Genomic DNA, 144,179 nt, shown 5'->3' with positions numbered 1-144,179 from the left:
CAGACTGGTCTCGAACTCCTGACCTCAAGCGATCCTCCCGCCTCGCCCTCCCAGAATGCTAGGATAACAGGTGTGAGCCACCGCACTCGGCCTCTTCTTTGTTCTTTCTTTTCATCTTTTTCTCTCCCAGGTCTTAGAGTTTGTTCCTAAAGAGTGGAAGTTTCAAACTACACGCTTCAGAGTGGTACACATGCATCAATGTCAGGGTGATCTGTGGAGAACAGCAGGCAGCACATGTTTCAAACCTTCCTATCTGGAGCCAAAGCCTAGAGAGCATATAAATCTCTGAGCTTGGCTTTGGTCTATTTTTCTATTAAATTACATTGCTGTTATTGTTATTCTCTCCTCCCATAATTTCTCACTCTGTATTCTTTTCTTCCTTCTCATTCTTTCATTTACTCGGCAAATATTTATCAAATACCCACTATGCGATAAGGGCTGTGAACAAGATAAACACAACCCTCGCTCTCAATCTATTGGGGAAGATGTCTTAGTTTCCAACACAAATGTTCTTCCTGTCATAAGAAATAGTCCACAGTGTCTATTCATTTCAAGGTGAGTGGGGGAAGTGGTAACTTGGGTGTTCCAAAACAAGATATTCTAGTTGCTTCTATTCTAGCCACTACATCAGAACTGCTAATGACTTCAGATTTACATGGGGGAGATGGGAGGGATATAGTAGGAAATGTGATCTTATCACTATTTCAAGGATGATAAGCTCTCATAAGGATGTTTTCTTTTTTGTAAAGAATCTACTTTAAAAGGCTATTGTCCCCAAGCAGACCAAGAGGCACAAAAAGTAACCTTTACAGAAATCTTTTGAGATTCCCTAGGTATATAGTTCATTTGGTTCTGAGTTGTCAAGGCTTTTAAATACCTTTGTTGCTTAGGTGGCTTCCTGTATATATGGGATGTTTTTTTCTTATCCCTCCCAAGACCTTTTGGCTGAGACAGTGAATAGTTGTGGGTGCTTTCTTGAAAAAGCAGAACCTAAAAACTTCAATTATGGAGCTGAATGCTTTGAATAAAGAATGGTTTTACCTCAGGAACTTGAGGTGTTATGACAACCAGGACCTTTTAGAACTTTCATCATTCTCTCTCAACACAGTATTGGCTTTTATGTTCAAGGCACTTTTCTACCACTATTCTTTTTTTTTTTTTTTTTTTTTTTTTTGAGACAGAGTCTCACTTTGTTGCCCAGGCTAGAGTGAGTGCCATGGCGTCAGCCTAGCTCATAGCAACCTCAAACTCCTGGCTCAAGCAATCCTCCTGCCTCAGCCTCCCGAGTAGCTGGGACTACAGGCATGCGCCACCATGCCCGGCTAATTTTTTGTATATATATTAGTTGGCCAATTAATTTCTTTCTATTTATAGTAGAGACGGGGTCTCGCTCTTGCTCAGGCTGGTTTTGAACTCCTGACCTCGAGCAATCCGCCCGCCTCGGCCTCCCAGAGAGCTAGGATTACAGGCGTGAGCCACCGCGCCCGGCCACTACCACTATTCTTAAAAAGACAAAACAATTCCTTAAGTCCTCAAAGAAATACTTCCAAAATGGTGTTCTTAGGTCAGTGACCAAACAAAAAAAGATTAGCTCATGTAACTTGTAGAAGACATGACCAACCCTTTGACTCTTGAGAAATGAGCAGAACAAAAGAGAGAAAATGGCAAAAAGTGGCACAACCTCCCCAAGTTATTTTATCCCCTCATTACAACCTCCTTTCCCAGGACAGCTTTAGTTAAGTTCCCATGATGCTTTACTTCTGCAGATGTTTGGAGGCCATGATTAAGTACCTCACACTGTGGAAGAAAGAGGGGCAGGAGGAGCCGTATGTCAGCCTCACCCGAAAGAAGATGCTAATAGATGGCGAGGAGGTGCTGATAGAATGGGAGGTGGGCCACTCCATCCGGACCCTGGCTATGCACCGCAATGCCTACAAACGTATGTCACAGATCCAAGCCTTCCTGGGCTCAGTGCCCCAGCTGACCTATCAGCTCTATGTGACCCTGATCTCTTCAGAGGTCCCCCCGGGTAGAGGTGAGTGGGGTCAGGAGAGGGGAGGGCTCCACTGAAATCAGGGTCTTAGAAGTCTAGACCCCAGCTGTCAATATACTGGCCACTAACTTCATGTGGCTATTTAAATTCAAATTAAATAAAATGTAAAAGTAATTTCCTCAGTAATACTAGCTACATTTCAAGTGCTCAGTAGCCACATGTGGCTAATAACTGCTTTGTTGAGCAGCATAGATACAGAATATTTCCATCATCGCCAAAAGTTTTATTGGACTGGTAGACAGTCAGAGAACTTGAAGAGTCAGGAATCTCAGGCCTGTCAGATTGCTTAAACTGGGATAACCTGTGTAGACTAAAAATGCCATAGATAAACCCTCTCTGGGTCCAGAAGAAGCTAATAATATGAGCAGTTAGTAGAATATTTTCCCCTGCCCAGAGTGTTTAAGTTATGCTGTTAGTTTGATTTTTGTGTTTCATTTGTTTAGGGATGGCTGTCTTTAATAAGAGGTTCCCAAATATTACTGATCATCAAAATCATGTGGTAACAGAATGGGAGAAAAAAATCTGTAAACTACCCATCTAACAAGGGATTAATAACTACAATATATAAGGACCTTCAACAACTCAACAGGAAAAAATCAAATAATCTCATTTAAAAATGGACAAAGGATCTGAATAGTCATTTCTCAAAAGAAGACATACAAATGGCCAACAGGTATATGAAAAAATGCTCAACATCATTAGTCGTCAGAGAAATGCAAATCAACACTACCATGAGATATTATCTCAGTGCAGTTAAGATGGCTTTTATCAAAAAGACAGGCAATAACAAATGCTGGCGAGGATATGGAAAACAGTTTGGAGGTTCCTCAAAAACTAAAAATAGAACTACCACATGATCCAGCAATCCTACTGCTGGGTATATATCCAAAGGATGGGAATTCAGGCCGGGCGCTGTGTCTCACACCTATAATCCTAGCACTCTGGGAAGCTGAGGCAGGAGGATCACTTGAGGTCAGGGGTTGGAGACCAGCCTCAGCAAAAGCAATACCCTGTCTCTACTAAAAATAGAAAAAAAAATTAGCTGGGCAACTAAAAGTAGAAAAAATTAGCCAGGTGTGGCGGTACACACCTATAGTCCCAGCTACTTGGGAGGCTGAGGCAGGAGGATCGCTTGAGCCCAGGAGTTTGAGGTTGTTATGAGCTAGGCTGACGCCACGGCACTCTAGATCAGGCAACAGAGTGAGACTCTGTCTCAAAAAAAAAAAAAAAAGATTATCTGCACTCCCATGTGTATTGCAGCACTAGTCACAATAGCCAAGATGTGGAATTAACCTAAGTGTCCATCAGCAGCTGAATGGATAAAGAAATTGCGGTGCATATGCAAGGTGGAATATTATATAGCCACAAAAAATGAAATCCTGTCATTTGCAACCACGTGGATGGAACTGGAGAACACTATGTTAAGTGAAATAAGTCAAGCACAGAAAGACACCTCTCATATGTTCTCATGTGTGGGAGCTAAATATTAAAAATAATTGATCTCATGGAGACAGAGAGTAGAATGATGGTCACCAGAGGCTGGGAAGGGTAGTGGGGAATGGGGGGGATAAAGTGGGGATGGTTAATGAGTACAAAAATATAATTAGATGGGTAGATAGAATGAACAATATTTGATATCACAACAAAGTGGCTATAAACAACAATAAGTTAGAGTATACTTTAACTGAAAGAGTAGAATTGGAATGTTCCTAACACAAAGAAATGTTAAATGCCTGAGGTGATGGATACCTTAATTACTCTGATTTGATTGATTCACATTGTATGCCTGTAGCAAAACATCACATGTACCCTATAATGATATACAACTATTATTTACCCATAATATTAATAATTAAGGCTGGGCATGGAGGCTCACGCCTGTAATCCTAGCACTCTGGGAGGCTGAGGTGGGAGGATCTCTTGAGGTCAGTAGTTCGAGACCAGCCTGGGCAAAAGCGAGACCTCCATCTCTACTGAAAATAGAAAGAAATTAGCCAGACAACTAAAAATATATAGAAAACATTAGCCAGGCATGGTGGCACATGCCTGTGGTCCCAGCTACTTGGGAGGCTGAGGCAGGAGGATTGCTTGAACCCAGATGTTTGAGGTTGCTGTGAGCTAGGCTGGTGCCAGGGCACTAACTCTAGCCTGGGCAACAAAGCGAGACTCTGTCTCAAAAAAAAAAAAGGGGGGGGGGTGGAGAGAAAAAACCAAGAAAAAAAAAAGAATAAAATCATGTAAGTTTCTTTTCTTTTTTTTTATTTATATATAATATTAATTATCATACTTTTTTTTCTTTTTTAAAAAATCTTAGTGTAAAAAAGTGTTGTGGGATGTAAGTTTCTTTTTAAAATTACATTCCCTCCCCAGACATGATCAATCCCAGAGGATGGGGAGGCCAACAATCTGTATGACCAAAAAGTTGATTCTGAACAGCCACATTTGGGAACCACCACTGATTTAACCATTTTTGCCAATGCCAGTGGGGAGGGGAAAAAAAAGGTGTAGGAGGAATACTAATGAGAGTCAGGACCTGCTCCAAGTTCTGACCTTCACTATGGTCTTTGGAGGAAGTTATAAAGCAATCATTGCCTTAATTTCCCACTTGTAAAAGAGGGATCCTGAAATGAGTAAGACCTCTAGGAGAGGATGAAATGTGAGTCAGTGTTTTCAAAGTTGAGAAAAAGTGCTGTTAATGAGTTGTAACAGCCTGAGATTGGCTTCATCTGCTTGAGCAGGAGCTGTTATAGGTGTGGATACAGCTTTGGACTATTTCCTTATTATTAGGTGCTGACCCTGTTTAGCAAATTCCCATGTCTCAAATAAATGTAAGGAGGAAATTTGCCCTCTTTTTTCTTTTTCTCCACTAAGAATTATTTCTGAAATTCTGGTGATTTTGAAGCTTTTCACATACATATAATTGACAATAGTTTGAGGAGAAAACTCTTTGTAAATAATGATGCTTTTCCATCTGAGAATTTTAAGGGTCATCACAAATCATCTAATTAAAATATGTATGCATTACAAAAGTAATAATGCCCAAACTGAATGACCTACAGGTAATTGTATATACACAGAAAATTTCTGAAAATCTGTGTAAGAAACTACCTCCAGGAGTGGGAATGGAAAGTCAGCGGACTTTTACTTTTACTTTAAATTCTTCTGTATGGTTTGAAAATTTTTTCATGATCATGCATTACTATTTTTGGTCATCATTTTTTTAATTATAAAAATGAGACATGGCTATGGTAGAAATGCAAAACCATACAGAATAGATATAAAATAGGAAATGTAATCTCACTTCTCAAAGTTAATCTCTGTTAACCATCCAGTATATATTCTTCTGGACTTCTTTCTACTATGTAAAAATAAACATACATACAACATATATATGTATATATTTTTGCCCCCAAATATACTATATAAAACATTATATTCAGCAATGTCTTTTTTAAAAGTACATTATGCCAGTACATCTTTTTTCAACAGTTATTTATAGGTATATATATAATAATAAATGTACATAATATATAACAGTTAATACATAAAATATATTTAACATTTATTTAATATGTATAAATATAAATATACATATTTCTAGGTGTTCTATCAGTTTTTAAGTGACCTGATTTTTTAAGTGCTAGGATAGTGCCTGGGTAAAGTAAATGCATCTATTACACTTTTGGAAATGGGATAATGATGATGAAGAAGGAGGAGGAGGAGGGAAGAGGGGAAAGGAGAAGAAGAAGGAAGAAGACAGCATTTTCTAGGTTCTAGGGGCATTTCTCTAAGCCCTTTACTTGTAATTTTTTCATTTGATCTTCACAACAACCCTATGAGATAATTATTATATCCCCATTTTACAAATGAAGAAACAGAAGCACTGAGAGGTTAATTCCCCAAGGTCCCATAAGTAGTAAGTGGCAAAGATTGGATTGGAATCCAAGATGTCTTCCTTCAAAGCCTATATTTATAACTTTATTTATTTATTTATTTATTTATTTATTTATTTATTTTGAGACAGAGTCTCGCTTTGTCGAGGCTAGAGTGAGTGCCGTGGCCTCAGCCTAGCTCACAGCAACCTCAAACTCCTGGGCTCAAGCAATCCTACTGCCTCAGCCTCCCAAGTAGCTGGGACTACAGGCATGCGCCACCATGCCTGGCTAATCTTTTCTATATATATTAGTTGGCCAATTAATTTCTTTCTATTTATAGTAGAGACGGGGTCTCACTCTTGCTCAGGCTTGTTTTGAACTCCTGACCTCGAACAATCCTCCCGCCTCGGCCTCCCAGAGTGCTAGGATTACAGGCGGGAGCCACTGCGCCCAGCCCTATATTTCTAACTTTAGCAGTATTTTGATCTATTATGGCATGAGTCCGTTTGTAGGGAGGCAGATGGAAAGTGTTTTACATTTATTGACAACATCAGGTTTTCTTCCTCCTATTATACCACTCTCAGTAAATGAGTTCTAATGTAAGGGAAGGCATCACCACATTTGGCTACATAAATGCTCTGACATTCATTCCCAGCTTCACAAGGAACATCAGCTCTTTTTTTTTTTTTGAGACAGAGTCTCGCTTTGTTGCCCAGGCTAGAGTGAGTGCCATGGCGTCAGCCTAGCTCACAGCAACCTCAAACTCCTGGGCTCAAGCAGTCCTTCTGTCTCAGCCTCCTGAGTAGCTGGGACTACAGGCATGCGCCACCATGCCCGGCTAATTTTTTCTATATATATTAGTTGGCCAATTAATTTCTTAATTTCTTCCTATTTATAGTAGAGACTGGGTCTTGCTCTTGCTTAGGCTGGTTTCGAACTCCTGACCTCTAGCAATCCTACTGCCTCAGCCTCCCAAGTGGCTGGGACTACAGGCATGTGCCACCATGCCCGGCTAATTTTTTCTATATATATTAGTTGGCCAATTAATTTCTTCCTATTTATAGTAGAGACGGGGTCTCACTCTTGCTCAGGCTGGTTTCGAACTCCTGACCTCAAGCAATCCGCCCGCCTCGGCCTCCCAAAGTGCTAGGATTACAGGTGTGAGCCACAGCGCCTGGCCAGAACATCAGCTCTTACGGATGGAACTTTGAGTGGTTGAGAAAGTCTAGAGTAGCCACTTTGGGAGTCTCCCCTTCCAGTCTTTGAGATTCCAACACTCTGCTTACAACTGAAGAACAACTCAGGAACAGAGGTGTGCTTCCTTTTGGATTTTCATGGAAAAATCTTCACTTTTCTTGCCCATTGGTTGACATCTCCATACATCTAGTTTCTCTGGGTCCAGTGTCATTATAGGAACAGAAAGCTCCAGCTTTTCTTTTGGATGAGTATTCCTTAGGCTTCCCACTTTCCTTGAGAGCACTAGAGTTTTCTTAGTAATCAGAATCCTTTGACATAAAGGAAGAAAAGGAAAGGGCCATCTGTGTGATCTATAGTTGAGGTTTAGGTAGAGCAGGTTAGGGAGCATCCCATTCTAACATGTAGTGCTGGGGATGCCATGGGCTAAGACACAGGGAATTTTGAGCCACACTGCTGGAATTTCAGGAATTCCTAAAGCATGGGGGTAGATGAATCGATATTGCCGATGACGCATATGAGCAACTCTGGAGTATCTCAGTGAATTGGAAAACTCAAGCACATAAATAGATATTCAGTGATTTCCACAAGCTGTCACACAGCTGAGCCAAGGATTTCTAATCCTAGGTATTTTATGCTGCCTCTCTAAACTCAGAAGTCTTCATTAATTCCACAAACATTTATTGAGCACCTACTATGTTCTAGGTAATGTGTTAGGCTCTGAGGATACAGCAGTGAACAAAATAGACACAGTCTTTTCTGCCCTCATGGAATTTCCAATACACCTTTTTTTGTTTGTTTTTTTTTACACGTTATCTTGGAGAATGAATTTTTTTTTTTTTTGAGACAAAGTCTTGCTCTACTGCCTGGGTTAGAGTGCTGTGGCATCAGCCTAGCTCACAGCAACCTCAAATTCCTGGGCTCAAGCGATCCTCCTGCCTCAGCCTCCCCAGTAGCTGGGACTACAGGCGCCCCGCCCCCCAAGACTCTCGGCTAATTTTTTCTATTTTTAGTAGAGACCGGGTCTCGCTCTTGCTTAGGCTGGTCTTGAATTCCTGACCTCAAGTGATCCTCCTGCCTTGGCCTCCCAGAGTGCTGGGATTACATCCAGTACATATTTTGATACATGTCACTGGAGTTAATCATTCTAGAAGCACATACAAACAAGGTTAATTCCTTGAAGAAGACGTACATCAAAGAAGGAATTTCTATTAGCAAGGGCATTCCTTATGAGTTTCCTAAGACTGGATTTTTTCAGATAGAGTTCTCTCTGCCTTACTCAATGTTAGCCCGAAAGCCTGCCTCATCAGGTAGGTCTGCCCAATCTCTTTATGTTTACTCTTCTTTTTTTTTTTTTTTTTGAGACAGAGTCTCATTCTGTCGCCTGGGCTAGAGTGCCGTGGCATCAGCCTAGCTCATAGCAACCTCAAATTCCTGGGCTCAAGCAATCCTCCTGCCTCAGCCTCCCGAGTAGCTGGGACTACAGGCATGCACCACCATGCCCAGCTAATTCTTTCTATATATTTTTAGTTGGCCAATTAATTTGTTTCTATTTTTATTAGAGACGGGGTCTCACTCTTGCTCAGGCTGGTTTTGAACTCCTGACCTTGAGTGATACTCCTGCCTCGGCCTCCCAGAGTGCTAGGATTGCAGGTGTGAGCCACCTCGCCTGGCCTGCAATATTTGTCTTTTTGTGTCTACTTCATTTCACTTAGCATAATGTCCTCTAGGTTCATCTATGTTTTCACAAATGGCAGGATTTCCTTCATTTCATTGCTAAATAATATTCCAACGTATGTGTATATACCACATTTTCTTCATCTGTCAACAGACACTTAGGTTGTTTCTATATCTTGGTTATTGTGAATAAAGCTACAATACACATAGGAGTGCAGATACTTCTTTGAGATACTGATTTCATTTCCTTTGGATATGAAGTGAAATATACCCAGAAGTGGGATTGTTGGATTGTATGGTAGTTCTGTTTTTAATTTTTTTTAATTACATACTTGAGCTTTATTTTTGCATTTGTTTACGTATTATTTGCATGGAAGTACTTGTAGGTGATATTTTTCTTTTTTCTTTTTTTTTGCTGGTAAAGATTTTATTATGAGATGACATTCTAAATTCAAAATAAATATTAATCATCATCTTTGTTAAGTTGTATGTATAAGTGCCACATTGATTCTCATGTTTTTAATCTTGAAGTAACTTTATAGAGAAATGAGGAGAAAATCACATAATTAAAGAAATACGAAAATGGGATGATTATAAACCATTCACTGGAGAAATTAGGGTTTAAATTGATTTTCATGTCTGAAATAGAAGAGAAATAAATGCAGGCTGGAGAGTTGCAAACACTCTTGAAAAGAAGTGGAATGATTTTTTTCTCCTTATTCAAGATCACTGCTAACATAGAAGAGTTAGAAGATTTTTGGATTTATTTTTTTTTGAAATTTTAATTAATATTTTAATTTTCTGAAAATCTGTTTTTAATTTTTTGGAGAACCTCCATGCTGTTTTCAATAATGGCTACACCAATTTACTTTCCCACAGATGATGTACAAGCATTCCTTTTTCTCCACATTCTCACCAATACTTATTAATTGTCTTTCTTTTAAGAGTCATTCTAACAGGTGTGAGGTGATAGCTCATTGTGGTTTTGATTTGCATTTCCCTTATGACTAGTGATGTTGAGCACTTTTTCATATATCTGGTGGCCATTTATATGTCTTCTTTGGAAAAAATGTCTATTCAGGTGTATGCTATTTGTTTACATAGCTGTGATTATGTGTGCATTTTCTCTGTACTGGGGCTCTCGAGTTCCACCTATCATCTCTCTGGACCTCTGGGTGTGAGTATAGGCTTCACCACCATCATTGACTGTTTTTTTCTGTTTCTTGTTTTTTTGTTGTTGTTTTGTTTTGTTTTTCTTTACAGCTGTGCTAATGGTCTTTTCCCTGATATCTGTCACCTATGGGGCTACCCTTTGCAACATGTTGGCTATCCAGATCAAGTATGATGACTACAAGATTCGCCTTGGGCCACTAGAAGTCCTTTGCATCACCATCTGGCGGACATTGGAGATCACTTCCCGCCTCGTGATTCTGGTGCTCTTCTCAGCCACCTTGAAAATGAAGGCTGTGCCCTTCATAGTGCTCAACTTCCTGATCATCCTCTTTGAGCCTTGGGTTAGGTTCTGGAGAAGTGGTGCCCAGTTGCCCAATAACATCGAGAAGAATTTCAGCCGAGTCGGCACTCTAGTGGTGCTGATTTCCATCACCGTCCTCTATGCTGGCATCAACTTCTCCTGCTGGTCAGCCTTGCAGTTGAGGTTGGCGGACCGAGACCTTGTTGACAAAGGTCAGAACTGGGGACATATGGGCCTGCACTATAGTGTGAGGTTGGTAGAGAATGTGATTATGGTCTTGGTTTTTAAGTTCTTTGGAGTGAAAGTGTTACTGAATTATTGTCATTCCTTGATTGCTTTGCAGCTCATTATTGCTTATCTGATTTCCATTGGCTTCATGCTCCTTTTCTTCCAGTATTTGCATCCGTTGCGCTCACTCTTCACCCATAATGTAGTGGACTACCTCCACTGTGTCTGCTGCCACCGGCACCCTCGGACCAGGGTTGAGAACGCAGAGCCATCCTTTGAGGCTGAAGAAAGGCAAAGCATTGTCTGATTCAACCTTCTGGGTATTCAGGGATGGGTTGGGGGTTGCCAAAAGCAACTATATTGAAGGAGAGGGTGAGGCTCATGAGTGAGTACCCATCAGGACATTTTCTTGAGTTTTCTGTTAAGCCTGTCAGAAGAAAGAGCAACCCCCAAACAGGTTTAAAAAAAAAAAAAAAAGATTTACTGCTATGTTTGGACACTCAGGGTATTCACTATATAGTTGGAAGGGTCAGAAATACCATTCACATCCCTCCTACCAAGGTCTGTTGGGATAACGTACCTCTTAGCACCTTAGGCTCTCTGTGACCTTCCAGCTCTGCCTATTTGCTTGAGTCATGGCTCAGCTGAAGACCCAAAATCCCACTAGAACATATCCTGACTGATCAGAGGATGTGACAACTTACAAACTCTGGATGCCTCCCAGGAAACAGTCTGACTAATGTGGAACCTGCAACTGTGAGTGTGGCTGGAGTCTTTTAATTCCAATGAGAAACTCTGCTAAGGGAAAAGTCCCACTATTAAAAGAGCTGCTCCTCAAACCAATTAGCACTTGTTAGGATTCAGTAAGGACCTCTCTTTTCAGTGGCCTTCCTAGGCACGCTGTAAGGAGGGAGTGCAGAGTCAGATTCCTTCAGGGCATAAGCCACAATGATTCTTTTTCTCAGGGACCTGCATGGGCCTCCAGCTTGTCAAGTGGAATGGCTGAGTGAAACCTCCCACATAGTGCCTCATTAACAGGGATTCCCTCCAACCCATCTTTTCCGTGCTCTTGGCATTTTACTACTTGGTGTGGACCTCAGAGAAGCTGAACTGTAATTGAAAATGTTTCTGAAGTGTGGAAGAAATGAAGACTGCTTTGTGTTTGCTACTGTCCTGAGTATTTTGTTGATTTGGTTTTTTTTAGAGGAGAGAGAAAGTAATAATGACTGAGACATCACCTTCATGTTGTTTGGGGTTGGGATGGGTGGCTAACACTCCAAGGTAGAGTGAAGGTGGAGGAGGAAGACCAGATTCAATCTTCATCAGTACTGGTTTCTGCCTACAGGATTTTACTTTTGTAATACGGAGCATATGTTTTATCAACCCTCTGCTCATTCCTATACCCCCAGAGGATGAATACATGTCTCCCTTTCTTATGTATCTCAATGTTTACATCTCATATCAGTTGGCTATTTTGATGGGAACATCAATTGAATACCTCTGAGGTAACCAAGGAATTGAGGTTACTAAGGCCACTGCCTATTTGGCCTGGGTATGCCAACATTTACCTAACTAATGCTTACCCCTCACAGACCAGGAAAATGGGAAGAATTCCTAGTAGCATGTACGAGTTGTGGCCACCACAATGCTTCAAGGAATTGTAAACAATTTGACCTAAGGCTTCCCATCCCCATCCAGTTTTACTCTTGAGATCATGCTAAGAATTTATCTTTAGCCCTTTCCCCTCCTTTTATCCAGTGTCAGGACATTATGTTGGGGGAGCTCCTTCTTCTAAGTCGCAGAACTACTAACCAGAATTATTCTATTTCCTGCTATGGCTAGTGTGGTTTTCCCAACTTTGGCCACCGTTTGGGGATAAAAGGATTGGATACTTAATTTGGGAGAGAGTGTAGTGGCTTGCTTTGGAGTAGCAGACACTTCCTTTTTCAACTCCAAATCCCCCATTCCATTTTTCACGCTGAAGAGACTTAGGTTGTTGTTATATAAAGTTCACACTGCTGTCTTCTGACTGTGTTATTCAAAGCGAAAGAAATAACTTATCAGACCTCCACTGCCTCTTTAGAATTCAAACAAGAATTTCTCCCCAGTGGTCACCATGCCCTCAATTAAGAGCAGGAGCAGTGTGGAACAATAATTGGGTCCATAAAAGCCATGTGAATCAGCTACTTAAAGGGTAGGTGCTGTGGAAACGTGGAGAGACACACACACTGAGCCAGGCATGCCAATTAGGGCTAGAGTGGAGATGCGCAGGGCAGAAAAATGTACCTCAGTACTGGACCAGGCATAATTTTCCCTCTACATATCCTCCCCAGCCTCCTGACTTAATATCCTGGGAATGCAGGTAGTTCAGGGAAAGGGTGTGGAGCAGCGTCTGACCTGAAAAACCTGCTGCCCTCACCCAAGGTGATACATTATGCAAATGAATCCACAGAACTTCCTATAGAGGCGGTGGCCTTTCTGTTGCACAGAAATCTTCCAGATATACAGGAAAAGAAGGAATTGGGGAATATAGTAGTGGGGCAGGGGAAGTACCCACTTCCATTTGCAAACAATTTTTTTTTTTTTTTTTTGAGACAGAGTCTCGCTCTGTTGCCCAGGCTAGAGTGAGTGCCGTGGTGTCAGCCTAGCTCACAGCAACCTCAGACTCCTGGGCTCAAGCGATCCTCCTGCCTCAGCCTGTCGAGTAGCTGGGACTATAGGCATGCGCCCCCATGCCTGGCTAATTTATATATAGTCCTTTGTGAATTGTTTTAATATGTTATTAGTTTCAGGAGTATTTTCTGAGTTGTGGCTGTGTTCATACCAAACATTCTTTCTCCCAAACACTGCTTATCAGGGGGCACCACTCAGTTACCTCTAGAGAGAGATCAAGTCCTACAAAGCCAGGGATGAAAACTGAGTGTGTGGCCGGGTGCGGTGGCTCACGCCTGTAATCCTAGCACTCTGGGAGGCCAAGGCTGGCAGATTGCTCAAGGTCAGGAGTTCAAAATCAGCCTGAGCAGGAGTGAGACCCCGTCTCTACTATAAATAGAAAGAAATTCATTGGCCAACTAATATATATAGAAAAAATTAGCCAGGCATGGTGGCGGATGCCTGTAGTCCCAGCTACTTGGGAGGCTGAGGCAGGAGGATTGCTTGAGCCCAGGAGATTGAGGTTGCTGTGAGCTAGGCTGATGCCACGGCACTCACTCTAGCCTGGGCAACAAAGCGAGACTCTGTCCCCCCCCCCAAAAAAAAAAAAAAAACAAAACTGAGTGTGTGCTCACATGTACTTGCAGGTTGGTACTGGGGTGGGTAGGGGGAAGGATGGTAGAGAGGTCCATTTCCTTTCTAGTTTCAGGACATTGTCTCTTCTATGTTCTTAAACACACACCTTTCTACTGTGTGAGCACAGTAGTAAAATATTTACTTAAAAAAAAACACACACACACACCTTCCAAACCGTGGTTGTGGGAAGAAAACTAGAGGGAACAATTCCCACTTAGGTTTGTATGAACTCTGACTCCAGAAACAACCACTCAGGGCAGTGCTGAAGCCCATTCTCTTGCACTTCCTCTTACCAACATTGCTTTTACTCCCATTGAGAAGCTGATTCCTAGTTGTAGAGCAGGCGAAGGGAAGTGGATGGTAGAGAATAATGATCTCCTCCCAGCTATCATAGCCTTGAGAGCCTAGATCAACCTTCAGTGCTCTTTCAGCAAGCTCCCTCATGCCTGCACCTCATGTGGTCATGGTCCTTAGTATTATGGAGTTTATTGCCACTTCCCAGGGTGGGGGTTGGAGTAGGCATCCATAGGGTAGGGTGCTCACCAGGATGTTCCATCTAAGCCCACGGGGTCCTGTCCTTAAGAAATTATTATTATTATTATATATTTTGGAGACAGAGTCTCACTCTGTTGCCCAGGCTAGAGTGCCATGACGTCAGCCTAGCTCACAGCAACCTCAAACTCCTGGCCTCAAGCCATCCTCCTGCCTCAGCCTCCCAAGTAGCTGGGACTACAGGGATGTGCCACCATGCCTGGCTAATTTTTTCTATATATTTTTAGTTGTCCAGCTAATTTCTTTCTATTTTTATTAGAGACAGGGGTCTCACTCTTGCCCAGGCTGGTCTTGAACTCCTGAGCTCAAACAATCCTCCTGCCTTGGCCTCCTAGAGTGCTAAGCTTACAGGTGTGAGCCACCATGCCTGGCTCCTTAAGAAATTATTTAATACAAAATCAGTTGACTCTGGACCCTCCAAAATATTTACCTACTCAAGAGTGGGAATCCTTGTTCTCTGAAACTTTTGCTATTGGGCTTTCTTACTATCTTCACTGGATGCATATGCCCATAATCTTGTCATGGCTTTCCTCCTGAAGGACTAGCACAGTCACACACGTTAGTCCTTAGAGACTGTGGGGTGCATAGTGAAAATATATTATGAGTCTTGGCAACAAAGCATATGCCATGTGAAACTGGGAAGTAGCAAGGTCAATCGGTATGAGATATGAGAACTATATGTGAAAAGAACATATTCCATGCATGAAAATAACACGTTAATAGTACTTTATAATACACCAGTCACATTTACACACATTATCTGGTACTGATGCATCATTGTTAGGACTCGCCCCCTTGAGTTGTACACATGGATTTGCATTGTTTTAACCTTCAATTTGCCAAACATTAAGCTTTGATTTTGTTCCAGGAAAACCTATATAGATATCTCAAAGTGCTATAAACATCCTGAAAGACTCAAAAATGAATCCCAAATCTAGTGTAAGTAGTGTGAAAGATAAATAGACACTCTCATACATTATTGGTATGAATGTAAAATATGAGTACATATTTTTGGAACATGATTTTTTAATATTTGTCAAAATTAAATGGATATACATTTTGACTCAGAATTTTAACCTCTAGGAATTTTTCCTATAGAAACATAGTCACAATTGTGCAAAGAGATATGTGCAGGGATGTTAATTGCCTCACTGTTTATAGCAGTGAAAAATTGGTAACTTAAATTTCTATCTATGGGGAAATTATTAAACTCTAGCAATTTCATAATTAGAATACTCTCTAGCCATTTAAGAGAAGTGGGGTAGATGCATGCAGCATATGCCCAGAAAAAAAGTGAAAAAAGCAAGTTGAATAAAATGTATAAGATAAGGTTATAAAGAAGCATTCAAAATTTGTAAACAAGGATGTGATAGGAAAAATAATGACCACCCTCTCCCTACAGATCTCCATGTCCTATTCCCTGGAACCAGTAAATATGTTACATGACTAGGGAAATTCAAGTTGCTAATTAGTTGGCCTCAGAATGGGAAGATTACCCTTGATTAATTGAGTGTGCTTGATGTAATTACAAGGATCCTTATAAAAGAGAAGGTGATATGAAAATGGGGGCAGAGAGATTTGAAGATGCTATGCTATTGGCTTTGAAGATGGAGGAAGACGCCACAAACCATGGAATGCAAGAATGCATTTCTAGAAGCTGGAGAAAGCAAGGAAACATTCTTCCATAGAGCTCCAGAAGGAGTATGACCCTGCTGACTTGTTGATTTCAGCCCAGTGAAACTAAATTCCAACTTCTGATCTCCAGAACTGTTAAGAGAATAAATGTGGGTTGTTTTAAACTACCTAGTTTGTGGTAATTTGTTACAGCAGCACTAGGAAACTATTATATTAATACTAACGGAAAGATGGTTACTTGATACTTTAATGTCACGTTGAGAGCATTTTCAAACAGGTCTGAGGGTCACCCTATTCTTTAAGTCTAAAGAATTGTATTTCTTTTTTTTTTTTTTTCTTTCAGAGACAGAGTCTCGCTCTGTTGTCCAGGCTAGAGTGCCGTGGCGTCAGCCTAGCTCACAGCAACCTCAAACTCCTGGGCTCAAGCAATCCTCCTGCCTCGGCCTCCCGAGTAGCTAGGACTACAGGCACTCGCCACCATGCCCGGCTAATTTTTCCTATATACTGTCCGGCTAATTTCTTTTTATTTTTAGTAGAGACGGGGTCTCGATCTTGCTCAGGCTGGTCTCGAACTCCTGAGCTCTCTCAATCCTTCCACCTCAACCTCCCAGAGCATATAAATGTATAAGATAAGGTTAAATAAAATGTATAAGATAAGGTTATAAAGAAGTATTCAAAACATACTAGAGAACTGTAATTTAGCACAATTAGAGTCCAGTCATGTTACAATTCTGTAAAACTGATAAGATGCAGTGATATTATTTTCTGGCAACCTAAAGAAGATGCCACAGAGGGCAGGGGAGGGATGAATAGGTGGAGCACAGAGGATTTTTAGGGCAGTGAAACTTCTCTGTATGATACTGTAATGGTGGATACATGCCATTGTACATTTGTTCAAACCCACAGAATGTGCAACGTCAAAAGTAAACCCTGATGTAAACTATGGACTATGGGTAATAATGATGTGTCGATGTAGGTTCATCAACTATAACAAATGCACCACTCTGATGGGAATGTTGAAAATGAGGGAGGCTTTGCACATGAGGAGGCAGTGTGTATATGGAAAAATCTCTGTACCTTCCTCTCAATTTTGCTGTGAACATAAAACTGCTCTAAAAAAATAAAGTATTTTCTTAAAACCCCAGAGCATAACATTATTGTATAAAACAATTGTACTCCCTTGATATCCTGAAATAAAAATAAAGTTATTGCCAGTGTTGTAAAAAAAACCAAACAATTGTGGCAGTACTGACAATTCATTTAATAGGACTGTCTCAGCTCTGAAATTATAATTTTAACTGCATCTTTATATTAATAGAAATAAAACTATGTACTGAACTGTATGTTAAATAGTAAAAAGAAAAGATCTCATGATTTCAGTTATTTCCCTATAGAACATTAACTAGCTTTCGTTCTGATTTAGCAGTCTTATTCTAGTATTCCTTTTGTTTTTTTTACTGACTACATGTAAAATACCAGTTTAAATATCTTCTTTTGAGTTGATTTTACCATCCTACTGGTTTCCTCCTCAATGAGTTAAATCAGACTTTGACACATGCTCAGTCTCCATTTGTATGAAACTTATGTTTCTTTTTTATACTATATTTTCAGAATCATACTTTAACAATGATTCTGATTTTGTAAAAAAAAAACCAAAAAACGAAAAAACAAAAAACCAATAATATGGGAGGGTGGAGGAAAATGCTCCAAACTCTTTTCAGCAGTTCTGTTTGGGGAGTTGGGGGAGATTATTGGGGACTTCTCCTGTGTTAAGTGTTTTGCAAAATTTAGATTTTGTATAAATTTACACGATATTTACAGTCAGAAAAAAAGTATTACATTAAAAAATAAAATACATATGAAAAGGAATTCACACATAGTGTGTGTCCTCAACAAGTTTAAGCTCTGCCTGAAGAGAGAGACATATGTTTTACACAACTAACTAGAAAGACAAGAAAAATTATAAGTATTTTTGAAGGAAGGGGGCTATCATCTATATAGTTTTATTTTATCATCACGATGACCCTGTGAGGTAGATCTATCTCTATTTATCTGATAAAGAAACTGAAGCTGGCCGGGCGCGGTGGCTCCAGCTCTCTGGGAGGCCGAGGCGTGCGGATTGCTCGAGTTCAGGAGTTCGAAACCAGCCTGAGCAAGAGCGAGACCCCGTCTCTACTATAAATAGAAAGAAATTAATTGGCCATCTAACATATATAGAAAAAATTAGCTGGGCATGGTGGCGCATGCCTGTAGTCCCAGCTACTCGGAAGGCTGAGGCAGGAGGATCGCTTGAGCCCAGGAGTTTGAGGTTGCTGTGAGCGAGGCTGACGCCATGGCACTCACTCTAGCCTGAGCAACAAAGCGAGACTCTGTCTCAAAAAAAAAAAAAAGAAAAGAAACTGAAGCTGAGAGTGACTTGCCCAAGGTCAGAGAACTACTAAGGCAAAGACCAAGAATTTTACCCCTGGTCATTCTGATTCCAAAGTGCATATTTTTTCCATTCTAGCATACTGCCTCCCATTGATGTTAGGAACCATGGGGTCTGGACTAGGTAGGACCGAAGCCAATGAATATTTTATACACTCACCTTTGGTTTTTTTTTTTTTTTTTTTTTTTTTTTTGAGATTGAGTCTTGCTTTGTTGCCCGGGCTAGAGTGCCGTGGCGTCAGCTTAGCTCACAGCAACCTCAAACTCCTGGGCTCAAGCAATCCTTGTGCCTCAGCCTCCCAAGTAGCTGGGAGTATAGGTGGGTGCCACCATGCCCGGCTAATTTTTTCTATTTTTACTGGAGACGGGATCTCACTCTTGCTGAGGCTGGTCTCGAACTCTTGACATCAAGAGATCCTCCTGCCTCGGCCTCCTAGAATGTTAGGATTACAGGTGTGAACCACCACACCTGGCCCTCATCTCTGGCTCTTTAAATGGGAACAGGTCCATGCACACATCGCACAGAAGGGAACAGACAAAAGACTCATGTTTCTAATATTTACCCAGATTAGCTTATGGCTTAGCCTGTTCTGTATGTTTCCTTGCGCTCCACGCGCTCATATTCTTGGCTTTGGGTTCCAGTCCTTCTTGCTTTCCTTGGCTCTGCTTCTCTGGTGTACCAATCTCTGCCTGTCTCACTTGACTCTCCAACTTGCTCTTTCTTCTCCATTGAATTGGCTCACTTGCCAAAGAAACATTCTTCCCACCAGTCTCAACCTCCAGGTACCCATACCTGCTAGACAAGCTTCTTTGTCTCCAAGCCAGGAGAGTGGGATTGAACAGGCATAGCCAGGCCAGAAAATTAGAGCTTCCCTGGGAGTGGCATGGAAGAATCATGTACATAGGGGGCCAAGCAAGAAATTTAGCAACAGAGGAGAAAAGCAGGAACTTATTTAATTAAGAATGAAGTTGAAAGCTGGGGTTTGAAGGATGGGGAGGTAAATAACAGGGCAAATCTAAAATCTATGTGGGCCGGGGGCAGTGGCTCACACTTGTAATCCTAGCACTCTGAGAGGCTGAGGCGGGTGGATTGCTCAAGGTCAGGAGTTCGAGACCAGCCTGAGCAAGAGCGAGACCCCCGTCTCTACTATAAATAGAAAGAAATCAATTGGCTAAAATATATATATATATATATATATATATATATATATATATATATATATATATATAATTAGCTGGGCATAGTGGCGCATGCCGAGGCAGGAGGATTGCTTGAGCCCTGGAGTTTGAGGTTTCTGTGAGCTAAACTGACACCATGGCACTCTAGCTCGGGCAACAGAAGTGAGACTCTGTCTCAAAAAAATAAATAAAGTCTATGTGTACAGCCTGGCCTGGAAACCGGTGGGGCATTGGGTACTGAGACAGGAATGGAAGGAATGCAAATGTTCAGCTGCAGTGAATATTTCAGAGTAAGGTTTGAGATTTTATTGCCCTGATCATTGGAACAGTGTCAGGCAATGAGATGTAAACAAAGTGCTGTTGGGAGCACTGGAGAAAGACTCAATTCAACTGTGACTGAGGAGATGAGGAGGCACACACAGAGGATGTGGAATTTGAGCTAAGCCTTGATGGATAGTAGTAGGGTTTCCGTTGGTGGTGGTGAGTGGGAGTGCTTTTTAACAGAGAGAACATTACAGGCAAAGACATAGAGGTGTCAAAGTTCATGACATAGATGTTCACTGAACAGCATGTAGTTACAGTGTGGCTGGAATTTAGTATGCATTAGGGGTGAGGCGCAGTGAAAAAATGAGGTTGGAAAAGTAGACTGCGAGGTGGGAGAACCAGGGAGGGCCTTAAATGTAGTGGCTAAGACTGTGGAATTAGAATCTGCAATCACTGGAAGAGCCATTGAAGGCTTTTTAAAAAAACTATCATACAGGACAATTGACATTTGAGATACTATACAGTGCTGTGAATTTTAATACGTGTATAGATTTATGTAAGCACCACTACAATCAGGCTACAGAACAATTCTAGTACCCCATAGAATTCCCTTGGGCTATTCCTTTAAAATCACACCTTCCCCACATCCCTATCTCTGGCAACCATTGATCTGTTCTCTGTTCCTATGGTTTTGTCTTTTTGAGAATGTCACATAAATGGAATTATACCATATATAATCTCTTGCATTGAAGGGTTTTGAGTAGAGAAGTGACTTGGTTAGGGCTGTTTCCGGAAGATCACCTTGGTGTTAGTGTGAAGGATAGATTAGAAGAGGGTAAAACGAGAAGCCAGGAGACCAGCTGCAGGACTTCAAACTAGAGGTGACTATTCCTTTGGCACCTGTGGTGCATATTCTTTAAAAGGCTGGTTGTACTTAATGAAACAGCTGTGGGAAGAAAATGAAACTAAACTAGGTCATGTTTACATATCTATAATGTTTTTATACACATTAGTATGATTACTCAGAGGATATAATGCTACACACACACAAAAACAACAACAAACAACAACAATAACAACCAAAGAAACAGGCTACAGAAGAACACATACAGTATAGTCCAAATTTTATTTTTTAAAAAAGATATGTATAGAATGAGTGAGATGTGCACCATCTGGGGGATGGTCATGCTGGAAACTCAGACTTGTGGGGGGAGAGGGGGAAAGGGCATTTATTGAAACCTTAAAATCTGTACCCCCATAATATGCCGAAATTAAAAAAAAAGAGTTAAAAAAAGATATGTATATGTTATATTCATAGAAAAATGGAAAGTATATAAATATATGCTAATATCTTAATATATTGTTTCTGCATGGTGTGATTAGAGGTGATAATTTTCTCTTTTTTTATTTTTTATTTTATTTTATTTTTTATTTTTTTGAGACAGAGTTTCAGTCTGTTGCCCGGGCTAGAATGCCATAGCATCAGCCTAGCTCACAGCAACTTCAAACTCCTGGACTCAAGAGTTCCTCCCACCTCAGCCTCCCGAGTAGCTGGGACTACAGGCATGCGCCACCATGCCTGGCTAATTATTTCTATATATTTTTAGTTGTCAAATTAATTTCTTTCTATTTTTAGTAGAGATGGGGGTCTCACTCTTGCTCAAGCTGGTCTGGAACTCCTGACCTCAAGCAATCCTCCCACCTCGGCCTCCCAGAGTGCTAGGATTATAGGCATAAGCCACTGTGCTCTGCCTAGAGGTGATAATTTTCTTGTTTTTAATATTCCACATTTCCGGTTGGTCCAAGTGCAGTGGCGTTTACAACTAATTGATCACAACCAGTTACAGATTCCTTTGTTCCTTCTCCACTCCCACTACTTCACTCGACCAACTTAAAAAAAAAAAATTCCACATTTGCAAGAACCCTATTTCCTCTCTTTCCCCCATCCTCATGCTTTGAGAATAAGTAAGATATGTACAGTTGTTTTATTTCTTTGGACTACTTAGTATAATTCTGGGAATATGGTAGACATAACCAATAATAACCATCTGGTTATTATTTCTGCGTTACTGAGAGTTGAGGTGTGTAATGAAGTGACTTGGCCAGGATCACACAGCTAATTAAGGGAAAATTAGAGAAAGGAATCCAGGCCTCATACCCCTGGTTCAGACCTCTTTTTTTTTTCTAACTTTTTATTATAAAAATAGTTCAAACATACACAAAAGAAAGGAGAATAATATAATGAACCCCCATGTATTAATACCATTACCCCACTCCAACAATTATCATTTTGCCAATCTTATTTCATTTAGCCTCTATTCATTTTTTGTATTCATCTGGCTGGAGGATTTCAGACACAATTTCACAGTAATTACCTTGGTGCCAGGCAGAGTGGCTCATGCCTGTAATCCTAGCACTTTGGGAGGCCAAGACAGGAGGATCACTTAGAGGCCAGGAGTTGGAAACCAGTCGGGGCAACATAGTGAGACTCTCATCTTTACAAAAAATTTTTTAAAAAGAAAAGAAACTACTTTGGTATGCATCTATAACTGAGAAGGTTATTTTAAAAAGCATAGCCACTATGTTATCATTGCATCCAACAAAATTGATAATAATTTCTCTTTTTTTTCTTCTTTTTGGTATCTGGTATGCAGCTAGATAATCATTTCTTAATTCTCAGTCTGTATTGAAATTTCCACAATTGTTTTCAAGATGTGTTTTTTTTGTTTGTTTGTTTTTGATTTGTTTTTTGTTTTGAGACGGAGTCTCATTCTGTTGCCCTGAGCAGAGTGCCTTGGCATCAGCCTAGCTCACAGCAACCTCAAACTCTTGGGCTCAAGTGATCCTCCTGCCTCAGCCTCCCAAGTAGCTGAGACTACAGATGCACACCACAAAGTCTGCCTAATTTTTCTATTTTTGGAAGAGACAGGGTCTCACTCTTGCTCAGACTGGTCTCAAACTCCTGAGCTCAAGTGATCTTCCTGTGTTGCCCTCCCAGAGTGCTAGGATTACAGGTGTGAGCCACCACACCCGGCCACAAGATGTGTTTTATTTGTGTGTGTGTGTGTGTGGGGGGGGTTTTGAGACAGAGTCTTGCTTTGTTGCCCAGGCTAGAGTGAGTGCCATGGCGTCAGCCTGGCTCACAGCAACCTCAAACTCCTGGGTTCAAGCAATCCTGTTGCCTCAGCCTCCCGAGTAGCTGGGACTACAGGTATTTGCCACCATGCCTGGCTAAATTTTCTATATGAATCAGTTGGCCAATTAATTTCTTTCTATTTTTATAGTAGAGACAGGGTCTCACTCTTGCTCAGGCTGGTTTCGAACTCCTGATCTCGAGCAATCCGCCTGCCTCGGCCTCCCAGAGTGCTAGGATTACAGGCATAGCCACCGCGCCCGGCCCAAGATGTGTTTTTATAGATGGTTTGTTCAGATCATTAGCCAAACAAGGTCCACCTATTGCACTTGATTGATAAGGTCTCTTAATTCCTCTTATTCTCTCCTCCTCCCCTTCCCTTTTTATTTTTTTTTATTTTTATTTTTTTTTTCTATAATACACATCCAGGAAGACCCTTCCCTTTTTATATGTCACTGATTTGTTGAGGAAACTGAATCATTTTTTTCTGTAGAATGTCCAGCACTCTGGATTTGGTCAATTGCTTCCTTATAATATTGTTTAACTTGTTCTTTGTCCCCTGTATTTCCTGTGAACCAATAATTAGAAATTTCATTAGATTCAGTGTCAATTTTTAGGCAAGGATATATCGCATTGTGGCGTGCATTATGTCTGCATATCTGGTTTTGATTCATGCTAAGATTGATCAGTGGATTAAGATAATGCTAGCTTATCCCCCCATAATAAAGATCCCATCAACCTTTTACCTAGTAATCGTTGCCCAGATCTGTGATTTCATCAAGGAATTGCAAAATACGTGATTTTTCTAATGTTAAAATTTCTTCTGCATTTATCAGCTGCACTTCTCTCATAAATAGGAACTTTTCTTCATCAGCTATTTGCTTACTCTGAGTCATAATGCATGCAGAAAAGGCAGGATAAATGTTTCATTTTCCCTTCTTTAGAAACTATAATTCCAAAGGAGGTGTTCATTTGTTTTAAAAATAGCTTTTTATTAAGAGAATGATGTAATGAATGTGAGCAGTTATTAAGAGCTTGATTACTTCATGACCAAAAAGTCATGAAGACTTTTTGAAAAGTCTTTTTGAAAGGTCAGAAAAAGAAATCACGCTAATGTCCTGTGGACATTTCATTTTTTAAAGCCCTATTTTAATAAATTATTATCAGTAATGCTGCTTTCAATGAGATCAGACCATATAGAAGTGTATAAGTAAAATATGAACATCCCTTTTTCATCCCACTTCAAGATAACCACTGTTAATAGCTGTTAATAGTTTGGTGTGTGTGTGTATAAACAAACTGACGTATGCTCACAAGTGCATCAGACACATAGGTTTTGTTTTTCCTTTTTTTTTTTTTTTTGAGACAGAGTCTCACTCTGTTTCACAGGCTAGAGTGCTGTGGTGACACCCTAGCTCACAGCAACCTCAAACTCCTGGGCTCAAGCGATCCTCCTGCCTCAGCCTCCCAAGTAGCTGGGACTACAGGCATGCCTGGCTAATTTTTTCTATTTTTGATAGAGGCAGGGCCTCACTCTTGCTCAGGCTGGTCTTGAACTCCTGACCTCAAGCAATCCTCCTGTTTCATTTTTATTTAGTTCAAAATATGTTTTAATTTCTAAACTTCTTTGACCTATGAACCCATAGGTTCATAGAACTATATTGTTTATTTTCTAAACATCTGGGAATTTTTCAGCTATCTTTCTGTTATTGATTTCTAGTTTAATTACTTTATAGTCTGAGAATGTGTTTTGTATGATTACTATACTTTTTAATGTGTTGAATATGTTTTATCACTCAAAATGTGGTCTATCTTGCTATCTTTATGAATGTTCCATTAAGCAGAATGTATTCTGCTGCTGTTGAGTGGGGTGTTCTATCAATGTTTATTAGGACAAGTTGGTTGGTAGTGCTGTTCAGGTCAGCTACATCTTTTCTACTTTTCTTTCTGGTCTATCAGTTACTGAAAGAGGGGCATTGAAGTCTCTAACTTGTGATTTCTATTTCTTCTATCAGGTCTACCAGTTTTCTTTCATAAATTTTTAGGATCTGTTGTTAGGTGCATGCATATTTAAGATAGTATGTCTTCTTGGAGAATTGACTATTTTATTATTATGTTACCGAAAGTTTGGCACTTGTCCCCAAGGCCACATCAGAAGAACAAGGACAAGTGGTTTGAGGAGAAGGAAAGAGAAGTTTATTAATTTGATGGCAAAGAGGAAGTTGGCAGACTCCTATCTCAAAGTACCAATTTCCTACTTCTGATCGGAAGTACAGAGCTTTCAAAAGTTCTGATAAATCCTATATTTAGCTAAAACAATCTGATGACTCCGCCCGGATTCATCCCATCTTCACTTAAGACAATCTCATAACCTCTGCCCAGACATTTCTTTCTTTCTTCTTTCTGTCTTTCTCTCTTCTCTCTCTCTCTCTCTCTCTCTCTCTCTCTCTCTCTCTCTCTCTCTCTCTCTCTCTCTCTTTCTCTCTCTCTCTCTTTCTCTCTTTCTTTCTTTTTTTTCTTTCGACAGAGTCTCCCTCTGTTGCCTGGGCTAGAGTGCCATGGCATCAGCCTAGCTCACAGCAACCTCAAACTCCTGGGCTTACGCAATCCTCCTGTCTCGGCTTCCAAATAGCTGGGACTGCAGGCGTGCACCATGATGCCTGGTTAATTTTTCTCTTTTTAGTAGAGATGGGGTCTTGCTCTTACTCAGGATGATCTCAAACTCCTGAGCTCAAGCCATACTCCTGCCTTGGCCTCCCAGAGTGCTAGGATTCCAGGTGTGAGCCACCTGCTGGACCCAGACAATTCCCTTGAGCCATCTCCTGCCACAAAAAGAACAAAAGACATTCCCCTGCCCCTCCCAACCACTGGCCTGAGGCAAGGAAGCAGGTCCTAGTTCTCCAGAAGGAGTGGGGGATATATTAAAGAGACATAAAACATTTTTGCCATTTTTTCAAGCCATTTCTTCTGTTATAATTATGTAATGCCTTCTTTATCCTGAATGTCCTTCTTGTTTCAAAGTCTGCTTTGTCTGAAATTAATATGGCTAGTTTTATTTTGATTAGTGTTTGCATGGTAAATCTTTCTTCATTCTTTAATTTTTACCTAAGTTTTTATATTTAAACTGAGTTTCAGCCAGGCACAGTGGCTCATGCCTGTAATCCTAGCACTCTGGGAGGCCGAGGCAGTTGGATCGTTTGAGCTCAGGAGTTAGAGACCAGCCTGAGCAAGAGTGAGACCCCCATCTCTACTAAAAATAGAAAAGAAATTAATTGGACAACTAAAAATATCTAGAAAAAATTAGCTGGACATAGTAGCGCATGCCTATAGTCCTAGCAACTCGGGAGGCTGAGGCAGGAGGATCACTTGAGCCCAGGAGTTTGAGGTTTCTGTGAGCTAGGCTGACGCCACGGCACTCTAGCCCGGGCAACAGAGGGAGATTCTGTCTCAAAAAATAAATATATAAAATTTAATAGTATGGAGTTTTACCTAATTTCATTATTTTATACTTGTGTCTTTTTTCTCTTACTCTGACAATCTTGGTTTCTAAGTATATTAACCTCATACTCATTTACTTAATTCTAACTAAACTAATAATAATTTCAAAATAACAATGCCAATATTACTATTAACATTAAAACTGTGGAAAACAGTTGAAGATTTCTTTGGGGTTCATTCTGTCCTTAGACTATATATCACTAGGGATGTATAGTCAAAATATTGTGCTTTAAAGTCATTTGATGTTATTCTCTTCTTTGCATAATTATGCCACCAATTTGATATACAGTGAGGTTCATTTGTTTCAGGTTGTTTTCAGTTCTTAGGGATTGTTTATTTTCCTTTTGACTTAATTTTATTTTTAATTATGCTTCCAAAGTCAAAACTAGATAACAGGGTACATTCAGAGAAGTTTAGTTTCTATTCCTATCACTGCATCTTATTCTCTCCTTCCCCTAGTTCTGTTAGACTTTGGTTCATACTTTTATGTGTCTTATTTAAAAATATAAGCAAACACACACACACACACACACACACACACACACACACACACACACACACACACACATTCTCTTTTTTGTTTTTTTTTTATTTTTTGGAAATCCTTGGCAATGTGATTTGCAATAGGCAGCAAAGCCTATCCCCGGGAACCCCCATACTCTCCTTTTTGTACACAAAAGATGGTATCTTTAAAAAATGTCCTCTAATTTACCTTTTGAAATTTAATGTCTTCAGCGATAATTCCATGTCACTATTGTAAGGTTTTTGGTGGCAGCAAAAAGAAAAGACAGACAGAGAGAGTGGTGTCAAACAATGTTGGTTTATTGAGCGCTCCCTGGTGAGGTTTGCAGGTCCCAAGAGAGGAGGGCCCAAGTAGTTGTGCCCATTTTGAAAGAGGGGGAAGGCTTTTATACCGTTTTAAGTGGGCTGAGGACTTTTGGCGGGAAGAGCTGGGGTTTTTCCACTGTGACCTTTGGTGGTCATTGAGAAATATGAGGGGCTGGATTCCAATTGAGGAATCCAGGAGCCAAAAGCTTTCTTATCTGGGTGGATATCCAGGTGTTGTTGTTTTCAGCTGGGCCTGGCAGTTGTACTTGGCGGGTCTGGTCTCTTGAGCCTTTTCTTTTTGATCTAGGGAGGGGAGGGGGGCCTGCCACCAGCCTTACAACTATATGAAGATTATCTTTATTCTTTCTTATAACTGTATATTGCTCTATTATGTGGATGTATTGGGTTTCTTTCAGTCTTTTGATATTATAAATAATGGGAATAAATAGCATTGGGCATATGTAAGTTTGCATTTTTTTCAGTATGTCTTTGGGATAGATTCTGGGAAGTGAGATTGCTTTATGTATGTATGCATATGTAATTTTACTAGATATGGACAAATCCCCCCTGCATAGGACTATACCACTTCAAATCCCCAGCAGCAACATGTGTGAGTCCAGGCTTCTTTACAGCTCTCCACATAGGCAGTGTTGATCACATTGGCAACTCTGGCTTTTATGGCGTGGGAGAGGCTTCACTTCCCTCACCACTCATCCCACAGAAATATACCACAGCTTACATCCTATTATTTTCCCTATTACATACCCTGAGCTAAAAACAACTGGGTTGCCTGGCAGTGGTGAGGAACCCTTGTGGCAAGCCTTGTCTTGTTATGAGCCACTTCTCTAGCTGCCTAGATGTCTGGCTGCCTGGGGCTGAGAAAGGTTCTTAAACATGTTAAACAGCCCTGACAGCCTGATTGCCAACAAGTCCACATTGTCAGCTGCCTACGCTAACCATGTGATCTTGCCCATGCACCTATGTCTGGAGGGCATAGCCCGGTACACACAAGGCAGAGTGGAACATTACATGTGCGTCTGTCTCTATGGTTCCCTTAAGTACTTGTTTTCTGTTCGTTATTATTAACTTTCAAATAAGCCCAGTGTAGGTCCCCAAAGACAAACCCATCATTATTATTATTATTTTTTGAGACAGAGTCTCGCTTTGTTGCCCAGGCTAGAGTGAGTGCTGCGGCGTCAGCCTAGCTCACAGCAACCTCAAACTCCTGGGCTCAAGCAATCCTGCTGCCTCAGCCTCCCAAGTAGATGGGACTACAGGCATGCGCCACTATGGCCGGCTAATTTTTTCTATATATATTAGTTGGCCAATTAATTTCTTTCTATTTATAGTAGAGATGGGGTCTCGCTCTTGCTCAGGCTGGTTTTGAACTCCTGACCTTGAGCAATCCGCCCGCCTTGGCCTCCCAGAGTGCTAGGATTACAGGCCTGAGCCACCGCACCCAGCCGCCCATCATTATTTTTGTTGATCTTTCACGTGCGACACTTGCCTTCACTTACATTCATTGCCTTTCCCTGTGTCGCCTTGGAGCTCTCGCCATCTTGTGGCAGGTCAGCAGGCTGGAAAACTGAAATGATGACTTAGTTCCTAAGTGTGAAGAAAATAAAATCCAGTTTTTAAATACTAGACAAGAAAAAAGAAAAAAAAGAAAAGAAAATCCAAATCTTTGCCATGCTGTGTTTTATACATGCAGTGTTTTATATTGTTTATAATTTACTTCAAAACAGTATCAGCTATACAGTATACCTGATTTCATCTCTTCTAAAATGCATATCTATGTCACTTTTTATTCTCAAATTGGGGTGAATTTTACCATTAATAATATGTCATAGTTTAATTGACAGCAATTTTTCTTTTTTGGTGCATAAAAGAATGATAGGTCTTACAACGTATGACATCCTGGATTCATGGAATCAATTATTTAGTGAAATATTATATGTGTCTACAAAATGATCTTTTGAAATACTGGTCCAGGGCAGGGTAGTAAAGGTAGGAAGAAAAGGTGGATTTAGTATATATTTTGAAAGTGGAGGAGGAACTGGTAATGTTTATTCATATTGATAAACAGTTTTTACATTTCATTGTAAATTAGTTTTAATCCACACTCTGGGGGTAGTTAGTTAACATTTAAATTATCCTAATCAGGAATAAATACTCAGGAGTGATTAGTTTTAGCATTTCAAAGATCAAGCATTTAATCACGTAAGCATTGAGTGATTAGTGATTAGCATTTGAAAGATCCTACTCAGGTGTCCACACATCAAAGGTAGCTACACCCTAGAATATTCACATTTTCCTATCTGAACCTGCACTAAATCAGAAGTTCTTATACCCTCTTTGTGCCATGGGCACCTTTGGCCAACTGGTGAACACATTTCAGAGTCATGCTTTTAATGTGCAAAATAAAACACATAGGATTACAATTAAAGCCAATTGCGTTGAAACACAGTTATCAAAATATTAATGTTACTTCATGCTCACTAGGTAGAAAAAAAGAAAAAAGAGAAAACAATTTTTTAAAATTGGCAGTGGCTCACGCCTGCAATCCTAGAACTCTGGGAGGCCAAGGCAGGAGGATTGCTTGAGGTCAGGAATCCAAGACCAGCATGAGCAAGATTGAAACCCCATCTCTACTGAAAATGGAAAAAAAAATTAGCTGGACAACTAAAGATAGAAAAAAATATGTGGGAGTGATGGTGCACACCTGTAGTCCCAGCTACTCAGGAGGCTGAGGCAGGAGGATTGCTTGAGCCCAGGAGTTTGTGGTTGCTGTGAGCTAGGCTGATGCCATAGCACTCTAGCCAGGGCAACAAAATGAGACTCTGTCTCTAAATAAATAAATAAATAAATAAATAAATAAATAAATAAATAAATAAAATAAAAGAGAAGAAACTTTTTCCTTATGTTTTATCCTAGTGGTTTTGCAGCTTTTGGCCTTATATTTAAGTCTTTAATCCATTTTGAGTGTTTTCTTTTTTATATATATAGTATGAGACAAGGGTCCAATTTCTTTCTTCTGTATGTGGATATCCAGTTTTCTCAGCACTGTTTATTAAAGAGACTGTCTTTTCCCCATTGTGTGTTCTTGGTACCTTTGTTGACTGTCAATTGGTCATAAATGTATATATTTATTTCTGGGCTTTCTATTCTCTTCCATTGGTCTATATGTCTGTTTTCATGCCAGTACAACCCTGTTTTGATTACTAAAACTTTGTAGTATATTTTGAAATCTGGTAGTGTGATGTCTTCAGATTTTTTTTTTCTTACTATTGCTTTGGCTATTAGGGTCTTTTGTGGTTCCATACATATGTTAGGATTGTTTTTTTCTATTTTCATGAAAAATGTTATTGGAATTTTGATAGGGATTGCATTGACTCTGTAGATTGCTTTGGGTGGTATGGACACTTTAAAAATTATGTGTGCTTTCTTTTTTTTTCCAGTTCTATTATCACCACTGAATATGTGTGCTTCCTTATTAACCTAGCAAATAACAAGATCTAGAGCAGGTCTAATAATCATCACAATTTTTAAATAGTGATGAGCATAAGTGATCTTTTGAGATATTGGCAACAGCTATAATGTGCTGTGAAAATATCTTTGATATGTGTTGGTGACAAAGTCACAGGTACTGCTAATAAGACTGTGAATTATTGACTACATTCAGCTAAAAATTGATAAAAGCAAAGCTGTGATTTTTTTCCCCCATCAATAGAGTCCTCTGAATTCTCTCTATAGAATCCAAGGGTAAAAAAACCTTGCCATTGAGGGTCCACTAATTAGTAAAAGGGATGTAAGAAATAATATTTCATCGGTGAAATGAACAGGGTTCCAAATATGTAGAATGATTAGAAATATTGTTCCAGTGTCTCCATGCCTGCATGAAACGAATATAAAAATCTGACAAACCAGCTCAACAGCTCAGCACCGTTTGAAGTGGCATCTGATCCTCAGACTCTGTGTGGTCCTATATCTCGACATGTGGTAGCCAGCCTGCCAGATGGTCCTGGGTGGTGAGAAATGTTTGTTGCTTTTAACCACTACATTTTTGGATAATTTGTAACATAGTAATAAATAACTAATATATGCCATATAATAGAAGATTTTCCTGAAAAAAGAAAAAGATTTTCCTGATCCAATCAGAAGATAGGCTGATCCTTATTACCATAATATTGGGCCACCTGTTTCAGGTGAAACTTTTATGCAAAGAACTTGCTGGAGTTCCTAAAGATCAGAAAGCATGTACTTGGGCCAGGTGCGGTGGCTCACGCCTGTAATCCTAGCACTCTAGGAGGCCTAGGTGGGTGGATTGTTGGAGCTCAGGAATTCAAGACCAGCCTGAGCAAAAGCGAGACCCCCGTTTCTACTAAAAACAGAAATTAGCTGGACAACTAAAAATATATATAGAAAAAAAATATTAGCCGGGCATGGCAGCGCATGCCTGTAGTCCCAACTACTTGGGAGGCTGAGGCAGGAGGATCGAGTGAGCCCAGGAGTTTGAGGTTGCTGTGAGCTAGGTTGATGCCACAGCACTCTAGCCTGGCCAACAGAGTGAGACTCTGTCTCAAAAAAAAGAAAGCATGTACTTGACCCAGTTTGCTAGAAAAGACTCTAAGACTGTTTTGGTCCCTGATTGCTAATAATTGTATGTGTCATACACTTCAGTCTGACAATTACCTTTATTATATTCTACCTTACAAGGAAGGCTGTGGGAGAGGTGACCTATAGCTTTCACCCACTTCTAGTCTTCAGCAGCATGCTAAGTCTACCAGAAACAATGGGTTTAGGTGCATTTGCAACACATTTTCAAAGGCCTGCAAGGCCCCAGGTAACTTTTCTTTTACCTACCTCTCTGAACTCATCTCTCTCCATCTAGTCTCACTTCTCTTCAGCAGCACAGGTTGTATGAGTTTGCTTTGCTGCAGTAAACAAAGTATCACAAACTGAGTGGTTTAAACAACAAAAATTTGTTGTCTCATATTTCTCGAGGCAGGGTTTATTCCTTCTGAGAGCTGGGAGGAAGAAGCTGTTGGTGCCTGTCCCCTTAGCTTCTGGTGGTGGTTTGCTGGCAATCTTTGACATTCCTTGGCTGATAGAAGCATAACCCTGATCTCTGTGCATTTCTGTGTTCAAACTTCCCCCTTTTTATAACGACACCAGTCATACTGGATTAGGAGCTCACTCTACTTCAGTATGACCTCATCTTACCTAATTACATCTACATTGACTCTATTTTCAAATAAGGTCATATTCCAGGGTACTGGGGATTATGTTTTCAACACGTTGAGTTTTTAGTAGACACAATTCACCCCATAATACTATACTTCTAGCACACCAAGCTAACTTCCATCTCAGGTCCTTTGTACATGCTAGTCCTTCTGTCTAGAACTCCAAAAAAGCATAGCTATTCCTTTATCAGCATAGAAATGTCATCTCATATGCCACCTCCTCAAAGAGGCCTTCCCTGATCTCCCTATCTAAAATGGCTCCTCTACCACACATGCATCATTCTCTACTCCCTTTCCTGTTTCAGTGTTCTTCATAACACTCATGGCTGCCTGAAATATATATATATATATATATATGTGTATATATATATATATATATATTTTTTTTTTACTTGTTTTTATCTGTCCTTCCCACCAGAATGTAAGTTCCATGAAGACAGGAAGCTTGTCCATCTTATTTACTCTGTATCATCAGCTGCTAACACAATGCCTATTCTAGAGTAAATATTTAATAAATGTTGAATGCACACTGAATGAGTGAATGCTCCTTTTGTTCTCTGATTTCGTCTCTGGTAAATCCAATAGAATCAAATTTTCACTGAGAAAATGGAGCTTATCTCAAACTCCTGAAGACATTCACTTCCCCCCCCTTGAAATTAACTAAACCTGAGACTAATTATAAAACAATAAAATAATATTACTCTTCTCTCCAAAAGTTGCCTATTTGCCATCTATTAATACTTGTATTACTAGGAAATCACTTGATGGTGACAAAAATCAGAGTGAAGAGAGTTCCGTTCTAAAACAGAGACACATTTTCAATCTTTACTCAGAAATGGTCCATTACCTGCTCTCTCTCCAGCCTGGCTAGTTCTTTTCAGATCCAGTAGGCACAGATTAATGGGCCTGGATGGATCACCTGTTAGGAAAAAACAGATTATTTCCATTAGATCAACTGGCTCAGAAAAGGCCAAGGAACTAAGCTGACTTCCAACTGAGATTTCCAAATTTAAGAGCCCTAAGTCACATCAATGGCTGTATTTTGTTCCTCAGAGGTTTTCTAAAAGCTAATTGTCCACTTCAAGTTCTGATCTGTTCAAAGTAGAGGGGTGAACCTAATGACCTCCTACCTACTTCCCAGCTCCAGGCTGTATGACCTATGACAGGTGCTAAGATAAATTGATATTTTTTTAAGTTTTGTTTTTAGACACAGGGTCTTACTCTGTTGTCCAGGCTGGAGTAGAGTGTCACGATCATAGCTCACTGTAGCTTTGAACTCCTGGGCTCAAGCAATCCTCCTGCCTCAGCCTCCAGAATAACTGGGTGCATGCCACCACACCTGACTTCTTTTTGTTTTCCGTAGAGATGGGGTCTTACTATGTTGCCCAGGCTGGTCTCAAACTCTTAGCCTCAAGTGACCCTCCTGCCTTGGCCTCCCAAAGTGCTGGGATTACAGGCCAGCCACCATATCCACGTAGCCTAAATTGATATCTAAATAAAGCCTCTTGGGAAATTTTTTTTTTTTTCTGGCAGAGTCTGACTCTGTTGTCCCAGGTAGAGTGCAGTGGTATCATCATAGCTCACAGCAACCTCAAACTCCTGGGCTCAAGCTATCCTCCTGCCTCGGCCTCCCCAATAGCTGGGACTACAGGCACCCACCACCGCACCCAGATAATTTTTTCTATTTTTGCTAGAAATGGGGTCTTGCTCTAGCTCAGGCTGGCCTCGAACTCCTGACTGCAAACAATCCTACCACTTCGGCCTCCTAGAGGGCTAGGATCACAGGCATAAGGCACCACCTTAAAATACAAATCTTATTTAGATAAAGGGAGGAAGGAATTTAATTAAGCCATTTTGTAAGATCAGGTCCCAACTTTTTTCCATTTAATCTTTTTCCAAACCTGCTTAAATAATTGGTTTTTAAGCCCTGTGGATTGCAGACCTCTTAGAGCAATGTATCTCAAATTTAATATGCACATGGATTGCCTGGTGATGCTGTTAAAATGGAAATTCTGATTCAGTAGGTCTGGGGAGGCATTGTGGAATGGATCAAGTGGGTCTTCAAGCTTCCCCATTTAGGCACTTTCTGTGGCTTCAGCCCATCTCCAAATGCCCAATGCACTCCTGTTTTACAAAGTCTTCTCCTGCAGTACCCCATTCTAACTACCCCTTCTTGCAGATGCTCCTGTTTCAAATCTTTTCAGTTTTACCTCACCTTCGAATTTACTTCTACTAGGTTCCTGTCTCTCTGGACCCTGCCCTCTGTGAAAATATAATGAGTAACAGGTGACAGTGAAGTGATGAGTTACTTCTAGACCAACCACACCCACCCCTCCACCACCACAAGTTAGCAATGGAATTTAACCACAGCCTCTGAAGACAAAGCTTTTTCTCCAAGAAATAATTCCAATGGGAAGAATTTCCTGCCTTATAACAGGGTAATGAACAGGCTATTTTTTAGTGGGGCAAAAAGGAGGAATACAATTTCAAATTTCAAAAAAACATACAACATAGGGACCATCAACCTGACCTACTTACACTTTTTGCTCTACCTCTCATTAGCTCTGGTCTCATTGAAAATAACATTGTTGGCCAGATGCAGTGGCTCACACCTGTAATCCTAGCACTCTGGGTGGTCGAGGCGGAAGGATTGCTTGAAGTCAGGAGTTTGAGACCAGCCTGGGCAAGAGTGTCAAATGACCAGCTATTTTATGGTTATGGTTATGTCTAAAGGAGTTGCAATTCCAAAGTAAGGGAAGTAACAGAGATCTGAGTGAAGGTTTCCTTGCAGATGATAGTGCATTACTTGGCACTCTCTAAAGCTTAAAGGATCCTGGTGCTGTTTGACTAATTTTACCCAGTAATTTTCTTATAATTTCTCTATTTTGGTAGAATTGAAACTGGTTATCTAAAACTATTTATTCAGGCTTTCAGTTCACGCAACAAAATATTTTATATGGCTTATTCTCATACCTATTATATGTGGGCTCCTCAAGAGATGTTCTAAAAAAAAAAGTCACATATTGTGTGATTCCATTTATATGAAGTGTTCAGAATTGGCAAATCCATAGAGACAGAAAGCAGAAGGCAGTTGCTAGGGTCTTCAGGGAGGTGGGAATAGAGAGTGACTGCTTAATAGGTATGGGCTTCCTTTTATGGTGATGAAAATGTTTTGCAGCTACGTAGTGGTGATGGTTGTACAACATTTTGAATGTACTCAATATCACTGAGATGCACATTTTTTAAATGATTAAAATGAAGCACCAGATATATTCTCCAGAAAACTGGTATTAACTGAGTAGCACCTAAGTGGACACATAGGTACTACAGTAATAGGGTATTGGGCAGGTGGGAGGGGGGAGGGGGGTGGGTATATACATACATAATGAGTGAGATGTGCACCATCTGGGGGATGGTCATGATGGAGACTCAGACTTTTGGGGGGAGGGGGGGAAATGGGCATTTATTGAAACCTTAAAATCTGTACCCCCATAATATGCCAAAATAAAAAAAAATTAAAAAAATATATATATATCTTATTGAATTGTAGGCATTGCTCTTTCCCCCAGAATGGTCAGCTGATAAAGCTTTGGGGCAAAATCGAGTCATGTTCTTGCTCACGTACTGACCAGAGGATCTATGGGCACAGGTCCTGGGTGTGGACATTGCCCTTTAGCATGGCATTTACCTAGCTATAGGTGTGGGGACTATATTCCAGGAACGAGCCCCAGAGGGCCTGGACTATCTTACCTAACCTATGCAATAATGCTCTTCCTTGTCTTCCCTACTTCAAATCCTCCCTGAGTTTCAGAATACCTCCTCTCTATCCAAAGCCCAATTCTTTTTTCTTTACTGAGAAACTTTGATGCCCCATGGTGAAGAGCTTCAAACTAGAGTTTAAATTCTTTTCTTTTTCTTTTGTATTTAAGAGAGTCCAAATTCTTAACAATCAAAAATATTTTTTTAAGAGACAGGGTCTCACTCTGTTGCCCAGGCTAGAGTGCAGTGGCAGTATCATAGCTCACTATAGCCTCAGACTCCTCGGGTCAAGTGATCCTGCTGCCTCAGCCTCCCGAGTAGCTAAGACTACAGGCATGCGCCACCATGCCCAGCTAGTATTTTGGCTAATTTTAAACTTTTTTGTAGAGATGGGGTCTCATTATGTTACCCAGGCTGGTCTTAAACTCCTTAGTTCAAATGATCCTCCCACTTTGGCCTCCCAAACAGGGATTACAGGTGTGAGCTACAGCACCTGGCCTCATATCTTTTTCTTGACTACAAGGAGAGCTGCTTTCAAAATTTAGTTCATTTCATCTTGCAGGGAGGGCAAATATTTGCATTTTGTACTGGCAAAGGTCCCTTTCCCTAAGAATAAGCCAAGTACTTTTTTTTTTTTTTTTTGAGACCGAGTCTCACTTTGTTGCCCAGGCTAGAGTGCTGTGGCCTCAGCCTAGCTTACAGCAACCTTGAACTCCTGGGCAAATTAGCCAACTAAAAATATATAGAAAAAATTAGCCGGGCCTGGTGACACATGCCTGTAGTCCCAGCTACTCAGGAGACTGAGGCAGGAGGATTGCTTGAGCCCAGGAGTTTGAAGTTGCTGTGAGCTAGGCTGATACCACGGCATTCTAGCCCAGGTGACAGAGTGAGACTCTGTCAAAAAGCAGCTACATGAAAGACTGTTGTTATAGGATCTAAAAATAAAAATAAAAAAATAAATTTATAAAAAGCAGTTGCAGCTTGGGCAACATAGTGAGACTACAAAAAATAAATACTGCTCACTTTGGCAGCATATAGACTAAAATTGGAATGATAGAGAAGATTAGCATGGCCCCTGCTCAAGGATGACACACAAATTCATGAAGCATTCCATAAAATTATTAAAATAAATAAAATAGTTGGGTGTGGTGGCACATGCTTGTAGTCCCACCTACGTGGGAGGCTGAGGCAGGAGGATCCTTGAGCCCAGGAGTTCGAGGTAACAATGAGCTATGATAATGCCACTGTACTCCAGCCTGGGTGACAGAGTGAGACCCTGTCTCTAAAAAATTTTTAATAAAAACATGAAAAGCAGTTACATTTTCTTATTATATTATATTATTATTATTGGAGACAGAGTCTCTCTCTGTTGCCCGGGCTAGAGTGCTGTGGCATCAGCCTAGCTTGCAGCAATCTCACACTCCTGGGGCCACGTGATCCTTCTGCCTCAGCCTCCTGAGTAGCTGGGACTACAGGCATGAGCCACCATGCCCGGCTAATTTTTTCTATTTTTAGTTGCCTGGCTAATTTTTTGTTTCTATTTTTAGTAAAGACCGGGTCTTGCACATACTCAGGCTGGTCTCGAACTCCTGAGCTCAAGTGATCTGCCCACCTCGGACTCCCTGAGTGCTAGGATTATAGGCATGAGCCACCGCACCCATCCTACATTTTGTTCTTTTAAAAGGCCAATCATTTACATCCTGCTTTACTTGCAACCAAAATAATTCTACCTCATTTACCCACGGCTCAAATTATGTTAATGATAGGTACTAACTTTTAGTTCTGAAAAATTGCTGCTTTCTTCTCCTTCCCAGGCAGAGTAGTCAGTTGAGAGGCCTGTGAGATGGCACACGCCTGTAATCTTAGCACTCTTGGAGGTCCAGGCGGGAGGATCCCTCAAGGTCAGGATTTCGAGACCAGTCTGAGCATAGCGAGACATCATCTCTACTAAAAATAGAAAGAAATTAGCCGGGCATGGTGGCGCATGCCTGTAGTCCCAGCTACTCGGGAGGCTGAGGCAGGAGGATGGCTTGAGCCCAGGAGTTTGAGGTTGCTGTGAGCTAGGCTGATGCCACGGCACTCTAGCCTGGGCAACAGAGTGAGACTCTGTCTCAAAAAAAAAAAGCAGTTCAGAGCCAGTAAACAGTAAATATAGTTGCAGGAAAGTCCTTTTCTCATAATCTGTATGAGTTTCCTATTGCTGATGTAACAAATCACTACAAACTTGGTAGTTTAAAGCAACACACATTTATTATCTTAGAGTTCTGGATGTCAGAAGTCCGCAATGGGTCTCGCAGGGCTAAAACCAAGGTTTGGAGGAGCTGCATTCCTTTCTGGGGCCTCTAAGGGAGAATCAGTTTCTTTGCCTTTTCCAGTTTCTAGAGACTGCCCATGTTCCTTGGCTCCTGGCCTCCTTTATCTTCTAAGACAGCAAGAGTAGGTCATGTTCTTCTCACATCTCATCACTCTGACTTCTTCTGTCTCTCTCTTCCATTTTTAAGAATCCTTGTGATTGCATTAGGTCCACCTGTATAATCTCCCTACTTTGAGATCAGCTGATTAGCAACCTTAATTCCATCTGTGACCTCCATTCCCCTTTGCCATGTAAGCTCACATACTCACAGGTTCCAGCACTTAGGATGTGGACATCTAGGGGGGCGGGCATTATTCTGCCTACCACAGCACTGCTGGACAAATGTTTATTGAAAACCGACTGTGCATAAAGTGCTTTGTGCTCTGCCTTAAGGGGCAATCTGGATGAGAGAGCACTGAGAAAGAGGTAAGTAACAAGAGAAAGTTTCACAGGCTGCAGGAGAGCAAAGAAGAGGAACTCTTGCTATGCAAATTAGAAGAGAGTGGTGTAGTGTGGTGACCGTCAGAGAAGGCTTCCTGGAAAAAATGGGGCTTGCTCAATCAGTCTTTTTTTTTTTTTTTTTTTGGAGGGACTGGTTCTTTATTTCAAAAACACCCTTGTCAATATTCAGTATCAAAACAGTTGCACTATTGGTTTTCTCTTTCTCCCAATCTGCCCCAAAGAGACCACAGCAAAGGAGAGTACATCTTAAGCCAATCAGCTGTAGGATGTACACGTAACAGACCTCACAGAAACCTCATCAAAAAGTGGGGATTGGGCAGGGAAACAAAATTTAAAAGCTTAGCACACCGCCAGCCCACAAATTGCAGAGAGCTCTCACAGCCAGATGGGGTGGCCAGGGTGCCCCAAACCCAAAGAAGCAAAGTCTCAAAATAAGGCCGGGCGCAGTGGCTCACGCCTGTAATCCTAGCACTCTGGGAGGCCGAGGCAGGCGGATTGCTCGAGGTCACGAGTTCGAAACCAGCTTGAGCAAGAGCGAGACCCTGTCTCTATTATAAATAGAAACAAATTAATTGGTCAACTAATATATATAGAAAAATTAGCCAGGCATGGTGGCGCATGCCTTTAGTCCTAGCTACTCAGGAGGCTGTCAACTAATATATATAGAAAAATTAGCCAGGCATGGTGGCGCATGACTGTAGTCCTAGCTACTCGGGAGGCTGAGGCAGCAGGATCGCTTGAGCCCACGAGATTGAGGTTGCTGTGAGCTAGGCTGAAGCCATGGCACTCACTCTAGCCTGGGCAACAAAGCGCGACTCTGTCTCAAAAACAAACAAACAAACAAAAACAAAGTCTCAAAACAATATAAAATTTTCAAAGTTTTGTACATAAGCTATTGAAGATTTCTCCAACACTGACTGATAAGAAGCACAATGAGATGGCACTTTTAGAGATAGCAGCTTCAGACCCACAAAAGGGGAATGAGATGATTTTTATATGGCTAAATCAGTGGCAAAAGCATAATTTTCTTTCTTTCAAGGAGGCAGGACAGTAATGAAGTAGGGGCACATAAGGGGCACAAGATCCATTCTGTTAGTGGTTAGAAGGGGGTAGAGATAGGACAAAAATTTGGTCTTAGGAGGTCTCACCATCTTAATGTGGTCACTTCTAATGAAAAAAAAAAATAATAAAGTTGTCCAAAGATACCTTAAAGCTGAAAACTCGAACAACATGTTTTTGTTGTTTGGTTTTGGCTAACTTCTCCTGGGATCACCTTTCTGGTTTGGCTGGTACTTTGTACAGAGCAATGAGGTTTCCCATAGAGGAGTCTTTCCCTGGGCTCTGTTTGGTTCTCAGTAAGGCAGGCCCATACCTTTTCCCCTCCTCTATGGAGAGGGCAATATGCAGTAAGCTGCAAAGTCACCTTCCGAAAGTGAGAAAGGAATTAGATTGCTGTATCAGAGCTGTGGAAGTATTTGGAATGTTTTACAAATGGTTGCTACAATAAAAAAGGTATTTGCAAAATGTGTACGTCATAACATGCTTTTAAAGTCATTTTGCACTGTACTCAAAGGTTCCCAAAGATGCTCAGCCTGTAGCCCAGCTGGAATCTCTGGGAAGAGGCAGAAACAGTTTGGTGAAAAAGCCATGGTGGTGGGTGGGGTGAAAGGAGAAAACAGCCTTCCAGTTAAAGATCAGCCCTCAGTTCAAAGGTCAGCTTTGCTTCGGGCAGTCTGGCCTCAGGCGGAGTCTGGGTCAGAGGGAGAAGCAGCAACAGGGCGGGACTGGGGTGATCTATGTGTCATTCGGGTCAAGCAGAGTCAGATCCAGCACCCTTTGTGTACAGAGGTGCTCCTCTTTGGTACATTTCCATTTATCTCCCAAATCATCAATTGCCTTTTCCAGCTTGGCTACCAATCTCTTGGCAAACTCAGCACAGTCTCTGCCTCCTTGAGTTTATAAGTAAGAATCTTTATCTCTTCCTCATATTTGTCTTCCTTTTGAGAATACTTTTCTTCAGCAGCAGTCACACTTCTGTTTCTGGTCCATCAGTCTGATCTGCTCATCCATCTCTTGGCAACGGGACTCTGCCAGCTCAGCTCGTTCCTCTGTGTGTTCCAAGTCTCCTTCAGTAACCACCAACTTACTAGCCACCTGTTCATACTTCCTGTCTGCCTCTTCCGCAATATGTTTAGCTTATTTGAGTTGGATTTCCTGGAGTTCCATATTTTCTTCATCTTTTTTTTTTGAGACAGAGTCTCACTCTGTTGCCCAGGCTAGAGTGAGTGCCGTGGCGTCGGCCTAGCTCACAGCAACCTCAAACTCCTGGGCTCAAGCAATCCTCCTGCCTCAGCCTCCCAAGTAGCTGGGACTACAGGCATGCGCCACCATGCCCGGCTAATTTTTCTATATATTTTAGTTGGCCAATTAATTTCTTTCTATTTTTAGTAGAGACGGGGTCTCGCTCTTGCTCAGGCTGGTCTCGAACTCCTGAGCTCAAATGATCCTCCCGAGTTGGTGTCCCAGAGTGCTAGGATTACAGGCGTGAGCCACTGCGCCCGGCCAAGGCCTGGTTTTCAATAACCTTCATACCTTTGTCACTCTCATCAGCAGCTTTTTCCACTTCCTCGAGCTTTTGCAGGCCAGTGGCCAGGTGCTCCTGAGCACGGTACAGCTCCTCTTCAACCTGCTGGATCCTGCAGTTCAAGGAGGCCACCTCAGCATCAGCCTGTTCCCGGGCCGCCTTTCTCCCTCCTCTTCCTGCGGGAGGCGCTGGGCTCTCTCCTCTGAACCATCAGCCTGCTGTTGCAGAACCTGGATCTCGCTTCACCGCCTGGACGGTGGTGATCCCAGCCACGGTGCCTACCCTGCTCCTGCTCCTGCTCCCGCTCACGTTCCTGCCTCCGCTTCCCGTCAATCAGTATTAAAGAAAGGGCAGGACTTGGATATTGGTTCCGAGAGGAATAAATCTTACACACTTTTGAGGGCAAATTTGCAATGTAGCAACTATAATAAGTACTCACTGCCATTCTAGTAATGTCTCCGTAACACTTTAAGTTTTCTTTTTCTTGACACAGAGTCTCGCTCTGTTGCCCGGGCTAGAGTGCCGTGGCGTCAGCCTAGCTCACAGCAACCTCAAACTCCTGTGCTCAAACGATCCTCCTGCCTCAGCCTCCCGAGTAGCTGGGGCTACAGGCACATGCCACCACACCCGGCTAATTTTTTAGTTGCCTGGCTAAATTTTTTATTTTTTATTTTTAGTAGAGACAAGATCTTGCTCTTGCTCAGGCTGGTCTCCAACTCCTGACCTCAAGGCATCCTCCTGCCTCAGCCTCCCACAGTGCTAGGATTACAGGTGGCTTGTGCCCAGCCTTCGTAACACTTTACAGCACCTTTATACGCAATAGCTCATTTGATGCTTACCACAGCCTTGCGACGGAAGTAGGGAGGACAGGGAAACACATGAACCTTTCCACCATGGAGTGCTCCCCATTTCCAGGCCCAAGCCCACTTCCTATATTCTTTCTTCCTTGAAGCCACAAGGACATGGCCTGATTTTTCTTCTTTCGGTAACTGTCTCCCCAAGCCTAGGCTGCACAATGACACACAGTCTCTCCACTTCCCCACTTTCTTACTGCCGTTGAAGCCAAGCACACAGGCTCATTTAATTTTAAGATTTATCTGTTCAAGTCTGGAGAAAACAGGGGATAAAACTGACAAGCATAAGGGAGTGACAAAGTTTCCATAATCTTACAAAGTTTGTGTAGTAATGGTCTCTGATCTATAGTTTCTGCTTGATGACAAAAGAAAGTACACTTGAGTTCAGGTCCCCTGCTTATATTTGGTTAGAGATGATGATGATCATCAACACAGCAAGCAACTGTGGAGTCAGGCACTGTTCTAAATGTGTTACACATTTTAACTTATTGAATTATCACAACAACTCATTTTATAGATAAATATAACGAGGCAGGCTTCAAACCTAGGTAGACTGGCTCTGGCATCTATGTTTCTAAGTACAATACCATAGTGCCTCGCTGTCCCTTCTCTACCACCATTCTGCCTTCTGCCTGTCAAGAGAGGCTACTATTTGGACACTTTCTCCATGAGAGACCAGTACACTAAGTTACAGATGAAGAACCTCAGGCCCAAAAAAGTTAGACTTTTGTCCGGGCTCACGCCTGTAATCCTAGCACTCTTGGAGGCCAAGGCCAGACGATTGCTGGAGGTCAGTTAGCTCGAGACCCAGCCCATCTCTACTAAAAATAGAAAAAAAATAGCTAGATGAGTGAAAATAGAAAAAATTAGCCAGGCATGGTGGCACTCGCCTGTAGTCCCAGCTACTCAGGAGGCTGAAGCAAGAGGATCGCTTGAGCCCAGGATTTTGAGGTTGCTGTGAGCTAGGCTGACGCCACGGCACTGTAGCCTGGGCAACAGAGTGAGAGTCAAAAGTTAGACCTTTCCAAGGCAGCATTAGTGGTGAGTGCGGAGCTGGGGTTCAAATCCAGCGCCATCACATCATGCTGTCTTTCAGAGAGGCTACTTAGTAAAAAAAATTGATTTCAAATGATTGCACATGCACCAATCCTTCTTTTTTTTTTATTTTGGCATATTATGGGGGTACAAATTTTAAGGTTTCAATAAATGCCCTTTACCCCCTCCCTAATCCTTCGTATCATTATGGGATGTTTCATGTTTGGACACTGTAATCAAGGTCACATTAATACTCTTAAAGGCTGTGCACTCTAAAAATAAAAGGTTGTCCTCCCAACACCATCCTCTATGGATTCAAATTAAAAAGAATTATAAACAATAAAATTCGTAAAACAAACTACCATCTTTTTCCTATCATGACTACTTAAAAATGTTTTCTTTTTAAAATATGAACCATCAAATTCTTTGAATAATTATTAAAATAATTGTCAGAAGAACTTTTTCTGGTGTCCTAAGCACATGTGTAAACTGTTCAGTGATTCAACATTCTGTTACATATTAATTCCTGGAAGAGGTGTATAAGAGTTGTAACTGTAAAGGGAAGTTTAGGACAAATGGTGATGGAGACAAGAGATCAGGAAGAAGACAGAACAGGCAAGTCAGGGAAGGGCTCTGTGTTTACAATTCACAAGAATCTACTTGCCGTGGGTGGTGTCAACGGTCTACAGGAAATCCTTCCAAAAAACTGTAGCCTATGTTATGACTGTGGCTAAGTTACTAATGACTTTTAAGTGCTCCTTGTAGATCTCCAGGAAGCAGTCAGCCTCAAATCTAATCTATAAACCTGGGAAATGCAAACACTAATATAATTGGGTGAAACAATACAGGGTGGAGGGAGACCATTATAATGTCTAGATCCAACAGAAGGAAACCAATTCTTGGAGAATTTACAAAAAAGAGAGGTTGACAGTAGGAATTGTTTAGTGTGTCCAGCATTGCCCAAGGGAGCGAGATCTCAGATTTGGGGCATGAATATTTTAGTTGAATTAGCTGGTATAATCTTATTTTGAAAAGGGCCAAATGAGCTTGCTTCTGCAGCTTAATAATACAACCACAATGAGTAAGATGTGCAACGTTTGGGGGGTGGACACGCTTGAAGCTCTTACTCAAGGGGAGAGGGGGACATGGGCAATATATGTAACCTTAACACTTGTACCCCCATAATACGCAAAAAAATTAATAATTATATTCCGTTAAGATCATCTGACAGCTGGTTGTGGTGGCTCATACCTGTTAGCCCAGCACTCTGGGAGACTGAGGCAGAAGGATTGCTTGAGCCCAGGAGATTAAGGTTGCAGTGACCTAAAATGATGTCACTGCACTCTACTTGGGGTGACGGAGTGCGACTCTGTCTCAAAAAAAAATCATCTGATTATCAGACTATCTTAGCTTAGATTCTGTGCTCATCAACTTATCCATTGACTTCTATTTTATTTTATTTTTTTGAGACAGAGTCTCACTTTGTTGCCCAGGCTAGAGTGAGTGCCATGGCTTCAGCCTAGCTCACAGCAACCTCAAACTCCTGGGCTCAAGTGATCCTACTACTGCCTCAGCCTCCCGTGCAGCTGGGACTACAGGCATGCACCACCATGCCCGGCTAATTTTTTCTATGTATTTTTAGTTGGCCAATTTCTCTCTATTTTTAGTAGAGATGGGGTCTCGCTCTTGCTCAGGCTGGTTTCGAACTCCTGACCTTGAGCAATCCACCCGCCTCAGCCTCCCAGAGTGCTAGGATTACAGGCGTGAGCCACTGTGTCCGGCCTTCCATTGACTTCTTAATACTCTGATATTGGGAATGGGAGCCCCTACTCACAGACACAAGGGTCCAATCAGCATGGCATGTATAATTCTTTAGGTAATACATAAATTGTCATCTAGCTTATAAATTATTCTCTTATGAATCACAGGATCTCTAAGTTGGAGAATACTTAGAGGGTATTTAGTTAACCATTCATCTGGTGCTGAAATTTCCCCTACGAAATAGCTGACAGGGGATCATCCATCTTTCCTCGAGCCTCTAAAGGAATAGGAAACATTACCTTTTTACTTCTTTGAACACTTTCTTTGGGAATTTCTACTTTACATTGAATAAAAACGTGCCACTTTAGAGCTTCCATTCCTAGGTTGACTCTTGGGTCCACATACATAAAAAAAAAAAATCTAAACCTTCTCCAAAAAAATTATAGACAAACTCATATCCACAACAAACCTCGTTTCTAGGCCAAATTCCCTAAATTCTTTTTGTTAATTTAATTTAATATTTGGAGACAGAGTCTCATTCTGTTGCCCAGGCTAGAGTGCCGTGGTGTCAGCCTCGCTCACAGCAACCTCAAACTCCTGGGCTCAAGCGATCCTCCTGCTTCAGCCTCTGCAGTAGCTAGGACTACAGGCATGTGCCACCATGAAGGGCTAATTTTTCTATTTTTATTTTATTTTATTTTAGATCGAGTCTCGCTCTGTTGCCCTGGGTAGAGTGCAGTGGCATCATTATAGTTCACTGCAACTTCAAATTCCTGGGCTTAAGCAATTCTCCTGTCTCAGCCTCCCGAGTAGCTGGGACTACAGGCATGTGCCACGATGACTGGCTCATTTTTCTATTTTTAGGAAAGCCAGGGTCTTGATTTTGCTTAGGCTGGTCTCAAACTTCTGACTGCAAGCAATCCTACTACCTTGGCCTCCCAAAGTGCTAGGATTACAGGTGTGAGCCACCATGCCTGGCCTAGAACTCTAAGAATCTATAAACACAAGAAAAATAAACCAATAGAAAGGCCAAAAAGTAGAATAGGCTCTTTTCAAAATAGAAAACTCAAATGGCCAGCAGTTGAATGAAACGATGCTCAAACCTCATTACTAATCAGGAAAATGCAAATTAAAATCATAATAGAATAGTGTGTCTCACTCACTAAAATCATAAAAATTAAAAAGTCTGGAAAATACTCTGTTGGGAAGCATGTGGAGAAAGTGAAAATCTTATCCATATCCATGGCTCATTGGAGTGTACATTTAGTTGATCACTTTGGAACAAAGTTCGGCATTGCATAGTAAAATTAAACATGTGCAAATCTCAGGACCCAGGAATTCCACTCCTGGGTATATACCTTAAAGAAACTGTAGTATATGTGTGTCATTCCATCATCATATCCATCAATAATAGAATGAATAAATTAATTAAAGCATATTCATGCAATGGCATATTATATAGCAGTGTAAATAAACCTCAACGACATGTTACCCACATATATGAATCTCAAAACCCAATGTTAAAACAAGCAAATCACATAAGAATACATACATGCAGCTAGGTTCCATTTACAAAAAGTTCAGAACAGGAAAAATTAAGCAATATATTGTTTAGGGATGCATTTATAATTAGTAAAAGTATAAAGCAAAACAAGGAAAATGATTACCTCAAATTTTAGGATAGTAGTTACATCTGGTGAGGAAGGAAGAGGAGAAAAAGAAGAATGTGATCAGGGAAGGGCACTAAAGGGCTTTAAGATGCTAAAAATAAGTACCCTACTTTTTAAACCTGGATAGTGAACACAGATATTTATTCCTTAAAATCATTCTCTAAGTTACATATATATGTGTTTTTTTCTTTTTTTTATATGTGAAATCTTTTTTTTAATAGCAGCATATTATGGGAGTACAAATGTTAAGGTTATGTATGTTGCCCTTGCCCCCCTCCCCCCTTGAGTCAGAGCTTCAAGTGTGTCCATCCCCCAGATGATGCGCATTGCACTCATATGTATGTATATACCCATCCCCTCCTCTCCTCTTCCATCTGCCCAATGCCCGATAGATGTTATTCCTATATGTCCACTTAGGTGTTGATCAGTTAATACCAATTTGCTGGTGAGTACATGTGGTGCTTGTTTTTCCATTCTGGGGATACTTCACTTAGTAGAATAGGTTCCAGCTTTATCCAGGAAAATACAAGAGGTGCTAGATCACCATTGTTTCTTAAAGCTGAATAGTACTCCATGGTATGTTTTAGACACTATTCTGTGTATATTTCACCCTTTTAGAAAAGAAAAAAAAAATAATCGGTGCCTTGAGCTGCACATGCAACTCTAGCCAATCCATTGCACTAGAAGACAATCACTTCCCTTGTTTTGTATTTTTTTGGTTGTTTTGTTTTGTTTTTGTTTTTGTTTTAGACAGAGTCTCACCCTGTTGCCCAGGCTAGAGTGAGTGCCATGGCGTCAGCTAGCTCACAGCAACTTCAAACTCCTGGGCTCAAGCTATCCTGCTGCTTCAGCCTCCGAGTAGCTGGGACTACAGCCATGCGCCACCATGCCTGGCTAATTTTTTCTATATATATTAGTTGGCCAATTAATTTCTCCCTATTTATAGTAGAGACAGGGTCTCACTCTTGCTCAGGCTGGTTTCGAACTGGTGACCTCAAGCAATCCTCCCGCCTCGGCCTTCCAGAGTGCTAGGATTACAGGCATGAGCCACCACGCCCGGCCTGTCTTGTATTTTTAAGCAGGGTCTCTCTGTCACCCAGGCTGGAGTATAGTGGCCTCATCACAGCTCACTGCAACCTCAAACTTCAGGGATCAAGTGATCCTCCTGTCTCAGCCTCCAGAATAGCTGGGACTATAGGCAAGCGCCACCACACCTGGCTACTTTTTCTATTTTTTGTAGGGACCGGGTCTCTTCCTCTTGCTCAGGCTGGGTCCCAAACTCCTGGCCTCAAGACATCCTCCTGCCTCAGCCAACCAAAGTGCTAGGATTACAGGTGTGAGCCACCAAGCCTGGCCAACCTCCCTGTTTTGAGTGTTCTACCTCTGTTTTATTTTGAAGGAAGGTGTATATTTATACTTGTTACATTTTTTTTCTCTCATTCTGTTTTGCCCTTTTTTCACTTGTCCTTCCAGCAAATCAAGCTCTCCCCAGAGCCATCATCATATCCATCAATCATGGATCATCCTCCAGGGGAACTGATATACTGAAATTCAGAGCTAGCCAGGCTGAGGCCCAAATGGCAGATGCGGCAACTCTTCTGAAAGTCTATCTTGAGGTAGTTTGTTAACACACACACCTCTCTCCCTACTTCTCTTGAGGTAATCTGTTTATAGCCCTAGCCTAATTATGTTACTTTGGAGAAAACTTAGCAAATCCCTTATCAAGGAAGGCAATGCTTCACATTAGGTCATGTTGATAAGAGGATGAGAGAGAATTTTTTCCCCTAAGGAGACTGCTATTTCCTGAAGGGCTAAAAACCCCAACAGGGAAAACCCCTGTGGTTCTCATACATGGGGCTGGTCTACCTACGCCTAGAGGAAGCAGGCAGAATAGATTTATTCATTCCTGGGGACTTTGTGAGTAGGTGTGCTTTTTTTTTTTTTTTTTTTTTTTTGATAGAGTCTCACTCTGTTTCCCGGGCTAGAGTGCTGTGGCGTCAGCCTAGCTCACAGCAACCTCAAACTCCTGGGCTCAAACAATCCTCCTGCCTCAGCCTCCTGAGTAGCTCGGACTACAGGCTCACGCCACCATACCCAGATAATTTTTTTCTATTTTTAGTACAGACGGGGTCTCACTGTTGCTCAAGCTGGGCTTTTCATATCTTAAAGACTCATAGACCCTGAGCTGGACAGAAATCCAAATCCTGAAGGTTCTCTACAGAATCCAGGTTGCTGAATCTGCCCTCCTGCCTGAGAGGCTCCAAACCACCTCCTGACTATGGGAAACTGGGTGGTTAACCACTGGTTCTCAGCTTTGTTTCTGGTAAGTGATGTTTGACTTCCTATTAATTAGGAAGGTTAACAGAGTAAGGAGACATCATATTTGTTAAGATTTGCAAAGTTATTTGAAATAGAAAGATTCCATAATAATTACTGGGCTCATCAAGGCCCAATAATCCAACTCTGAGAAGGATGAAAGGACAGAGATAAATCATAGGCATTGTTCATGTTGTCAAACCATCGGTGTTTGGAATTTCAGTCTGTTTTCGTTTTCTGTCTTCTCCTTTTCTCTTCCATCTCACTTCTAACTACTGCCATGGGGCATTTGTTTCTCTCTATCCTTCCTATACTGCTCCATCAGGATTTCATAAAATCATTGAATATTTGAGATGGAAGTGATCTTAGAGATCATCTGGAACATCACTGCTCATTAGGAATATATTGTGAGCCATATAATATAATTTTAAAATTTTCTACTGCCTATATTGAAAAGGTACAAAGAAACAGGTAAAATAAATTTTTAACAATGTAATTTTTTTTTTTTTTTTTTTTTTTTTTTTGTGATCGGGTCTCATTCTGTTGCCCGGGTTAGAATGGTATCATGATAGCTCACTGCAACCTGCAACTCCTGGGCTAAAGTGATCCTCCTGCCTCAGGACTGCTTGGGACTACAGGCATGAGCCACTAGCTAATTCTTAAATATTTTGTGGAGATGGGGTGTTGCTGTGTTACTTAGCCTGTTCTCGAACTCCTGGCCTCAAGCAATCCTGCCTCAGCTGCCCAAAGTGCTGGGATTATAGGCCACCATGCCCAGCCAACAATATAATTCATCAAACCTAATAATCAAAAAATATTATTCTTTCAGCATGTAATCAATATTAAAAATATTAGTGAGATAATTTATATTCTTGTATTTTTACGAAGTCTTTGAAATCTGATGTGTATTTTACACTCACAGCACATCTCAGTGAGGACTAGCCACATTTCAAGTGCCCAGTAGCCACATGTGGGTAGTGGCTATGGCATTGCATACTGCAGATATAAACCGACTTACTGATTTTACAAAGGAAAATAACAGCCAAATGTCACACAGTGACTTGATTGAAGAGCCATCGCTCAAATCCAGCTTCCTGATGTTCAAGTCAGAACTCTTGTACCGCCCTACGTATGCACAATCCCTTCCTCCCAACACCCCCCCACACACACACCACACACACACCACACACACACACCACACACACACCACACACACACCACACACACACATACAACACACATACACACCACACACACACCACACACACACCACACACACACACAACACACACACCACACACACACACCACACACCACACACACACCACACACCACACACACACACCACACAAACACACCACACACACACCACACACACACACATACAACACACACACACAACACACACACACCACACACACACACCACACACCACACACCACACACACACCACACACACACCACACACCACACACACACACCACACACACACACACCACACACACACACACTACACACACCACACACACCACACACACACACACACCACACACACACAACACACACACACCACACACACACCACACACACAACACACACACACACCACACACACACACCACACACACACCACACACACACACACACCACACACACACCACACACACACACCACACACACACCACACACACACACACACCACACACACACACACACCACACACACACACCACACACACACAACACACACACACACACAACACACACACACACACAACACACACACACACACACACACACACACACCACATTTCCACCTTTCTTTCCCCACATCTCATTCCTTATTTTTGGAAATAGAGTCTCATTCTGTGGCCCGAGCTAGAGTGCAGTGGCATCATCATAGCCCACCACAGTCAAGCTCCTGGGCTCAAGCGATCCTCCTGCTTCAGCCTCCCCAACAGCTGGGACTACAGGCACATGCACCATGCCTGAGGGGCTATCAATCTTCCATTTCTGAGCCTGGAGCTCCCAGCGTCCTTTCTCGCTTTCGTAGAATTTCATTTATTAATCCTTCAGGGGCTCTTTTCTCGTCTCTCTTGTTTTTCCTCTGGGTCCCATAGGACTGCCCAGGTGCTCTAGGGAAAAATGTGTGGAGTTCCCCTGGAGGCTGTTTGTTTATTTTGTCAGGTTATCCCATGACTTATACATAATACTCAATGCCCTATATTTAGTTACTTTTGTACTATAATTTTTTTTTTTTTTTTAGACAGAATCTCGCTTTGTTGCCCAGGCTAGAGTGAGTGCCATGGCATCAGCCTAGCTCACAGCAACCTCAAACTCCCTGGCTCAATCCATCCTCCTGCCTCAGCCTCCCAAGTAGCTGGGACTACAGGCATGCACCACCATGCCTGGCTAATTTTTTCTATATATATTAGTCGGCCAATTGATTTCTTCCTATTTATAGTAGAGACGGGGTCTTGCTCTTGCTCAGGGTGGTTTCGAACTCCTGACCTCAAGCAATCCGCTCGCCTCAGCCTCCCAGAGTGCTAAGATTACAGGCATGAGCCACCACGCCCGGCCAGTTTTATTTTATTTTATTTTATGTTTTTATTTTTGAGACAGGGTCTCGTTCTGTTGCCCGAGCTAGAGTGCCATGGTGTCAGCCTAGCTCACAGCAACCTCAAACTCCTGGGCTCAAGTGATCCTCCTGCCTCAGCCTCCCAAGTAGCTGGGACTACAGGCATGCGCCACCATGCCCGGCTAATTTTTTTTTCTATGTATTTTTAGGTGGCCAATAACTTTCTTTCAATTTTTAGTAGAGACGGGGTCTTGCTCTTGCCCAGGCTGGTTTTGAACTCCTGACCTTGAGCGGTCCTCCCGCCTCGGCCTCTCAGAGTGCTAAGATTACAGGCGTGAGCCACCACGCCCGGCCTCAAAAAATATTTTTGCTCCTCCTTTCTCCCAAGTCTTGTACTTCACCTTCTTTTTCATTCACAGTAGAAGAAATGACAGCCAAGATGGGAAATGGAATTCCTTACTCCTAGATATCACTGTATTTCATCATTTATCTTGTCTATAATTCATGATGGGCTGACACAGGGTTCTTTGCCCCATGTCCCTCTCTGATCCAGAAATTTTTCTGCTCCCTCTAAGTAAGCTTCTCTCTTGTCTTCCAAATTCTTGAGGTATCTGTGGCTTTCAACTCTTCTTTTTCCATTGGATCAAAGACACTTTTCTGGAAGATGCCCAACTCTGGAAAGGGTATCTGAGCGAAGGAGGCAGGAAGAAATTGATTGGTAATAATGCATTATTACCAGTTTGGCAATAATGAGTTCTTCTTTCTATGCACCAAGCATTGCATTAATCACTGTACATGTATTATCTCATATAAGCCTTATAGCATTATTATGAGGTAGATACTGTTATTATCCTCATTTTGCAAGTGAAGAAATTGAGGTTCAGAGAAGTTAAATCACACGTCTGTCTAAGATTACAGAGCTACTAGGTGGTGGTATTTGAGCCCATGGAGTTTGACTCCAATACCAGACTTTAAATCACTATGCTATGCTACTAGAGGTGTGTGAGTGGCCCAGATCTAGGGAATCTGAATGGACCATGTCTCAGGCTAAAGGCCCTTTACCTGTGGGCTGAGATGGTTCTGACCCATCCTGGGGGAAGGAATATATCTTAGAGGCATCCCAGTGCCCCAGAGACCTGTTGAATTACAGGCTAGCACCTCCAAACTTGGGCTAGAGCCCAGTTGGGTAGTCTCCAAGGCAATGGGTAGTGGCTTCCAAAATTCCCCCTTCGCCAACACAGGCACAGAGCTTGGGACAGGCGAAAGTTGTCTTAGGAGCTTAAATGAGTCCAAAGCAACAATAGGTTAATTTGAAAAAAGACTCACAATCTGAAAACAAGAAAATGTGTGTCAGGGTGTAACTAAACTAATGAGGCAGGCCCATCTGGAATAGTTTAGTCCTTTTCTGATGGGCATTATTATAGATGCTAAATTTATTCTTCGTTTCTTCAGGAATCCATTTATTCACTTATTGCCATCTTGTAGGTACAATAGTTTGAATGCTGTAATCCAGGAATTGACAAATGTAACTGTAAAAAGCTAGATAGTACATATTTTAGACTTTTCAAGCCATATGGTCTCTGTCCCAACTGCTCAACTCTACCATTGTATCATGAACACAGCCATAAACAATATAGAAATGAGTAGGTGTGGCTAAGTTCCAATACCACTTTATTTACGGTCACTGAAATTTGAATTTCATATTATTTTCATGTCATGAAACATTCTTCTTTTGATTTTCTCAACCATTTAAGAATGTGAATACAAAATATGTAAAAACTATTCTTAGCTTGTAGCCCATGCAGAACAGGTAGTGAGTCACATTTGGCCCATGGGACTTAGTTTCCTGACCCTGCCCATTAGTGTCTAATGGGCATGCCTCAAAGTGCTAACTCACTCTGAAAGCAAGTTAGATACTGGCAGGATTGTAGTCATTAAAAATGATGGCCGGGCGTGGTGGCTCATGCCTGTAATACTAGCACTCTGGGAGGCCGAGGCGTGAGGATTGCTCAAGGTCAGGAGTTCGAGACCAGCCTGAGCAAGAGCGAGACCCCCCGTCTCTACTAAAAATAGAAAGAAATTAATTGGCCAACTAATATATATATAGAAAAAATTAGCCGGGCATGGTGGCGCATGCCTGTAGTCCCAGCTACTCAGGATGCTGAGGCAGCAGGATCGCTTGAGCCCAGGAGTTTGAGGTTGCTGTGAGCTAGGCTGATGCCACAGCACTCACTCTAGCCTGGGCAACAAAGCGAGACTCTGTCTCAAAAAAATATAAAATAAAATAAAATAAAAATAAAGTAAAATGAAAACAGGCTGGGTGTGGTGACTCATGCCTGTAATCCTAGCTCTCTGAGAGGCCAAGGTGGGAGGATGGCTCAAGGTCAGGAATTCAAGACCATCCTGAGCAAGAGTGAGAACCCATCTCTACTAAAAATAGAAAGAAATTAATTGGCCAACTAAAAATATATAGAAAAATTAGCTGGGTATGGTGGCACATGCCTGTAGTCCCAGCTACCTGGGAGGCTGAGGCAGCAGGATCGCTTGAGCCCAGGAGTTTGAGGTTGCTGTGAGCTAGGCTGATGCCACCGCACTCACTCTAGCCTGGGCAACAGAGTGAGACTCTGACTCAAAAAAAAAAAAAAAAAAAAAAAAAAATGAAAACAGATAAACACAAAATAGCCCAGATGGTGACAACTATTTTCTATTATCCCCTATCTACTTCTTTCCATACCCCAATTTCATTTTCTTCCTTTGTTTTTTCTTTCTGCAGGCTGTTTGGCTGGGGCTGAATGTTTTCCTGTTTGTGGATGCCTTTCTGAAATATGAGAAGGCCGACAAGTACTTCTACACAAGAGAAATCCTTGGGGTGAGTGTCACAGTTGTGATGTGGAGAATCTCTATTTTTCTCTAATCTCTGATTCCAGGTCCTTTGTGACCCAATGCCCTAATTTCCTCTCGGACTGAGGTTGCCAGAAAAAAAATGCAGGATTGGCTGGGCGTGGTGGCTCCCGCCTATAATCCTAGCACTCTGGGAGGCGGAGGGGGATGGATTGCTCAAGGTCAGGAGTTCAAAACCAGCCTGAGCAAGAGTGAGACCCCCATCTCTACTATAAATAGAAAGAAATTAATTGGCCAAGTAATATATATAGAAAAAATTAGCCGGGCATGGTGGCACATGCCTGTAGTCCCAGGTACTCGGGAGGCTGAGGCAGCAGGATTGCTTGAGCCCAGGAGTTTGAGGTTGCTGTGAGCTAGGCTGATGCCACGGCACTCACTCTACCTGGGCAACAAATCGAGACTCTGTCTCAAAAAAAAAAAAAAAAAGTGCAGGATTTTTCAGATAAACAACAAATCATTTTTGCATGGAACATAGATATACTAAAATATTCATTTTTTTAAAATCTGAAGTTCAAATTTAGCTTAGCATCCTATATTTTTATGTACTAAATTTGACAGCCCTATCTTGGGCACACTCCTCAGACCTGATAAGGAATACATGCAATAAAGGCAACTGTTGGGCAGTGGTTTGGGTGTTCAGGAACTCAGGTGCTCCTATAGGGTGTTAAGGGAAGGCTGACTGGGCAATGCTCCTGCCCCTGCCCCCATTTCAACCAGAGCAGCCTGTATCTGTCTTGTGGACTCCTACTTATGATGGTTTTTGTTTGTTTATTTGTTTGTTTGTTGAAACAGAGTGTCACTTCTGTTGCACAGGCTAGAGTGCCGTGGGGTTAGCCCAGCTCACAGCAACCTCAAACTCCTGGACTCAAGCGATCCTCCTGCCTCAGCCTCCTGATTAGCTGGGACTACAGGCATGCACCACCATGCCCGGCTAATTTTTTCTACATATTTTTAGTTGTTCAGCAAATTTCTTTCTATTTTTAGTAGAGACGGGCTCTCACTCTTGCTCAGGCTGGTCTCGAACTCCTGACCTCGAGGGATCCTCCCGCCTCGGTCTCCCAGAGTGCTAGCATTACAGGCGTGAGCCACGGCGCCGGGCCTTGCTAATGATGTTAAGAAAAGGTTTGATTAAAAGAAAGAGAAAACAACGTGAAAACCACTGCTATGGACTAATGTCACAGAAATATACCTCTATACTTTTCTATCAAACAGGATGGCTACTTAGGGGGCCTGAGGGTGGCGGTACTGCGTAACTCAAGGCCTGCAGAAAGGTAGGCTCAGGTCACAGTCACAGAATGGAGAAGGCTGGGGAAGTGGCAGATCAGAAATAGACGAGGGAGGATGGGGGTGGGTCGAGGGTGAGGGTGGGTGTGGAGGTGACCAGGAAGAAGATGTAGGGTGAGGATGGTTCTCTCACGGGCTGGTGAATCTGGGCACCACCTGGTTAGAAGAACAAATTTAATTGCTATCGCTAGTCTATTATGCAGTAACAGGTAGGGGATTTGGTTAAATCCCTTTCATCTTGACGATGCCTTTTTTTAGTAGCTTTCCACAAAGATCTGCCCAATGTACATGCTTAAAGACAGTTTGTCCTTTTAAAAAAATCCTTTTTTTCTTTCCATATTCAAAGGACCCATGTTGAGATCACGACTAATTTGAATGTTCTGTTCATGACTTACTTCACCCTGCTGTTTTCCGTTTTAAACGTTCATCCTTGATCCCTCTTTAGAAACTACAATTCCAAAGGAAGTGCTAATTTGTTTTAAAAATAGCTTTTTATTAAGAGAATGATGCAATGAATGTGAGTAGTTATTAAGAGCTTGATTATTTCGTGACCAAAAAGTCAGCAGCAGGAAAATAAATCATGCTAATGTCCTGTGGACATTTCATTTTTAAAGCCTTATTTTAAAAAATTAATTATCTCTAATGCTGCTTTCAATGAGATCAGACCATATAAAAGTGTATAAGTAAAATATGAACATCCCCCTCCCATCCCACTCCAAGATGACCACTGTTAATAGTTTGGTGTGTGTATGTATATAAACATACTGATGTATGCTCACAAGTGCATCAGAAACATAGGTTTTGTTTTTCCTTTTGTTTTTGAGGTAGGTTCTATTGTTTATTCACTTTTTAATTTTCTTTTCTTTTCTTTTCTTTTCTTTTTTTTTTTGAGACAGAGTCTCACTCTGTTGCCCAGGCTAGAGTGCTGAGGCATCAGCCTAGCTCACAGCAACCTCCAACTCCTGGGTTCAAGCAATCCTGCTGCCTCAGCCTCCCAAGTAGCTGGGACTATAGGTACGCGCCACCATGCCTGGCTAATTTTTTCTATTTTTAGTTGTTTGGCTAATTTTTTCTGTTTTTAGTAGAGACGGGGGTCTCACTCGTGCTCAGGCTGGTCTCGAAATCCTGAGCTCAAACAATCTGCCCGCCTCGGCCTCCCAGAGTGCCAAGATTACAGGCACGAGCCACCATGCCTAGCCTTAATTTTCCTATAATAAAATGTGTTACTTTTTGGTGTATAGTTCTATGAGGTTTGATAGCCACATATAATAGGACACATAGTTTTTTTTGTTTTAACCAAAAAAGGCATCCCATTGTAGATACTGGCTGGAAATTGCTTCTTACACTTAATGTATCTCACATCTTTCCATGTGAGTACATTACCAGTGCTATGCTGGAATTAGCTCATACCAGCTTGCAGTAGTCAGTTGTGTGCATCTCTTCCCAACTCTGCATTCAGTATACTGTTTTCAGTAGTGTTCAATACCATCAAATTGGTATCTTGAAATCTGCCATGGTGGGAGTATTTACATCATCAAAATTAGCAAATGCTGGAAATCAGGAAACCCTTCTCCCCCAAAAAGCTGGTCATTAAAACATTTATCACTACTGCACCACTGCATATAGCTCTCAACCTTTTAAGAGAATAACAGTCCATTACATTAATGTGCCATCATTTATTTGATCATTCCATAGGATATTTCTTAAATTCATGCTCATCTTGGGAAAATACAGACAGCAATTTAATTCACTATGAAGTAGAGTAAATAAGTAGCAGAGGAAGAAGCTTATTATTTTTATTTTTTGCCCACTCCGCCACCCTCCCAAGCGCCCTCCCTCCAGCTGAGGAAGAAGTTTAAATCCATAGTCAACGAGGCATTAACGACAGCAACAGTTCAATTATAGCATCAGTGAGTGTTGACATAGAGATATGAACATACATTGGCAGATTTCAATGTGCTGTAATGGGGAAAAAAGATTTTCTCTAAAAAGAATTCATCCCATACAGATAGCCGCCACAGAATATGGAGCTGTGAAATTACAGTCCTATATTTTCCATTCACTTGCCAATTTTAGCTTTAAGAAACCTCTGTGACTCAAATGAGTAAGTGGTGGGAACCAATGTGGAAATGCAGGATCTCTGAGATGAGCTGAGGAAATTTACTCAGAAATGGAACTGGCTGTCTGTACCAAAAACAGTTGGAGTGTGACTCAGCAGAGGGAGAAAACACAGGTCATGTGGAAGAGCCAGAAATGGAAAACAGTAGGGCAGCTCTTGTTCACTGAACCGCTGACTTTGTAAGCCATTATGAACACTAGGCAGATCTTGGTCTGGCTTATTAAACTGATGTCACATTGGAAAAATAGGTTTTGTGCCTTACAGATTATGAGAAAGAGGCCAATAAATCGTTAACTCTAACCCACACTCTTCCTTTTGGCAAGTCTTCGATAGGCACATGTGTAAGTATGGCCAGTCAGCTGAAGTGCAACAAAAATTGCCTGCCTGTGGCTGCCACCTCCCTTACTACTACAGTATTGTCACACCCCATAGCCTGCAGTCCCAAGTTTATGAAGTAGGCTCAGGGACCAGTTGTATAGAGTAAAGGAGAGAAGTTAGACTTAGCTGCCATTGAGTGAGCATTTTCTGTCCAGCCTGTATCTAGTCAGGACTGTTTCTGAGCTAAATACTTCTTTGAAGCACTGACTCCTTATCTCCTTTTCTAGTAGCTTCTACTGCTGGATCAGGTTGCTCTTGATTTATGCTGCCTGACCCCCCAAGGAAATCAGCTTAATTCTGCTCTCAGATGTTCTCCCTTCTCATATCTCTACTTAAATGTAAAAATTTTACTCTAAGTGTTCGCTAGTATTGCCTAAGCTTCATTCAATTCTCACTTATTTATTTATTGAGACAGAGTCTCACTCTGTCACCTGGGCTAGAGTACCGTGGCATCAGCCTAGCTCACAGCAACCTCAAACTCCTGGGCTCAAGCAATCCTCCTGCCTCAGCCTCCTGAGTGGCTGGGCCTACAGGCATGCGCCACCATGCCCAGCTAATTTTTTCTATTAGTAGAAAAAATTTTTTCTATTTTTTCTTTTAGTAGAGACGGGGTCTCACTCTTGCTCAGGCTGGTCTCGAACTTTTCACCTCAATCGATCCTCCCAACTCAGCCTCCCAGAGTGCTAGGGTTACAGGCGTGAGCCACTGCGCCTGGGCATCAATTTGAAAAACATCTTAAATATAAGTGGTTAAAATTTTTGTTTTTCTTATACAACTATTGCATGCTTATAACTGCAATATTAGAAAATACAGGAAAGAATAAAATAGTTACCATCTGTGATTGTACCTCTGAATATGAGCTTTATTTGAAATGCAAATACAACTCTGTATTATCCTCAAGACTGTTTCACAAAGGACAAGTAAGAAAATAATAATTAAGTATATTAAACAAAATATTATATCCGTAGAATGTATTTGCTGACATGGGGTCATTAAATCCTGTTCTCTTTCATATTAATGAATGTATACTCACACATTTCCAAACCACTCTCACAGGAATTGCTCAATTCAAAATGAAATCCAGATCTTCTTCTGTCTTTTGCAAACAGAGCCTGGCCTGATTGTTCTAGTTACAGAGTGAGAGCGAGTGGAAGAAGCTGTAGCCCTGTGCATTTGCAGGTCTCAGACAAGAGGACTGGGCCAGTGGCAGATGGTGAGATCAAGCAGCTGATGGTCTCTTTTCTCCTCTGCTCTAGCCGTCGTTGGCCTGTGCCCGAGCCTCTGCTCTCTGCTTGAATTTCAACAGCATGCTGATCCTGCTTCCTGTGTGTCGCAATCTGCTGTCCTTCCTGAGGGGCACCTGCTCAGTGAGTCCCAATCACTCCTAGGTCAACTCCCACATTAAAGCAAGAGACCCTAGAGTCCTCAGTAGGAAAGCCCAACACCAAGCTTCTAGGAATAGAAGCCAGAGGTCTCCTTTTGTAGCTAAGGGGTTGGGTAGGGACGAGTGGGTATTGGCATGTTATGTGCGAGACATCTTGGTTATGGGTAAGTAAGGCTGACTGGGGACACCTGACCATGATCGGTTTACATTTGTAGTTTTGCAGCCGCACACTGAGAAAGCAATTGGATCACAACCTCACCTTCCACAAGCTGGTGGCATATATGATCTGCCTGCACACAGGTAACTCAGGCAAACTCTGAAACTGCAGACTCCAGGGCATTCAAAGTCTATTTTTATTCATCCATACATATGCATATTCAAAAAATATTTATTGAGCCATCTGACACTATTTGTCAGGCACTATTCTGGGCCTATTTTCCTGAAGCTTACATTCTATTCCTTTGGAAACAGAGTAAGTATAAAAAAGATCTTGGATCTCTCTGCAATCAAGGGTTTATTGGGCACCTTCTGTGGACTCAGCATTCTGCTAGGCACTGTCTACGTAGGATTCTCCTAGCCTAGTGGGCCATTCCTGCTATGATGTTCTTGATGTGCCTTTTATGTTCCTTTCCATCTTTCCATTTAGCTATTCACATCATAGCACACCTATTTAACTTTCACCGCTACAGCAGAACCCGACAGGCCACAGATGGATCCCTTGCCTCCATTCTCTCCGGCCTATCTCATGGTGAAAAAGAGGGGGGCTCTTGGCTAAATCCCATCCAGTCCCCAGACATGGTGAGTTGACTCAATGGCAAAGCATCTGAGATCTGGTCATGAGCAGAAAGGGCACAGTATGCTTGCTGGGCATTGTGTCAGGCTGACATTTCTCTTTTCCCAGACAGTGGAGTATGTGACATTCACCAGCATCGCTGGGCTCACTGGAGTGATCATGACCATAGCCTTGATTCTCATGGTAACTTCAGCTACCAAGTTTATGCGGAGGAGTTATTTTGAGGTCTTCTGGTATACTCACCACCTTTTTGTCTTCTATATCCTTGGCTTAGCGATTCACGGCATTGGGTAAGGTCCTCAAACTCTCATTCTCATGCACCAGCCTCCCTACCCTTGCATAATTCTTTGGCCCAAATTGTCCTTCTTTGTCTGTTTCAGTGGAATTGTCCGGGGTCAAACAGAGGAAAGCATGAATGAGAATCATCCTCACGAGTGTGCTGAGTCCTTTCAGAAGTGGGATGATCATGACTCCCACTGCAGGAGTCCCCAATTTGAAGGGCACCCCCCTGAGGTAATAAACCTATGGACAAGGACAGACTTGATAAGAGCCGTTACTCTTATTATTGTAATTATTACTCTTATTATTATTATTACTAGCTCAAACCCGTGCTGGATCCTGTGAAGGGTATCCATAGGGGTCCTTCCTACCTTCAAGGAACTTCCTATATCACTGGCAACAAGGCAATTAGCAGAGGATCTTGAAGAGGAAGAACTAATGGTTGTTGCAGTAATGATAGCCCACGTTATTATTAATAGTGTTTACCATGTGCCAGTCTTGCTGCCTAATATGGATTATCGCATGTTTTTTTTTTCTTTTTTTGAGACAGTCTTGCTCTGTTGCCCAGGCTAGAGTGCTGTGGCCTCAGCCTAGCTCACAGCAACCTCAAACTCCTGGGCTCAAGCAATCGTCCTGCCTGAGCCTCCCGAGTAGCTGGGACTACAGGCATGCGCCACCATGCCCGGCTAGTTTTTTCTATATATATTAGTTGGCCAATTAATTTATTTCTATTTATAGTAGAGACGGGGTCTCGCTCTTGCTCAGGCTGGTTTCGAACTCCTGACCTCGAGCGATCCACCCGCCTCGGCCTCCCAGAGTGCTAGGATTACAGGCGTGAGCCACTGCGCCCGGCCTATCACATGTTTATATAGCAATAACCTATAGATAGTTACTTCTTTTGTCTTTGTTTTGAGACAATAGGACTAGGATTCCAAGAGATTAAGTAAACTGTCAAGCTCTCACAGTAAGCAAGTAGGGCAGCTTGAATTCAAATCCAGGCCTTTCAGATTCCAAAGACTGTACTCATGACCACTGTACAGTACCAAAGCTTATCTGTGAAATACCAGTCAAATTTTGGGGGTAGGCTGGTGCGGTGGCTCATGCCTATAATCCTAGCGCTGTGGGAGGCCAAGGCAGGAGGATCACTTCAGCTCAGGAGTCTGACACCAGCCCGAGCAAGAGCGAGATCCCATCTCTACTGAAAATACAAAAAATTAGCCAAACAACTAAAAATAGAAAAAATTGGCAGGGCACAGTGGTGCATGCCTGTAGTCCCAGCTACCTGGGAGGCTGAGGCAGGAGGATCTCTTGAGCCCAGGAGATTGAGGTTGCTGTGAGCTAGGCTGATGCCACAGCACTTACTCTAGCCTGGGCAACAGAGCGAGACTCTGTCTCAAAAAAAAAAATTGTGGGAGAAATAAAACTTTCTTGAAGTGGGCTTTCTTTGGTGTTATTACAACATGCTTGGAAATTATTGTTAGATAGTGAATAATTATGAAACACTGCCCCAGGGCAATTATCATGGATATTATGGTTTACTTTTGCTTGTTCATAAAATAAGTTATTTCGAGCAGTAAGTGGAAGGAGAAGGTTGACTTATGGTGCCACAAAGTGCTGTGAAAATGATTAAAGTCTTTAAATCAGATGCAGGATTAAGAGCTTAGTCCTCATCTACAAAGGGAAAAATATCTAAAACAAAAAGTCTTCTAAAGTTAGCATTTTAATTCAGTGGGAAAATGATAGATTAATTTTTTTTAGGACAATGAGATAGTTATCTGGGGGGAAAAAAAGCTGTATCTGCATTCTGTGCCTCACACTAAAATATGAATCAAGGATGTAAATCAAGGATTTAAATGTAAAAACAATTATAAAAGCACCCTAAGGTCACATGGGAATTTTTTTAATACTAGAGTGAGAGAGGATATTCCTAAATATGATAAATAATCTTTCAGCCAGAAAATAAAAGATGGCTAAAAAAACTCCATCATAAATAAAGACAGATGACAAATTGCTAAGTAGGAAAAGTATTTACAATTCACAAACTGTGAACTAATTTCCTTTTTTTTTTAAATATTAAGGGGTGAGGGGTTGTGAGGAGGGGTGCTCAGTTACCTTGTTTGTTTATGTTGAGACAGTCTCACTCACTTCCCTGAGTAGAGTGCCATGGCGTCAGCCTAGCTCACAGCAACCTCAAACTCCTAGCACTCTGGGAGGATCCAGAGATCCTCCTGCCTCAGTTTCCTAAGTAGCTGGGACTACAAACACATGCCATCACGCCTGGCTAATTTTTTTCTATTTTTAGTTGCTCAGCTAATTTAAAAAAAAAAATTTTTTAGTAGAGACAGGGGTCTTCCTCTTACTCAGGCTGGTCTCGAAATCCTCACCTCAAGCAATCCTCCCGCCTTGGCCTCCCAGAGCGCTAGGATTACAGGCTTGAGCCACCACGCCCGGCCAATGCCGTGCATTATTACTTAAAATTATTTTCCAATTTGAGAGACTAAAAATGCTATGTTGTTTTAATATTTTTATTACTCTGATTATGTCCGAGGTCTATCTTTTTTCCACATTGTTATTACCCATTTCTTAAATATGTTTTTTCATGTATTCCAAATCCAGCTGGGGATTTTTTTCCAAATAAGAAAAAATTTCACTTGCCCCATCTCTGCCCCTTCCTTCCCCAGAGATACCCATGGAAGCTATTTGCCTGCAACAGCATAAGAAACCTCATTCCACACAGTTCGAATGTATTACTCTTGAGCAATTGTGCAAGAAAGGATATGATTTAGTATTGCTAGGAAGTACATTTTTAGTAGCTCCTGTGTATATAGAAGCAACCTGCTACCTTAAGAAGATCTCAGGGAGTAAAAGGTTGCTTTAAAAAGAAAACAAACAAACAAACAAACAACTCAGACAAGGTGAAAAAAATTACTATGTTGAATGTTTGAGCACTTGAGAAAAGAGGTGGTGGATAAGTATCAAATTTTATATATTGTTGTTAACAATAGCATTAGCCATGCACTTTTATTTTTTGTGTTTTTTTTTTGTTTGTTTTTAATCATCTGCTTCTATTTCACATCCACTTTCTCTATTGGTTTTTCAGATTAGACAAATTGTCCTAGAAAATAGTCTTAGATTCTTTTTATTTTTTTTGAGACAGAGCCTCACTCTGTTGCCTGGACTAGAGTTCTATGGCGTTAGCCTAGCTCACAGCAACCTCCAAGTCCTGGCCTCAAGGGATCCTCCTGCCTCAGCCTCCGGAATAGCTGGGACTACAGGCATGCACCACCATGCCCAGCTAAATATATTTAGCTGTCCAGCTAATTGCTTTCTACTTTTTTAGTAGAAACAGTGTCTCGCTCTTGCTCAGGCTGGTCTTGAACTGCTGAGCTCAAGCAATCCTCCCACTTTGGCCTCCCAGAGTGCTAGGATTACAAGTGGGAGCCACCACGACTGGCCTGTCTTAGATTCTTAAAATTAATTTTTTTTAAACCATGGAACCCTTTACAAAATTGCCTGTATCCTTGCGCAGCGTCCATGCTAATCTTCTCCATATTGTTCCAATTTTAGTATATGTGCTGCCGAAGTGAGTACAAAATTAAATTTTATATATAATTTAAGAATATAAATGTTTACCATGTATTCTGTTTTTATGCTTTTCATTTACTTCCTGGTCAGATCTGTGAATTTTCAGGAAACGGCCTGTTTTATGAGTAACAGGTTAGCAAACAAAACCATTGTAGTTTATTCCTTTCCATTTCTGTTCTCAAGATACAGTGAAATTAGTGGCTTAAAAATGAGTACATGTCGGAGAACTCAGTAAATATTTATTACATAAAGGAATGAACTGTTACGCAAATAAGTGTAAAGAAGAGATGAATGTGTAATCTTATTCTTTACTCTGTCTCTGTGCAGTCTTGGAAGTGGATCCTTGCACCAGTCATTCTTTATATTTTTGAAAGGATCCTCCGCTTTTATCGCTCCCAGCAGAAGGTTGTGATAACCAAGGTAAAGAATATGCACTTTCCTCTTGCTGTGATAAGTGCTCTCTTCTACCTGATTGTAGAACTAAATTGCCAAGTTGTCACTCTGAAGGGAATAAAAAGAAACTTGGGGGTGGGGGTGGGGGGTGACATACCTCAGCTCTTCTAGTGCTGGACAGAACTGGGAAAGAGAGGCTTGGCAGAAATCATCAGGATGGGTCTCTGTCAGAGGCTGCAAACAGGTGGCCTGGGCCAGATCTAGCCCAGGGATAGATTTTGTTTGGCCCACACAGTGTTTGTTTAAAAGTTGAATTAGTTGCCAACATTTAAACATCTGGATGGAGGCTTTCATATTAAAAAAAAAAAAAAAGGCAATTATTGCTTATTTTTTTTTACTTTTTTTTTTTTTTTTTTTTTTTTTTTTTTGAGACAGAGTCTCGCTTTGTTGCCCAGGCTAGAGTGAGTGCCGTGATGTTAGCCTAGCTGACAGCAACCTCAAACTCCTGGGCTCAAGCAATCCTGCTGCCTCAGCCTCCCGAGTAGCTTGGGACTACAAGCATGCGCCACCATGCCCGGCTAATTTTTTCTATATATATTAGTTGGCCAATTAATTTCTTTCTATTTATAGTAGAGACGGGGTCTCGTTCTTGCTCAGGCTAGTTTTGAACTCCTGACCTCGAGCAATCCACCCGCCTCGGCCTCCCAGAGTGCTAGGATTATAGGCGTGAGCCACCGCGCCCGTCCAATTTTTTGCTTCTTTTGAGGAATCAGGAAACCTGATAACATGAGTCACGATTCTATATTGCAACCATTGTCTGGAGCTAAGTAGTTGCTTCCCCCTTTAGAAAAGACTTGTGTTCACACTTCACCACCTCACCAGCCATGCGGCTTTACTCATCTACGCTATCTGCCTGCCCGTTGCCATCTGACTTTGCCTCCTTTCGTCTATACGCCTCATTTGCAGGTTGTCATGCACCCCTCCAAAGTTTTGGAATTGCAGATGAACAAGCGTGGCTTCAGTATGGAAGTGGGACAATATATCTTTGTTAATTGCCCCTCAATCTCTCTCCTGGAGTGGCATCCTTTTACTCTGACCTCTGCTCCAGAGGAAGATTTCTTCTCCATTCATGTCCGAGCAGCAGGGGACTGGACAGAAAATCTCATAAGGGCTTTTGAACAACAGGATTCATCAATTCCCAGGTAGGTCCTTGCGATCAGCAGAGACCCAGACCAAGATGCAGACTGGCAGAAAAGAAAAAGCAATTCCTTGTTGAACCTTAAGTCTGGTACAATAGAATAGGATTAAAACAAACAGGCAGGGCTGGGCATGGTGGCTCATGCCTGTAATCCTAGCACTCTGGGAAGCCGAGATGGGAGGATTGCTCAAGGTCAGGAGTTCGAGACCAGCCTGAGCAGCAGCAAGACCCCCATCTCTACTAAAAATAGAAAGAAATTAGCTGAACAACTAAAATTATATAGAAAAAAAATCAGCCAGGCATGGTGGTGCATGCCTGTAGTCCCAGCTACTTGGGAGGCTGAGCAAGAAGGATCACTTGAGCCCAGGAGTTTGAGGTTGCTGTGAGCTAGGCTGACGCCACGGCACTCTAGCCCGGGCAACAGAGTGAGACTCTGTCTCAAAAACAAACAAACAAAAAATAGGCAGGTGTTCACTTCGGCAGCGCATATACTAAAATTGGAACAATACATTAACTGAGCAGCACCTAAGTGGACACATAGGTACTACAGTAATAGGGTATTGGGCAGGTGGGAGGGGGGAGGGGGTAGGTATATACATACATAATGAGTGAGATGTGCACCATCTGGGGGATGGTCATGATGGAGACTCAGACTTTTGGGGGGAGGGGGGGAAATGGGCATTTATTGAAACCTTAAAATCTGTACCCCCATAATATGCCGAAATAAAAAAAAAATGGAACAATACAGAGATTAGCATGGCCCCTGCGCAAGAATGACATGATTAAAATAATTTTTTAAGTAAAAAAAAATTAAAAAAAAAAATAAAAATTAAAATAAACAGGCAGAAGTCAGCCGTGGGAGCAGCTATGTTTCTGGGAGGATATTTGCAGTTAGGGGTGAAGGTGAGACTTCACTTGCTTGTTGTCGTCTGTCTTCCGGCAGGATTGAGGTGGATGGTCCCTTTGGCACAGTCAGTGAGGATGTTTTCCAGTATGAAGTGGCTATGCTGGTTGGAGCAGGAATTGGGGTCACCCCCTTTGCTTCTATCTTGAAATCTATCTGGTATAAATTCCAGCATGGAGACCACGACCTCAAAACACAAAAGGTACACTCCTGTACACCGCTTTTCATCTGCATGGGGCTGACAGATCTATTGCCTTCGTGGGCTAAGCTCTTTATAATTGATAAGAGAGTTATCTCTTCCTGGAATTATGAGAGTGAGTGATCACTTCTGTTTGCCAGGCATCCGCTTCTACACATTCACCATAAGAGTGGGGGCTTCTTTTCAATTTGTAGTTTAGAATCACCCTGACCCAAAAATGACCTTGGAGGATCTTTCCACAAGGGAAAGTATCAGAACTCTGAACATTTATGCTGCCTAAGGTTTGCTGCTCTGTAAAGCTGATTTATCAGGTCATCATTAGAGTTGATCAATAAATATAGAGTATGTATGTATGTGGGTATATATGTGCATATATTTGAAAATATCTTAAGTCAAAAATGCGTTTAATACACCTAACCTATCGACCATCATAGCTTAGCCTGGCCTATCTTAAACCTGCTCAGAACACTTCATTAGCCTATAGTTGGGCAGAATCATCTAACACAAAGCCTATTTTACAAAAGAGTGTTGAATATCTCATGTAATTTATTGAATACTGTGCTGAAGGAGAAAAACAGAACGGTTGTATGGGCATTTCAAGAATGGTCTCTTCCGAAAATGTATCCCTTTTGCACCATCATAAAGTCAAAAAATTGTAAGTCGAACCATTTTAAGTTGGGGACCATCTGTATATATTCATATCACCACAGTGTACATTGTAAAGGGCACTTAATAAGGCTATGTTGTCTCTTGCTAATTTCAGATCTATTTCTACTGGATCTGTAGGGAGACTGGTGCCTTCTCCTGGTTCAATGACCTACTGACCTCCCTGGAACAAGAGATGGAGGAATTAGGCAAAGTAGGTTTTCTAAACTACCGTCTCTTCCTCACCGGATGGGACAGCAACATTGTGAGTTCAAACAACATACTAATTCTCATGGTAAATGTAAGATGAATGTCAGATGAAGGAGAGTACACTCTGATTAGAAATAATTACTTGTTATGATTTCCTACCTGCCCTCACACTCAGACCCAAGGTTAAATGTGGCTGAAAGAAGAGGCAGCTATCAGGATTCGCTTTTTCTAACTTTTATTTCTCTGACCCCAGGCCGGTCATGCAGCATTAAACTTTGACAAGGCCACTGACATCGTGACAGGTCTGAAACAGAAAACCTCCTTTGGGAGACCAATGTGGGACAATGAGTTTTCTACAATAGCTACCTCCCACCCCAAGTAAGTATATTCTCCTCTAGTTAATTGAATTAGCAGAGTTAGGGTCTAGGAAAGATATTATAGTATGTTGAAAACTCTTGGGAAAAGATCTCTGGGGCAGAAACTGTGCCAGGCTTACATTTTTGCTGAAAACTGAGGACATTTCATCTGGGTTTTTAGCAAAATAAGGGTCATCATCTTGTAATTGATGAGAAGACGTTTCCTGCCCCAGCAAGCTCCCATTCAAACAGTGAGGGAAGGAGGCTCAGTTCTGACCTATACTACCAAACAAACTAGAGAACTGGAGTAATTTAAATGCATTTTGGGGGACCTCGATGACCTCTACTTAAAGTAATAAAGGTTCAGAGTAGCTTATCTAACTCATTGATTACCTGAGTTCAGTCTTTCTGGAGGGTTTTGAGACATGTTAGGGCATACAACAACATCTGGTACTGTGAAACCAACCATTCTGATGGGAAGGAGATGAAGCTGATCACAGTAGATAAACTCTGTGAACAAGTTGGCAGGTAAAGATCAATTCAATTCCATTAAAATTTTTTTTTTTGAGACAGAGTCTCACTCTGTTGCCCGGACTAGAGTGCCGTGGCACCAGCTTAGCTCACAGCAATCTCAAACTCCTGGGCTCAAGCGATCCTCCTGCCTCAGCCTCCTGAGACTAGCTGGGACTACAGGCATGTGCCACCGTGCCTGGCTAATTTTTTCTATATATTTTCAGTTGTACAGCTAATTTCATTCTATTTTTAGTAGAGATGGGGTCTCACTCTTGCTCAGGCTGGTCTCGAACTCCTGAGTTCAAATGATCCACCCACCTCGGCCTCCCAGAATTCTAGGGTTACAAGTGTGAGTCACTGCGTTTGGCCTCCAATTCCACAGATATTATTAGTTACCTTCTATAAGCTCAGTAGTCACTATTCTAGAAGATTTGGAGGTTGACAGAAAAATAGGATATGGTTCTGGACCTCAAGGAGCACTCATTTGGACGAGAAATGCTTACAATCACCTCAAAGCAGAATGATGCACTCCATGAAACAGGTATATGGACACCTGAGGGAAGAAAAGTCCGTGGCCACATGGGATGATCAGGAAAGGCTTCATGAAGGCAGTGGCCAGAGCACTTAGTGACTCCAATTCAGATGATCCTGGGTCCTAATGCTGGTTCTGACACTTCCCAGTGCCGGGAACTTGAACTAGAAAACCCTCTGATCTTTAGATTTCTCATCTGTAAAACGAGAGTTGTATTAGTAAGTGCCTGCTCTATTCACTTGCAGAGTTATTGTGAAGGTCAAGTCAGACAATATCTGAAAATACACTCTGTAAATTGTAAAGCAGCATATAAGCAAAAGATTATCATGTTGAGTTGAACATAGTTGAAGTTGTGAGAGTGAGTGCATGAGACTTCTAGGAGAGAGGGAGAGTGGCAAAGGACAGAGTATTAAGGAATGCCCAGGTTATGTGGGAAGGCAGAAAGATAAACCAGGGAAGAAGTAGGAGTATGCAGAGAAGTGTTGTCACAGAAGCCAAGGGAAGAAATATTAGAGACGAATAGTCAACAGTGTTGGAAGAGTGGCAGGGTCAGGAGGGGCTTCTTTAGCGTAAGGATGATCTAAGCACATTCATAGACAGAACAGGGGTCAGTAGATAGGAATAAAATAAATATAGAAGAGAGGGGAGAGGACTAAGATGGTCACAGTAAAAGACAGATAATAATAAGTATCGATGAGGAAGTGGAGAAATTGGAATCCTACTATATTGCTTGTGAGAAAGTGGAATGGTACAGTACCCAGGGAAAACTCTTTGGCAGTCCCTCAAGGTGTTAAACATAGAGTTTCCATATGACCCAGCAATTCCACTCCTCAGTATACACCCAAAATAAATGAAAACATACATCCACACAAAAACATGTACCTGAATGTACAGAGCAGCACCAAGTGCCCATCCATAGATGCATAGATAAAGCAAATTGATATATTCACATAATGGAATATTATTTAGCTATAAAAATATGCGCTACAAACATGGACAAACCTTGATAATATTTGTTTAATGAAAGAAACCAGACACAAAAGGCCACATATTGTATGATTCCATTTATAGGAAACATTCATAATTTATAGAGATAGAAAGCAGATTAGTGATTGTTTAGGGTGGGGGTAGTTGGGAGGAAATGAGGAGTGACTGCTAATGTGGATGGGTTTTTTTTTCAGGATGATGAAAATGTTCTGGAATCAGATAGTGGTGATGGTTGCACAACTTTGTGGCTATACTAAAAAGCACTGATTGTATACTTCAGTGGGGTGAATTTTATGGCATATGAATTATACCACAATTAAGCTGGGTACGGTGGCTCATACCTGTAATCCCAGCACTTTGGGAAGCTGAGGTGGAAGGATCACTTGAGGCCAGGAGTTCAAGACCAGCTTGGGCAACATAGTGCGACCCCATCTCTAACAATAATAATAATAAAAAAAAACAATGAAGAAGAAAGAATGAATTGTACTATAATTAGGTAAATCAAAACAAAGAGTGGAGAGGAAGGTATGGGAAGAAGGAAGGAGAGGGTAAGACCCAGAGCATAGTTAGAAAGATTAGCCTTGGCGAGAAAGGACACCACCTCTTCAGGATGAGAAATTTTGAGGTGGGGATAAGCTCACAGTGGACGGCTTTAATGGCAGCTAATACATACGCACTTGCTATATGCCAGGCATTTTTCTAACTGCTTTTCATGTTTTCATTTAACTTTCAAAACAACCCTGAGAGGTGGGTCATACTATTTTTATCCCCATTTTACAGGTGGGAAAGCTTAAACACAGAGAGGTTAAGGAATTTGCCTCAAGTCCCACAGGTGGGATTGATGTCAGAATTGAGATTCGAACCCAGGCAGACTGGCTCCAGAGTCTGGCACTTAACCACTGCACTGTACTATGTCTCTTGAATGTCTGTGTTCCTCAATAAAATAGGTAAGGCTGAGTGCTGAGAGTGATAGGGGCTGAGAGCATATTTGGGGCTTGTGAGCAGAAAAGGTTAAAAAATTACCATGAATGGGAGGCTGAGGCGGGAGGATCGCTCGAGGTCAGGAGTTCGAAACCAGCCCGAGCGAGACCCAGTCTCTACCAAAAATAGAAATTAATTGACCAACTAAAATACATATATAGAAAAAATTAGCCGGGCATGGTGGTGCATGCCTGTAATCCCAGCTACTCAGGAGGCTGAGACAGAAGGATCGCTTGAGCCCAGGAGATTGAGGTTGCTATGAGCTAAGCTGACGCCACAGCACTCTAGCCCAGGCAAAAAAACAAACAAAAAAACCCAACTACCATGAAGAATGTGGGAGAGAGTTACCAACCAAATATTTATGCAAGGTTCTTGGGAGTGGCAGAGGCCTAGCAGAAGCAGTTTCTCCATTCTAACATCAGCAGCCTTGGTCGCATTCTAGCCCTTACTATTGTTCTATTCCTGCAGATCTGTGGTGGGGGTTTTCTTATGTGGTCCCCAGACTTTGGCAAAGAGCCTGCGCAAATGCTGTCACCGATACTCCAGTCTGGATCCTAGGAAGGTTCAATTCTACTTCAACAAAGAAAACTTCTGAATTATTGGCATAAGGACAGGAATATGCATTCTCTCTCCTTTGTATCTTCAGTAACTTACTTGGTCTGGTCAGCCAGTTTAGGTCAAGCCTTGACTCCCTAGCATTCTTTTTTTGATCACGTTCAACTTTGTTAACTTGAGCTTCACCAACCTAAGAACTTCAGAAGTAACAATTATTGCAAAATCTATGGATCCTTTCTCGGGAAAATAACTGTAAATCCTTCTGGAAAGCCGACTGCAGCAAGACTTGATAGCAGAGCTTTGGTGGTTGACAGTTACACAATTTAACCCCAGGTGATTATCAATTCCAAGTGTTAACATCCCCTGGACTTTGGTTTGTAATCTCTCCCTCCCACCCTCACAGAAGATTTCTAAGTAGGGTGACTTTAAATAAAAATTTATTGAATAATTAATGACAAAACATAATAAACATAAATAATAAACAATGAACAGAAAATTATCAAGAACCCCATCCCATATAACACCAACTATGTACATTTTTACTGTAACTTTAAACATTATCTTATCCAGTGTGAACAGCAATTTATGCTTTACTTATTTTTGCTTGTCAAAAAATGAAGGATTTTCTTCTTTGTTTAATGAATCTTTTGTTACTTCTGGGTTCTCCATTTGGGAAAGAAAACCTTGAAAGTATGCTAATTGTAACTGAAATTGTATTATAATTGCAAGTCAGCTACCTTGTCAACTTGTATCGTTCTGTTAAAAATAATTTTGAAAACTCGACAAGGGCTCTTTATCGCCGCTTTTATTAAGGGGGTTTATTAATGTCTAGCTTAAAAAAGAATTTATAATTTTAATAGATTTGTTTGGCTCCTACCTACCTATTCACTAAAGAATCATTCAGCTAATGACATAAGCAAAATGCTTTTCTTTCTCCTATCACAATGCTTTTTATTTCTCCCATCTACCCAATCTGACCCTACAACAGGCTCTGGGGTGTTAGTAGTCACAGTGAATCACTAGGAAAACATCCTGAGCTCTTAAAAGAGAGAAAAAACAGAAAAAACCAAAAAAAAAAAACCCTCATAATTCATTGTGCCCAAAGACAATTTAACTCATTATAGATTTGTAAGAATGTTTCTACTGAATTAGCATTATAGCACCTTTTTTTTTTATCATTAAAAGACCAAGAAGGAACAAATGGTTGTTTCTAATTATCAGGAACCTCCATGGCTTGAAGGATTGGTAAAATTGGGTTTTTTAGTCACTAGTCTGAGCACAATAAAGGTGAGTCATGAACTCATGGTAGCTAATTCTGTTTCGTTTAATTACACCAGTAAAAAATAACAGTGGGTATTTCCATAGGGAGGGATACCACTGCTGTTGCCAATTCGTGCACCTAGATTTCAGCTATCTAAATTAGGTTTAACAGGACGTTGGGAAAATGCACAATGGAACCATGAATATATGGTTCCTATTAGAAAACTACTGACTGAATAATTTAATCTCCAATGACCTCGCTTTGTAATCTTAGTGTTCCTAGAAATTTATAATGAGTTTCTAAAAAGAAAGGTTTCACTCAATCTCAATGTCTAAATATACTGACACTTCAAGAGTGATTTTGCTGCCAAAATCAACATGTCAAGGCCTTAATATTCATGGAGTAGGCAGAAAAGGTAATGAAAATAATAAATTCTATGCATAATTGACATCCAAGCTGAATTGGGGATGACCAGGATACCCAGAAATCTCCCCAGCTGTTTCGATTAAGATTTTCTCGCTAGGTTGTAATAAATATGAAATACCTTATCCAGCAAATATTTGTTATAAATGTTTATATATCAGAGTAGAAAATCCTTCAATTTCAGTGTCTCTCATAAAGTTGATTATTTTTGCATTCTTTTGCTTAATATGTAAGCAATATGCTATTACATTCTCTAAGCCTATGCCAGGCTTTTAATTCACCTGACTATAATCCTAACCCAGGGGGTAGGATTCTGAGAATATAAATAGGCTCAAAAGTAGTTCTAGTAGAACTTTACTAATTATTAAGGCAACTCTTAACCTCTTGAGGTTGGCCTGATGAAGAGAAACCATGTTCCCTCCTAATGCCACTACGAGAGATAGAATACTAGGCAAGAAGACCTGTAGGTTAGAGCTAATGGCACTAATTATGTTCATACCTATCCGCAAGGAAGCAGTTAGGAGCAGACCTAATTGGTGATCTGATTGTATGTACTCTACATCTGGTCCTCTTTAACTGAGAAGAATGTAAAAGTTTTAGGGTTTTCTATGGTTTAAGTTCCCAGAATAAGTTTGGTTATAGGGTAGGGCAGCATGTTAGTGATTTCCTGGAAGATAGGATGAAATGTTTTTTGTTCATTTGATTTATGTTCAGTTCTTATTTTATCTTGAACATGTGAAAAACTAGTAACTTTTTAAACTTGATTACCTACCTAGACTGGTAAGTTTTAAAGAACAGACAAGTAAATGTTAATGGTCTCTTATATTGTTGACGCACACTCAAACCAGTGCTAACACATCGTTGTCTTAACTCTGAACTATGCATGTTCAGACCTGGTATTGACAAAAAATGCATTTTGATATTTAAATTTTTCTAAACACATGGCTGTGCTAGGCTCTTTGATTTATTGGTCTTCTGACTATTTTACAGCTGTAAGCACGTGCTATTTTCTCCCAGAAGACTCAAGTTCTAGAAAGTTTTCAGAGGGCAAAAAGCCTTATTATTCTGCTAGAAGCAAACTAAACAAAAAGTAAGTTTCAGAAAACATTGCTTCTGAGAAATTATCAAATATCAAGAAGAATAAATGGTAAACCTAAAGTAAGAACAGCTATGGCAACATAATGTTAAAGTACAATACTGCAGTAAGGGTAGAAAACACATCTAAGGTTTCACCCTTGGTGTTTAGCTTTTTAAAAGCAAAAAGGTCATGTATATCAATTTGCAGTGTACTAAAATTGTGTTCAAAGTTTATTTCAAGTCACAGAAAATATACAAACTACGACAACAAAATGAACTGATTTTGTTCTGAGAGAAGGTGATGGGAGTCCTCCACCTGGCACCGATTTGAGTCATTCAAGGATTAGGATGTAGAAGTCATCTTTTTTCAGCATTTCGACAAAGTTATGGAGTTAATTTCCAGATTTCTTGCCAGGTATTTTTGAAAACCTATAAGAAAAAGTTGGGAGAGAACCATTAGAACTGGAGACAAAGTTCTCTTCAGGAAAAACATGAGGAAAAAAAAAAAGGCTGGGGGAGGGAGGATAGGCCTAAGACTAAATCACCAAGACAGATTTCTAAGGTGTCTGTCTCCTGCCTCCCATCTCCTCAAAGCAATCATCCCTTACAGCAAGGTTTCTCAACCTCAGCACTACTGACATTTTTGGCCAGAACCCTCTTTGTTATTGGGGAAGGGAAGGGGGCATCCTGTGCATTATAGGATGTTCAGCAGCATCTCTGGTTGCTACCCACTGAATGCCAGTAGCACACCATATGCCCTTAAGTTGTAACAACCAAAAATGTCTCCAGACATTGCCAAATGTCCCTTAGGGGGCAAAACTGTCCCTGGTTGAGAACCACTGATCTCTAATGGTAATGGTATTGAAGCTGGACAGTGATGGCAGAGACGGATCACAACTAGCTAAGTATAGAATGAAGGGAAAGCCAACACTTTGGCCATAGTATGCACAAATCCCAGTAGACACACAGGAAGATCTTGCCCCCATAAAACTGCATAGAACTACCCCCACATACATACAAATTACTGTAGGGTTTTAAAAATGGTGAAAACTGAATAAAGTTTGTAGTCTAGTTAACTAGTTATGTACCAATGTCAATTTCTTGGTTTTTTGCTACAAAGCAAAAAGATACAGTACTACAGCCATTTAAGATGTTATTATTGGGGCAAGCTGGGTGAAGGATATATGAGGTTCTTTGCATTATTTTTCCTGTGAATCTATGCTTACTTCAAAATAAAAAGTATTTAATAAAAAACAGATAAAAACCTTGCTCTGTGGTTAATGTGCAAGACTTTAAATTAGATATCTTATAAGCAAGAATAACATAATGAACTTTCAGAAACATTTCTACCTCCACTATCCAAAAATAGTAATTTTCTCACATTGTAGAGAATGCCTTCTCTAGCATAAAAAAAAAAATCAGTAAAAAAGAGGATAATTTCTATCTATTCCTCTGAATACAATACATAGTCTATGCTTTTACTGAAGAAAATAAAATGCTTGGGGTATCTGGAATAAAAGGTTAAGGTGCTGGTCACACCAAAGTCTGGATAGCCATCCATCTATGATAGCTTCTCATTATAATGTTTAGTCATTTAAAGTCTAAATACAGATATGATGCATAGTTGCTGTTGAGATGTTTCGAAGACATTACAAATATGGATTAAAACATATGGATGGGAATTAGAATATGGATGGGGTAAACAGAAATTCCAATTGTGATATTCTAGTTGATACCAGGACAGTGTGAATTTTAAACTGTTTTTAGATAAAAAGAATTTGTTTATAAAATACAAAGATGTTGGGGGAAAATTTTTAAAAAAGAAACATCAATATGTGCATGTGCAGTCAAGTTACATGATTATTTATGAAGCAGGTTACCTGGATCCTTTTTACTAGACTGATGAGCATGAAAAATAAGGACAGTAGCGTACAGCAATCCCCAAAATGTATAGAAACCGATGGTAATGGTGGACATTTACTATCTTAAATTATGTGCTTTAATAGTTTCACATCAAAATATTCATTATAAAACAAATATAGGAAACTAAAATATTTACACATTTTATTGAAATGCTTTGTATTTTCTCCATTTTGATGGGAAAGTTTGGAATAAAATAGTACAACTCATTCTGGAAAGACACATACCAGTTTGGAGTATTTAGAGGTTCTGTCTGGGGAATGAGATTAAGGAAACAAGGCCTTTTACCTTTAATTTTCTACATTTGTTAATATGATCATATATGACTTTTGTCATTAGGAAAGGAAGGTTAATAAAGATTATAAGCAATTCAACAACTCAACAAGTGTTCTATAGCCTTATTTTATCCCTACAGGAGCTGACCTACTAAAGGGTAAAAGAGAGTCTAGCTAAGAGGATTTGAGGGCCTCAGAGAGAACAATCTTGTTGGTTATGGTTGAAAGTACACACCCAATATACACAAGGAGCTAGTCCTACTCAGGTGGGATTAAGTTTGCTTGCCTTTCAAGGTGCTCCAGTGGATTTCTGTATTTGTTCCTTTAAGATCAGGATACTCTGCCTTTGCTCAGGAGGCAGCATGGCAATCTGGTCTGCAGTCAGTTGTAGAACCTGCATTATCAAAGCAGCCTGTGCAGAGGAAAAAAAGGTAGTGAGTTTTAATGATGACGGTTAAAAAAAAAAACAAAAACAAAAACACCACCAGCTTCTGTCCAAAAAGCGACTGTAGTGGGATATGAAGCAAAATGGAAAAAGGAAGGATATTTCACACACAGAAAACAAACAGCAGGCCAAAAAAAAAAAAAAAAAAAGAGAGAGAAAAAAAATCTGGTGAGAGAAAGCACAATGAAAATAACAAGTATAAATTAAAATACCTAAGATTAGTCGATTCAAAATAGACACCTTCATGAACTCAAAGTTCCTGCAGACTAAGGTGGTATCTTTGAGCCCTGGAAATTCTTCAGTTTTTAATCCTGTTTTGAAAGTCTCTCCTTTCCACAAATTTTAGCCTTCCCACCAGACATGAACTCCCCACAATAGTCAAATGTAAAAACAGAAAGATATACTCATGGCGAATCTGCTATTGTTTTTTGGGATAAGGTAGAAAGGGAAGGAAGAAAGGGGTTTGGATTTTCAGGTCAGTCTAGCCTACATTAAAAGAACCTACTATTATTGGGAGATGAGTTTGAAATGCAAGATAAGCTGCCATTTACACCCACTTAGGAACTCTATGACCAGACCCACAAATTTTCAGGTAACAAGGCATAAAAGAGTTCTAAGTTAGAGTAAACATCACCTCCAAAGGGACTTTGAAGACCCAGGATCGCCACATGGTAACTGTGAAAACAGGAATCAAAAAGACTAGATTTGTGCATATGGAAGCAGTCAGGCAGTGTTGCTTACCTTCTCATGATCCTGTGGAGTGACTTGATTCTGCCCAGGACTAAAGCCACCAGGCTGGCTTCCACCCTGCATACTCGCTCCTTGCATGCCTGCTCCCTGCATGACTGGGACCTATGTGCACAAAGAGAGAGGAGAGATTTTTGGAACTCCTGATGTATAGGTAACCTGAATCCAGTAAGAGCAATGTGAAAAATTATGCTCTCTATACGGATACGACTAAAAAAAGCAAATTAATGACTCTGAAGATCATTTGCTATACTGTCAGCGATGACAGAAGGCAGGGTTTTGCCAGAGACCAACTAGTAAGTTAGACATACTTGCTTACAACAGCTCTAGCATCATCAACAAATATCACTCAGCACAACTGGATACCAACAAATTAATCAAAATTAAGCCAAATGAGTACAGAGAAAACTGAGAGCACCCTGGAAACTAGTACTCAGTGGAAACACAAACGAAGCCAACACATTCTAGAGAAAACATATGCTTGTCCTCTGGAGAAGTGACATTCACAGGGCTACTGCCTACCTCTAGTTCAATCAGACATAGGTAGTTCGTCCCAAAAGGCCCTATCCCCCAAGTGAGGCAGAGGCGATCATAATGTCAGAGAGGTGGAAAGGAGATGGGAAGGCCTCTGGGGAAAAGAATGCTATTCGCCCAACATTTGCTTTTTATAGCTTTCCATAGAGAATATATGGTAGATGCTTTCTGCTAAATGCAGATCAAGAAATATGACTAACCTGAGTAAAAGAAAAAAGTGCACTTTTTATTAAATACTTATTGGTATTTAATTAAGATCTTCAATGAGTTTAATCCTTTGGAAGACTTATTAGAAACGAAGGAAAAGACCTCTGAGCACCAAGCATAACTGTTAGAAGGTTCCTACACTTACAGTTACGTTCACATTCAGGCATTCACCCAGAGCTTAGATACTCTCTTATTAAACACAAATTGTTAACAAATGTGTTACCTGCTTCCCCAGCAGATTAGAAGCAGCAAAGCATAAAAGAAATATGGATAAACAACTGTTAGGAGCAGATACTATGACAGCAATGTGAAGAGCCAGGTGACAGCCTGACAGTGAAGGAGACCAGAAACCAAACAGGAGATAATGATGTTTTATCTATAGCATATACAATAATGTATCTATTTAATGATGACCTTGAGTAATCACAAATGATTATAATCATTTTTAGTATACTGTTTAAGAAAGGAAGCATAAAATATATCATAAATAATTTTTCATTAAAACAGTTTAAAAATTTAACTTGGTAGAATAGTTCTATTATCTGGAACATCCACTTACATGCATTAACTCATTTCCCAAAGATGCCAAATAGATGAAGCATTGGTACAGATTTGTACAGATTGCTAGAATATTAGCACTATTTTCTTCTTTCAGTACTGAATCCAGAGACCAGTATGAACCTTAATGAGCTCTTATGGACCTGAAACACTTATGAGTATAATCTTTTTCAAGCTTTAGTCAATACTAATTTGAGGTACTGTAATGTGATCTAACCACTCAATAATGGCCATTTTAAGTTTCCAGGAGTGCCTGTTCTAGGCAGATAAGTACTAGTAAGAATGACCATACATCTTGGTTTGCCTAAGACAGTTCCAGTTTATGCTTTTGCCTCAGAGTAAATTATTAACAGCACTCTTTTATTCTTAAAAGTGTCCTTTAGATGATAAATTACATAATCACCCTATAATCACTCTAGTAATAATAAGCCTTTTACCCACAAGTTTCCAACTGGGAGGACTGAAGTTAATTTTTAAAATCTGATTTAAAATTATGAATTAAGGCCGGGCACGGTGGCTCACGCCTGTAATCCTAGCACTCTGGGAGGCCGAGGCGGGCGGATTGCTCGAGGTCAGGAGTTCGAAACTAGCCTGAACAAGAGCGAGACCCTGTCTCTACTATAAATAGAAATTAATTGGCCAACTAATATATATAGAAAAAATTAGCCGGGCATGGTGGCGCATGCCTGTAGTCCCAGCTACTCGGGAGGCTGAGGCAGGAGGATTGCTTGAGCCCAGGAGTTTGAGGTTGCTGTGAGCTAGTCTGACGCCACGGCACTCACTCTAGCCTAGGCAACAAAGCGAGACTCTGTCTCAAAAAAAAAAAAAAAATAAAATAAAATTATGAATTAAGTACATGTTGTTAAGTAAAAAAAATAAAAAAAACCAAAGTAAAGAACAGTGAAAGGGGGAAAAATAAGAATATTCATATCTCCCAGAAAGATACATAAAAAGATCTAATAAAAGTGATTATTTATAGGAGCTAGAGATCACAGATGAGGCAGGTCTGAGAGGAATCAAGGTGTTTTTCGTTTTTTTTAAAAAGAGAGGTGGGGGTCTCACTATGTTGCCCAAGCTAGAGTGCTGTGGCTATTCGCAGGCACAATCAGCGCACACTACAGCCTCAAACTCCTGGATTCAAATGATCTATCTCCTGAGTAGCTGGGACCATAGGGGTATGCCATCATGCTCGGCTTGAAGTGAGGTTCTTAATGTGTATCTTTTATAGATGAATGAATGCATTATGTATATTTATTTATAAGTGAATATATTAATTAAACATTTGTAAAAAAAGACCAGAGATAAAAATTTTTATTTTCTCTACCTTGGATTTAGTGGCTTTATAGAATCTACTTATGAAACTATATAAACCTAGTATTAGAGTAATGACTTCAAGTACTAGCAGGGAAAAAAGAGTAAGACATTATCCAGAAATGGTCTTCCAACAATTACTTTCAACGTCTTTCTCCACAGAATTATTGGCAGAATTAGATAAGGACATTATGCAGATACTGTTATTTGTCTCGCCAACTAGAATGTGAACCCCAGAGGGCTAGGGGCTTTGTTCTGTTCTGCTATATCCCCAGTACTTAGATCTATCTCTGTTACACAGTAGTGCTCAATAAATATTTGCTCAATGACAGAATGAATGCATAAAAACCATTTCTGAGGCTACTGACCATACAGGGCACAATAAAAACCAAGGCCCATGGACATATTTTTCTTAAAGCAAAACTTGAAAAATTGAGAATAGTTTTATTCTACACATACCAGAAAAAAACATATTTTGGAAAAAAAATAGTGGGCTCTATTTCTTGCTATGGCAACTTTTAGTTATGTGAATTTGGTCAAGTCACCTGAATTCTTGGTCCTCAGTTTCCAAACCTATAAAATGATGGAACTGTATGGCTGACATTTCCATTCTAGCTCTATTATCTTTGGCATGCGCGCGCACGCGCGCGCGCACACACACGGAAGAAGATACATAAACAAATGGAGAGGGGAGAGAGAAGTACACGAAGGAAGAAAGAAAAAGGAAGGTGAAGGTTCTAGAGGGAAATGAAGGTGCCAGCACATGAAAACTCAGGGAAGATACACATGTACCACCTTCCCACAACCAACTGGGGATAAAGAGGGAGGTGATGACAACCACAGACCATCCCATACAGACAGCTGCAGAGTGCCAAATAATGGAGAGAGGAGACAGGCTTCATTTCCACAGCTTCTAAGGTGATCATTAGTAAATTGCCTTTCATACTCGACTGTTCACTTCGGCTATGTGATGACAGTAAATCAACAAGGGTCTCAGCAAACCTAAGATTACTTTAAATGACCACTAACAACTCTCCATATACTCTAACCCAGTGGTTCTTAGTCAGGGTTGCACATTAGAATCACTTGGGGGAGGTTTTTCAAACTATCTACGCTCAGATCCTACTGATAAGAGATCCTGAGTTAGGCCTGGGGTGAGATCCAGTCAACCATATTTTGGAAGAAGCCTTATATGTGATATTGGTCTGTACCCCTAAATAGAAGTAGTAGAAGACTACTCTCTAACCCCTAAATTTTGTTCTGAATGGAATAGCTACTTATTGTGGGATATGGTTGTTCTTTTGAACTACAATCTTGGTAGCCAGAAAATCACTACCTTACAGACACAGAAACTATAGTAAGATCCTAGTCTTCCCTTTCTAACAAGCTGAGAAATAGTCCAAGTCAGAAGGCAGTAATAATCAGGCTCAATAACCAATTTCTGAATAGATCTAGATTTCACTTGGATGCTAGAAGTGAGTGTTACATATACCTGTCTGGATCCCTGGGGGCCAACTGCCCCCATGTTAATTGGACTGGGACCCTGGATTCCACTAGGTATAGGTCCTCTAGGGCCAGGCACTGGGCCCCTGGTATCCATGCCTCTGGCTTCCATTGCACGGGCCTCCATTGCTCGGGCCTCCATTGCACGAGCTTCCATCGCCCTGGCCTCCATCGCACGGGCCTCCAATCCTCTGGCATCTAATCCTCTTGCCTCCATGGCTCGGGCCTCCATCCCTCGCGCATCTATTCCTCGGGGATCTCTTCCACCTATAAAGAAAGTGGTAAAAAAAACTCACTTGTACTGTAAGAAGAACCAACAATCCAAGAAAGACAGAAATCTATTGCTCTAGTCACATCTCCCCTCAACTATACGAGACTATCGTCTCTTCTCCATTTTCTCAGATTTGCAGATAAACCTTAAAAATTCTTGTCAACCTTATTGCTCTAGTATTCTTTATCCCAGATTAGGGCCTAAGATAGCTGGGTTCACCATTAGCCCACAACTTCCAGTTAGCCGTGGGATGTGGTCTCCCCTTACCTCTGCCATCCAAGGGTGGACCCCTCTGATCTAGCATGGGTCCTCTTGGTTCTGCCATTAGAGGTCTGGGCTCGGCTAATGGACCACCCCTCATTTCATGTGGGGGTGGTCCACGGTTCTCATGGCCAGGAACATGGTGCATGGGTGGACCCTGATGAGGTGGTCCCAGGTAACCTCTAAAGGTGGAGAAAAATGTTATATTTTAAAAAAGAAAAAAACAACCAAAAAGTGTCAACCAGAAGATCAGTAAGTAAACATCCAACAAAGAACTGAAGCAAACATCAGTCTACGTATGCTAACAAGAGAGTAACACCAAACACACTGAAGAAATGCTATGGAGATATAAATCCACATATTCTAGAATGTCATATTTGGAACACTCATAATTAGGGAAGAATCAATAGATATTCGTTATATGTATAATGAGCATGCAGTACAGTGCTTAAGAACATAGGTTGACTACAACCTCTTGCAAAGGAAAAACAAAAATAAATAATACAAAGAATAAAGAAGAACATAAATTTTAAAAATTAAAAAAAAAGAACATGGGTTCTGGTTTCTGACTGTATGGGTTCAAATGTAGGATCTATCGCTTATTAGCTGTGTGATCTTGGGCACATTTACTTAACTTCTTGATGTAAAAAGTGACTAATAATGGTACCCATCTAACCCAGTTGTTGTGCGGATTTCAGATGATCTAAGTATAGCATTCAGAGCAGAGTCAGAGGCATGAGCCTCATTAATGTCAACTGTTATTATTGCTACTATTAATATTACTACTGTCACAAGTTTTCCCTGTTGAGATATTTATACTAGAATTTCCAATTTCTGAAAACACAGTATCTCAAGATGACATACTCAACTACATAGTTTTGCCTTAGGAGAAGTGCTTAGTCTTGGACAGTGGCCATGAATATTTATTTATATATCTTGAAGTAGGCAAGCAGGTACAATTGGTACAGAAAGACTCTGTTGTCAAAAGAAGGAAAATCTGGATTTCTCAGACTGTTTCCTTCTATGTTAGTGCTTACCTAGGCTCTACCTCTCCAGTTACAGAAAGTAAAGTGCCTCCCCGTGGGTCATTCGGAGCATCTCCTAACAGACCTCGAGGAGTTGGGACGTTGGCAGGCAAGGATCCCCGCTGCATAGCTGCTCTGGGATCTTGCATCGGCACTGACAGGGAAACAAACGGGGAGTTACTGCTGTGAAGGACACATAAGGAAACAAGAAATGGCTCTATATACCACTGACAATATAATTAAGACACCTTAGAGTGGGTGAAACCTCACCACAGCAGAATCCTCTTGCAGCTCAAGAACAGAAGCAGGGTGTAGGCAGAATCTGTGCCATGTCAGAGGTATGGATGGAATTACATAAAGAGCAAACTGGGGAGCAACCTGCCAAGGACTAGCACTGCGACCTGAAGAAACTTATGCTCCTGGTTTTCCTTCTAATCAATCTTAGTTCAAGGACCAGAGTCACAAAAGAGAGGTGGGGTCTTGGCATATGTGAACACTGCCATGGCTCTGCAAGAACCTGCTGTCTCCTTACAGACTGCTATTCCATCCAAGCCTCCTGACACCAGTAGGGAGGGAGTACAGCCTCGGACAGATGCCCATATCATCCATGTTCTCTGCCCTGTGTGAAGAGGTCAATCTTAGGCTTGTGGCCTCAACAGGAAAAAAATTAAAAAAACAAAAACCCCAAAACACTACCCTTTTGGGTTCCGAACGTGAGGATGACTGCCAAGCAGCTCGTTTCCTCTCAACGTCCCACCCTGAGCACCACAAGCAAAAGGAAACCCGCAGATACAATGGGTACCTTGAACTCGCTCAATTGATGCAGGCCCGGCGGGTCCCACGGGCGAGTGCTGTAGGGTTCCTAGGTGAGCAATAAGTTCAAAAGGAGAAAGAGCAGACACTTAAAATAGCTTGCACATACACACAGAAACACATACATACGGAGACTGGAGATTTACACATATAAGTTAAAAAGCCAAGAGTTCATCAGCTTGCCTCAGGTTACAAAACCTCCCTAAACTATACTAGCTCCTTTGGGTATCTGAAACAGTTCCACTTTGACCAGATAGCTTCCTAAAGAGAAACCTGTGGGGCACTGGTTTTATCTGGGCAGGAATAACCAACCATTTTCGGTTTTCACCTCTGCCACTACGTTTTCCCTTAGGTCTCCTTATGATACTATTAAAATAAAACAGAGACAAACTATAAAAATAATTTTGAGTCTGTAGTTAAGAACATAAATGTAGTTTCAGAAACAAAACATGAAAGAAACCACACTGAATCTGGAAGGCAAGGTTTATTCTGGAGAGGCTGTTACAGACGTGGGGCGGTACTATTTTTGTCGTATTTTAGAGCACAAAGATTTCTACTATTAAAGTATCATATGGGGAAATTCAGTGAATGAACTTTAGATGAAGAAGGAGACTATCACTCCACAAGAAATACTCTGCCACAGCAAGTCTTTGATAATAAACATCACGACAACAGCAAACAAAGACTAATGAAATGACATGGGCACCAACAATAAACAAAGGTGGTAGAAAAGCAAGTAATACCTTCTAAAACACTTCACTGCCTTCTTTCACCATTATAAATGTGCAAAAGTAGTAAATTCCAGGAAAGTAAGACAAACTGGGTATAAATGAAAAAGATTCTTGCTTCCTCTGCTGGGTACTGAAGGAAACTATAAAATAAAACTCATCTTACTTTGTCTGTTTATGATGACATCCTTAAAATAACCTCAAAACATGACTCATTTCCCTTCATCAATTTTTGAACAGAAAGGTAAAGATAATAGCAAGAACGAAGATGTCTCATGGAAGTATGCGTTAAACAGCTAAAACTTGATTTATTGCTGGGCCCTTGAGAGGCAGAAGTATGACCAAAATCCTAATTCCTTCTTACTACTGCAAAAATACTTTGGGGGTACACACACAGTCTATTGACAGCAGTGGGGTCAGAGTAGGGGATGTACAACAGCACACAAGTATGGGATGCTTAAAGAAAAGATGAGGTATCAGGCCAGGAGTTGGTCTTGCTGTCAGACATCTAACAAGAAAAAATTATTAGTTCTGTCTCTTTAGCAAACAACCCCAGTGTACCTTTAATATTTTGCTTTTTAAATGAGTGTCACTTATAGGCCATATGCTAAGAAGAAAAAACTTAAGCTTCTCTATGTTTGTCCAAAGCAGTCTTTTCCCATCACAGAGACCCAGTGAGTAAGAGTATAAGACACTGAATAGTATTTTTGGAAGTTAATAGGGACAGTGTGGAGTGACAGAAAGAGAATAGATTATAGAGTCAGAGACTTCTGAATTTTAGCTCTGCCACTTATTAGTTAGAAGAGAGGATGAGAGCATCAAATCCAGTCCATATTACTCAGACATTAGTATTTACTTACCTTGTTCCCTTGAGTAAGTAAATTAAAACTCTAAGCTTTCATCTCTTTGCCTATAAAACTGAGGTGTTGCCATCTAACTCACAAGGAAGTTTATGAATATTAAAGTGCCTGGCACATAGCACACACTCAGTTCCTTCTCTTTTCTCATCCTCTAACTCTTTTCTCATCCTCCTAACATTGTTTCCAACTGAACCACTGCATTTTCTTTTCCTTCAAACTCCAGTAATGTGGAGAATTAATGTGGAGATTTGGAGTGGTGGCTGCTGTTATATACAGCATTATTGCCACAGCACAACAGATACTTATCAAGTAGGCTCTATAAACCTATGATGCCCTCTTAGTTTTCTCTGGGGTTTAAATCTAGTCTTCTGTATATTCAGCCACATATTTACATGCTCATCACTGAAACTCCTTACTCAGCCAACAGATTTCCACAGAGGGAGACAGAACATGTCAGTGCAATCATTAAGCCATCAGGAAACAAAGGATCTACTTGCTCCATCATCAATTCTTGTAGAACTCTGAAACACTAGGTGGAAAGTCTAGACCAGCACTGTACAACAGAACTTTCTGTGATGATAGCAACGTTCTATATCTGCAATGTCCTATATGGTATCCTCTAGTCACATGTGGCTATACAGTGCTAGGAATGTGGCTAATGTGACTGAGGAAATGAGTTCTAAATAATTTTGATTTAATTTTAATTCCACTTAATATTTAAAAAGCTACCAGTGGTTTAGTAGCTGCCATATTAGATAGTGCAGATATGGAACATTTCCAAGGTCAGCCCATGTTAATCAGACATTAATATTTATTTACCTTGTCCTCGTTCCATGGGCACCGGTCCACCTCCTGGCATTCCAACCGGGGTCTGCATTCCTCCTAGAAGATAAAGGGCAGAAAAGAAAAAATACAAATTAGGATAATGGAAGAAAAATTAGAATAGTGACTAAGTTTACAAACTTCCTCATTCTGCCCCATAAGCAGAAATCTACAAAGGAAGATAACAACTATTCAACAATGCAATTAGACAGAAGATGGGGTTTGTTAGTATAATTTACGATTTAGTGACAGAAAAGGGAGTTGAATAAGAATACATCATCTCACTGGTTACCAAAACCTTGGCAGGAAGCTCTTTCGTAATACAGGAAAACAACGTCACTTACTCACAAACCTCCTCTCATAGGAGGCAGTACTGTTCCTGGGGTATTTTGTAAATGTGTGGGTATACTGTTTTGGTTGTGACAAAGATTTGTGGGAGGATGGCTCGCATTGAATGAGAAGGTGCTAGATATCTTGCAATGCATGAGGCAGTCCCACAAAATCAAGAATCACCTAGTGTCTTGTAAAACTTTTAAATACCTCACTGAACATAGACACAAATGAAAATCTGCTTGTAGTCATCTGAACTTAGACCTAAGTTGGTTTTATTTATAAACACAAAGGTTCTCTGCACTGTTTTTAAATACATATACACTGAATATTCCAGAAATGCAATCACTGAGAATATTAGGGATACTGCAATTTAAGAATTTTACCATGAGATTTCACCATTTCAGAAAATAACATCATCAGTGCCAACTGTCCTTATGATATTTGAGTTGCCAAAACAATATGCCTGTATCTGTCTAAAGTTTTTTTTAGTAGAGATAGGGTCTTGCTATGTTGCCCAGGCTGGTCTCAAACTCCTGTCCTTAAACAATCCTCCTGCCTTGGTCTCCCCAAATACTGTTATAGGTGTGAGCCACTGTGCTCAGCCTGTATACATTTTTAGCTTTTACCTTCAGGGTATGGGTGCAAGCACCTGACTCCTACATTTTGTTTTTTAGTGTAGCTGTGCCCAAACACTTGCATATTAGAAATTCTTTTTATTATCAATTAATGCCCTTTTACTTCTCCTCTATGTTATAGTTAGTGCAATATACTGATTTTTTTGAAATCATGTTACATATGTTACAGTATCTGTGTATTTCATTTCAGGATAGCAGAGTCACTGCAAAATATATGTTATGGAAAAGGAACACTGGGTCTAATAGGGTTGAGAACCACTGGTCTACCTTAACCAGTCGGGGCATGATGACTGCTTTATAAAGAATAATCATGCACCACAAGTCCTTGTCTGGTCCTTTCCATATAGCAATACTTCTCTTTTCCTCAAAGGAGTAATATATGCTAAGAGTGGGGAGAAAAGATCAGCTGATCTATTAAATATTTGCAGTTCATTAGTACTTCCCTAAAATAGCAAGTATATAGCACATCTCCCTAGTCCATTTAACATGCCAAGCACCAAAGAGCTATGGATTAAGAACCCAAAGAACTGGGTGCTAGTCCTGCTTTTGCCACTAAATAATTGTGATTTTGAACAAGTGACTTAATAAAATTAATACATTCCCAGGCTTCCTCAGTTATTAAGTGAGAAAGTTGGTCTATACCAGTGGTTCCCAGAATGTGGTCCCCAGACAAGCAACAATGGTACCATCAGGGAATTTGTTAGAACTGCAAATTCTTGGGGCCCTACCTCACACCTACTGAATTAGTCTGAGGGTGGGGACTAGCTATCTGCATTTTGTAAGTTCTTCAGGTGTTTTAACATAAAGTTTGTAAACCACTGGTCTAAATGATTTCAAAGCTATCTTCTTTCATTCTATCCCAACAAATCACCAAAACAATATAAAAATTTAGGACCTGAGGAATGGAATGGCAGAAGCTATTATGGGCATAATTTCTCATTATACATCATCAACATAACAGTGCTTTTATTTTTTATTTTATTTTTTGAGACAGAGTCTCACTCTGTTGCCTAGGCTAGAGTGCCGTGGCATCAGCCTAGCTCACAGCAACCTCAAACTCCTGGGCTCAAGCAATCCTTCTGGCTTAGCCTCCCGAGTAGCTGGGACTACAGATATGTGCCACCACGCCTGGCTAATTTTTTCTATATATTTTTAGTTGACCAATTAATTTCTTTCTATTTTCAATAGAGACGAGGTCTCACTCTTACTCAGGCTGGTCTTGAACTCCTGACCTGAGAGACCCACCTGCCTCGGCCTCCCAGGGTGCTAGGATTACAGGTGTGAGACACTGCGCCTGGCGAACAGTGCTTTTATTTGTATGCGCTAGATTCCCAGAAGTGGAACTGGTGGGTCAAAATGCATGAATTTTTAATGTTAGACTACTTTCTTAAAAGGTTGAAAAACTTCACATTTTTCAATGTATAAGTACCGTTTTTCCCAGCAATATTAAGCATCATCTCTCTTTGAAATTTCTGCTAGTCTGATGGGTTTAAGTAAAATCCTGTTGTTAATTTATAATCCCCTAACTGTATATGAATTTGTTTTTCTTGGTCATTTGGATTCATTCTTTTATGAAGTGCCTACTCATTTTCTTTGCTAACTTTTCTACCAGGTTATTTGACCCCTTCTCATCCCTGTCAAAGAGCTTTGAACAGAATCTCTCTCTCTCTCTCTCTTTTTTTTAAGGCAGAGTCTTGCCCTGTCATTCTGGCTACAGTGCAATGGTGTCATCATAGCTCACTGTAACCTCAAACTCCTGGGGTCCAGTGATCCTCCCGACTCAGTTCTCCTGAGAAGCTGGGACTACAGCCGCACGCGCCACCATGGCTGGCTAATTTTTCTATTTTCAGTAGAGACAGTGTCTCACTCTTGCTCAGGCTGGTCTTGAACTCCTGAGCTCAAGTGATCCTCCCCCGTTGGCCGCCCAGAGTGCTAGGACTACAGGCGTGAGCCACTGTGCCTGGCCTGAACAGGGTATCTCAAAAATCTTAGTGAAGTTTTAATTTTTTAAATATTTTTTTCAGAGATGGGGTCTCACTTTGTCACCTGGGCTGGTCTTGAACTTCTGGCTTCAAGTAATCCTTCTGCCTTGGCCTCCCAAAGTGCTAAGATTACAGGTGTGAGTCACTGCGCCTAGCAGTTTTAATAACTTCAGAAAAATAAATGCTACAAACTCACAAAAAATATCACCTGAAAGTTTAATTATTTAAATTTCTTTTATACTTACTTTCTACTTTTATCTTTATTAACTCCCTCTTGGTATCTTCTGGTTTATTAGTTTTATAATTCCTTACAATGAGTACTTAGAATTCATTTATTTTTCTAATATAGGCATTTAAGGTTATTCATTTTCCTTTAAGCACTGCATTCACTATTTCCCGTGCTATTCTGAAGTATACATACTGTCTTTAGATAATTTATAATTTCTTTTTATTTTTTCTTTAATTCAAGGATTACCTACAGTATGTTCCTTAATTTTCCAAGTTTTTTTTCAGTCACCTTTTAATTACATCTAATTTTATTAGCTTACAATAAAAGAATATGGTCTGTAAAATATCCACTTTTTTGAATTTGTTAAAGCTTTATTTTATGGCTAAGTACTATACATGGTCTTTTTTAAAAAACTATTTCAGGGTAGGCTGGACGTGGTGGCTCACACCTTTTATCCTAGCACTCTGGGAGGCCGAGGCGGGTGGATCACTCAAGGTCAGGAGTTTGAAACCAGCCTGAGCAAGAGCGAGACCCCATCTCTACTAAAAATAGAAAGAAATTAATTGGTCAACTAAAAATATATAGAAAAAATTAGCCAGGCATGGTGGCACGTGCCTGTAGTCCTAGCTACTCGGGAGGCTTGAGCCCAGGAGTTTGAGGTTGCTGTGAGCTAGGCTGATGCCACGGCACTCTATCCCGGGCAACAGAGTGAGACTGTTAACTCAAACAAACAAACAAAAAACCCCAAACTGTTCCAGGGTCATTAGAGGGGTGAGGAGTATATTCTCTAGTCAAAAGATATAAGGCTGCCTCTATATAGTAAATGAAGCTTATTGATTCTATTATTTAATTTGTGTTATTTTTTTGTCCACAAGCATAATGCTACGCAAAGTATAGTCCACAGAAGGTACTGATCTACAAACTGTAAGTTACTAGTTAACAAGATAAGTATAGAAATGGAGAGGAGAAATTTAGAAACTTTTACAGTAATTTGATATTGCCGTGACATCTAAACGTATGATCAGTGTACTTGTCTCATTGAACAGGGTACAGAGAAGTCTGAATGTTTTTCAATTCATTTAATGAGCCACGTCATGGGTTGCATATTTGTCATATGCAGTAGGATCATATTACGACTTGTGATATTTTGTTTGTTTGTTTTTTTTTTTTTTTTTTGAGACAGAGTCTCGCTTTTGTTGCCCAGGCTAGAGTGAGTGCCATGGCGTCAGCCTAGCTCACAGCAACCTCAAACTCCTGGGCTCGAGTGATCCTTCTGCCTCAGCCTCCCGGGTAGCTGGGACTACAGGCATGCGCCACCATGCCCGGCTAATTTTCTTTTTTTTTTTTTATATATATATCAGTTGGCCAATTAATTTCTTTCTATTTATAGTAGAGACGGGGTCTCGCTCTTGCTCAGGCTGGTTTTGAACTCCTGACCTTGAGCAATCCGCCCGCCTCGGCCTCCCAAGAGCTAGGATTACAGGCGTGAGCCACAGCGCCCGGCCTGACTTGTGATATTTTAAGGTAAGTTAGGCATCTATAACTCAAAAATTTTTAAAGTACAGAATCCATTTCTTTTACTGAAAGGTAACTTTAAGTCTACTAGGATAAAGTGGATAAATAAAAATGCTGAGTTTGCTGAAATATCTCTAAAAATCTGTTTTTCCAGTCCTCATCAACTTAGATCTCTAGACTGATTTCTCTACAAAACAGAACAATACAGATCTAAATTATTCCCCATTAGTATTGTGGTCAGTCTAACCTAGATTAGATAAATTAACAAGTCTGTTGCATAAAAAACTTTAAATATTGATAATATATTATGCATTCAGACAGGTGTTGCATATAGGGAATTGCTATGTCACTCAACTTTTTTTAGTTACAATTGTTAAATGATGAAAAGTTACAAGTGTAATAGCAATACTCTATTTTTTTTTTTTTTTTTTTTTGAGACAGAGTCTCGCTTTGTTGCCCAGGCTAGTGTGAGTGCCGTGGCGTCAGCCTAGCTCACAGCAACCTCAAACTCCTGGGCTCGAGCGATCCTTCTGTCTCAGCCTCCCGAGTAGCTGGGACTACAGGCATGTGCCACCATGCCCGGCTAATTTTTTATATATATATCAGTTGGCCAATTAGTTTCTTTCTATTTATAGTAGAGACGGGGTCTCGCTCTTGCTCAGGCTGGTTTTGAACTCCTGACCTTGAGCAATCCGCCCGCCTCGGCCTCCCAGAGAGCTAGGATTACAGGCGTGAGCCACCGCGCCTGGCCAGCAATACTCTATTAATTGCCCATCTATATACTTTCAATGAATGTGTATAGTTTTTAAATTTCTCTTTTTTCCTTTGTTGTTTGGTCTGATATATTTGTTGAAATACAATTTTACGTCTGTTTAACATAATAAAAAATGTGATCATGTATTTTGTATCTGTTTTCTTCATGACCTTTTTTTTTTTTTTTGGAGACAGAGTCTCACTTTGTTGCCCAGGCTAGAGTGAGTGCCATGGCATCAGGCTAGCTCACAGCAACCTCAAGCTCCTGGGCTCAAGCCATCCTCCTGCCTCAGCCTCCCGAGTAGCTGGGACTATAGACATGTGCCACCATGCCCGGCTAATTTTCTCTCTATATATATATTAGTTGGCCAATTAATTTGTTTCTATTTATAGTAGAGACAGGGTCTTGCTCTTGCTCAGGCTGGTTTCAAACTCCTGACCTTGAGCAATCCACCCGCCTCGGCCTCCCAAAGTGCTAGGATTACAGGCGTGAGCCACCTCGCCCGGCCTCTTCATGACCTTTTTAACCTAATCTAATAGTCTCTGGTTTATAATGGAACAATTTGGTCTACTCGTATTTAGCAGAAAAATAACTATACTAGTTTTTATTCCTTCATCTTATTCTGTTTATTACTTACTTTACATTATCCTTTCCTTTTCTCTATTTTTTGCTGGCTTGATTTAATTTCCATTCATTCCATTTTCTCACTTGTTAATTTGGAAGTTTTACTATGCTCTTCCACTTTATTGTCCCTTTCCCTGTTGTCATAATCAGACATATAAGATTTGTATATAAAAAATCAACTATTTCCTCCATCTAGAATATACACTTTCTAGTTGTGTATTAATTTTATATCAGGATCCCATTACCACATAATAATTTGGTTGCATTGTGACAGTTGCTATGACAAAACTTTAGAAAGTACTGAAGTGGTGGAGACTCTAAATGAAACTTACCTCCGGGAGCTAGGGAACCAGGCCCAGGTCCCGTGACAGCAGCTGGCATTTGCCCTGGTGCTGGAACTCCACCCTGCATAGAAGCTTGCATCAGAGGAGGTGCGCCATTGACGTGCATTCCACCCTGACCAAGAAAAAACCCAGAGTATATTCATGTTTCTGTGGAGACTCAATACACTAAGTCAATGACCTTACAGTCCTCTTCAAATTTGACAGCTCGAAATATTCTACATTATTTTTATATAGTATGCCTAATGTAGAATTAGATTTATCACACACTTTGAATTCCACAGAAGCAAGTTGCAATACACATCATGAGCCTGGTTATATGGAACACAGTCAAGATAGAACATATTCTAAATGTAGAGATTGACAAGTCTTATCTGTGTGGCAAGATGGCATGTAGCACCTATTGTTATCTTCCTAACTGAGGCCTGGCAATAAGAGTTAAAAAAAAAAAAAGTATCTTGAACCCAAGAAGAGAAAGAGATTGGGGCAAAACAAAACAAAACAAACCCAAAAAACTGCTGGTAATCCATGTTTTTAAAATAAAAAAATTTTTAATTTAACCAATCTTGGATATAATCTTGGTTTGGGGGGAATGTGAATTTTTTTAATGCTACATAAGCTCCCTGAGGGAAAGGGAATGCTATCTTTTCATCTGTGTATTCCCCAGGAAACTGAGCAGTCCTTTGGAATAAAGAGCTCAATAAAGAATAAAAGCTAAATTATAAAAAAAAATCACATATATACTTAAAAATACAAACAAAATGCTAGAACAGAAAACAGGAATCTGTATAGGAAGGTGGTTTTAAGGGAAAACAGGCTGAGTTCAGACAGAACCAGGTTAAGAACTAGATTTGCCACTTAAAATTATGTAATTTCTGGACCCACTAACTTCTCTGGGCCTTAGTTTATTTCCTCTCTCTCTCTGAAAAAGTATTTATTTATTTAGAGCAGAGGTTGACAAACCTCTGGCCCCATGGGCCAAATCTGGCTGTCTGGTATAAATAAAGTTTTATTGGAACACAACCACACACACTTGTTTATGTATTATCTATGGCTGATTTCATACTACTATGGCAGAGTTGTTGTGGCAGAGATACTATGGCCTGTGAAGCCAAAAATATCTACTAGCTGGTCAATTACAGAAAATGTTTGTCAGCTTCTGCCCTGTACCTTCATACAATCCATCCAAATTGTTTATTTTTGCCAATCTGATAGGTGACAAATGATAGCTTATTATAGTATCTGTTTATATTATCTCATTTTATTTATTAGTGACAGATAATTTATTATATTGTCTCATTTTGAGGTGGAATATTTTTTCATATTTACTTTATATTTCCCCTTTTGTGAACTGTTCATGTCTATTGCCCATTTTTCTATTGGGTTATTGGAAATTTTCTTACTCATTTATAGAGGGCCTTTTTTTATTTAGTATGAAGAACTGCAGATATACAAGTCATATATAGAAAATAAAAGAGCCACCCAGCTTAGGAAATAAATTAAATCTCTTGTATGGTCTTCCCCAATCGTATCTTGTACCCTAGTCTCCTTAGACAACCACTAAAAACTCTTATAGATTTTTAAAAATTTTATATGAATCATTACACATTGAATGTATTCTTCTGAAGCTCACTCAACATATTTTTGAGATTTATGCAGACACATATATCCAACATTTAGGGAATGCTTCCACATTCACTTAGTTTCACTTTTGTATGGTATTATGTTTTTGAGTTATTTGTGTTGCTACCATGTATCCCAGTTCATTTTAACTGCTGTATTGAATTATGTTTTTTGAAAGTCATTCATATTGATATGTATAGTTTATTTAACTGTTCTCAAGTATTCTGTTGGATAAATATACCACATTTTCTCCATTCTTCCATTGATGCACATTTAGGACATTGCCAATTTTTCACTATTATAATGTGGCAATAAACATTCTTGAACATGACTAAGGGCTCTTTTATTAATAAGTCTCTGGTCCATCATGTGTGTGGCAAATACTTTTTCCCCAATTTGTCATTTGTCTTTGATGTTTATTTCTTTTTCTCTACACAGAATTTTTTTAGTTTTCAAATGTATCAATTTTTTATGGCTTCAGGGTTTTGTGTCATGTTTGGAAAGCGAGCTTTAATTTTTCATTGGTAAGAATGGAGATAATAAGAGTGCCAACCTCATACAATTGCTGTGAGGATTAAATGAAATAACGCATATGGAATAACAAAGTGCCAACCACAGTGCCAGGCATGCACGTACACACAAAGTTAGCTTATAAGAAAAGGGCATACAGGAAGGATTTCTTTGTTTTACAAACTTGGAATCAAATCTATTCAGATGCCATGTGCTCTGCAACCTGGAAATTGCTTTTATGCCTGGAAATTGAAATTATCATCTCTGGTTCCTGACCATTCTTCTTTCAATATATTCTCCTAAAAAGAAAATGACATTCTAAGACAGATAAAAAAAATGTTAAGGGATAAAGCCCTACCAAAGGCTGGGGCTGAGGGGCTTGAGGATTCTGCTGGTTCATGGGCACATTGGATCCTGAGCCAGGCCCAGCACCATGGACTGGCTGAGGGTTTCCTGCAATCAGCGTTGGGATATTTGTCTGGCGATGCAGAATTTTCTAAAAAGTGAAAAGACAAACCTATGAGCTGTCTGTTTAACCAAGCAATCAGGTAGTTCCTATCCCACTCAAGGTTTGCCCTATCATTTTGTAAAAGAACAAGCAGCACTCACCAAGGCAATCTCCGGATCCACAATTCTCATCACTACCTGTGCTTGCAGCAAAGCATAAGCCAACTGAGGGTTCTGAAGCAACATGTTCCGTGCTTCCTGAGGGCTATTCTGGACACAGAGCTGAGAAGATAAGCAGATTCATCATCAGGTTCAATACTTATTACCTAGAAATTGATAGTGATTTAGAGCCATTCCCATCTGAGAAATGTAATATTCAAGAGGTTCTTTATCATCAGTTTTTGCATATCACAAAAAATCTTCATCATGGCAGGCAAGAGAAAGAAGAAGCATTTCAAATATTGTAATACTATCTTTAGGAAAAAAGCCCCATTTTAATATCTACATCTGATATCTATGGGCCACAAAAACCCAGTTGCATTATGTGAGTAGTTGTGTTCATGTACAAAAATAGAAAGTTCTTTGTATGAAATGTAAAGTTCACTGTGTAGATACAGAATATTGGAGGTGCAAGAAATGGTAGTCTGTAGACACAATTTCTATTTGAGCTCAGGGAACTAATCCATTAATTTTACCAATTAACTCCTTGAAAACCTGATGTAATTTGCTTTATTCATAACCTAATGCCTCCTCCCACCTTCATTTGTTTCATCAGCTCAAACATCTGCTCTGGTGGAAGACTGGCAACTGCTTTGCTAATGGACTCAGGGGCATCCTCAGGACTGATGGTATCTCCATAAGGTGACTCAATGACAGGGGCACCAGTGCCAAGGCCTAATTGGGAAGAAAGTACAAGAAAGTTAGGGAGGCAAAATAAAAAGCTAAATTGTTTCAAGTATCTACTTTCCAGGGCTGCTGCAAGAACCAGCTGATAACAATTCTCTGGAGCTGAGAAATAAATAAATTATAAGTCTCTTGTTTCTGTGAAGGAAAAGGAAAGTATATTTTCTGTTCTCAGAGGAAGGCTGGGACAATTAGAGAACAGTCATATTTTCTTTTGACAAGCCATTTTAGAAGCAAAAGGTTTAAATAGAAAAATATGCTAATTTCAAAATTCCTGGATCTGTAACCTTATGAAAAAAGCCATAAAAATGTCTTTAGTACCCCTACCAGTTACACATCTGGCAACATAGTCAGAGGTGCGACAATGACATAGCTAGTACTAACTACTAATGGCTTGGTGAATCTGAATTCATCTTTTAACAAGAAATCAACTCCTTGGCAACTGAAGAACTTCTAAAGTCAACTTTACCTGTTTCTCAAAGATATATACTTCCCTAACTCAGGCACCTCAGGTTGATTAAGTAAAGAAGCTGTGTGAATACCAATTCTAGCATATTCAAAATACATCATAAATGGAAAAATTTTCATCATTACATATTTACTAATTCATTCTGCATACAACTTGGGATTATACTCACTCTTCAGCTCTTCTTTGTTCTTTTCACTGGCAGCATTGTCCACTCGAAGTGCTCTCCCACTGAATTCGCGCCCATTCAGGTTCCGCATGGCACTAAGGGCCGTCTCTTGGTCTTGGTACTCACAGAAGCCATAACCCTTTGGCTTTCCTGTCTCTCTGTCATATACCAATCTAGAGAGCAGAACCAAGTAGTGGGCACAAATGTTACACATGTACAGGGTTCCTGTTGACATTGCCATGCTCTTATTTGACCCACTGTAAGATAAGTAACCTTACAACTCTGATGGCCTCACTGAAATATTTTTAAAAACACTTTTAATGAAAAAAAACATATCTTTTAGGTAAGAATGAATGTGAATTGGATGGTATGTGAATTATATCTCAAAAAAGCTGTTATAGGCCAGGGGCAGTGGCTCACACCTGTAATCCTAGCACTCTGGGAGGCCAAGGCGGTAGGATCGCTCAATGTCAGGAGTTCGAGACCAGTCTGAGAAATAGCGAGACCCCCGTCTCTACTAAAAATAGAAATAAATTAATTGGTCAACTAAAAATGTATAGTCCCAGCTACTTGGGAGGCTGATGCAGAAGGATTGCTTGAGCCCAGGAGTTTGAGGTTGCTGTGAGCTAGGCTGTCGCCAGTGGCACTCTAGCCCAGGCAATAAAGTGAGACTCTGTCTTTAAAAAAAAAAAAAAAAAAAAAAGCTGTTACAGAGGTGGGAGGATTGCTTGAGGCCAGGAGTTCAAGATCAGGCTGGGCGACACAGCAAGAGTCCATCCCAAAAAATATTTTTAAAAATTAGCTGAGTGCAGTGGCATGGGCCACTGGGTGATATAGTGAGACTTGATTCAAAAAACAAAAAGCAGTTACAAAAATAAAATGCATGTGAAAAGTCACCAGGTAAAAATACCTGCCATTATTACTAAGAGCCAAGTTTGTGGTGATTTTTAAGAAGCTCCTACCAAGAAGTAAAAGGAGATCTCACCTGAAACTAACAACAGGTCCAACCTCAGAAAAAATGTCCTTCAACTGCTCTTCAGTAGCTTCATAAGGAATGTTCCCCACTAAGGAAGAAAACAAGTAACATATTAAAATTCTGAGTTTGTAACCTAGATCTTTAGTGAGGAAGTAAACGGTATTAATACCTATTTATATCATTAAATATATAACAACTGGCTCAAAATTGTGTTCTCCCAATTTCAATTCCACTGTATTTCTTTAGACCACTTAACTATACCACTGAGACTAAATACAAAAGGGATAGATACTCCTAAACATTAGTTCTCAGACTGATCTGAAAAGTATCAGATTTTCCTTAACTTTAGTGAAAATAAACACTTAGGCATTGCTATTTACCTGAAGGTCTGAAAATCTTATCAATGACTACCAAAAATGTCAATGTTATAATTTTTAAAACAGGTTCATACACTCGTCTTTCCACACATACACTTAAAGGGAGAATGATCATTGAGAGCAAAAATTATCCAGAACTGCTTTGTCATATCCCTTTCAAAAGTGCGTTAAAATAACCACACGTACTTTAAAAAAAAAACAACGTATTTCAGCCAAAAAGATTACTCAGAATAGTTTAGCTTGTCTTTAATTAAAATTCTTCCGACAAGGTCTTAATTATTCATTCATTCATTCATTTACAATCCACCTCAAGACACCAAATGGCTGCTACCACTATCGATGAACTAAAATGTTACAGGTAAAAAGCAAAAAATGAAAGTCTTCAGGAGAGGGCGGGAAGTGGACACAAGACTCTATACCTTCGTATATAATCTGTATTGCGGGATGAGGGGGTGAGAATAGTACAGAACACTGAAGGACTACTGCCATGCGCCTTCTCTTCTAGATAATTAAAGTTTATGGAGAAAAGCATATAAGCTGGATGCTAGTCTAACATCCTCAACGATACTGCGGAAAGCCGACAAGACCTCTGAGGAAAGAGGGCATCTTTTTGCCCACGAGTCCACCAGGTTAGCCACCCTGCAGCATAGGCAGGGAAGAGCTGCATGCGCGACCCATCACTGGCTCCCGTGGCGATTCATGAGGTTGGAAGTACAGAGGGGCGTTCCCCGCCACTCCCTGCCTCTTTCTGTCCCTCCCAGATGCTTGGCTCCAACGAACACCTCTCACCGAACACAGAACGCAGAGAACGATCCACCGCAGGGTCTCTCACAGTCAAACCCGCCATAGCTCTCTTTCAGTGGCTTCCGGTGCGCCAAAGCACACTTCCGTACGGCGCACAAGCCCACAGCAGAACACGCTTTCGTACGGCGTGTTAACCGGAAAAGCCTGGGCGGGGCGGACGCGAGGCCCCTCCTCCGGCGTCATTGCTTCCAGCCGCCGGCGCGCCTTTCGTCCATACGAAGACTAACCCCTCCTCTGGGTGGAGCTACAGCCTGAGAATAATTCCGCTGTGAACCAGATACAGGCGGGGCCGGGCTGATGGGAAAGCTTTTAGTCTGCAGACTTCCTTTTTCTGCTTTAGGCTGACGCAAGTACTCGTCAACCACAATAAAGATGGCAGCAACGGCTTTACCTTGGTAACAAGGGAGTCACTTGATAACAACTGCGGCACTTTTCATTTTAGTTCCGCCCTATTAGGGGAGGGAAGTGCTTGGGCCCGCCCCGGCAGCGTGCATATAATTAAGTTGCTAAAGTCGAGAGAGTGTGGAGATGATGGAATAAGAGTCGTGCCAGCCGGTAGAGTGTGAGAATGAGCGGCGCTCTACGTCTAAGCACCAGCGTAGCTGGGGAAATGGGGGAGAAAAAGGGAGAGCAGACCCCCATCTGCTCTCGGGTAGCCTTTGGGCTCCGTATGCTAGTGGTGAGGTGGTGCGGCGGGGGACACTGGCAGGCAGAGTGTCGGAAACAGCAGAAAACATCATTGACCGGTGAGTCCACACTCTGGTGCCTGGGCCCTTGGGATATGGTGTGCAGGACTAGTCGTTGCCACTTTCTGGAAACACAGCCCTTACCTGGATTGAAGGAAACCCAGAGGGCACCTATAGAGAATAGGATTAGGGGATGAAAAATGGTAGGGGCCAAGAGGTCTACCAGGGACTTGTCCGAAAAAGGGAGACAGATAGTCAAATAGCCACAGAATTTGAGGCACTGACGTTTTTATTATACATGTATTAGAAGTGTATATGAAATATGAGAAATATGTAGAAAAAATAAGTGCTACTTTATGCCGTGGAACATATCACTTCAAGAAGTAATTCTATCTGAAGGATACATCTCAGAGAGAAAAATAAATAAATAAAAGAAGAATTAATTCTAGTAAAGATAGTTTCGGAAGAGTATTCCTACTTCCAGGACTCTGGAGTTCTATTTGCAATCACTGTGTGACCAAGAGAACATCTTGTATAATAGAGTAGTCCAAATCGAGACTTACAGCTCCATAAAAAATACGGTTTCAAATTTGGTGTGTGTCACTGTTGCAGTGTGGTGAACCTTTGCTTAAATGCATGTATGGCTGAATATATTTCTAACCTAGTGTTTTCCAAACTTAAATGACAAAAGATTCACCTGGAGTACTTAAGTAAGGGTATAGATTCCTGGGGCGCCACCCCAGGCATATCGAATGTGATTCCAGACAGAGAACTTGGGAGTCATTATTTTTAAACAAGTGCCCCTGATGATTCTTAGAGTCATACAACTTGGGTAGCATGGTAGTTATTGAGGTAGCTTTATGGCAACATTTAGGACAACTGCACTTTCTTATGAAATTTCCCTTAAAGCAGTTCTCAAAGTTCTCAACCCAGAACCACTCCTTGTGCGGGAATATGTTTGGAAATGTACAGGAGAATTTTCGGTTTTTGCAATGACTGGTGCTGAGGAGAGCCAGAGATGATTAAGTACAGACATGGCAGTCCTACACAATGAACCCCTCCCACATTGAATGCCAATAATGTCTCTCCCCTTGAGACATTGTTAATATCAGCCATATTAGACCAATTGGACCCTGAATCTGAAGTCCATGTTGCATCGCTAACCTTGCACAAATAATTTGTGCTTTAGCCTTTTCACAACTATGGCTGATCCCAATGAATTAGTAATAATTAAAGCTAACATTTATTGAGCATTTGCTCTATCCTCATTGTATTTGTTTTCTTTTTTTTTATTATTTTTCAACAAGAAAGTCTGGCAGATTTTTTTTTTTTTTTTGAGACAGAATCTCACTCTGTTGCCCAGGCTAGAGTACCGTGGCATCAGCCTAGCTCACAGCAACCTCAAACTCCTGGGCTCAAGTGATCCTTCTGTCTCAGCCTCCCAAGTAGCTGGGACTACAGGCATGCGCCACCATGCTGGGCTAATTTTTTCTATATATTTTTAGTTAGCCAATTAATTTCTTTCTATTTTTAGTAGAGATGGGGTCTCGCTCTTGTTCAGGCTGGTCTAGGACTCCTGACCTTGGGTGATCCTCCTGCCTTGGCCTCCCAGAGAGCTAGGATTACAGGCATGAGCCACCACACCCAGCCTTGTATTTGTTTTCTACTGTTGTATAAGAGATTTCCATAAACTTAATGGCTTATAACAACACTCATTTATTAGCTCACAGATTTGTAGGTCAGAAGTCTGAGTGGACTTTATTGAGTTCTCTGCTTAGGATCTCACAAGGCTGAAATCAAGGTACTGAGCTCTTATCTGGAGTCTCTAGGGAAGAATCAGATTCCAAGCTCATTTTTCTTGGCAGAATTTAGTTCTTTGTTGTCCTAGGACTGAAGTTCTTATTTCCTTGCTGGCTGTTGGCTGGGGCCTGTCAATCTTTGCTCCTAGAGGATTCTTTCTGGTCTTTACATGTGGGCTTCTAATCTCAGAGCTAGCGATGGGACATTGAAACCTTCTTTTGCTCTGAATCTCTGACTTCCTCTTCTTTGACCAGCTGGGGAGAACTTTGCTTTTAAAGGACTCTTGTATTTGGGCCAGGCCCCCCCAGATAATCTCTCTATATTAAGGTCAACTGTGCTATGTAACATAACCTAATCATGAGAATAAAATATATCATAATCACTGTCCTGGGAATTACACAGGGCAGATACATCAAGGGGATCAGAAAATCTTGGGGCCATTTTGGACTTCTGCCTGTCATCCCTGTTTTATAGATACAAATGTCGAAGGAACTTAACTTACCATGTTTCCCTGAAAATAAGACCTACCCATAAAATAAGCCCTAGCAGGTTTTCTAAGCATTTGCGCAATATAAGCCCTACCCCAAAAATAAGACCTAGTGATGGGCATGGCTACGCAGTGCATCTGTACAACCCATGCATTTCGTTGCCGAGTGGTAAAGGAGATGAGCAACCCTTCTAATCTGCCCCATGAGAGCTGTATTGCTCGACATGAGAGATTGGGGCCAATGGTTCTAAAGGAAATAGAGTCGCAAGAAATTCAGGATGGAATTTGGGGTTTGGAGAGTTACGATGTTATGATGTTCCAGAAAAAGATGACTTAACTATATTTGAATAAATGTAGATTGTTGTACCGTACTTAAAAAAAAATAACACATCCCCTGAAATAAGCCCTAGGGTGTCTTCTTGAGGAAAAATAAACATAAGACCCTGTCTTATTTTTGGGGAAACATGGTAGCCCCCTAGGTCCCACAATAAGCAGCCAAGACATGGTTTGAACTTAGGTTGCTCTGCCTCCAGAGACTGCTTGACTACTATATCTCCGGCCTCTCAGTACAACGGAGGAAATGGCTCAACATACTTTATTGCCATTTTTGAGAAAGAGTGTAGAGCACATGACTTGGTGATGGTGGGTCAGTGGCTCCTAATATTGAGCCATTCAAGAAAAGATTGAGGCACTTAGCAGGGGCTTGTTCTGCTATCATCAACCATCTGTGGAAAATGGATTATTGGTTCTATCACTTCAGCAACTGCCCTCACTCTACTGGCTATAAAATAGGAGGTGTGTGTATGGGATATATCCTAAGCCCTTGCTTTTTTTTTATCTTTAGGTTTCACTTATGTACCAGTGACCCCTCCTTCAGTTCCTGTCTGTGAGAGTCTTTCCCTTCATTGTGACACTCCCTGAATGACATTTCTTTTGCCTCCAGTTTATATTAAAGTGAAGATACAAGGTAGAATGTCTCTTGCTGTTGTAGGTGTTATGACTGAGCCTCAATTAACACAATCACATAGGTAAGGTATGACGAGGTAGAGGGAACATAAGAAAAGAAGCATTTCTGTGTAAAAGGGACTAAATATATAGGATATATGTTACTTGGAGTTTTGAACAGCAGAGAAAGTGTACCTAGTGGAATATCAAAGAGTTTGTTTTGGAAAACCATAGTCAAGATTTGTGGGGTCTTTTCAGAAACTTATGTGGAAAAGTCTTGAGTTCTTATCCAATCTTGTCCATAACACTAACAATCTTGGATGAGGTATGCATAAGTGAAGCAAGCAAAGACATTTCAAGACTGTGAGGGCACAAAGATGTGAGTTCTTTCTCCTGGTCATAGAAGGTCAAATTTCCAAGGCTAGAGTAGATAAGTACTACTTCATGTCTGATCCATGTTTAGAGTTCCTTAGAGAGTCATGGTATGAAATTCCTCAGTGGTCCTGCAGGGAATATCTGAAAAGGCAGCAACTCCTGGATAAATATCTTTACATGAAAAAGGTGCCAGATGACATTGGTAGCATTACCTGTGTTAGGAGAAATCTTCAACGAGCAGCACCTGCAAGGGCTAAGGAAACTTTAGCCCTCAGAGAGCACTGAATGCTGACACAGGTCCTGATCAGTATCTGGATGAAGGTATCAGTTGGCTTGCTTTCCAGAAAGAAATACCATTCCTAAGTTCTGCCCTACTGTATAATCAGACTGGTTCTATAGCAACATCTATACTTTTTAGGAATATTTGAGAGTTTAGTCCTGAAACTACTCAACAAAGAGTTGTCCAATCCATCAAAACTGATCATTCAAGTCTTTAAATTTTAGCATTTTCAATTTTTATTTCTTAGCTAACTAATTTTGTTCTCAGTGCACACTGTATATATTTTTTGTATTCCTTTCCCAGAATCCTATTCCTTCAAAGAAGATTCAGGGTTGTTTACCTGCTCAAAGTCTGCATTATGAGATGTGGTATGAGATTTTTGAATTTGTAAATTCATACTTTTCCTCAAATTTGGAAAGTTTTTGGCCATTATTTCTTTAAATAATTCTTCTGCCCCCCTGTTTTGGTCTCTTCACCTTTTGAAACTTCCATGATTTGTGTATCAGTCAGTTTGATGGTGTCTCGTAAGTTTCTTAGTATCCATCTACTTTTCTTTTTTTTTTTTTAATGATATGATTTTCTTTTCTTTCTTTTTCTTTTCTTTTCTTTTTCTTTTTTTCTTTTTTTTTGAGACAGAGTCTCACTCTGTTGCCCATGCTAGAGTGCCGTGGCATCAGCCTAGCTCACAGCAACCTCAAACTCCTGGGCTCAAGTGATCCTCCTGCCTCAGCCTTCCAAGTAGCCGAGACTACAGGCATGCACCACCATGCCCAGCTAATTTTTTTTCTATATATATTTAGTTGGCAAATTAATTTGTTTCCATTTTTAGTAGAGACAGGGTCTCGCTCTTTCTCAGGCTGGTTTTGAACTCCTGACCTTGAGCGATCCTCCCGCCTTGGCCTTCCAGAGTGCTAGGATTACAGGTGTGAGCCACTATGCCCGGCCTACTTTTCTTAATCTTTTTTCGTTTTTGCTCCTCAGACTCAATCATTTCAAAGGACCTGTCTTCAAGTTCACTGATTCTTTCTTCTTTCTGTTTGAATCTACTATTGAACCCCTCTAGTGAATTTCTCAATTCAGTTATTATATTTTCAGCTCCAAAATTTCTTTTTTTTTTTATAGCAGAATGCTATTTATTTTGAGCATCTGGGTGCAGATGGGTGGAGTCCAAAAAAGGCATCCACAGCTCCAAAATTTCTGTTTGGTTTCTTTTTATAATTTCTCTTTGTTTTTGTTTTAATTTTTTTTTTTTTTTGAGACAAAGTCTTGCTTTGTTGCTCAGGCTAGAGTGAGTGCCGTGGCGTCAGCCTAGTTCACGGTAACCTCAAACTCCTGGGCTCAAGTGATCCTTCTGCCTCAGCCTCCCGAGTAGCTGGGACTACAGCCATGCACCACCATGCCTGGCTAATTTTTTCTATATATATTAGTTGGCCAATTAATTTCTTTCTATTTATAGTAGAGACAGGGTCTCGCTCTTGCTCAGGCTGGTTTCGAACTCCTGACCTCGAGCAATCTGCCCACCTCGGCCTCCCAGAATGCTAGGATTACAGGTGTGAGCCACCGTGCCCGGCATTCTCTTTGTTAATATTCTTTTTGTTTGTATATTGTTTTCCTGATTTCTTTTAGTTCTTTGAGTTTTCCTTTAGCTCTTTGAACATACTTAAGACAGTTTTAGTCTTTGTCTAGAACAGGGGTCCTCAAACTTTTAAAACAGGGGGCAAGTTCACTGTCCCTCAGACTGTTGGAGGGCCAGACTATAGTTTAAAAAACTATGTATAAATTCCTATGCACACTGTACATATCTTATTTTGAAGTAAAAACAAATGGGCAAAAACACCTGCATGTGGCTGCATGAGGATGCCTGGTCTAGAACTTCTGATGCTTGCATTTCTTCAGGGACAGTTTCTTGACATTCTGTTTTCTTCCTTTTTTTTGAGACAGAGTCTCACTCTGTTGCCTGGGCTACAGTGCTGTCGTGTCAGCTTAACTCACAGCAACCTCAAACTCTGGGCTCAAGCGATCCTCCTGCCTCAGCCTCCCCAATAGCTGGGACTACAGGTATGTGCCACCATGCCTGGCTAATTTTTTTATATATATATTTATATATTTTTTAGTTGTCCAGCTAATTTCTGTTTTTTTTTTTTTTTTTAGTAGAGATGGGGTCTCACTCTTGTGCAGTCTGGTCTCGAACGCCTGAGCTCAAATGGTCTGCCCGCCTCGGCCTCCCAGAGTGCTAGGATTACAGGCATGAGCCACCGTGCCCGGCCTATTTTCTTCCTTTTAATGGGCCATAGTTTCCTCTTTCTTTGTGTGTTTTTGTTATTGGCCTCTGAGTGGAGGTTTCTCCAAGTTCTTGGTGTTTGTTGGGAAAAGAATTTCATGACACACCACAGAAGCCAAGCAAGTGAAAACTTTTATTGAAAGCAAAGGTATTCTGTTGTTGCAAAAGTAATTGTGATTTTAGCATTGTCGAAATTTGCCATGTGATATTAGAATACATTCATAAATGTGGTTATGTTATACATCATTTTAATGCACATTTCTCACTTTATTTTTTTGGTAATTACTTATTACTTGCTGTTTATATTTATTTTAGACTATGGAAATGATGTTAGACAAAAAGCAAATTTGAGTGATTTTCTTATTGGAGTTCAAAATGGGTCGTAAAGCAGCGGAGACAATTTGCAACATCAACAACGCATTTGGCCCAGGAATTGCTAGTGAACGTACAGTGCAGTGGTAGTTCAAGAAGTTTTGTAAAGGAGATGATAGCCTTGAAGATGAGGAGTGTAGTGGCCAGCCATTGGAAGTTGACAAGGGCGAATTGAGAGCCATCACTGAAGCTGATCCTCTTATGACTACACAAGAAGTTGCAGAAGAACTCAACGTCAACCATTCTATGGTCGTTCGGCATTTGAAGCAAATTGGAAAGGCAAAAAAGCTTAATAAGTGGATGCCTCATTAGCTGACCAAAAAAAAAAAAATTGTCGTTTTGCAGTGTCGTTTTCTTGCATGCAACAAGAACGAACCATTTCTCTGTCAGATTGTGACATGTGACGAAAAGTGGATTTTCTCCAACAACCGACAATGATCAGTTCAGTGGTAGGACCAAAAAGAAGCTCCAAAGCACTTCCCAAAGCCAAACTTGCACCATGAAAAGGTTATGGTCACAGTTTGGTGGTCTGCTGCTGGTCTGATCCTCTATAGCTTTCTGAATTCTGGCAAAACCATTACATCTGAGAAGTATGCTCAGCAAATCTATGAGATGTACTAAAAACTGCAATGCCAGTAGCCACCATTGGTCAACAGAAAGGGCCCAATTCTTGTCCACGACAACTCCCCACCACACATCACACAACCAATGTTTCAAAAGTTGAACGAAACCAGCCTGAGCAAGAGCGAGACCCCGTCTCTACTATAAATAGAAAGAAATTAATTGGCCAACTGATATATATATAAAAAATTAGCTGGGCATGGTGGCGCATGCCTGTAGTCCCAGCTACCCGGGAGGCTGAGGCAGAAGGATCACTCGAGCCCAGGAGTTTGAGGTTGCTGTGAGCTAGGCTGACGCCACGGCACTCACTCTAGCCTGGGCAACAAAGCGAGACTCTGTCTCAAAAAAAAAAAAAAAAAAAAAAGTTGAACGAATTGGCCTACAAAGTTTTGCCTCATCCGCCATATCCACCTGACCTCTCGCCAACCGACTGCCACTTCTTCAAGAATCTCAACAACTTTTTGCAAGGAAAACGCTTCCACAACCAGCAGGATGCAGAAAATGCTTTCCAAGCGTTTGTGGAATCCCAAAGCATGGATTTTTTTGCTACAGGAGTAAACAAACTTATTTCTCATTGGCAAAAATGTGTTGATTGTAATGGTTCCTATTTTGATTAATAAAGATGTGTTTGAACCTAGTTATAATGATTTAAAATTCATGGTCTGAAACCGTGATTACTTTTGTGCCAACCTAATACACTCTCAAGGAGGAGAGCAGGCAGGCTGGAAAAAGAGTAGCTGCCTGGAGAGTAAATTGTTTTAGATCTTTTGTAGTCTTACTAATTGAGGGGAGGAATAAGGCCAAGGGGTTGGCTTTTACTAAGAATTTGGGTAGTAATTCTTAGAATTGGGTTCCTTCCCATTTTCATCCTTTATATGGTTGTTTTGGAACTGTTTTAGTGATTTCAAAGGTGGGGAAATTTTAAAACCACAATGTAAATGATATTATTATTAGTCAAAGTTCATGTAAGGTGACAGAGATAGCTGACAAGCCAGTCACAGCCGGTTCTTGCCTGTGGTTATCAGCCCCTCTAGTTAGCTTCTGCTTAAGATTTACTTATTTTAACACCTGCACCTGATTGTCAAGCCCCTGCATCCGGTCTCAGTCCTGTCTCTTAGTTTCCTGCTTTAAAAGTTTGTGGTTTTGGGTTCAAAGTTGTCCATTTGAGAAAACAGCCATTTTTACCAGCCTTTGCAGATGGGTTCTGTGCCAGGGAAGATCTCCACTAATTAGTATGATATGCTCGGGGCCTTGGGGTCAGTCACATGTGGGCTTAAGGTCTTCTTAGGCCTTTTCTGGGCATGCGTCTTGCCTTGGCCTGGTATGTGCTTTTTTTCAATTCCTGTGAATACAGAACTATTTTTAAGTGTCTGAATTTCCCAAAAAGTCTCACTCCTGCTTCTTGTGTGGGCCTTAAATATTCTATTTTATTCTTTTACCTCTAAGGTTTTGTCCTAGGTATCTGTGAGTCTGTAGTCCCCCTGCAGTGTTCATGAACAGTGCCTACCATTTCCTGTGGCTTTCCCTAGCCTGAGATCCAAGCTATGCTACTTTTCCCTGTTTGAGCTCTGAGTTAGACAAAACAGATACTGGTACCCCAGGGGGCCCCTAGACAAGTTAGAATATTGCAAATAAATTCCATTCTCCTCTCTCCAGGGTTCCAGGGAAGGAACTGGCAGCTGGGCTGCTGCTTCTGCCAGGTGTGCAAGGAGGGAAGGAGAGTTAGAGTACAGGCAAATAAAAATGTCACAAAATTCCCTACTATTTTGACTGTGGCTTTTTCTCGATTTGGTGTTTGGTTGCCGTAGACTTTTAACTGTTTTCCAGATTTATGAAATTATTTTAGCCAGTCTCTAATTTTTTTTTTTAATATTTCTATGGGGGAAGGAGGGCCTTGAGCTTCCTAGTCTGCCATCTTGTAGATTCCACTCAACAAAAAAATCCCTCTTTTTTTGAACTCCTGACCTTGAGCAATCCGCCTGCCTCGGCCTCCCAGAGAGCTAGGATTACAGGTGTGAGCCACCGTGTCCGGCCAAAATCCCTCTTTTTTAAAAACAGTGATACCAAAGCTCAGATAGTGATTTGTACAAGGTTATACAGTTAATAAGGAGTATAGATGAAATTTGATTCCATCTTTTCTTTTTCCAGGTTTTATGATTTTTTAAAAGAAATTTTGTAATTTAAAATAATTATATGTCCACCAAAAAGTTGCAAAGATAGCACAGAGAGTTCCCATATCTGTCTACTCTCCTCCCCCAGCCCTGCACATCTGTTATCCCTTTTATTAACAGATTAGTATGGTACATTTGTTATAATTAATGAACCAATGTTGATACATTATTATTATTATTTTTTTATTTCGGCATATTATGGGGGTACAGATTTTAAGGTTTCAATAAATGCCCATTTCCCCCCCTCCCCCCAAAAGTCTGAGTCTCCATCATGACCATCCCCTAGATGGTGCACATCTCACTCATTATGTATGTATATACCTACCCCCCTCCCCCCTCCCACCTGCCCAATACCCTATTACTGTAGTACCTATGTGTCCACTTAGGTGCTACTCAGTTAATACCAGTTTGCTGGAGAATATATCTGGTGCTTGTTTTTCCATTCTTGGGATACTTCACTTAGTAGTATGGGTTCCAGCTCTAACCAGGAAAATATAAGATGTGCTATATCACCATTGGATACATTATTATTAATATTAACTGAAGTCCATAGTTTATTCAGATTTCCTTAGTTTTTACATATTGTCTTTTTCTTTTTGTGTGTGTGTGTTTTTTTTTGAGACAGAGTCTCGCTTTGTTGCCCAGGCTAGAGTGAGTGCCATGGCATCAGCCTAGCTCACAGCAACCTCAAACTCCTGGCTCAAGCAATCCTCCTGCCTCAGCCTCCCAAGTAGCTGGGACTACAGGCATTCGCCACCATGCCCGGCTAATTTTTTGTATATATATTAGTTGGCCAATTAATTTCTTTCTATTTATAGTAGAGACGGGGTCTCGCTCTTGCTCAGGCTGGTTTCGAACTCCTGACCTGGAGCAATCCCCCCGCCTCGGCCTCCCAGAGAGGTAGGATTACAGGCGTGAGCCACCGCGCCTGGCCCATATTGTCTTTTTCTATTCTAGGATCCAATCTATGACACCACATTACATTTTGTTATCATGTCTCCTGAGGCTCTTCTTGACTGTGACAGTTTCTCAGACTTTCCTTGTGTTAATGACCTTGACAGTATTGAGGAGTACTGCTCAGGTATTTTGTAGACCATTCCTCAGTTGGGATTTTTTTTTTTTTGAGACAGAGTCTTGCTTTGTTGCCCAGGCTAGAGTGAGTGCCGTGGTGTCAGCCTAACTCACAGCAACCTCAAACTCCTGGGCTCAAGCAATCCTGCTGCTTCAGCCTCCCGAGTAGCTGGGACTACAGGCATGCGCCACCATGCCTAGCTAATTTTTTCTATACATATTAGTTGGCCAATTAATTTCTTTCTATTTATAGTAGAGATGGGGGACTCGCTCTTGCTCAGGCTGGTTTCGAACTCCTGACCTCGAGCAATCTGCCCGCCTCGGCCTCTCAGAGTGCTAGGATTACAGGCGTGAGCCACTGCGCTCGGCAGCATTCTAGTCTTAAAAGACTAGATTAGAAATTAGTTCAGTTCCCCATAGGCATTTTTATTTCTTTTACAGTGTAGAAGAATCCACAAAAACCTCTTCCCCAAATTGATTCCCAATATCCAATTCGTGGTTAGGTTGAATCTTTATTTCTATATAATGTAAACAGTAATTTTTTTTTTTTTTTTTTTTTGAGACAGAGTCTCACTTTGTTATCCAGGCTAGAGTGAGTGCCGTGGCGTCACCCTAGCTCACAGCAACCTCAAACTCCTGGGCTCGAGTGATCCTCCTGCCTCAGCCTCCCGAGTAGCTGGGACTACAGGCATGCGCCACTATGCCCGGCTAATTTTTTTATATATATATATATCAGTTGGCCAATCAATTTCTTTCTATTTATAGTAGAGATGGGGTCTCGCTCTTGCTCAGGCTGGTTTTGAACTCCTGACCTTGAGCAATCCACCCCCTCGGCCTCCCAAGAGCTAGGATTACAGGCGTGAGCCACCGCGCCCGGCCTGTAAACAGTAATTTAAGGTAAAATGCAGCTGTGAACATTAAGACTAGTTGTTAGAAAGATTTAACTAGCTTTGAAATTTAAGTTTTAGAACATAAATATTTACAGCTTGATCTGTGGACAATGACTGTCAAAGCCTAGAATTCAACATTCACAAATTCCCATTCATGCACACAAAGCACACCATTATCACACAACTTACTCCTCCTGTCTTGAGAGAATCTTGTTTCTTTAAATCTTTAGTCTCCCAGTCAATTCCAAGTCCAAACAACTTTTAACTCAAACTTCACTCTCATATTTTTAACAAGTTTTCCACCCACACATCATTAAAAATTTTCCTCATCTTTCATATTTTACTGCCAAAATCTGATACCCACCTCAAAGAGATCACTAGATATAAGAAAATGAAATATAAAGTGGTTACTTCAAAATAGGATATAGGAGATCAGAATTCAAGATTCCCTATTGGGATCATACTTTATTCTACTGCAATAAAATAACTGCTACAATAAGAAAAATCCTATGTCGAATTCTTTAATACTCTTTGATGACTAGCCTAACAACCTACAAAAAAGTTTTGGAGCATATACCCTTTTTCATACAAAGTGTCTGAATAAAACACCAGGATTAGCTGTCATTCATTTGAGGCCTCACTTGTAGAAAGAAGCTGTCACAGGGACAGCCAGGATACCCACTAGTTTGTGGAGATCCCTGAAAAAGTATGATTAAAAAAAAAAAAATTCTGGGCCGGGCGCGGTGGCTCATGCCTGTAATCCTAGCACTCTGAGAGGCCGAGGCGGGCAGATTGCTTGAGATCAGGAGTTCGAAACCATCCTGAGCAAGAGCGAGACCCCGTCTCTACTATAAATAGAAAGAAATTAATTGGCCAACTAATATATATAGAAAAAATTAGCCGGGCATGTTGGCACATGCCTGTAGTCCCAGCTATTCGGGAGGCTAAGGCAGGAGGATTGCTTGAGCCCAGGAGTTTGAGGTTGCTGTGAGCTAGGCTGATGCCACGGCACTCACTCTAGCCTGGGCAACAAAGCAGGACTCTGTCTCAAAAAAAAAAAAAAAATCTGGTCTGTACTTAAGTTTCACTAGCCTTTTTCATTGCCTTTATAGGAAGCTGCACCTGGTCTTCTAGTACTCATACTACTTCTCTTATCCTAGGTTTGTCATATAATATCTATGGCTTTGGAATCTCCCAAGTGATATTCTATAAAACTTGAAGGAATAATTATGTCTCCTAATTTCAGGTTTGCAATTTCCAAAGATCACTTACAGATTTTATTCAATTAAGTAGCCATATGGACACCAACCATCTATGAGAAAAGGTTTTCTTCAAAGAAATGATTTAACACTCTACAATTAGGGATTAGCTATAGCAAAACACAATAAAACCAATAACTGATGGTTGGTATTTGAGATAAAAATTTGTACAATATGGAACCTAGTGGTTTTATTGCAAAATCAAAACTGAGAGGTGTGAATTTACTACATCCATTGAAAATAAATAATTTACATGAAATATGGATTCAGGCATAGATCTAATATGTGAAAATCAAAATAAATGGATTGAATCTGCATGTTTCATTTGCTTACATACTTGCACACTATTTTTCTGTAAAAACAATTGCAACAAAGGAAAAAAACTGCTCTTTTGCAAACAAGCCTAAGAGCATCTCTCTAAAGAGTCCAATATAAATATGCATATATATGTATACAGTGTAACTGTTCAACACAAATACTATTTCTAGAAAAAGTTTAACTGCACAGGCTAAAAAAAGCAACGTGCAACATCTTAAGCATTAAAACACCAAAATAAAAAATAACACAAAAATCACTGTTTTTATGATGATTACTGTATCACAACTTAGGAAGTAAATATCTGAACTTATAGAATGTCCATTGTTGGCAGCATTTCTCTTCAATTTAAATGTCTTCTCATCTCAAAAAAAATCTTAAAGTGCTAACTTTATATAAAGCAGGCAAAATCTTCAAGTGATTTGCTATTAAGTAAGCCACTTTTTTATAGAGCTAAACAAGGAACTATGGATAAAGTAAATAAACTCACAACTAGTGGACGCGGTGAGCATTGTAGAGGGGAAGGGTATGCCTCTAATCCCCGCTTGGGTGAGGCAAAGTCATAAAATGTAACCAAAATATTTGTGCTCTCATAATATCCTGAAATAAAAGAAAAAAAAGTAAAAATAAAGTAAAACAGGAAGATAGATATGGAAAAAAAACTGGCAAGTTGTAGCTGGACAAAGAAATAGAATGCTATTATATCATCTTGGCCTTATTTCAGTTAAACACATAAGCTAACAGATTTAGGTATCTGCTTGTTTAGTACAGTAACTCCCTTGGATTTGCTAAAATTTATACAATTAATAGGTGTATATATAAAGTTCTAAGGAAAAGAATGGCACTTGAGTTTTCCAAAAATCAACATTGGAAACTTATTAAAGCAATCTTAAAGGTTGTCTACTACTGTGAATGAATAAAAATGTAATAGACCTTATAAACTAAGAACTGAAACCTCATCCAAAGTTCCATTGCTCCTGCCCTTGAGCTGATTTTTCAAGGAAGTACACATTAACCAAAAGGAAATTGAGGTATTTGCTGAAATCTTTTCCTTTCTGAAAGAATGATCACAGAAGATACAAACAAAATCTCCTTTAGACACTTTGGCTTTCTTTGAATTTTTTCTACTAGTTTCTTGTGGAGCTAGCTGAGCCCCATGCAATCCAGAATTATCACTATCCTGTGATGTGTTGTTGCTTAGATCACTTCATCATGACTGTATATGCCTTTGTCTTCATCAATATCCTGAGACTTATTTACTGCCATGGCAGCAGGAAGTGATGTTAGAGCAGTGTCGGACACTGCTTCACAATATTCTATTGGTGGAGGAAGCAATGGTGAAACTGGTTCTTCCACTGCTGAGTCTTTATCAGGGAGATTCTCTATTGTGTTCTGATCAGTGTCCATTTCTATTTCACAAAGCATAATGTCAGTCTGATATTTACCATCTCTAAAGTTTCATACTCTGGCATATTCAAGTTTTGTCCAGAGGATGAAACACTAGTTGATGATTTCTTGATATAAGCAGTAACACCAGCTAGGCTATCATTTGCCTCTTCTATTCCTGCCTTTTTTTTTTTTTTTTTTTTTTGAGACAGAGTCACTCTGTTGCCCGGGCTAGAGTGCCATGGTGTCAGCCTAGCTCACGGCAACCTCAAACTCCTGGGCTCAAGTGATCCTCCTGCCTCAGCCTCCCCAGTAGCTGGCACTATAGGCATGTGCCACCATGCCTGGCTATGTTCCTGCTTTCTGACGAGGGGCTTCCTTATTTCCTTCACCTTAGGAGAATAGTTTTTGGGTTTTTGATGCCTCTTCTTTTAAGCTTTCCTTTGGCAGTTGTGGCATTAGTGATAAGAAATCCTGTGTGCTTGCATCTTCCTTCAGAAGCTGGCTGTCTTTCCTAGGCACTAAGGCAACTTTAGTAAGGACTTGCTCCTTCCCTGCCATTTCACTCTGCATGTTAGACTTTTTCTTTTTATCTTTTCTGAAAGGAGACTTTTGGGAATTGGTTCCGCGTGAAGAGGAGGCCTTATGGGAGGACACGACTCCCTCTGAGCAGTTTCCTTCTGAACAACCTCTAAGGGAGGAGGCCCCTTCTGAACAGCTTCCTTCTGAGCAGGCTCATTCTGAGCAGGCTCCTTCTGAGCAGGCTTGCTGCTGCTTTTACTTGACTTATTTTTTAGAGTTTTCTTCTTTGTGCTTTTTTTCATGTAGTATTTTGCTTTTTATTCTTTTACACTTTGCTGTCACCCTTTGACACTTGCTATTTTTGGATTTGCTTTCTACCTTTTTTTTTTCTTTTGTCACAGGTTCCTCACAGGATCATGTAAGGAATGGGGCTTCAGCTTTTATCTTCCTTTTGCTTTTCTTGGTTCTACAGAATTTTTTTTTTAATTTCTTTCTGTATCCACATCCATCTTTTTTGTGTCTGTTGCTAATTTGCAAGTTCTGGTAGTCACTTGGGTCATTGAGACATTACTACAAGACTCTTTCTCCACTTTTACAAACGTCTCATTTTTCTTTCCATTTGCACCTCTACCTGCCTTTATTTTTGTCTTCTCTGTTTTGGTTTTTTCACTGGAAATATTGTTATCAGGCAAGTCAACATCTCACTTTTTGATTTTCTTTAGTTTCACTTTTGAGACAACCATTGCTTTATTAGGACAGGTAGGATGCTTAGATTTGAAATGATACTGTAGGTTACACTTCTTGGAAGCTGCATGGTCACATACGGGGCAACTGCACTGCTGTGGGTTAACATGTAGCTCTACATGTTTTTTGAAGTTACTTCTATTTGCTTTTTTGTAGTCACACTATGGGCAATTAAGACATTTAGGCCCATTGTGAGCCTGTCTTGCATAATAAGTTATTTCATGTTGATTAGAGGCCACATAACTGCACTGATCACATTTAAATGGCTCCTCGTCTGAAAACTTGGCACTTCCCCTTGAGGCTGCATCAGAAGAACGAGGACAAGTGGTTTGAGGAGAAAAAAAGAGAGATTTATTAATTTGCCAGTAAAGGAGGAAGGTGGCAGACTGTCATCTCAAAGCACAAAATTCCTCCCCCATAAGCAAAAATACAGAGCTTTTAAGGGAAGGGTTCTCAGGTACAGAATATTTTTCTTCAACTACGTTTAATGGTTCTGATCCTTTCATCTCCAGAATCTGCTGGGACCTCCCGCTGGCCTGGACACCAGCTGGGACCTTCCAGGGACCTTCCAGGACCTCTGCTGGGACCTCTGCTGCCTGGACCTCCACCAGGATAGTTCTACTGAGCCATCTCCTGCAATGCAAAGAACAAAAGACATTCTTCTTCCCCACCCAACCGCTGGACTGAGGCAGGGATCCAGGTTCTAGTTCCCAAAAAGAGTGAGGGAAGTTTCAAAGAGACAGAAAATATTTTTGCCATTTTTTTCTCAGGCCATTCCCTTTGCTACAGAATGAGTACACACATGCTTAGTTAGATGAGTCTTCAAAGAACTTGTGTAAGGACAAAGTTCACATTTATGTGGGTATTCTCCTATATGAATTCTAACATGCTGAACAGAATGTTTGTTTCTATCTGAAAAATAGTTGCATTTTCTACATTTGTATACTTTCCTTGGAAAATGGTTTCTCAAGTATTTCCTCCAGTGACTCTCACTTACTGTTGTATATATACAAATGATGCACTTATAGACTTGCTCATTATCCCCAGCTCTGGTGTGGTGTTTCAGCTGTGCACTGTAGTGATCATATTGATTGGTATTGTAGCCACAGCAGTCACAGTGAACGGGGCCCTTGGAGAAATCTCCCTCTTCTGAATGGAAGAGCCTGGCTTTTGCTTGCTTCTCAGCACTTTCTTCCACAGAAAATTTCTTGGCACTGTGAACTCTGATGTGATGCACAAACTTCTCTGCAGATTCTGCTTCACATTGGCATGGCTTACAGTGAAAGGGTGCTCCAGGTGTTTGGGGAGGAAGATCTTTACTTGAGCAGCTGCGGCAGCTGATGCCTCAAATACAGGCTGAAGTTCTACAACAGAGTTCCAAACTTCTCAGTTCCGTGTTTTCCAGTCCATTAGGTTCACCTTTTATTTCAGGAAATTCCTCAAGTCCCCCATCACTGTCTGAAAAGCTGTTATCCCCAGCAGGCATCAATTCTGCCATCTATCTTTCTTCCCCAACCAGGTAATCACAGCAGTTGCCATTTACTTCCCCAGTTAAGGCCACATTTGCCAGCACGATAAGCTGAAGTGTGGCCAGTTTGGCTTTAGAGAGGTCATGCAAGTCATACATGTTGTTAGGAAACACTATGCCAGTGTTGCCCCTGCCAGTGAACAGCCCTGCTTCTCCGGAAGACTGCCCCATTACCTGGGTTGCCATCATATTCATCATAGCCTGCCCTCCTGACACCCCTGGGCTCACCCTCCATTGCAGGCTGGGGAGGCTCTGTGGGTGCCTTCTCGAGGTTTCTGGCCTAGAGCGCCAGAGAGGGGCCCCCCCTGCAGGCCAGCCACCACCTCTGTGCCCTGGAAGTTTGCAAACTTCATTCCCCCATGGCGCCCAGCAGGATGCATGCCCCAGCTCTACCAGCTCAGGCAGTGGGGTGGCCTAATTTTCTCTTTTCAAAATATAATAGAAATTCTTTATTATACTAGAAAATTTAATGTCCCTTTGTCAGGTGAGCTCTTTAAAGTGGTTCCTTTAAGAAGACATTGTCTTCCTTTTGATCATGTGATTGTCCTCCTTAGGGCCTTCCTATTTTACTATGGATGAAGTCCAAAATCCTCCTTTTGTCAGAATGCCGTATTATTAATAGATTGCCACAATTTTTATACCTGTGAGCCTTCTCCCATGGATATGTCTGACATGTTCTTTTCTCATAATTTCCTTTACTAGACTATCATCAACTACCTCTTCAAACTTGACCTGGAGTAATTTAAGTAGTGCTAATGCCTCCCTGTCTTTCTCTTGAACACTACTGTTTAATTATTATTCTCTAGATGCTCTTTCTGTGGGGAGTTAGCTATGCTCCCAGCAAAAAATCGGGTCCCTTTGGCAGGGGTCATCACAAGGGATAAGGAAATAATAGAAAATAGAAAATAATAGAATATAGAAATAAAAGAATACACAGAGATGAAAGTACAGTTTTATAAGGTATAGATTTAATAATAGTTGGGGGAATCAGGAGACCTCCAGCATTCCCTTGAGCTGTGAGGCCCCAAGTGAAGTTTCACATCAGTATTTATTGGTACAGTGATCAGTTGCCAGGGGTAACAGATTTACATAATAACAGGTAGTTTGTTTTAGGTTAAAAGTCTCCCAAAAAGTTTCTAGAGATTGCTTAATTAACTTTATCTACCGGGTATGTGAGCAAACGGTTACAAAGTCTTTCTAAGACAAACTTCTAAGTCCTAAGATAAAATTATCACGTAGCAGAAAGGCTAAACAGAAATATAGTGGCGCTATGTTTCTTTATCTGTTTTTGTGGATTGAGACCGGTAGTGAGGAGTGAAGCAAGAACTGTCCCTTAGGCTAATTGCTTTTAGCCGCAGGTAGCTATCTGTGGAGCAGGCACTCTTTGATCAGTTCTCATCCCGTGTCCTCATGCCAAGCTTTGTCATACAAAGCAGGTGAAAGCCTACAGGTTTGAGACAGCATCACCTTGAAAAATGCTGCCACTGACTGGTGAGATGTCCTCTTGAGGTGAGGCAGCTTGTGATATGTGAACTAATATGTTCACATATTCCTTCAGGGCAAAGCCCTGCAAAACTCCTGAAATCATTTCTGTCTCTATATTATAGGGGACATTTCTATAGTGCAGTATTTGTATGGAGCAATATTTCTATGGGACAACATCTGGCCCATGATATGCATATGGTATAAATACCCAAAGTATTCAATATTTTGTTATGATTTAATATATCCTCTAAATATTTATATTAATGTCTTCTCCCTGAAAGGCATATTTATATAAGCACCCTAGTCAAGGTGGTACTAAGTATCTGCTTTTTGATAATGAGGAGAAAGATAAAAGACTCTGTAATATATCTAGAATATGGTCACCTATAAATGTGAATAAGGAGTCTTCTTCCTAACATAATCCTAAGGTGGGTATTAAGGAGGTTGCTATTTCTGAGTCAGAACTTGGAACAATTATTCATGGTAGGCCACATGGGGCCCATAACTCCAAGCAGTGTTTCAACTTTCTGTAGGGATTGACTATTTTACATTGCCATTCCTAGTTCATGCTGGTGAACTTCTTACATGCTTATAATTGGAATCCTCATGCTGTAGCTGCTCTGAGAAAAAAATTAGAGATAAATAGAATAGCAGATTAGAAGTATGTTGTCCAACTTCTACATATTTGGAATTTTCCAGATTTGCTTCTGTTATTCTAGTTTCATTCAATTATGGTCAGAAGGAAATAAACATAATGTGGTATATATACACAATGGAATGCTATGTAGCCATAAAAAAAGAATGAAATCCTGTCATTTGCGGCAACGTGGTTGGAATTGAAGGTCATTGTGTTAAGTGAAATAAGCCAGGCACAGAAAGACAGATGTTGCATGTTCTCACTCATGTGGGAGCTAAAAAAGTGGGTCTCATGGAAGTAGATAGTAGAATCATGGTTACCAGAAGCTGGCAAGAGTTGAGGGGGATGAAACGAGGTTGGTTAATGGGTATAAATATACAGTTAGATAGAAGGAATAAGTTCTAATGTTTGATAGCATAGTAGAGTGACTATAGTTAACAATGTATTGTATATTTCAAAATATCTAGAAGAGAAGATTTGAAATATTCCCAACACAAAGAAGTCATAGATGAGGTGATAGATATCTAACTACTCTGATTTCATCATTACACATTGTATGCATGTATCAAAATATCACAGGTACCCCATAAATAGGTATAATTATTATACATCAGCAAAAAAAAAATTAATTGAGACTTGTTTTGTGGCCTAACATGTAGCCTATCCTGGAAGATTTTCCATGTGCACTTAAGAAAAATGTATATTCTGTTGTTGTTGGGGAGAGTGTGCTGTATGTCCAGCTTACTGGGATAAGAAGCCACTGCTAGAGTCTGGTAGAACACTTGACTAATTGACTAGTTAGGCAAGAGTAATTGACAAATTGCTGGAGACTGTGGAGTAACTTGAGAGATAAGAACTCCTGGGGGCCCACCCTTAGGGGGACCTCACACTTTCATGAGTTTTACCTTCAGGAGTCCCACCAGGTTCTCAGAGTGAAGATCAGAGAAAAATCCCTTCCTGCCTCTGGCAGGAATGAGGTGAAAATTAAACATTTTAAAAAACACTCAGAGTGCTCTGTTCTCCTTAAAAAGGCTTTCCCTGCAGGGAAACTGTTTTACTGGGGGGGGGGGCTAACCAACTTTTACCTTATTAAAGCCTAACCAACCTGGGGGAAGGGAAATACCCCATTCCAGCTCCCTCTACTTTCCTGTTTCACATAAGAAGGTGTGATGCTCACAAACAATTGTTTAGGTTACAGCCCAGGGACACAGGTATAAAAAAGACTGATACCTAATCATATGATTACAGAATGTTTCCCTCCTCCCACACCTTACCATCACATCAACAAACAGGTCTTCTATATAATAACAGGGTATTATAGCAGAAAGAACTGTAAGCCTCAGACTCCATTTAAGAAGGAGCATTTAGGGAAATCCCAAGATAAGAGGGGAGACAAAAACAAAACCCTAGAGGAAGTTTTAGCTTCTGACACCACTGCTATGATAAACAGTAAACTCCTAGGCAGACAAACATAAAATCTCATGCTAATAGGCCTATCTACATTAGTTCCTTTTACCCACTGCATCATGCCTGGCTTTCTTTTTTTTTTTTCTCTGTATTCCTCTATTCAATCTTGGCTGCCACAATCAGGCAGACAGAAAGCGCGAGGACATTTTTCTTGCATCTATAGTGATATGCCTGGCTTTCAACAAAAAAGTTATAAGGCATGCTAAAATGGAAAAAAAAAAAAAAAAGCCCACAGTCTTGAAGAGACAATATAAGCATTAGAACCAGACTTAGATATGGCAGAGACTTTGGAATTATGAGACCAGTGATTTAAAAAATTATAATTAATGTGCTAAGGGCTCTGTGTTAGTTTTCTTGGGCTGCTGAAACAATATACTGCAGACTGGGAGACATAAACAATAGAAATTTGTTTCTCACAGTTCTGGAAGCTGGGAGGTCCAAGATCAAGGTGCTGGCCAATTTACTTTCTGGTGAGGACCCACTTCTTGACTTGTAGATAGCCACCTTCTCACTGTGTCCTCATGTGGTGGAGAGAAAGCTCTGATGACTCTTTTTCTTATAAGGCCACTAGCCCTATTGAGCCCCACCTTTATGACCTCATTTAACTTCTATCACCTTTTCACAGGCCCTATAAGTGTAAAACAGAAAACTACAAAGCTTCTCAAAGATAAAATAGGAGAAAATAGAAGTGGCCTTGTGTTTTGGCAATGAGTTTTTAGACAGAACACCAAAAGCACAATTCATAAAAGAAAAAATTGATAAGTTGGACTTCATCAAAGCTAAAAACTTCTGCTTTGAAAAAGACACTGTTACAAAAAAAAAAAAAAAAAGACATAATGAAAAAAAAAGACACTGTTAAGTGAATGAAAGGACAAGCCAAAGACTGGGAGAAAATATTTGCTGAAGATATACTAGATAAAGGACTGTTATAGAAAATATATAAAGAACTCATAAACCTCAAAAAGAAAATGAACAAAACAATTAAAAAATGGACAAAAGATCAAAACAAACATCTTTTCAAAGTATACAGATGGCAAATAAGCATATGAAAAGATGCTCAACATGTATATCATTAAGGAATTGCAAAATTGAAAAGAGACACCACTATACACCAATTAAAATGGCTAAAACCCTTCCTGTTGTACTGAGGTGGTTAAAAAAAAGAAAAAAAAATGGCTAAAACCCAAAACATTGATAACACTAAATGTTGGTGATGATGTAGAACAAAAGAAACTCTCATTTATTGCTGGTAGGAATGCAAAATGGGACAGATACTTTGGCAGACAGCTTGGCAGTTTCTTAGAAAACTAAACATAGACTTATGCTCCTAGGTATTTACCTCAATGAATTGAAAACTTATGTCCACACAAAATCCTGCACACAAATCTTTATATCAGCTTTATTCATAATTGCCAAAAATTAGAAGCAATCAAGATATACTTTAATAGATGAGTGGATAAAAAAAAAGCTGTAATATATCCATGCAATGGAATTTTATTCAGTGATAAAAAGAAATGATCTATCAAGCCACAAAAGACCTGGAGAACCCTTAAATACCTAAGTGAAAGAAGCCAGTCAGAAGATCCTACATACTATTGTGGTTCCAACTATATGATGTTTTGCAAAAGGCAAAGCTATAGATATATTAAAAAGATTGGTTGGCAGGACTTTGGTATGATCATGGCAAGGGGAGAAATGATGAATAGGTGGAGCACAGGTTATTTTTAGGATAGCGAAATTATGCTATATACTGTAATGGTGGATATATGACATTATACATTTGGCAAAACCCATAGAACTATACAACAGGAAGAGTGAAAACTAATGCATGGACTTTAGTTAATTTATCAATATTGGTTCACCAGTTGTAACAAATATGACCTACAGTAATGCAAGATAATAGGAAAAATTGAGAGTGAGGTAGGGGATATATGGGGATTCTCTAATTTTCTGTAAACCTAAGACTGTTCTAAAAGATAAAGCCTATTAATTTTAAAATTAGGCAGACGAGGAAAATAAAACCTAGCAGAATGATCTCCCCAAAGAAAACCTGATTAACAAATGTATTAATACAAAGGATTTGAATAGACATTTCTCTAAAGAAAATATACAAATGACCAATAAGTATGTGAAGAAATGCTCAACATCACTAGTCATTAAGGACATGTAAATCAAAACAATCATGAGATACCACTTCACACACAGTAAGAAGGCTATAATAAAAAAGCAGAAAATAAGTGCCAGCAAAGATATGGAGAAATTGTAACTTCACGCATTACTGGTGGGAATGTAAAATGGTGCAGCTGCTGCATAAAAATGCCTGGCAGTTTCTCAAAAGGTTATCCATAGAGTTACCGTGTGACCCAGAAATTTCCCTTCTAGGTATATACACATAAGAGAAATGAAAACATATGTCAACACAAAAACTTGTACAGAAATGTTCATAGCAGAATTATTCATAAAAGCAAAAAGTGGAAACAATCCTTATGTTCATCAGCTGATGAATGGATAAACAAAACGGGTATATCTGCAATGGAATATTATTTACTTGGAAATACAAAGAAATGAAATAGTGATACATGCTACAACATGGATGATCCTTGTAAACATGTTAAGTAAAATAAGCCAGTCACAAAGGATGATATATTTTATGATTCCATATATATAAAATATCCAGAAAAGGGAAATCTATAGATTCAGAAAGTATTAATACATTAGTAGTTGCCTAGGGCTGAGGGGAAATGGGGAATAACTGCTAATGGGTATGAGGTTGCTTTTGGGGTGATAAAAATGTCCTAATATTGATTGTGATAATGGTTGCAAAACTCTGTGAATACACTAAAATCCATGGAACTGTACACTTTAACGAGATGAATGGTATTGTCTCAGTCCATTTGGTCTGCTATAACAAAATACTTTAGAGTTTTCAAAGATGGCTGACTAGAGATGTCAGAGACCAATTCTTCTCAGAAGGAAGAACCAAAATTACAGGTGAATAGTCATAGCTCAAGTGGAAGTTTAAGGGGAGAGTGCTGGAACCTATCAGAGAGTTCACTGGAAGAAGCTACAACACAAAAAAAGAAACAAGAAATTGGCAGAGATCAAACCCCAGGGACTTTGTATTCTGTAGAAAGGGTAGAAAGGGTGTTTTTGGCCCTCCTAGCCCTTGTGGAAGACTGCTAGTATCCAAACTTAAGGAGAGCTTCTTTGCCCTTGTGAGCCCAAGTACTGGGTGGGCTGTGATTTGGGGACTTCTTGAGGGCAACACACTGAGCTACCAGCTCATGCAGTGTCCCTTACTTTCTCTCTGGACCCAAGCTGTGATGGCATGAGCTATACTTGGTGCACACCCATTGTGGGACTTTGGACAACCCAGAAACCTACAACCCTTGTGTCTTCACATCATCAGATCTGCCACAGACATTCCTCAGCACCTGCTTGGATTGCAGTAGTCCCACAGGGTGGCTAGACCCAGGGGAGCTACAGGATTCCGAGTGCTCCAGCCATTAGGGATTTCCAGCTCTAGGAGAAGGGGGAGTGCACCCCACCAAGGGAGAACCCCATGGGACAAAAGAAACCAGAGTGTAGGCTTTTTTATGTCCCAGAACCTCCCACTTGTGGGCAGGGAGTGGCTGCACGTCTTTCAGCAGAGACATGGGCACTGTGTTAGGCTCTGTGGGGGAGGACTGTGGTTCTGCCCTACCCCAGCAATTGGGCAGCCCCAGTGCTCATGGAAGGATGTGGAGAAGGGGACTTCTCTTCCTTGCCCACTGCTGCAGACACCGCCAGGGCTTCTCTTGTGGTAGCTTGGCATGAGTGCATTTGTGGATGGACTTTCTGGGGCATTTTGGGGTGACTGTGTTCCCCTGAGAGGTGTGCCCTCTGGGCTCAGGCTTGCATGAAGGGTGGAGCCCCTTCCCCTCTTTACATAGAACAGCAGTGTTACTGCAGATGGTCAGTGGTTTCTGCCTGACCTGAATATCCTGAGCCCTGGAATGGGTGTAATGAAGGGCAGATCATGTTCCTGCTTGCCTGGTAGTGGAGCTGGGTTGGCTTCCTTCCTTCCCCCAGTGGAGACTTAAGTCTCCTCCCACCATCTCTGTCAGGGCTGGGGCTTGTGCCCACCATTGGGGTATTGCATGTACCCATCTACTTCTGCTGCAGCTGGTTCTTACCTATTGGCACCACATACTGGCCTGCAGGCTGAACTGCTCAACCCAGTAAAAAAAGATACTGGAGGAAAAAAGTGCACAACACTGGGGAATGAGATAAGCTTCATGAGACCTTTGCCATTCTGGCCCTGCAGGACTTCACCAAGGCATATAGTCATCAGACTATCTAAAGTTAATGTGAAGGTTAAATCAAGGTGTCAGTTGGAAAAAAATAAGGTCAATGTGAAGGAAAGACTCCTAAGAGCAGCAAGACAAAAGCATCAAATCACATACAAAGGAGGATTTCCCATCAGACTAACAGAAGACTTCTCAGCAGGAGCCTTACAAGCAGGAAGGGATTGGGGTCCTATTTTTAGTATTCTTAAACAGAATAACTGTCAGCCAAGAATTCTGTATCCTGCTAAACTAAGTTTCATAAATGAAGGAGAAATAGTCTTTCCCAAACAAGCAAATGCTAAGGGAATTTATTACCGTTACAGTGGTCCTACAAGAAATGCTCAAAGAAGTTCTAAACATCAAAAGGTTGATACTTACCATTATGAAACACACAAAAGTATAAAACTCATGGGGTTTATAAAACAGTAAAATAATTGAGAATAAGCAATTGAGAAAAGCAATGAGGTAATATTATGATAAAACCAGTATCTCTAATATCAACATTAACTTTGAATGTAAATTGACTAAAGGCACCACTTAAGAGATATAGATTGGTGGAATCTATTTTTTTTTTTTTTTAAAAAACAGAATCCCAATATCTGCTGCCTTCAAGAGACTTAAATAATGGGTAAATATTTTTGTAGCTTCAAGGTAAAAGGGAGGAAAAATATGCCATGCAATGGAAACCAAAAGGGAGCGGGTGTAGCTGTATTGTATCAGATAAAACAGACTTTAAGTCAACAATGGTAAAAAAAAAAAAAAGACAAAGACATTATATAATGACAAAAGGATCGATTCAATGTGAAGATAGGACAATCCTAAATATATATGCACCTAATAGCAGAGTTCCCAGATTCATAAACCAAATACTACCAGGCCTAAGAAGAAAGGTAGACAAAAATACAATAATATGGACTTCAACACTCCACTGAGAGAACTATACAGATCATCAAGACAGAAAATCAACAAAGAAACACTGGATTTAAACTGAACTCTAGACCAGATAGACCTAATAGACGTTTACAGATCATTCCACCCAACAACCACAGAATATACATTTTTCTCATCAGCACGTGGAACATTTTTCAAGATAGAACATATGTTAGGCCACAAAACAAGTCTCAATAAATTTTAAAAAAATTGAATTCGTATCAAGTATCTTCTCAGACCACAGTGGAATAAAAATGGAAGTCAATTCCAAGAGAAACTCTCAAAACTATACAAATTCATGGAAATTAAAAAGTTTGCTCCTGGCCAGGCATGGTGGCTCACACCTGTAATCCTAGCACTCTGAGAGGTTGAGGTGGGTGGATTGGTTGAGCTCAAGAGTTAGAGACCAGCCTGAGCAAGAGCGAGACCCTGTCTCTACTAAAAAAATAGAAAGAAATTAGCTGGACAACTAAAAATATATAGAAAAAATTAGATGGGCATAGTTGTACATGCCTGTAGTCCCAGCTACTCAGGAGGCTGAGGCAGGAAAATCTCTTTTCCTCAGCCCAGGAGTCTGAGGTTGCTGTGAGCTATGATGATGCCACTGCACTCTAGCTAGGGTGACAGTGAGACAGGAAGGAAGGAAGGAAGGAAGGAAGGAAGGAAGGAAGGAAGGAAGGAAGGAAAGGAAAGGAAAGGAAAGGAAAGGAAAGGAAAGGAAAGGAAAGGAAAGGAAAGGAAAGGAAAGGAAAGGAAAGGAAAGGAAAGGAAAGGAAAGGAAAGGAAAGGAAAGGAAAGGAGGAAGGAAGGAAGGAAGGAAGGAAGGAAGGAAGGAAGGAAGGAAGGAAGGAAGGAAGGAAGGAAGGAAAAGAAAGAGCCAGCCTTATTTCTGATATAAAGAAAGTTTTAGTGGTCTGGCTAGAAGATCTAACCAGTCACAACATTCCCTTAAGCCAAATCCTAATCCTGAGCTAGGTCCCATCTTTCTTCAATTCTACAAAGGCTGAGAGAGGTGAGGAAGCTGCAGAATAAAAGTTGGAAGCTGGCAGAGGTTGGTTCATGAAGTTTAAGGAAAGAAGCCATCTCCATAATATAAAAGTGCAAGATGAGGCACCAAGTGCTGATGGAGAAGCTGCCGGAAGTTATCCAGAAAATTTACCTAAGATAATTGATAAAGTTGGCTACACTAAACAACAGATTTTCAGTGAAGACAGAACACCATCTATTGGAAGAAGATGCCATCTAGGACTTTCATAGCTAGAGAGAAGTCAATGCCTGGCTTCAAAGCTTCAAAGGACAGGCTGACTCTCTTGTTAGGGGATAATGCAGCTGGTGACTTTCAGTTGAAGCCAATGCTCATTTACAATTCTGAAAATCCTAGGGCCCTTAAGAATTATGCTAAATCTACTCTGCCTGTGCTCTATAACTGGAGCAATTGACAACAAAGCCTGGATGACAGCACATCTGTTTACAACATGGTTTGCTGAATATTTTATACTCACTGTTGAGAGCTGCTGTCCAGACAAAAAGATGCCTCTCAAAATATTACTGCCCACTGACAATGCACCTAGACACCCAAGAGCTTTTTTTCTTTAGACATAAGGTCTCACTTTTTCTCTCAGATTGGAGTGCAGTGGCCTGATCATAGCTCACCTTAACCTCCAACTCTTGGGCTCAAGCAATCCTCCTCCCTCAGCCTCCTAAGTAGCTAGGACTATAGGCACACACCACCACACCTCACTGAATTTTAAAAACTGGTTTTAGAGATGTGGTCTTGCTATGTTGTCCAGGCTGGTCTTGAACTCCTGGCTTCAAGCGATCCTCCTACCTCAGCTTCCCAACGTGCTGGGGATATAGGAGGGAGCCATTGTGCTTGGTCCCAAGAGTTCTTTATAAGGAGATTAATGTTGTTTTCATGTCTACTAACACAACATCCATTCTGAAGCTCATGTATCAAGGAGTAATTTTGACTTTAAAATCGTATCAGTTAAGAAATACATTTTAGGCCGGGCGCTGTGGCTCACGCCAGTAATCCTAGCATTCTGGGAAGCTGAGGTGGGAGGATCGCTCAAGGTCAGGGGTTCAAAACCAGCCTGAGCGGGACCCCATCTCTACTAAAAATAGAAATAAATTAATTGACCAACTAAAGTATACATATACAAAAAATTAGCCGGGCATGATGGCACATGCCTGTAGTCCCAGCTACTCGGGAGGCTGAGGCAGTAGGGTGGCTTGAGCCCAGGAGATTGAGGTTGCTATGAGCTAGGCTGACGCCATGGCACTCACTCTAGCCTGGGCAACAAAGTGAGACTCTGTCTCAAAAAAAAAAAAAAACCTTAAAAAAGAAATACATTTCATGCCAGATGGGACCTTCTTGGTTCGAGATGCATCAACAAAAATGCAGGGAGATTATACTTTGACTTTGCGGAAGGGAGGCAATAATAAGTTGATAAAGATCTATCATCGGGATGGTAAATATGGCTTTTCTGATCCTCTGACATTTAATTCTGTGGTGGAGCTCATTAACCACTATCATCATGAGTCTCTTGCTCAGTACAATCCCAAACTTGATGTGAAGCTGACGTACCCAGTGTCCAGGTACCAACAGGATCAGTTGGTAAAAGAAGATAACATTGATGCAGTAGGTAAAAAACTGCAAGAGTACCACTCTCAGTATCAGGAAAAGAGTAAAGAGTATGATAGGCTATATGAAGAATATACTAGAACATCCCAGGAAATACAGATGAAGAGGACTGCAATTGAAGCTTTTAATGAAACAATTAAAATATTTGAGGAACAGTGTCATACACAAGAACAACACAGCAAAGAATATATTGAGCGATTTCGCAGAGAAGGGAATGAAAAGGAGATTGAACGAATTATGATGAATTATGATAAATTGAAATCCCATCTGGGTGAGATTCATGATAGCAAAATGCGTCTAGAGCAGGATTTGAAGAAACAAGCTTTGGACAACCGAGAAATAGATAAAAAAAATGAATAGCATCAAACCTGACCTGATGGAGCTGCGCAAGATCCGAGATCAGCACCTTGTATGGCTCAATCACAAAGGAGTGAGACAGAAGTGCCTGAATACATGGCTAGGAATCAAGAATGAGGATGCTGATGAGAACTATTTTATCAATGAAGAAGATGAAAACCTGCCCCATTATGATGAGAAAACCTGGTTTGTGGAGGATATCAATCGAGTTCAAGCAGAGGATTTGCTTTACGGGAAACCTGATGGTGCATTCTTAATTCGTGAGAGCAGCAAGAAAGGATGCTATGCTTGCTCTGTGGTTGCCGATGGGGAAGTGAAGCACTGTGTGATCTACAGCACTGCTCGGGGCTGTGGCTTTGCAGAGCCCTACAACCTGTACAGCTCTCTGATAGAGCTGGTGCTCCATTACCAGCAGACATCCCTGGTTCAGCACAACGGCTCCCTCAACGTCCGGCTTGCCTACCCTGTCTATGCACAGATGCCCTCGCTCTGCAGATAAAGAGGAAGTGGGGAGAGAGGTCGCTCTCTAGCATTCTTTTCTACAGTTTTTATTAGACTACGAGGGCATTCTTTCTACGTAGACTGCTTGTTTTGCACAAGAAGTGATTCTGTGAATGTGAAGTGGAGAGGCCGAGCAGCCGCTGGCCTGGATGGGGGCATTACGGGCCTGGGTTCTCTGCTACTCAGCAGTGCCACTGCACTGACTTACTAAGCTGGAAGCAGATGTTTTGGGGAAAGTCTATTTCATTGGAGTTTTTGTTTTGTTTAGCCAGGCACATTCAACAGAACTTACTAGGCTCCATGGGGGCTGGGGGTGGGGAATGTATTTGGAAGCCTTTGAAGAGTCCATGTCCTCTTTTGGTCTTTAACTCTGAGAATGCAACAGGGGCTTGGCTCTGGTGGGAGTTCTGTTTTGCTCTGGCAGTCTCTCTTCCTCCCCCTCACTCCCCCAAAAAGTCTGTTTGGGTTCTGTGGTAGAATGGGATTTGGTAGAAAAGACAACCAAAGGAAAATGGGGAGGCTTGGGATTTCATTTAAAGAATCTAAGGCAAGGTGGTAAAAAACCTTCAAGTGAAGGTACTTTATTTTACTAACATAATTTAGGCTTCAGCATCTCACATGCTCCTCCCTTTAAAGAAGCATTATGTTCAGAAACCAACAAAACAAAGTTTGTTGCCAGAACAAGTTTTGATGGGAGAAGACAGCACTAGTAGCTGAATGTATACTTCTTTACCAAAACTTGAAAATAAAAACAAAACTAGAATTTGTGAGTTTTAGCAAACGCTAAAATTGGTCAATGTAACCCTTCTGTCCTATCGTTTCTCAGAAATAAGGAATAGCATTCTTTTTTGTGGGGATGGTGAGCTTTGAGTCATAAAATGAAGTTGGTGAAAAAAAAATACATTTCATAAAACTATAGCTGCCATAGATGCCATTCCCTGATGGATCAGGGCAAAGTAAATTGAAAATCTTCTGGAAAGGATTAACCATTCTAGATGCCATTAACAACATTCATGATTCATAGGAGGAGGTCAAAATGTCAACATTAACATCAGTTCAGAAGAAGTTGATTCCAATCCTCATGGATGACTTCGAGGGCTTCAAGACTTCAGTGGGGAAAGTCACTGCAGATGTCGTGGAAATGGCAAGAGAACTAGAATTTGAAGTGGAGCCTGCCTGGTGTTGTGACTGAATTGCTGTGATCTCATCATAAAACTTGAACAGATGAGAAGTTGCTTTTCAAGGATGAACAAGAAAGTGGTTTCTTGAGATGGAATCCACTTCTGGTGAAGATGCTGTGAACATTATTGAAATGACAACAAAGGATATAGAATATTACATAAATTTAGTTCATAAATCAGTGTCAGGGTTGGAGAGGATTGACTTAAATTTTGAAACAAATTTTACTACAGGTAAAATGCTATCAAAGAGTATTATATGCTATAGAGCAATCTTTTGTGAAAGGAAGAGTTAATTAATGGTATAATCTTCATTGTTGTCTTATTTTAAGAAATTCTACATTCATCACAACCTTCAGCAAGCACAACCCTGAAAAGTCAGAAATTATCAACTTTGATGCAAGACCCTCCATCAGCAAAAAGATTACAACTCCCTGAAGGCTGAGATGATCATTAGCAATTTTTAGTAATAAAATATTTTTAATTAAGGGGATATACTTTTTATATATAATGATATAGCACACTTAATAGACTATGGTATAGTATAAACATACCTTTCATATGTACTGGGAAAGCAAAAAATTCACTTAAGTGAATAAAGTAAATGACTTCATTACTATATTTGCTTTATTTCTGTAGTCTAGAACTGAACCCATATATCTCTGAGGTATGTCTGTATATCCAAAAAGAAAATCAGTTTGTTGAAGTGATATATGCACTCCCCGCGTTTATTGCAGCAGTATACAGCCAAGATACGGAATCAACCTAAGTATCCATTTATAGATGAATTGATAATAAAATGTGGTATGTATACACAATTGAATATTATTCAGCCATAAAAAGGAATAAAATCCTACTATTTACAGTGTAATGAATGAACCTAGAAGACATTATGTAAAGTGAAATAAGCCAGGCATAGAAAGGCAAATATCACTCATATGTGGGAGCCACAAAATTTGACCTCATAGGAGTAGAGAGTAGAATAGTGGTTACCAGAGGCTGAGAAAGGTAGGATGGAGAGGAGATAGAGATAGGTTAGTTAATAGATACAAAATTGCAATTCTGTAGGAAGAATAAGTTCTAGTGTTCTATAGCACAGTAGGGTGGCTATAGTTAAAAACAATTTATTATAATTCAAATAGTTGTGAGAGGAATTTAAATGTTCCCAACACAAAGAAATGATAAATATTCGAGATGATGAGTATCCCACTTGCCTTGATTTGATCACTACACTTTGCATACATGTATCAAAATATCACGTGTATCCCATCAATACATGAGTGGATTCATAAAATGTGGTATATGTATACCATGGAGTTCTACTCAGCCACCAAAAACAATGGTAATATAGTACCTCTTGTATTGTCCTGGATGGAGCTGGAACCCATTCTACTAAGTGCAGTATCGCAAGAATGGAAAAACAAGCACCACATGTACTCACCAGCAAATTGGTATTAACTAATCAACACTTAAGTGCACATATAGTAATAACATTCATCGGGTGTCGGGCAGGTGGGAGGGGGAGGAGGGGATGGATATATTCACAATTAATGGGTGCGGTGCGCACCGTCTAGGGGATGGGCATGCTTGAAGCTCTGACTTGGGTGGGGCAAAGGCAATATATGTAACCTAAACATTTGTACCCCCATAATATGCTGAAATAAAAAAACAAATAAAAATGAAAAAACAAAATATCACATGTAGCCCCTAAATATGTACAATCATTATGCATCAATTAAAAATTTTAAAATAGGATAGGGTATAGTGGCTCACACCTGTAATCCCAGTACTTTGGGAGGCTGAGGCAGGAGGATTGCTTGAGGCCAGAAGTTTGAGACCAGCCTGGACAACACGGCAAGAACCTGTCTCTACAAAATATTAAAAAATAAATAAATTAGCTGGGCATGGTGACATAGGCCTGTAGTCCCAGCTACTCGGGAGGCTGAGGCAGGAAGATTGAGCCCAGGAGTTCTAGGTACAGCGTGGCACTCCAGCCTGGGAAACAGACTGAGACCCTGTTTCTAAAAATATTAATAAGTAAATAAATTAAAAAGTGATGTGTGATCAAGGAGTGGTTTTCTTTAAGAAAAAAAAAAGTGATGTGTAGACTTACAGAATGATGTCAGCAATATGGCAGAATGGGAAGCCTCAGACCCTACTTCCCCCATGGAGACAGTTGCTTAACAACAATACATGAATCAATTGCCTTTTTAAGAAACCCAGCATCCAGTTAAGATGTCCCTGCACCCTAGGCTAGTGGGAAGCCAACCAAATTGAAACGTGGTAGGAAAATATATGACACTCACCAGAATCTGTTTTCCAGAACAGTGGGAGTAATTGGGAGAAGACTGAGTAGGGAAAGAGAAGAATGGGACATACATGCAATATTCTAACTTTTTTGGAGGGGAGACTTCCCAAGAGTCTAGTTTCTGTCTTGCTAAAGCTAAATACTGACAAGAATGAGATGCCAGATTGAGGGCTGCTGAGAACAAAGGAGATTCATGTGCACCAAGGTGTGCAGTATTACACATAGACACCAGGTGGAGTTCCAGTACCGTGGCTTCCTAAACTACCAGCGAGGCAGGCTACAGTACCACAGATAGATACCAGGTGGCGCTCCTGGGTAGAAACCAGTAAACCTCTTCAATTAGGAGATTTCACACAGAAGCCCAGAGAGGAAGGATCTCCAGTAAAAGCTTCAGAATCTCTAGCCAAACTGATTTGAGACAATCTTCACTGTATGGAACCAGAATCCAAAGACAAGGAGTGATGGATGCTTTTTGGATGCTGAAGTCCCAACAGAAGATAACAGAGAATGCAAAGAAATGGGAAAACATGACCCAATCTAAAGGACAAATTAATATTTGGAAACTGATCTTAAAGAAACAGAGATATATGAATTACCAAAGAAGGAATTCAAAATAACCATCATAAGGATGCTCAATGTGAATTAAAAAAGAGCACAGATAGACAATTAAACAAAATCAGGAAAATGATACATGAACAAAATGTGAATATCATCAAAGAGATAGAAACTATAAAGAAGAACCAAACAGAAATTCTGGAACTGAAGAATACAATAACTGAATTGAAAAAACTCACTACAGGGGTCCAACAGCAGACTTGACTAGGTGGAAGAAAAAAATTAGTAAATTTGAAGAGAAGACATTTGAAATTATCCAGGCATGATAGCCAAAAGAAAAAAAAAAAAAGAATGAAGAAAAGCGAACAGAGTCTAAGGGAATTATGGGACACCATCAAGTATAACAACATATCCATTATTTGAGTCCTAGAAGAAGAAAAAGAGAAAGGAGCAGAGAGCCTATTGGAAGGAGTAATGACTGAAAACTTCCCAAATCTGAGGAAGAAAGATGTACATATTCACAAAGCTCAAAGAAATCCAACTAGGGTAAATTTAAAGAGACCTATACTGAGATATGTCATAATCAAATTGTCAAAAGTCACAAAGAGAAAATCTTTTAAGCAGTAAGATAAAAATGACTCATCACATACAAGTGAGCTTCTATTAGATTGTCAGCCAGTTTCTCAGCAGAAATTTTGCAGAATAGAAGGGAGTAGAATGATATATTCAAAGTGCTGAAAGAAAAACGGCTACCCCAGAATACTGTATCTGACAACACTGTCCTTTAAAAATGAAGGAGAAATTAAGAGTTTCACTGATAAACAAAAGCTGAGGGAATTGATCACACTAGATCTGCCTTACAAGAAATGCTGAAGGGAGTCTGTCAAGTTGAAGCAAAAAGACAATAAACAACAACATGAAACCATATAAAAATATAAAACTCCTTGGTAAAGGTTAATATAAAGATAAATGTAGAGTTATGTAGTATTGTAATGTAGGTGCACAAATCCCTTTAAAAAATCTTGTCTAGCATTTAAAAACAAAAGCATAGGGCTAGGTGCAGTGGTTCACGCCTGTAATCCTAGCACTCTGGGAGGTCAAGGTGGGAGGATCACTCGAGGTCAGGAGTTTGAGACCAGGTTGAGAAAGAGCGAGACCCTGTCTCTACTAAAAAGAAATAGAAAGAAATTAGCTGGACAACTAAAAATATAGAAAAAAAATTAGCCGGGCATGGTGGCACATGCCTGTAGTCCCAGCTACTAGGGAGGCTGAGGCAGGAGGATTGCTTGAACACAGGAGTTTGAGGTTGCTGTGAGCTAGGCTGATGCCATGGCATTCTAGCCTGGGTGACAGAGCGAGACTCTGTCTCCAAGAAAAATAAAATAAAATAAAAAACAAAAGCATTAAAAGTAATTTAAAATCTATGTTAATGAATATGCAATATAAAAGGTGATTTATGTCACGAATAACAAAGTACTAGTGGGAAACAGAGATGGAGTAGAGTAGAGTAGGAGTAGAGTTTTTATATGTGATTGAAATTCAGTTGTTATCCATTCAAAATAGATTATGTCCAAACCTCTACAGACTATGCACTAAGGGAAATGAGAAGGGAATCAAAACCTGATACTATAAAAAAGTCAATGAAACACAAAAGGAAGCAGAAAGACAAAAGAATAGGGACAAAAATGCTCTGAAATGTACAGAAAACAATTAACAATATGGCAATAGTAAGTTCTTCCCTATCTGTGATTATTTTAAATCTAAATGGTTTTATTACTGCAATTGCAAAAACAGATTATCTGAATGGATAATAATAATTAAAAAACAAGATCTGGCATATTAATACCTCCCATTTTGTTTTTGTTGCCTAGAATTGCTTTTGATATGCGGGGTCTTCTTTGGTTCCAAGCGAAGCGTAAAATTATTTTTTTCTATATTTGTGAAGAATGATGATGGGATTTTAATAGGTATTGCATTGAATTTGTAGATCAGTTTGGGTAGTATAGTATAGTAAAGAAGACAGAAGAATAGCTAACAAATATATGAAAACATGCTCAACATCTCTAATCATCAGGGAAATGCAAATTAAAATCACAATGAGATATCACTTAACTCCAGTGAGAATGGCCTTTATTGAAATGTCCCCAAACAATAAATGCTGGCGTGGATGCGGAGAGATAGGAACACTCCTACACTGCTGGTGGGACTGCAAACTAGTTCAACCTCTTTGGAAAGCAATATGGAGATACCTTAAAGCGATACAAGTGAATCTACCATTTGATCCAGCAATCCCATTCCTGGGCATCTATCCAAAAGATCCAATGACACTCTACAAAAAAGACACCTGCACTCGAATGTTTATAGCAGCACAATTCATAATTGCAAAGCTGTGGAAACAACCCAAGTGCCCATCAATCCAAGAGTGGATTAATAAAATGTGGTATATGTATACCATGGAGTACTATTAGCTCTAAGAAACAATGGTGATATAGCACATCTTGTATTTTCCTGGTTAGAGCTGGAACCCATACTACTAAGTGAAGTATTCCAAGAATGGAAAAACAAGCACCACATATACTCACCAGCAAACTAATATTAACTGAGCAGCACCTAAGTGGACACATAGGAACTACAGTAATAGGATATTGGGCAAGGGGGAGGGGGAGGGGTGCAGGTATATACAAACATAATGAGTGAGATGTGCACCATCTGGGGGATGATCACGCTGGAAACTCAGACTTGTTGGGGGAGGGGGGAAAGGGCATTATTTGAAACCTTAAAATTTATACCCCCATAATATGCTGAATTAAAAAAATAAAAAATAAAAAAAACCAAGATCCAACTATATACTGCCTACAGGAGACTCACTTTAAATCTAAGAACACACATAGTGTAAAAGAGAAGTGATGGGATAAGTTATTCCATGCACAAGGGAAATGAAAGAGAGCAGGGGTGGCCATACTTATATCAGAAAGACTAGACTTTAAGACAAAAATTACAAGAGACAAAGAAGAGCATTATATAATAATAAAAGCATCAATTTACCAAAAAGTTATAAGAATTATAAATATATATGCACCAAACATTAAAACTCCCAAATATATATATGAAGCACACGTTGACAGAACTAACAGGAGAAATAGACAGCAATAATCGTGTAAGACTCCAATACCCCACTTTCAGTTAGGGATAGAAAAACCAGACAAGATCAATAAGGAAACAAAGAGCTTGAAAAATATTCTAGATCAATTGGACCTAACAAACATACACAGAACATTCCACCCAATGATAGCATAATGCATTCTTCTCAAGCACACATAGAACATCATCCAAGATGTACAAAATATTATGCCACAAAACACAGCTTAACAAATTAAAGAAGTTTGAAATCGTACAAAATATTTTCTCCAACCACAGTGCATTGGAACTAGAAATCAATAGCAGAAGGAAAACAGAAAAATTCACAGATGTGGAAAATTAAACAACTCCCTCCTAAGGATCAATGGATCCATTGATCAAAAAAAAAAAAAATCACAATGGAATTTGGAAAATATCTAAAGGGCCTGGTGCAGTGGCTCACACTTATAATCTCAGCACTATATGAGGCTGAGGCAGGAGGATTGCTTGAAGTCAGGAGTTCAAGACCAACCCGGGCAATGTAGTGAGACCTCATCTCTACAAACAATAATTAAGGAGGCTGAGTCAGGGGATTGCCTGAGCTCAGGAGTTGGATGTTGCAGTGAGCTATGATCATGCCACTGTACTCCAGCCTGGGGTGACAGAGCAAGAGTCTGTAAAAAAAAAAAAAAAAAAAAAAAAAAAAAAAAAAGAGAGAGAGAGAAAAGAAAGGAAGAAAATATCTAAAGATAAATGAAAACAAGCATATCAAAATTTGTGGGATGCAATAAAATTAATACTAAGAAGGAAGGAAGGAAGTCTGTAGTGGTAAAGCTTATGTTATAAACAAAAAAATATTTCAAATCAACAACCTAACTTTACATCTCAAAGAACCAGATAAAGAAGAAAAAAATCTGGATCAAACTTATCAGAAGTAATGAAATAATGATTTTCCCAGAGATAAACCAAAAAAATAATAGAAAACAGAAAAAAAATCAATGGAACTAAGGGTTGGTTTTTTGAAATGACAAACAAAATTGAAAAACTCTTAACTATACTAGGAAAAAAAGGAAAAGACTCAAATAACTAAAGAATTATAAATTAAAAAGGGGATATTACAACTGATGTCACAGAAATAAAAAAGGATGATAACAGACTACTATGAACAATTTTATACCAACAGAATGGATAATCTAGAAGAAATTGATAAATTCCTAGAAATATGTAACCTACCAAAACTGAATGATGAAGAAATGAAAACTCTGAACAGAACTATAACTAATAAGGAGATTTTATAGTAGTAACCAAAAGCCTCCCACCAAAGAAAATCCTAGGACCAGATGGCTTCATTAGAAAATTTTACCAAACATTTAAAGAATAATTAATATCAGTCCTCCTCAAACTCTTCCAAATAATTGAAAAGCGGGAAAACTTCCAAACATCTTCTATGAGGCCAGTATTGCTCTGTTACTAAAACCAGACAAAGACACAACAAGAAGACAAAACTACAAACCAATATCCCTGATGAATATTGATGTAAAAATCCTTGACAAAATACTAGTAAACCAAATTTAATCAATAGCATGTAAAGGGATTATAGACCATGACCAAGTGGTATTTATACCTGGAGTTCAAGGATGATTCAACATACAAAAAAATCATCGTAATACCTCACATTAGCAGAATGAAGGACAAAAAACACAGGATTATCTCAATTGATGAAGAAAAAGCATTTGACAAAATTCAACATTTCATGGTAAAAACACATAAACTAGGAATAAAAGGAAGCTACCTCAACATAATAAAAGGCATATGTGAAAAACCTACAGTTAACTCACACTCAATGGTGTAAGACTGAAAGATTTTCCTTTAAGATGAGGAACAAGAAAAGAAAGCCCACTCTAACCATTACTATTCAACATAGTACTGGAAGTTCTAGAAAGAGCAATCAGACAAGAAAAAGAAATAAAAAGCATCCAAATTGGAATGGAAGAAGTAAAATCATCTCTTACATGATTTTATATTAATATGCAGAAAACCCTAAAGATTCCACGCAAAAAACTGTTAAAACTAATAAAAGATTTTAGCAAAGATGTAGAATACAAAAAGAAAAAACACAAAAATCAGTTGCATTTCTATATACTAACAATAAAAAATGCAAAAGGAAATTAAGCAACCTCATTTTTGTATATATATGCAAGAGAACTGCAATCAGAATCTCAGAGATACCTGTCCTTGCACATTCATTGCAGCATTACAATAGCCAAGATATGGAAAGGACCTAATGTTCAATAGATAAATGAATAAAGAAAATATGGTATGTACATACAATGGAATATTATTCAGCCTTTAAAAAGAAGGAAATTCTGCCACTTTTGACAACATGGATGAACCTGGAGGTATTATGCTAAATGAAATAATCCAATCACAGAAGGGCAAATACAGCACAATTCCACTTACATGAAGTATGTAAAATAGTCAAACTCAAAGAAGTAGAAAATAAAATTGTCAGAAGCATGCAAAAGGGGGAATTCGGGGAGTTGTTGTTCAATGGGTATAAAGTTTCAGTTATACTAGATGAATAAGTTCTTCAGATCTTCTATACAACATAGTGCCTATAGTTAACAATACTGCATTGTGCATTGTGTGTTTAAAAATTTAAGAAGGGATTTGTTATGGTAAGCATTCTTTTTTTATTTTTATTTTTTGAGACAGAGTCCCACTCTGTTGTCCCAGCTAGAGAGCCGTAGCGTCAGCCTAGCTCACAGCAACCTCAAACCCCTGGGCTTAAGCGATCCTCCTGCCTCAGCCTCCCAAGTAGCTGGGACTACAGGCATGCACCACCATGCCCGGCTAATTTTTTCTATATATTTTTAGTTGGCCAATTAATTTCTTTCTATGTTTAGTAGAGATGGGGTCTCACTCTTGCTCAGGCTGGTTTTGAACTCTGGCCTCGAGCGATCCACCGCCTAAGCCTCCCAGAGTGCTAGGATTACAGGCATGAGCCGCCGCGCCCAGCCATGGTAAGCATTCTTACCTCAAAACAAAAACAAAAAGAGGAAAAGGAAAATTTTGTAGTTGATGGATATGTCTATTATCTTGATTGTGGTGATGGTTTCAAGGGTGTACACACAGGTCCAAACTCATCAAATTGTACATATTAAATATGTGCAATTTTTTTTAAATATATCAATCATACCTCAATAAAGCTGCTAAAAAATCTAATTTACTATAGCATCAAAAATGATAAAATAAATTGGGGAATAAACTTAACCAAGGAGGTGAAACACTTGTATACTAAAAATGACAAAACATTGCTAAAACAGATCAAAGAAGATACACAAATAAATCGAAGGACACTTCATGCTGTGGATTGGAAGATTAATATTGTTAAGATGTCCATACTACCTAAAATAATCTAGAGGTTCAATGTAATCCCTACCAAAATTCAAATGGCATTTTTTTTGCAGAAATGGAAAAAATTATCCTAAAATTAATATGGAATCTCAAGGGATCTCAAATGGCTAGAACAACCTTGAAAAAAAAAGTTGAAGGCCTTACACTCCCTGATTTTAAAAAGATACTACAAAGCAACAGTAATCAAGACTCTGTGGTACTGTCACAAAAACAGATAGGCCAATAGAACAGAAAGGAGATCTCACAAATAAATTTTTGTGTATATGGACAAATGATTTTTGATGAGCATGACAAGACTACACAATGGGGAAAAGATAGTCTTTTCCACAAATGGTTCTGAGAAAACTGTATATCCACATGCAGAGGAATGAAGTTGGATCCTTATCTTCCACTATATACAAAAATTAACTCAAAGTGGCTTAGAGATTTAAACATAAACCCTAAAACTATAAAATTCTTCGAAGAAAACATTGGAGAAATGATTCAGGAATTGGATTTCACAATGATTTCTTGAATATGACACCAAGAACACAGACAACAAAATAAAAAATAGACTAATGGGACTACATCAAACTTAAAAACTTGTCCACATCAAAGGAAACAATCAACAGAGTGAAAAAGCAACCCACAGAATGGAAGAAAATATTTGCAGATTATATATTTGATAAGAGGTTAATATATAGAATATATAAAGAATTCTTACAACTTAACAACAACAACAAAATCCTATTGAAAAATGGGCAAAAGACTTGAATAAACAATTCTCCAAATAAAATATACAAATGGCTAGAAAATGTATGGAAATAATATCAACATCACTAGTTTTAAGATAAATGCAAATAAAAACCACAATGAGATATCACCTCACACTCATTAGGTTGGCCACTATCAAAGGAACAGAAAATCACAAGTGTTGGCAAGGATGTGAAGAAATTAAAACCCTTGTGCACCGTTGGTGGGAATGTAAAATGGTGCAGCTGCTATGGAAGATGATATAGAGGTTCCCCCAAAATTAAAAATGGAATTACCACATGATCTAGGAATCCTATTTCTCAGTGTATATATAAAATAATTCGAAGCAGGATCTCAAAGAGATGTTTTCACACTCACGTTCATTGCAGCATTATTCACAATTACCAAAAAGAGGTGAAAGAACCCCAAATGTCCATCAAAGGATAAATGGATAGACAAAATGTGGTATATACACACAAAGGAATAGTATGCAGCCTTCAAAAAGAAGGAAATCCTGTCACATGCTACAACATGGATGAACCTCAAGGACATTATGCTAAGCAAGATAAGCCAGTCACAAAAGGACAAATACTATATGATTCCACTCTTATGATGTATCTAAAGTCAACAAAAACAGAAAGAAGAAAAGTAGTTGCCAAGGGCTGGGGCAAGGGAGACAGGGAATGAATGTTTAATGAGTATAGAGTTTCGGTTTTGCAAGATGAAAAGGTTCTAGAGTTCTGTTGCATAACAATATGAATATCCTTACTATTGATCTGTGCACATAACATGGTTAAGATGGCACATTTAATATTATATGGTTTTTATCACAATAAAAAATAGAATGGCTAAATGATGTTCTCCAAACAGAAAAGAAGTGGTAAAAGAAGAAAACTTGAAACTTTAGAAAGGAAGACAGAATAACGAATGGGCAAAAATAGGAGTAAATATAATAGACCATTCTTTTCCTTGTGCGTTTTAAATCATGTTTGGTGGTTGAGGCAAAATTATGACATCATATGATATGGTGCTTAATGTATGGAGACAAAATACTTAAGACAATTATATTTAAAATGTGCGGAGAGTAAAAGGACCTAAATGGAAATACATTTTCTATACTTCACTTGGAGTGTTAATAGGTCAATGCCAGCAATCTGTGATAAGAAACATACATGTATTGCAGCACCTAGAGCAATCACTTCAAAACCTACACAGAGATATACTTAAAAAACACTATGCATATTTTTTTATTTCAGCATATTATGGGGTTACAAATTTTAAAGTTTCAAATAATTCCCTTTCCCTCCCACAATTCAGAATTGCAAAGCTGTGGAAACAACCCAAGTGCCCATCAATCCATGAGTGGATTAATAAAATGTGATATATGTATACCATGGAGTACTATTCAGCTCTAAGAAACAACGGTGATATAGCATAATTTAAAATGAAATTCTAAACAAAGTCTCAAGTAATCAACAAGAAGGGGAGAAAAGAGAACAGAGAAACAAAAACCAGAAAACAAATAATAAAATGACACATAACCCCTAACATTCAATAATTTACTTAAAATGTAAATGGTTTAAAGACACTAAATAAAGACAGAGAATGGCAGAAAGGATAGAGAAACATGACCCAATTACATGCCATCTGAAAGACACTCATTTTAAATATACCAGTACAAGTAAGTTGAAAGTAAAAGAATGAAAAAATATATACAATTCAAACAATCAAAAGAAAGAAATGACTGTATTTATAGCAGATGAAATAGACTTCACAGAAAAGAAAGTTACCCGGGACAGATGCCTATTATAATACATAATGATAAAAGGGCCAATTCACCAAGAAGTCATAGATATTCTAAATGTGTGCACAACAAACAATAGAGCTGCAATGCATGTGGAACAAATAGCTAGAATCAAAAGGAGACATAGACAATTTTGTAATTATAGTTGGAGATTTCAACAAGCCTCTCACAGCAATTGATAGAACAGCTCAACAGAATATCATCAAGGATATAGAAGAATTAAACACCATCATCAACTAACACAACCTAATTGATGTTTCTCAAACACACCACCCACAATAGCAGAATATACATCTTTTCAGGTGAATATAGAAAATTTATCAAGATAGACTATATCTTGGTCCATAAAATGAACCATAGCAAATTTAAACAAATTTAAATCATAGATAACTCAGATGTCAGCTAGATGGCTGACTAGAAGCCACTCACATTTGTCTCTTCCATAAAGACAGCCAAATAAATAAACAACCACATTTTAGTGAAAGTAATTAAAGGACTACACTAGAGTATACATCAAAGGAGTAACAGAAACCTTGATGAGCACAGAAACTCAGGGGAGCCACATAGAGAATAGAAGGAAACACTGAGACTCCACCATTCCATCCCCCATCCACCATCCACTAGGGAACTGGGAAGAACCTCTCCCTATGGTGAAAAGGTAAGTAAGAAGATCCCAGCAGCCCACCCCAGACACCTACATTCCTCACCATGGGGTCCCCTGTAGTCCTCACAGGAACTAAACTGAGCTACAAGCAACTGTTACATCCTTACCAGTGGGACCAAGCAGCTGTGAAACTGTTACACCTGCCCTCCCCCCCGCCTCCCCCCCTCCCAGCCCTCAGACTAGATCTGAAGCTGTGTACTCCCCCCTAGGGAGACAGTGCTTTGCCAGAACAGCTCCATCTATCTGTCTCAGCCATGGCTGCACCCAGCCCCTAGGGGCCTTAGCTGAAACTGAGCACTGCCTCCTGAGGAAATAATGCTTTGACAGAGCCCTATATCCCAGGAAAATGGTCCCTGGGCCACCTAGAACAGTCACACACACCAGGGCCTGAGCTGAAGCAGCATATTACCCCCCGGAAATCAGTGTTTTGGCTGAGCAGAGAAGCTACACATTTCAGGACTGAGCTGACATAGTATCCT

General features: G+C 40.2%; 3 protein-coding genes, 1 long non-coding RNA gene, 3 other non-coding genes and 4 pseudogenes across 11 annotated transcripts in view; 6 read left to right on the top strand and 5 right to left on the bottom strand.

Moving 5' to 3' along the window:
- The window catches only part of XKRX (XK related X-linked), an 18,626-nt gene extending 5,560 nt beyond the window's left edge, over positions 1 to 13,066 (top strand). Inside the window, exons 2-3 of the mRNA XM_012767395.2 lie at positions 1,767 to 2,035; positions 10,063 to 13,066. Of these exons, the coding sequence (XP_012622849.1) occupies positions 1,767 to 2,035; positions 10,063 to 10,808 (1,015 nt within the window). The 3' untranslated portion in view covers positions 10,809 to 13,066. The remainder of the gene's footprint in view (positions 1 to 1,766; positions 2,036 to 10,062) is intronic.
- Positions 13,067 to 37,322: 24,256 nt separating this feature from the next.
- Positions 37,323 to 37,427, top strand: LOC142866051 (U6 spliceosomal RNA). Its single transcript, XR_012916122.1, has one exon. It is a non-coding gene; the product is annotated as a U6 spliceosomal RNA (small nuclear RNA).
- Positions 37,428 to 40,916: 3,489 nt separating this feature from the next.
- On the bottom strand, positions 40,917 to 43,636 carry LOC105873065 (uncharacterized; annotated as a pseudogene).
- A 5,266-nt stretch (positions 43,637 to 48,902) lies between these two features.
- Positions 48,903 to 72,746, top strand: NOX1 (NADPH oxidase 1). 3 transcript variants are annotated; one of them, XM_075999571.1, is made up of 14 exons: positions 48,903 to 48,953; positions 49,174 to 49,349; positions 54,692 to 54,787; positions 59,857 to 59,967; positions 60,200 to 60,284; positions 60,631 to 60,782; positions 60,886 to 61,067; positions 61,158 to 61,290; positions 64,969 to 65,061; positions 66,001 to 66,236; positions 67,176 to 67,338; positions 68,099 to 68,245; positions 68,444 to 68,568; positions 72,028 to 72,746. In XM_075999571.1, exons 2-14 carry the CDS (start codon positions 49,305 to 49,307, stop codon positions 72,152 to 72,154), a joined length of 1,695 nt encoding a protein of 564 aa, XP_075855686.1. In that variant the 5' UTR covers positions 48,903 to 48,953; positions 49,174 to 49,304; the 3' UTR covers positions 72,155 to 72,746. The 3 variants fall into 3 exon arrangements, with proteins under 3 accessions (XP_075855686.1, XP_075855687.1, XP_075855688.1); XM_075999572.1 differs by lacking the exon at positions 59,857 to 59,967; XM_075999573.1 differs by lacking the exon at positions 68,099 to 68,245.
- On the bottom strand, positions 64,542 to 64,647 carry LOC142866065 (U6 spliceosomal RNA). Its single transcript, XR_012916134.1, has one exon. It is a non-coding gene; the product is annotated as a U6 spliceosomal RNA (small nuclear RNA).
- LOC142866088 (uncharacterized) lies at positions 66,940 to 67,029 on the top strand (annotated as a pseudogene).
- Positions 72,747 to 75,093: 2,347 nt separating the features above from the next.
- On the bottom strand, positions 75,094 to 99,966 carry CSTF2 (cleavage stimulation factor subunit 2). 2 transcript variants are annotated; one of them, XM_012767390.2, is made up of 15 exons: positions 99,829 to 99,966; positions 98,672 to 98,750; positions 97,690 to 97,859; positions 96,906 to 97,042; positions 96,311 to 96,430; positions 96,060 to 96,197; positions 93,560 to 93,683; positions 87,153 to 87,215; positions 84,735 to 84,794; positions 83,945 to 84,086; positions 82,914 to 83,089; positions 82,365 to 82,642; positions 78,257 to 78,367; positions 77,357 to 77,482; positions 75,094 to 75,304 (listed from the first exon to the last, which is right to left on the bottom strand). In XM_012767390.2, exons 1-14 carry the CDS (start codon positions 99,884 to 99,886, stop codon positions 77,360 to 77,362), a joined length of 1,779 nt encoding a protein of 592 aa, XP_012622844.2. In that variant the 5' UTR covers positions 99,887 to 99,966; the 3' UTR covers positions 75,094 to 75,304; positions 77,357 to 77,359. The 2 variants fall into 2 exon arrangements, with proteins under 2 accessions (XP_012622844.2, XP_012622845.2); XM_012767391.2 differs by lacking the exon at positions 84,735 to 84,794 and having other exon boundaries at positions 99,829 to 99,964.
- Positions 99,967 to 100,127: 161 nt separating this feature from the next.
- Positions 100,128 to 109,703, top strand: LOC105872954 (uncharacterized). Of its 2 annotated transcripts, XR_012916034.1 has the most exons (4): positions 100,128 to 100,589; positions 103,661 to 103,783; positions 106,358 to 106,474; positions 106,568 to 109,703. It is a non-coding gene; the product is annotated as an uncharacterized LOC105872954 (long non-coding RNA). The 2 variants fall into 2 exon arrangements; XR_012916033.1 differs by lacking the exon at positions 103,661 to 103,783 and having other exon boundaries at positions 100,139 to 100,589; positions 106,568 to 109,702.
- Positions 109,704 to 114,352: 4,649 nt separating this feature from the next.
- Positions 114,353 to 117,765, bottom strand: LOC105872953 (RE1-silencing transcription factor pseudogene; annotated as a pseudogene).
- Positions 117,766 to 121,249: 3,484 nt separating this feature from the next.
- LOC142866109 (small nucleolar RNA SNORA31) lies at positions 121,250 to 121,376 on the bottom strand. The gene has a single exon (XR_012916171.1). It is a non-coding gene; the product is annotated as a small nucleolar RNA SNORA31 (small nucleolar RNA).
- A 7,403-nt stretch (positions 121,377 to 128,779) lies between these two features.
- Positions 128,780 to 130,188, top strand: LOC105873081 (phosphatidylinositol 3-kinase regulatory subunit gamma pseudogene; annotated as a pseudogene).
- The last annotated feature ends 13,991 nt before the right edge of the window (positions 130,189 to 144,179 follow it).

The sequence above is a fragment of the Microcebus murinus genome, chromosome X, assembly GCF_040939455.1.
Source record: "Microcebus murinus isolate Inina chromosome X, M.murinus_Inina_mat1.0, whole genome shotgun sequence".
NCBI lineage: Eukaryota > Metazoa > Chordata > Mammalia > Primates > Cheirogaleidae > Microcebus > Microcebus murinus.
This window is presented reverse-complemented; position numbering and strand designations above follow the sequence as displayed.

Bases quoted from the DNA above. Each gene is read 5' to 3' on its own strand.
- CSTF2 (XM_012767390.2), bottom strand. From the start codon at position 99,886: ATGGCGGGTTTGACTGTGAGAGACCCTGCGGTGGATCGTTCTCTGCGT. The intron at 93,684-96,059 runs GTAGGGCTTTAT...TTTCTTGGTCAG, and splicing joins CCCCTCAGCCCCAGCCTTTG to GGTGGAATGCACGTCAATGG. The intron at 84,087-84,734 runs GTACCCATTGTA...TTTCCCTGTCAG, and splicing joins ATCAATTGAGCGAGTTCAAG to TGCCGATGCAAGATCCCAGA.
- NOX1 (XM_075999571.1), top strand. From the start codon at position 49,305: ATGGGAAACTGGGTGGTTAACCACTGGTTCTCAGCTTTGTTTCTG. The intron at 66,237-67,175 runs GTAGGTCCTTGC...GTCTTCCGGCAG, and splicing joins CAGGATTCATCAATTCCCAG to GATTGAGGTGGATGGTCCCT. The intron at 68,246-68,443 runs GTGAGTTCAAAC...CTCTGACCCCAG, and splicing joins CCGGATGGGACAGCAACATT to GCCGGTCATGCAGCATTAAA.